General features: G+C 35.7%; 2 protein-coding genes across 5 annotated transcripts in view; one reads left to right on the forward strand and one right to left on the reverse strand.

The window, feature by feature from the left end:
* Positions 1–59,738: 59,738 nt before the first annotated feature.
* Positions 59,739–117,036, forward strand: Sac1 (phosphatidylinositol-3-phosphatase SAC1). The gene is made up of 13 exons (XM_081745147.1): positions 59,739–59,911; positions 73,084–73,178; positions 77,751–77,956; positions 82,967–83,098; positions 86,402–86,513; positions 87,412–87,599; positions 88,917–89,072; positions 91,583–91,662; positions 93,714–93,951; positions 103,322–103,558; positions 108,761–108,862; positions 113,758–113,818; positions 115,634–117,036. Exons 1-13 carry the CDS (start codon positions 59,871–59,873, stop codon positions 115,771–115,773), a joined length of 1,788 nt encoding a protein of 595 aa, XP_081601273.1. The 5' UTR covers positions 59,739–59,870; the 3' UTR covers positions 115,774–117,036.
* A 12,636-nt stretch (positions 117,037–129,672) lies between these two features.
* The window catches only part of LOC145674898 (triple QxxK/R motif-containing protein-like), a 21,128-nt gene continuing 16,109 nt past the window's right edge, over positions 129,673–134,691 (reverse strand). For all 4 annotated transcript variants that reach the window (XR_014129063.1, XR_014129069.1, XM_081745158.1 and 1 more), the window contains exon 4: positions 129,673–132,440. Coding sequence is in view for 2 of the 4 variants with exons in the window: in XM_081745158.1 (XP_081601284.1) it covers positions 132,351–132,440 (90 nt within the window). In the remaining 2 variants the exon portion in view is untranslated. The remainder of the gene's footprint in view (positions 132,441–134,691) is intronic.

Below are 134,691 nucleotides of genomic sequence, written 5' to 3' on the forward strand. Positions count from 1 at the left end.
CGCTGGGTTAAAATGAAAATTTAAGTGCACAACTCCGAATTTCATGTGTTTAGTACCCGTGAAATATGGTGTTTTCGTTTTTAATGGCATCGATTAAAACATCTCCGGAAGATCATTGATCATCTCGGCGATCCCGAAAACCATGGATTCGACACTAATATTGGTCATTTTTGATCATTTATATATATATATATATATATTCCCCCTCCCCCATGTTGCGGGCCATGGCATCGGAAGTGTCATCGCTCATCTCAGCGACCCCCCCCCCCAAAAAAAATGTGGATTCAGCACTAAAATCAGTCATTTTCGATCATTTTTAAATATCTCTTCCTCCCCGTCCTCCAAGTTGCGGGGTTGAATTTGAATTTAAACGGGATCACAAATATCACTGTTCATCTAAGCGACCCAGAAAACTATAAATTCGACACTGATAGTGGCCATTTTCGATCATTTTCATATATCCCTTTCTCCCCTTTTCCCAAGTGGCAGGGTTGATTTTGAATTTCAGCCGAATCAGAAATGTCACTGTTCATCTGAATGATACCGAAAACTATGGATTCAACACTAACATCGGTCATTTTTGATCATTTTTAAATTTCTCTCCCCCTCCCTCTCCCCTATAGTATATATAGCTCCTCCTCCTCCACTCCGTGCTGCGGCATTCGACATCATAATTGTCACTGTTAATCTCAGTTACTCCTAACACTATAGATTCGACACTAATATTAGTCATTTTCGATCATTTTTAAATGTTTATCACACTCCCTTACGTTGTACCCTCCTCCTCTCCAACTATCAGGACTGGATTTGGATTGAAACAGCATCAGAAGTGTCGCTGTTTCTCTCATCGAATTCGAAATCTATGAATTCAACACTAATGTCGATCATTTTTGATCATTTTTAAATTTCCTGCTCCTAAGCTCATGTATGTTGAAAATTTGATTGAGATCGGTCGGGTGGTTCAAGAGTGATGAAGTCGCAAAGGCAGTCATTTTAATTTAATTTTTTTACATATACAGATGGTGATCAGAAAAGTGGAAACACCTGAACGAAATTGCAAATTATCAGATTAATATGGTGTCGGGCCACCTTTCGCCTTCAGAACAGCCTTGATGCGACGTGGGATGGAGGCATAGAGGTCGTGAATGGTAGCAAGTGGAATTTTACACCATTCCTCGTGCAGGGCATCGGACAGTTCTGTGGGAGAGGATGGAGGTGGAAATCGTCGCCGGAGTCGTGTTTCCAAGACGGAGCATAGATGTTCAATTATGTTGAGATCTGGGGATTGGGCGGGCCAGGGGAGGTGTTGAACTTCATCCCGATGTTCCTCAAACCACGCTGCAACAACGCCAGCTGTGTGAATGGGTGCACTATCATCCTGGAAGATGGCGTCATTGTCCGGGAACAACATCCGGACCATAGGATGCAAGTGGTCTCCTAAAATTGCGACATAATCGTTGGCAGTGATTCGTCCGCTAAGTGTGACCACAGGACCTAATGAAAACCATGATATTGTGGCCCACACCATCACCGAGCAGCCGCCATGTTTCATAGTTGGGCGGAGACACTGCAGATCATAAGCTTCTTTGGGCGTTCTCCACACATAAACACGGCCCGTGGTTGGGAATAGGGTGAAGGATCACTCATCCGACCATATCACACGTTTCCAGTCCTCAACGGTCCAAGTTGCATGGTCGCGGCACCATTTGCGGCGTGCGAAAGCGTTATGGTCCCTGATGAGCGGTTTGGCCCGTGCAACACGACCCCGTAAGTTCATGTCATGTAATTCGCGGCGAACTATGATTGTCGAAACAGAGTGGGGAAGGTGCTGATTGAGTTCCTCCGTCACTTGCTCCACAGTGACACGACGGTTCTGCGTGACAATGCGCTTTAATACCCGGCGTGACCTGTCACTCATGATTTTCTTCCGCCCACAGTTCCGCTTCCCCGATGTGGTTTTCCCGTGTGTTGTGTAGGCCGTCATCACCTTCGACACTGTCCCACGCGACACACCTAACACAAGCCACTGCCGTCACACTCACTCCACATAACCGCGCACCAACAATTTGCCCTCTTTGAAAATCTGAGATGTCTCCCATTTTACACTACCTCCGTCTGCTACAGCCACTGGACACTGCTGTTCCACTGCGCCTGACGTAGTATGGAGACCGACCTAACACACCACCACCAGCGGTCCGGCTCTGTGGGCGCCACGACACCACTGCCAACCCATACATCTGACGTGTTACCAACTATAGGTGTTTCCATTTTTCTGATCACCATCTGTACGTCTGCCCTCCCCTCCCCTAGGTTGGCTCGTCAAAGTGAAACTATAAAAAACACCCAAGTCCCGACCCTCATATATGTTGAAAATTTGATCGAGATTGGTTGGGTGGTTCAAAAGTTATTAGGTTTTGTTAGTTTTTATTTATACGTCACCCTTCCTTAGGATCTACCGTTAAAATGAAATTACAAAAATGTTTCCAGATCCGAACCTGATGTATCTTGAAAATTTGATTGAGATCGGTCGGATAGTTCAAGAGGTATTAAGTTACAAAAATAGTAACTTTCAGTCTTATATAAATTGATTTATATGTATATATATCCCCCTCCTTCTCCTCCCCTACGTTGCTCCGTCAAGTACGAATGTATAAATGTGTAACAAAGCACAGTGTACCTCAAATCAAAATTTTGTATATAAGCCATCTCATACACTGGCAACCTTACGAAATGTTCATGTTTTCTGGCAGTTACCAACCTAATTTGTTTACAACGTTTGAATTACGTTAATAGTAGGGTCCGGTTTAGAAAATCCACTTACATATAAATTTAAACTGTTTCAGCGGTGTAAAGATATGTGGACTTTCTATATCAAGTACATATTTACTTAATATTTTTCCTAGTACATATTTACTTAATAAAACATATAGTAAGTAAATATACGTTTATGCGTAGTGCCTAAATAGAATAAAATGATAATTTTAAAAAAACGTAATACCGTTCAGAATATACATTTTAAAGAGTCCTCTGGAAACAACAGTAATAAGTATACTGTAGTAAAAATTAATTTTATTTTGAAATCATAATATAGTAATAGAATGAAATTTTCTTTGTGTTTGTACATAAATTTCCGGAATATTCCCGAAAAATATCTTCCCGGGAATTTACCCATCACTGTGTATAATACAGAAGGACAGCGCAGAAATTGACCGTCGTGCAATAGATTTGGACGTGCAGTTTTGACATCTTTTGTTGACTAATTTGCAGTAATGTAACGCCTTAAAGAAAATCGAAGAATACACTTTTGCAATTGAAAATAGAAGAATATAGAAGTGCATGTCATTCTTCTCTGTCTGCTATCTACATTACTTTGTATCTCAGTTTCATATAATGAAAATAAAATAATGAAACAAACAAAATAATGGCTTTCCGAGGTCTTACCGAGGGGGATGGAGGTCTAGAGCAACTGTTCAAAGATGCGTAAGTTATCGCAGAATAAAATTGCGTTTCAATTTATTTTCAAGTTTTTCCTTTTAAAAAAAGATACGTTTAGTATCCAATTTCCCTCTCAGAAAATTCATGAAAATCATAGTAAATACGAGGCACGTCCAGAAAGTAAGTTCCGTTTGGTAATAAAATTAAATTGTGTACAGATACAGAAAAATTATTTATTGCACAAAATTCTACAACTCTTAAACTACTTTTCCACATAACTGCCGAAATTTTGCAGGCATTTGTCATAGCGTGGCACAAGGTTTTGTATGCCTTCTTCATAGAAGTTTGCCGCCTGTGTCTTCAACCAGTTGGAAACAGTTTCTTTCAGCTCGTCGTCATTGTTGAAGTGTTGACCGCCAAGGAAAGACTTGAGAGAAATTCCATACCGAGAGCACTAATTGTAAACCTGCGGTTTTCCTGGATCTTGTCATGAATCGCGTGAACCAGTTCTTCTGTCACTAAAGATGGACGCCCACTTCGTTCTTCATCGTGCACGTCACTATGTCCTTCATTGAATTGTCGGACCCATCTTCTAACCATTGAATCACTCATAGCATTTTGTCCGTAAACATCGCAAATTTGCCGATAAATTTCACTTGGTTTCACTTTCCTCTCATTCAGAAAACGAATCACCGCTCTGATCTCACAAGCGGCGGGATTTTCAATCAACACCGACATTGTAAACAAGTACAACAAAGCGTACGTGACTGACAGCGATCTCCAAATGGCGCATGTTTCTTCTCCTTGATACAGAGCGTCTACCGCGCATGTGCGGAACTGCGATTGCAGTGCTGCAGCGGAGATAAATTGAAACGGAACTTACTTTCTGGACGTGCTATGTATTCTGATGTTCATTTCAGAAACTGAAGGTTCCTTTACCATATTAAAGAATATAAAAGTACTTAAATGTCATAACTCAGAATCGTCTTAGTGTATTATAGTCTCGGTAAAAAAAAAAAAAAAAATAGTAAATAACAGACTTCGAAAGAGTTATTTACAAGTTGGTTGCACAGAAGAACAGCAGAAGTAATTCATATACAAATGAAATGGTGAACTTGTTATGAATGAGTATTCTTTATTGTGTGTGAGTATATATGCTATTAGGCCCTATAAGTATTATTTTCATTGATTTTATCGTTTTGCTTATTTAGAATACTGAAAGTACTAACCAACCATAGAAATTATATTTTCTAATGGCGGAAAACTATCGAAAAACTGTCACTAAAATAGGAACCTGTGCAGAGTCGCTTTTTGCGGCGTATTAAAAGTTTGACGTAATTGATTATGCTAACTTTCGTGTTTAGAAATACGTTAAAGAAATTTAAAAGGATTTTTATATATATTTATTTTCATTTCATTTCTCTTAATGTGTTATGTGAAAATATTCTTTAACTTTCAGTTTGGAAAATGCTTACCAAACGCTTAAAATTGTAATACAAATCACGAACATGGAAGCAAATTTTATACCAACCTTGAAGTAAATTTATATCTTAAGATTCTTTCTTCTTGTACATATGGCACGTGTCAACTGTATCAATAATACTTCCTCATTGATTCTGCACAGTCAGTACGTAAATTCACTATCGTTGAAACGCTTTTATGTTGCTCCTTACGTACCTTTGTTATTACTTATGAAGTACGATACATTCTATTATTAACGTATAACTTGACAATACGTCCAGGTAATATATTATTGGTTTCTTTTCAAGAACTAGTAAGATCCATTAAAATGTTTTGCATGATAGTAAAACGATGCCTTCATATACATTTACTCCATTTGTTATTGATTCTTTCTTTCATTTTTTTATCTTTTATATTTCTATTTAATAGTGCTATTACAAAAGATATATGAGCAAAATTACAATAACCGTATTCATATGACTGTGACATATTTCGCCAATCATATCATGAAAAATTTCTTCCTTTATACGACCTCCTAATCATTTTTCAAATAATAAACACGTCGGCATTTATAATTTGTAATTATTCTCCTAGTTATATTTTTATCGTAAGAACACTGTTCTTTTTAATTTAAAAATTTCTTCGAGATTCTCACATAAATCAAATTAACGCCATCATATAGATTTTTATATTAGCCCATCTTTATAGACGCCATGTTGTATTTGAAGTATTTCTTGTTCGAATTTGATATTAGTAACAGAAGCATTGTACTTTTCGTACTTTGATTGAATTAAAGTACAGGAAGGATGAGCCGAACCAGGCCGGTAGCCAGCCAAAAATTGTAGGGGGCCCGGCTGAAGTTAGGGGGGGCCCGATCCAACCATATTATAGTTCATTTGCAAGCCTACCGTGAAAATTTTAGAGGGGGCCCGCAAAAATTTAGGGGGGCGGCCCCCCTAGACCCCCCTGGATACGGGCCGAACAAGAGTTCATCAATAACAAGTGCACGTACTTGTTGTTCTAAAAATATTACCATTTTTACTTTTGAACGACGATTGGAGAGAAAGTATGCAAATCGTGAAAAAATCGCATACAACATTTCAACGAAGTTTAAAATATCTTGGCCACTTACAAGGCGAAAAAAATTACTTATTTATTTATATGTGTGTTTGTCCATCTGTCCAGTTATCCCGATGTTTGTACACTCACTCACTCGCTTAAAGGCCAGAACGTTCATCGTTCCTAGACCAAATTTTAAACTTTGATTCTTATAAGATTCCCCAAAACCGAGATCAAATTTTCTTCCTATACACCAAAATAAGGATATTTTTTTTTAATCTAATTTTTCGAAAATGGTTTTATTTATATTTTATATCATTCAAAAATTATTTCATTAACAAACTTATTTTGTAGTTTAAGTAATATTTCTGAGGAAAGATCACAAAGAGGAATTTACTTCTAACGATTTTCTCAGACAACTCGGACGATTTTCTTCACATTTTGTAATTGTTTCTATAATAACCCAACAATATGAAATAACTTAATTCCCTGGGAAAGTTGACAAGGATTTATTTACTACAGAAAACGACTAAAGTTATTTCATTATAAAACGTACAAAATGACTCATTTATTTTTCATGAAAAATTCACCAGGGGCAGGGGCGTAATAGTTTTACTGCACCCTAGATCGATCGATCACCGATTTACTCATACACGAAGCCCTGCCCCTACATTTCAGCTGTTGTGTTTTATACACACACACACACACATATATATATATATATATATATATATATATATATATATATATATATATATATATACTAACAGTATACAAGGTTCTTTTTATTAAGAAATGTAAATTTTTTACTTATCTTTTTCCTAAGTTATCACTATATACTTAAAAGGAATTATATTCATAGAAAATTAAATTAAAAATGGTTTACTGTACTAAATATAATTTAATAAAAAATAACAATGACTCGTTATACAAAACTTTCACTAGGCAACTTCCAAGACAAACATTGCAATAACGATTGTGCGGGTATTGCCCAGTGGGAATTCAGAAAGCGGCCACGGGGCTCGTGGGCCCCTCCATGAGGAGTAAAATATATAAATTAGTTCGTAATGAAACGCTTGTTCAAAGGCTGTGGGAAAAAAAAAAAGGGTTTCAAATTTATCTCAAAAGGAAGATTCTGAGTGCGTTCTCCACTCATTGCAGATAATGTATGCGTTTCCAGTTCATGGTAATCCTGGATTGTTTCGTGTTGAACAACATGGCTTTCCTCACTGATGCCTGCACAAGGGCGGAGACAAATACGTAGCTATTATGAAGCACTGCAGTCCATATTTTTAGTTTGTGAACTAAATATCGGAAAATGTCTTAAGTTTATTTTTCAGGCCTGCGCTCCCTCTCAAATACTCCTGGATCCACCCCCGGTATCGACTGTTCCCGATTAACTGCTAATAGTCATAGCATAGCTTTTGAAATGTTTTGAAACGTTCTTTGCATAAGAAACAGTCTTCCGTTTTTCTTTTCTTTTGTTTTTTGTTTTTTTCGCAATTGTGCTCTTTTAATGTGTGCCCTGGAGCAATAGACATTTCCTTTTTGACCAAAGGTTGTAATTTAAACACATCATCCTGTAGAACTAGTCTTCAATATACCACATACCAAAAATCTTAGAAAAATATTTCTTCTTACGGAGATACAACGCTTTAAACAATGCAAAAATCAGCTGCTTAGGTCACGGCAACAGAAACAGGGGTTTTGGCGTGACGTCATAGATCATTATTCCTCTGTGAGTCGCAATGAAAGCTTTAGGGAATCTTTTCTTACTGTAAACTACAAATAAATTTAGTGGATTAGTGAAAGGAAAAGTGGCAAAATAAGTAATATACTTACTGTATATAAATGTAACGTGTTAATAAGACCTATTTCCCTAATTTAAAATACATTAAAGATCATTTGTAGTGTTCTATCTTTAGAAATATTTTAGATAATTGACGCACTCAAAATCAAAAGTTGTTAAGTCAAGTTTCTTAAGAAATCTTGTTAAGTGCACGACAAATATCCTACAAGACAGGTATACACCATTATTAAATATTAAACGAATCAGATGACATTAAGTCGTTCAAATGATATACCTGTCCTTGGGAAGGGAGTTTGAGTTTCGGAAGAGAAGATGTTAAGTCCATATTTGGAAGCAGATGTTGTTAAGTCAAAATCGTTCCGCGTCTGCTGTACGAGTGGCATAGCTGCTTTGGCGCCAAAGGGCTTGCTGCATATTGAAAAAATGACTGACACCGAGAAAGATTCGAGTAACAATGTCACAAGTCAATGTTTGTCTGAAGAGAGTGACCCTAAATATGCCCCTTCTGGTGACTCTAAATATATAAGGGAGTTAAGTTCAACAAGTAGCGTTGACAGTGATTCTGAAGATACACCTTCCGCATCAGCTGCAATTGTAGATCCAGCGAAACAAACTTATATCATGTCTATTCTGACACCAGGGCCTTCTGAACTGTCAAAAGCAATATCCGGTGAAATGAACACTCCCGCCCGTGGTAGGATGACACGAAGAGCTCCGAAAAATGGAAACGTAATGTGTGCAAGAAGTTGAGAGCAATTGGCAAAGCGTACATAAGGTACAAAGGAACGTTGTGAGCCCGCGTGTGCAAATTCAAGGTTTCCAATGTATGTATGTGTGGATGTGCAAAGAAGTTCTCTGAGGATCAGAAAGACAGGATATTTACCTATTTCAATGAACTGGGCAGTCACGAGTAGTGATGGGCAGTGGGAATATTTCCGGTGGGAAGGAAAATAAAAATATTACCGGGAAGGAATTTATTTCCATTTGTTTTTTTACTTTATCTTCCAAATTATAAGAACCATATGACTAATTACTTTATTTTCTTTTATTATGATTTACTTCTAGGTTTTAAATAATTTCGAGGTTATAAAATATAAAATTCATTGACTATACTTTATATAAATAATAATATGATTTTTTAAGTTCTTTTTCTATTTGCACTAAAAAGTAGCAAAGTACTAATTTACAAATGATAAAAAGGAACCAGTTTGTAAACTAATGTAGAAATTATGTAGAAATAGAGATGAATTACTATTAATACACCCCAAACCACCGTTAGTAATAGACGTCGTTCTGTCTCCTATCTCTGACTCGAATTTCTAAAGAGGTACTCAGATTTCTTTTACATGTGAATTAACGCATGAAATTTGGAGAAATAGGTAGGAAGAAAGGTCGTGTGTGGCTATGTTACGTGTAAAATTATAAAGAAAAGTCAGTATCTTGCAAAATATTGTGAACATAAATATGTATGCGCAAATGTTGATAAAATGATGAGACATGTGTCTTCTAGCAGTTACCTAACCTAATTTGTTTTTAACATTTACAAATTTAATATGTTTATAATATCAGTAGTAGAGTCAACTTTACAAAATCCACTTACATATAAATTTAAACTGTTTAGCGGTGTAAAAGTATGTGGACTTACTATACCATTTTTTCACATATTTACTTGCATAAAACTATTGTAAGTAAATATACATTTATGTGTACTCTCTAAACAGAATAAAATATTAATAAAATAACATAATACCGTTCAGAATATACATTTTAAAGAATCCTCTGGTGACAACGGTAATAATTTACTTTGATAAGGAAAAAAAACGAATTTAACTTTGAAACCATAATATAGTAATAGAATGCAACTTTCTTTGATTCTACATAAATTCTCGGAAAATTCCCATTTTTGGGAATCTTCCCGGGTATATTCCCGAAAATATCTTCCCGGGAATTTGCCCAACACTAGTCACGAGCAGCAAAACGTTTATCTTCAGGGGTGCCTTCTTCAAAAGCCTATCAAGACTCATCGCGCTCGCAAGCTGGATGCCAAGAAGCGAGAAAGTACGTATGAATACTACATCACATGTGATGCTGTGCAAGTTCAAGTGTGTATGAAGGCATTTCATGCGTTGCATGGATTGAGGCGAGGAAGGCTATATCGGAAAGTTCGAAGTTTATTTCATTCACCAACTGACAAGAGAGAGAATCATCCGCCGGGACATAAAAAGCCTGAGTATATGCGCCAAAATGTACGCGATTTGATTGCAAACATTCTCACAAAGGGAAGTCATTAAATCTAAATCGCAGGCTGCCCGATATCAACCTGCCGAACTCACCGTCGGTCAGTTGTATAAAGATTTTATAGAGCAAAATCCAGATTTGCGTCACGATGTCAAATATTCGTTATTTAATGACGTATTTCAACGTGATTTTTATTTAAAATTTGGTCAACCAAGAAAAGATATTTGTGATGACTGCATGAAAATGGATGCACAATGCAAGGCTGTTCGTCGAGAGAAACCAAGAAAGGCTTTTTAAAAGAAGACAGTGCATTGTCATAAAGCCAAACACTTTATACTTACATAAGGGAGATGAAGGAAGCATCTCAGAAGGACCTCTCTATATAGGGTATTTGTTTTGATTATCAGATAAAGCTTCCTCTCCTAGTAACTAATATTGGGAAAGCATATTATAAAAGGCAACTATGGCTGCACAGTTTTGGTGTATGGGATGTCGCTTCAAATGATGCGACAATATTCATGTACTCGGAAACATTTAGTGACAAAACACTAAATGAAGTTATGGTCTGTATGAAATGGCATATTGATAATAAGGTGTCTGAGTCAGTCAGGGAACTACATGTTTTTAAAATAATTGTGCAACACATGGGAATAACATGTGTATGTTTGCGTTTTGGCTGCATCTTGCGCAGGTCGGTTTTCGGTGTGTTTATTTATACTTTCTCATTCCAGGACATTCTTTCATGCTCATTAACAGAATTTTTGGGCATATTGGAAAGAAGAAGCGATCGAAAGATCAAGTCCTCGTCCATTTTACATGAGTTCAACTGATCAGACAAAATCTACGCAAAAATCCTATTGAGGTTGCGTATATGAAAAAATCACTCACTGATAATGAGGAACTGATGACACTCCAGTTGCTGACGGCTTTGATTTCAAAGTGGTCTTTAATGACATTCTTATCCGATGTGTTCCTGACTTTACTGGAATTCGTGGTGTATGTTTGAAAAGAGGGTGTGTACCTGAAGTTTGTAACAAAATGTCTTCAATTATTTTCCGCTTGTAATCGTTTTTTGAAACGTGAGGTGCGATTGTAAACCTTGTAAAATGTAGATGACGATGCTCCACAGACTTCAGATCAGTTGCGCCTGGTTAAGAAAGAGAAATGTGATGATGTACATTTGCTGTTGGAACATGTATCTCTGTCAGAAGAAAATACATTTTACAACACAATTCTGTCTGCTACTGATGTTGATGATGATGAAGAGTGAATGTACAAGTGGTTGTTAGAAATAATGTTCGTACCTGTCTCGTATTGCTTATCTATTCTTTATTGTGGCATCTGTGTTAACACTGAGGGTCAGAAGTTGTTAAGTACACTGACTTAACAACTTTTCACTCGTTTTATAAGGAAAGTTTTTTAGTCAAGGTTTCATATTTTGTTCCAAAGCGTTCTGTGTACCTTATACGCACCTGGTATTGTAAAATAACGTCACACCTCTTGAAACGAACCAGCATACGAAATTTCAGTTCATTATATTCATATCTTGGTATTTCAACACATACCATAAACTTCAAAGCTCGCTCCTGTAAAATATAGAAATAATGACAGCAACTTTTCATTCTGAGTGCGTCAATTGTAAACTTAAGCAGGATAACTTTATTATTGTATTACATCAGAAACATTAGGAGTCTAAGTACTATATTAGTTCAAATTAAGTCACGCACAGATTGAGAATATCTAGGACACCATATTGTAACTTCTTTATTTTGAATATTTGTCGTGAATCTCTATGCTATTATACTACAGCTACAAATAAGCACTTTCTACACCGAAAAACTCTTAATCACTTAAAAAAAAATCTTATCCTATTACATCCTTACATTTTTCTACTATCTACTTACATATTAGCAATTCGTCACCCCACACCATTGCTACAACTATTCTTATCTTAATGCTATAAGGGTCATATTATAAAGCGCTTTACTTTTCTACTATATTTCTACAAGGGAAATGTTTTTGTGGTTACCGCGGTGGTTTGAAGCGGAAGAAAGCAGTAGCGAATAGAGGCAAATAGATGGTTAGGCTGCCGAAAGAGCGTCATAAACAAGATAAGTGCTCGAAAATGTTTCTTGTGACCTAAACGCCGGTTCTCAAACCTAGGCACAATAATAATACAATTACATACATGGAGCTACATAATCATATTTTGGATTTATCTTATTTAGGAGCCAGACTCATATTTGCAATCACCTTGACTACCTGGTGCCCAGGATTTTTCGAGCCCGAACAAGAGGAATATTAACAGAAATTAGTTGTGTATTACATGTATTTTTACTTTGAAACTTCAACTGTTTCTTTTTGATAATCTTACACGAAATGGTGTTCTAAGTATACGAACATAAGCTAGTTTATATTCTTTCCTTCGTCAGCTGCGAGGTGATTAATGTATGGTATATGGCGGTACATTTGCAAAAGATGATATAGTGAAAGTATTGCGTTTTGTGTTCTGAGGTCCACAAGAAAAAAAAACGTTTGAAGAGTTAAGTTTCGTTCGTATAGATTGATTTCTCTTACTTTGCTTCATTCACTGGAACCGAATATTATGTTTATTACTCATCTGACATATCAGAAACATTCATTATAAAAGGAGACACCGCTCACCTCTAGTGTGACGGGTGCCTGGTTCGAACGCAGGCCATATGAGTTTGGGGTCAACAACATCGCGTCTGTGGGTTTTCTCGTGATTCTGACGTTTCCTCCCACATGACCAGTCCGCCGATTCTTTTATAATCATTCACTCTTATTAACCATCCGTCTTCCTTTACCTACAGGGCATATTCGTGGAACATAAAAGTTGACATTTCATTTTATTTTATTCAGTAACTAGTTATCATTACTGGGTTTTGTACCTGTTTATTTGTTTAAGTGTTAAGTCATGTGTTCAAAACACTTCAGTCAATCTGTAAATGTTCACATGAACTAATATAAACAATTATATTTGGGTTCTTTGTTAGTGCTATATTTTGTGTGAAGGTGATATAATTCATTATTCAATATGGTGCTCCACTGAAAATATTTAAGCGCAGGTATTATTAAGAGTGTTGTTTTGATAATTGGAACTTTGCGTCGGCATTAGAGGGATTAATCAACCATATGCCGTACGTGATCCAACAGGGAACGTAAGTATTGCACCATTTCGTTTCCTATAATTAACTAGTTACTTTCAGTAGTCATATTTTTTGCTTGTTTAATTGATATCTTTTTATTATTATTATTATTAAACTTGCTATACATTACGTACTTTCTTCGATCTGTTGTATCACGAGGCATTTCTTGTTTGTAGTCCGTTCTGGTGACCCATCGAAGTATGGGAGAATTAGATCAGTATAGAATTCTGTAAAGCAGATATAATACTATTCTGACATAGTTAGAGATGCAAAAAAGCCGGCTTTTTTGAATCGATGGTTTTTTTCACATAAAAAGCCGGCTTTTTTGGAAAAAAACCGAGAATTTTGGAAATTTTGGCTTTTTTCATTTTCATGATTTTTCTATCCAAATAGCTTTCTTATAGTATATTCTATAGTTAGATAAGATTTCCACGACCTGAATGCCATATTTAGCTCTGTAATTCACCATCAAGATGGATGGAGCACATATTTTACGAATTAAAGCTAACATGAAGAATGTAGTATTTGAGGGCAATTTTACAGGTTATTTAACTTTATTTTAACTTTTGAGTTATCGACATTTTTTCCTTCTCTAGATCATTTTAGTTTGTCATCCGTGTTTCATTTCTAAGAGCTTAGTACTCCAGCTTCTAGCACGAAAGTTAAACTTACGTTTTTCTATATATCCGTCAAAGCATACGTTTTTCAATATGTCCGTCAAACCGTATTTGCACATTTCTGTTATACTGTAGTTGTGCAATGATTTAGCAATAATTTTCCAGATACAACCTTGAATACCAATTTATACAAATAATCAATAGCGGATTTAGAAAAGTACTTTGGGAGGGGTTTCTCTGATTGTTTCGTTTTCTAAAAAGTCCTAATTTTATTTGGGAGGTGCTTGAAGTTTATGAGTACAGGCATAACTAATGTTTCGTTTCGTTTATATGTTTAGCAATAATCTTCCGGATACAACCTTGAAGATCATTTTATACTGAGAATCAGTGGCGAATTTAAAAAAGTGTTTTGGGAGGGGTTTTCTTACTACTAATGTTTAGTTTTTCTAAACATTCGTAATTTTTATTTGACGGGAGCTTAAAGTTTATGAGTAAAGGCATAACTAATAGATATTTCGTTCGTTTTAGACATTCCACAACTTTGGAGAACAGGCTTCAGTCCGAAAGACCGATCCTCTAACCTTCGCAAAACCGTCACTGCTGGTAATTAGTAATAATAACGATTTAAAAACAATAAGAAAGGAAGTCGGCCAACTCCTACACTCCTAGTCGGCCAGTACACGCACTATTTCTACATTCTCAGATGGAATGAAGGAAGGCTTTGACAGAATGGTCGAATGCTGGGTTGAATCCCGGACTTCCCGATAGAAGCGCAAAAGCCAACCACTCAGTCACGTTTGTTGTGCAGTTGTATTTAGCTTAACTTAAATATATTCCGTAGTCTTTTTTTTTTTTTTTTTTTTTTTTTTTTTGTTCCGTAATGATATGTTGAATCCCTCTTGTTAAAAATTCAGAAAACTTGAGGACTGGGTAAACCGTGATGGTGGTCAAGGGCGCCAATGTTGTGGTTTCCAAGGAGGGGAAGTACAAGCGACGTTTCAAAAATAGTTTCAAATTTTTCTGTAACTAATGTAAAAATCCTATTGGATTTTCAATATTCTGAAGTACATTTTCCTCTAGGGGGGGGCAAGCGCCCCCTTAACCTCCCTGATGGGCGCCCTTGATGGTGGTTATAAAAAACTTGACTGTAGAATTTCAAGAATATACAGAACCATGTGCAGCCTTTAATTGTATCATACAAATCTAAGTATTTCTCTTATGTTTTATTTTAATTTTATTTTGTTTCAAAAAGAGGGTATGGAATATTTTGAATTAAAAATACTACATACAATTTTGCTAGTTATTTGTGTATTTTTTGAAAGAAGTTTTTACTCTTAGGGTTGGCTCGTTTACACCAGCTATTTTTTTTTAATAACTGGTTTAAACTAAAAAAAATTAAAAGAACAAAAATGCGAATCGTGTGAACTTCATAGTGACGTTTCACATGTCAAACCATCTGCATTAGTCTTATTTCCTTTTCACCTTTTAATCAAGGTGTCCCATGTTCAATTGTCGGTCGAACCACAACCCTTCTTTCATGTGTAAACCAAGTACTCTTTCGGATGTCACTTTAAGCGAAAGTCTTCTCCTTGATAACCTCGGTATTACGTAAGGATGTTAAGCCTAAACATACAAAACGAAACCAAATTATATATTTCTGCATGCCTGTTGTTTTATAAAGAAGCGAAGGTTGCTTAAATATATTGATTAAAATTGGTAAAATTTATCGATTGCCTACTTAGCTTCCAACATTAGCTTGGATTGGACTTTCAATGATACCTACATACTAAATTTGTAATTTAATACCTCAGTTTTAGAAAAATAAACACACTGCTGAACAAGAACGTCTGATGAGGATCTTGGATAGAAGATCGAAACGTCACGTGTAAATGTGTTTTTATATTAAATAAGTGCAGTCTTGTTCAGCAGTGTGTTTATTTTTCTGATTTTATTCGCAAGACGTTGACTATGATTGTGTGTCACTCAGTTTTAGCGTACTGATTATAATACGTTGACCTTTAAATGTTACATGCGAATTAAATTTTACAGGATTTTCCCGTCATTGTTTTACATTTAAAAGAATGACGGGATTTTCCCGATGGCTAGGGCGGGAGTTTCTCAATTTAAGAAATTTACTGACCGGACTTCTTTAAGCTTATGGGACCTCTTCCAGCATAACCCCGTTGTTGAATAATAACACCAAGGCGAAACAAACTTATTTCTGTGAATATGTAATACAAATATATAAAGCAAAATATCTAAATCAAAAAACCTGGTTTAAACCCCAAAAAAGCCTGGTTTAAACTGCCCCCCCAAAACGGGTTTTTGGCATTTTCAGAAACAACCATGGTTCTTGCCAACTCTGCTTACTTTTGTATATAGGAGGTTAAAATGTGTTTATTGTATACATTGGTTAATCCTTTGGAATTCATAATGTAAAAATGTTGAAGTAAAATTGTTTAAAATATCTTTTCGAAATTCATGGTTTACTTTCGAGGTTTTATATTATTATCGGCATCAACCACTAACTAAATGACTTTCTGTGTTATAGAGAAGCGAAACAAAGTCTGCTTTATCGATTTAAAGCAGAATTTTGAAAAAAGCCCAAAATTTCCCAAGCAAAAAAGCAAAGCAGAAAAAACCGAGTTTTTTTCCAAAAAAGCCGGTTTTTTTCCGAGCCCTTGCATCTCTAGACATAGTATCTTCGATTTAGAGCATTTTGCTGTAATTAAAATAATAGTTGGATTGTTATTTTTTTGTATCGCTAATTTTGTTGCAAAATTTATTGTTAAAAATATACTTCACATATATTTACAGCAATTTCGAAATTATCATTTAGATTCAAACTATATTCGAAACCTCATATTAGTTAAAGTAACAACCGGTTCATAGTTGGATTAATAATAATAATAAAAATAATAATAATAATAATAATAATAATAATAATTATTATTATTATTATTATTATTATTATTATTATTATTATTATTATTATTATTATTATTATTATTATTATTATTATTATTATTATTAGACTTGTTTTATAATTGGTCTGGGGGAGACCTTTTATTAATATTGCGTATCCCTCTCCCGGATGTAGGCTTATCTGTGTTATTTCTATAACACACAGTCTTACATTACACATATTTCATGGTTTCTAACCTGGTCATAGATGACGAGGGCCAGAAATTGCGTAGACTATTTAAAGGTTATAAAGTGTCAAGTTGCCCTGCTCTCCTCTTTGCGGGTACCAGTACTGCCAGATACCTAGATGATACGTAACAACTCGGTCTGATCTAGTATTATGACTGTTGTACGGCTTATTCTCTCGTTGTATTGTTTGACTGTGGTAATGTTACAGTATTAGCCTAGAGACAACGTAAGCGGTTCCTGCGTGTTCTTAGGAAGGAAAGTATATGATAATTAAGGCAATAATATTCTGTGCTATTGTTTATAGTGTTATTTATTAATGTAACTTTATTTTAGTAATCATAGATGTTTATATAGAAATTGAAATATTTTTGTTAATAAAATTAATATCAAAATTATGTGTAAATTACATTTAACACATCTGAAAGACATCTTCACATTCCGTCTGGTTGATGAAATTATAAGTTTATTTTGGTTAAAAGTTAACAGTCGCTCTTTTGACTAGATCAGTGTATCGTAAGAAACGTTGTAAGATCTGCGTTGTAAGAAACGAAAACGATATGTAAATTTAACGTTTAAAATTTGGCTAGAGCGACAGGATATTTAGATTTTATATCGAAGGTAAGGCTCAATAGCCTATTACTTATATTCTAATTTAAAATATTATATGCAGTGCACATGTGCTGCAAAGAGAGCAGAGCAGCCAGCGCAAGAAGTTTAGGAAACAAATGGTTGAAATTCGAAACCCTAATGACAGAAGCTCTTTACAGAGAGCTATTTGGGCTTACAACACCAACTTCGAATTACCCATTGTCCCCAAATATGGACTACTTAACGGCATGGGAAATAGTCCAAAAACTAGTAACAAATTTAAAGTCACTCAGAGAGAAATATCCTCACCTATATGGAAACGTTAAAATGTTTTCGGAAAATCTTAACGGGAAATGGAATGAAAACGAACTTTGTCTCAGGTTGGATGCTGATTTTTTAACGAAAAGGGTTCGGTGCAAAAAGTTCTTGTTTTGATTAAAATTTCTCTTGCAAGGAGAAGCCAAGTAGAAGAAGTTCCTAGTAGAAACCTTCTGCATAATTTGTGACACCTATTTTACAATTGTTGGGGAGAGGTTTATTCCAAGTGAATATTTAGTGAAAGATTGTGCCTGTTTGCGCCCAAAGAGATTTGAAGAAATAAAGAGAATGGGTTATCAGATGTAGCCCTGAAAACATTAACAGAAAATACAGGCGTGTGTAAAGAAACTCGGTCATGTGAACTCAAACCAATTTTGTGATTCATTACAAATATTACCTCAAGAATCTAAAGGATACTTCTACTAGTGACTTCGATGTGGTTCAGTGCCCAGCTGAATTCAAGTTGCATACACTGTGAGTTTGCATACACTGTGAGTATATTGTGTGTACAAATATGATATTACCAAACTAACTCGGTAACTTGTGAACATTTATTTATTAGTATCAAGTTGGCCCCACCACTTTTGGACGGAGAAAAATAAATAATGCTATTCGTTTGTGCTACGTTAGTGCTGGTTAGTGCCCAAATTTCAGCGTTTGTGCAATCAAAATAACAAAGTTATGAACAATTTAAATTTCGGGGCCAACTTGACGTCAAGTTGGCCCCGCTTTTTTCCCTAACTGAGATAGAATTGATTTTCTAACGTCAAATGTTTGTGCTACGTTAGTGCTGGTTAGTGTCCAAATTTCATCGTTAGTGATGTTCAAATAACGCCGTTATAACGAATTAATTAGCGTCAAGTTGGCCCCGCCTTTTTTCCTTAATTGAGATAGAATGGATTTTCTAATGCTAAACGTTAGTGCTACGTTAGTGCTGATTAGTGCCCAAATTTCACCGTTAGTGCTGTTCAAATAACGCCGTTATAACGAATTAATTAGCGTCAAGTTGGACCCTCCTTTTTTCCCTAATTGAGATAGAATGGATTTTCTAACGTCAAACCTTAGTGCTACGTTAGTGCTGCATAGTGCCCAAATGTCACCGTTAGTGCTGTTCAAATAACGCCGTTATAACGGATTAATTAGCGTCAAGTTGGCCCCGCCTTTTTTCTCTAATTGAGATAGAATGGATTTTCTAACATCAAACGTTAGTGCTTCGTTAGTGCTGGTTATTGCCCAAATTTCACCGTTAGTGCTGTTCAAATAACGCCGTTATAACGAATTAATTAGCGTCAAGTTGGCCCCGCCTTTTTTCCCTAATTGAGATAGAATGGATTTTCTAATGCTAAACGTTAGTGCTATGTTAGTGGTGATGAGTGCTCAAATTTCACCGTTAGTGCTGTTCAAATAACGCCGTTATAACGAATTAATTAGCGTCAAGTTGGCCCCGCCTTTTTTCCCTAATTGAGATAGAATTGATTTTCTAATGCCAAACGTTAGTGCTACGTTAGTGCTGATTAGTGCTCAAATTTCACCGTTACTGCTATTCAAATAACGCCGTTATAACGGATTAATTAGCGTCAAGTTGGCCCCTCCTTTTTTCCCTAATTGAGATAGAATGGATTTTCTAACGTCAAACCTTAGTGCTACGTTAGTGCTGCATAGTGCCCAAATGTCACCGTTAGTGCTGTTCAAATAACGCCGTTATAACGGATTAATTAGCGTCAAGTTGGCCCCGCCTTTTTTCTCTAATTGAGATAGAATGGATTTTCTAACGTCAAATGTTTGTGCTACGTTAGTGCTGGTTAGTGCCCAAATTTCATCGTTAGTGCTGTTCAAATAACGCCGTTATAACGAATTAATTAGCGTCAAGTTGGCCCCGCCTTTTTTCCCTAATTGAGATAGAATGGATTTTCTAATGCTAAACGTTAGTGCTACGTTAGTGCTGATTAGTGCCCAAATGTCACCGTTAGTGCTCTTCAAATAACGCCGTTATAACGAATTAATTAGCGTCAAGTTGGCCCCGCCTTTTTTCCCTAATCGAGATAGAATGGATTTTCTAATGCTAAACGTTCGTGCTACGTTAGTGCTGATTAGTGCCCAAATTTCACCGTTAGTGCTGTTCAAATAACGCCGTTATAACGAATTAATTAGCGTCAAGTTGGCCTCGCCTTTTTTCCCTAATTGAGATAGAATAAATTTTCTAACATCAAACGTTAGTGCTTCGTTAGTGCTGGTTATTGCCCAAATTTCACCGTTAGTGCTGTTCAAATAACGCCGTTATAACGAATTAATTAGCGTCAAGTTGGCCCCGCCTTTTTTCCCTAATTGAGATAGAATGGATTTTCTAATGCTAAACGTTAGTGCTATGTTAGTGGTGATGAGTGCTCAAATTTCACCGTTAGTGCTGTTCAAATAACGCCGTTATAACGAATTAATTAGCGTCAAGTTGGCCCCGCCTTTTTTCCCTAATTGAGATAGAATTGATTTTCTAATGCCAAACGTTAGTGCTACGTTAGTGCTGATTAGTGCTCAAATTTCACCGTTACTGCTATTCAAATAACGCCGTTATAACGAATTAATTTGCGTCCAGCTGGTCCCGCTTCTTTTCCCTAATTGAGATAGAATGGATTTTCTAACGTCAAACGTTAGTGCTACGCTAGTGCAGGTTAGTGCCCAAATTTGAGCGTTAGTGCTATTCAAATAACGCCGGTACAACGAGTTAACTAGCGTCAAGTTGGCTCCGTCTTTTTCCGCTAATTAAGATAGAATAGATTTTCTAATGCCAAACGTTAGTGCTACGTTAGTGCCCTGATTTCACGGTTAGTGCTCTTCAAATAACGCCGTTATAACAAACGTAATTAGCGACAAGTTGGTCTCGCTTTTCTTCCCTAATTGAGATAGAATGGATTTTTTAATGCCAAACGTTTGTGCTACGTTAGTGCTAATTAGTGCCCATATTTCACCGTTAGTGCTCTTCAAATATCGCCGTTATAACGAATTTAATTAGCGTCAAGTTGGCCCCGCTATTTTTCACTAATTGAGGTAGAATTTTTTATTTAATGCAGTTTGTGCTTGATCGTTGGTGCTTGGTCGTGCTTCAATTTGTCCGTTAGTGGTGTTGAAATTACACATCCATGAACTTTGCGTCTACACTTAACGCATTAACGATAAAATTAGTGTCAATCATTATTGCATCGTTAATGATACTTAGTGCAGCAACCTCTAACGTCAGTGCTTCGTTAGTGTACATGCTACAAGTAAAACAACTTTAGGGTTTCAAATTGGCGCTGGGCCTCACTTTAAGGACTAACGAAATAATTAGTGCATTCATTTGTGCATCCTCAGTGCTTCTTACTGCACTAACCACTAACGTTAGTGTTTCATTAGTGTAGGTTTTTCGAGCCAAAGCAATGGTCCTCGCTGATCTCTCCACACTATGCATTAGTGAAAAAATCGTGTCATTCGTTTGTGCATCGTTAGTGTTTTTAGGAAACACTAATAGTTTCGTAAATGCTTTACTATTCGTGTAGATATAGCCAATTATGTGTCACGAAACTCTCTTAAGAAATATATGGGGAATTTTTCATTGCGTGAAATTCATTGCAAATTTAAAAGCACTAATGACTTCTTCTAGTGCAATCGTTAGTGCTTCTTAGTGCACCATCCCCTACGTTTGTTCTTCATCAGTGTCGCTGCAACAAGTGGAAAACCTTTGTGATCAGCGTGATCTTGATCCCTACTTTAAGCACTGACGAAGAAATCAGTCCTTTTCGTCCGTGCATCGTTAGGCTTCTGGAAAACACTGATTGTTTCGTGAATGTTTCACTATTAGTGTAGACGTAGCAAATTATAAGTTCCAAAACTCCCACATAAATTGCATGGACAATTTTCTAATTGCGTGAAATTCCCGCCAAATTCAAAAACACTAATGACATCTTTTATTGTACTCGTTAGTGAATCGTTAGTGCTTCTTAGTGAACCAACCAATAACGTTAGTGCTTTTTCAGTGTAGATGCTAAAAGTAAAAAACCTTTGGGGAGCTAAGTTCACGCTGCTTCCACTTCAAGCAGTAACGAAAAATCAGTGCCTTCATTAGTGCATCGTTATTGCTTCTTAGTGCGCCAACCAATGACGTTAGTGCTTCATTAGTGTATTCTCTAGAACCAAATCAATGATAGGGAGTAATTACCCTATAAGCCCCACTTTAAGCACTAACGGAAAAAATAGTGGAATTTCTTAGTGCATCGTTAGTGCTTCTAAAAACGCTAATAGTTTCATTAGTACTTCGTTATTGTTGTAGATATAGCCATTTATATGTCACGAAACTCCCAAAAGAAAAACGTTAATTTTTTTACTACTCAAATTCTCGCCAAGTTCAAAAGCAGTAATGATCTCTTCTAGTGCAATCGTTAGTGGTTGCTAGTGCACCAAGTCCGAACATAGAGCCTCTCATTGTGAATGTTTTTGTAGGGAAGAGCTAGCGTGTAGTTAGCATTCTCTAAGTTTTATTTTATAGCGTCCATACTGTTGAAGCACTAATGTTGGGAGTTCTGCAATAAGACCTATTAACGAAGTAGTAACCATTACAATACACGTCGTCATTAGTGCTTTTAAATTTGGTCTTAATTTTACAAAATGAAAAATGTTACGTCCGTAAAGTTAGCCCCGCACGGTTCTCAAATGCTACTAATTTTTTTTACATATTTACAGCTTTTTTAGTGTACATTAGTGCACTAAACACTTACCTTAGTACCATAGTACTTTAAAAGTTATTAATGAATAACTAGGGCAGTTCTAAGTTTAGATTTTTCAACTTACGCACAATTTTATAGTAATTGTGCCACAAAAGTGAGCTCCTCCGTGGCTAAGCGGTTAGCGCACGCGCCTTTGGCGTGGGAGTCCCGGGTTCGATTCCCGACGGGAGCTCATGTGGTTCGGATTCCACGTTAATCAGTAGGTCCACGTCTCATATAGCCTCGCTGCTGAACGGGACGTTAAACTCAAAATAAACTCAACTGTGCCACAAAAGTGGAACTAACACCAGCGGATAGTGCATTGTTAGAGCTCTATGACACAGTAAGCCCTAAAGTTAGTGCTAGCATAATTTAGGAGTTATAAGTGCATAACTCACTCAGGACTAAATTTAAATTTATCGAATTTTACAATGATTGTCTCGCAAAGGTAGAATAAACGTCGAATTTTTGTACATCGTTAGTACTCCAAAAAGTTCTAACGGTAGTGATATTTAATCTGTAAAGTTAGTGCTATCATAGTTTGGGAGTTACTGATGAATAACTCGTGCGGGGCTAACTTTAGATCTTTCAGTTTTTTGTAGAATTTTATATTTATTGTCAGATAGAAACAACATCAACAACATTAGTCAGTGTATTGTTGGATCTCCATTAAACAGTAAGCACTAATGTTAGTGTTGTCATAATTTAGGAGTTATTATTGAATTACACGGATGGTACAGTATTGAAACTTACTGAAGTTTACACTAATTTCCCCATAAAGATAGGACAAACTCTAAAGATGAGTACATTGTTAGTGCTACATACAACTCAAAACACTAACGTTAGTGCTATCATAGCTTGGGAGATACCAATGAATAAAAGAATTTAAAATTATCGAATTTTACTCTAATTGTTTTACAAAGGTAGGACAAAAACTGAAGGTTAGCGCATCCTTAGCAGTCAAAAAAGAAAAACAAAAAACTAGGTACTAACGTTGTACTATCTCATTTTAGTGGTTGTTAATGAAGAACTCAAGCGAGGCTATTCATTTTACACTAATTTAGATTCACATTAGATTTCTCATTTACACAATTTTACACTAATTGTCACACAAAAGTGGGACTAATACCAGGGCTTAGTGCATTTCTAGAGCTCTATAAAACACTAAGCACTATCGTTGTAATTTCATGAATACTTCAGGCAGGACTGAATTTAAATTTATCGAATTTTACTCTAATTGTTCCACAAAGGTGGATAACCACCAAAGCTTAGTGCACTGTTGGTGCTCCATAATACACTAATCACTAACGTCAATGCCATCACAGTTTAGGAGTTATTAATAAATAGCTCGGCAGGGATAAAATCAGGTTTTACAACTTTTACACAATTAATGTAAAATTCAATAAATTTTAATTTAATTTCGTTCGAGTTATTCACTAATAGCTCTTAAACTATGATATCGTTATCGCCAGTGCTTACTATGTTTAGAGCACTAATAAAACACTAATATTTAGCGATTACACTACCTTTTGATTGACAATTATTGTAAAATTCGATAAATTTAAATTTAGTCTCGCGCGAGTTATTCATTAATAACTTCTAAATTGAGATAGCACTAACGTTAGTGCTTAGTTTATGGAGCACTAACCTCTGGTTTGTCTCATTTCTGTCTGACAATTAGTGTAAAATTGTATAAAAATTGAAAGATTTAAAGTTAGCCCCGCCCGAGTTGTTGATTAATAACTTGTAAACTACGATAGCAGTAAAGGTAATGTTTAGTATCTTTTGGAGCACTAACGATGCACTAACCTTTGACGTTTACTGCACCTGTATGGGACGATTATTGTAAAATTCGATAAAACTGAATTAGTCCCGAGCGAGTTATTCACTTATAATTCCTAAACTATGAGAGGACTAACGTTAGTGCTTGATGTTTCGGCAAGCAATAACGATGCACTAATTTTGATGTTTATCCCACCTTTCAAGAACAATTATTGTAGAGTTCAATAAATTTCAATTTAGTCCCACGAGAGGTATTCACTAATAACTCCTAAACTCACATAGCACTAATGTTAGTGTTTAGTGAACGAAGCACTAACCATGTGAACTGTTTTGGTAGTAATTCAGATGCGTGCGAATCTAAATTTAGACAAGTGGCATTTTCCAGTTTGTAAAATCCCCGCCAAATTTAAAAGCACTAATGAACATATATAGTGTAATGGTAACTATTACATTAGGAGGTTTTATTGCAGAACTCCTAATATTAGTACTCCAATTGTATGGATGCTAAAAGGTGAAACTTGGGGGAAGCTAACTACACGCTAGGACTAGCCCCTCCGCACAAAAGCATTCACGACAAGAACCACTAGTGTTCGGAATTGGTGCACTAGCAAACACAAACGATTACACTAGAAGAGATCATTACTACTTTTGAATTTGGTGATAATTTGACTCAATGAAAAATTCCCCATGTATTTTTTATGGGAGTTTCATGATATAATTTGCCATTCTACACTAGCTACTAGTGAAGCACTAACGAAACTATTAATGTTTTCTAGAAGCACGACCGATGCACTGGGTTTCATCGTTAGTGCTTTCTCGGAAAACTAACATGTATTTAGACCTCCCAAAGTTTTTTCCTTCTGGCATTGAAACTATTGAACCATTAATGTTGGGAGTTAATGCTCCAAGAAGCACTAACGAGACATTAACGATTTTACTAGAAGAGATCATTAGTGCATTTGAATTTGGTGGAAGTTTGAGACAATAAAAAATTGCCCATGTATTTGTTATGGGAGCTTCGAGACATAAAATTGGCCATATCTACAGTAATAGCGCAGCACTAATGAAACTATTAGAGTTTTCTAGAAATACTAACGATGCACTATCGATTTCACTAGGTTTCATCGTTAGTGCTTTCTTAAGGGCTAACGTTTTTCGCTTCTAGCGTCCAACCTATTGAAGCATTAATGTTGAGAGTTGGTGCTCTAAGAAGCACTAACGAAGCAATAACAATTGCACTAAAAGAGATCATCAGTGCTTTTAAATTTGACCAAAATTTGAGCCAATGAAAAATTCCCAATGTATTTCTTATGGGAGTTTCGTGACATGCAATTGGCCATATCTACTCTAATAGTGAAGTACTAGCGAAACTATTAGTGTTTCCTAGAAGCACCAACGATGCAATAACAAATGGCGCCAATTTTTTCGTTAGTGTTTGAAGTGGCGACCAGAGTGTAATTACATACTATCATGTTTTGGCTTTAGAGCCTCCACTAATGAAGCACTAACGTTAGGAGTTTGTGCACTAAAAAACAGGAACAATCCACTAACAAATGGCACTACCTTTTTCTTAGTGCTAGAAGTGGGGCAGAAGATTTTAGCCCCACTAATCCCTACTATTGTTTTGGTTCTAGAGCTTACATTCACAAGCACTTACGTTAGTGTTTGGTGCATTAATAAGCACTAACGATGCACTACAAATGGCAGTATTTTTTCGTTTGTGCTTGAACTGGGGGCAGTGTCAATTTGATCCCAAAGGGTTTTTACTTGTACCACCTACATACACCAATGAGCACTAACGTTAAGGGTTGCTGTACAAAAAAGCACTAACGATGCACTGACGATTACACAAAAGGAGATCATTAGCGCTCTTGAATTTGGCGGGAATTTGTTGCAATCAGAAATTATCCATAACTACACTAATAATGCAGTACTAACGAAACTATCAGAGATTTCAAGAAACACTAACGATGCACTAATGAATGACAATAATTTATTCGTTAGTGCTTAAATGAGAGGCTGTTATTTATTTATTTTTTTATTTTTATTTATTTATTTATTTAAGTTCACACTGGCCCTCCAAATATGTTTTACTTGTAGCACCTACACCTACATAATGAACAACTAACGTTATGTGTTGATGCACCAAAACGCACCAATGATGTACTAATAATAGCACTAGAACAGAGCATTAGTGCTCTCGAATTTGGAGGGAGTTTGACGTAATCAGAAATTACCCATTAACGTTAGGGGTTGTACACTAAGATGAACCAACGATTGACACTAATTTTATTGTTAATGCCTCAGGTGGGGGCCAAGTTCACTGACGTGAAATTTCATCACAACTATAGAACATATGGAAGCACGACCAAGTTCTAACATAGCACAAACGCTTGTCATAAAAATTCTACCTCAAATAAGGAACAAAACCGGACCAACTTAACGTTAATTAATTTCGTTATAATGGCGTTGTTTCAACAGCACTAACCATTACATTTGGACATTAACCAGCTCTAAAGTAGCACTGACATTTGGCATTAGAAAATCCATTCTATCTCAATTAGAGAAAAAGATGGGGCCAAATTGACGCTAATTAATTCGTTATACGACGTTATTTTCGGGCACTAACCAGCACTAACGTTTCACATTAGAAAATTTATTTGATCTCAATTAGGGAAAAAAGACGGGGCCAACTTGACGTTAATTAATTCGTTAGAACAATCTTATTTTAACAGCACTAAAGGCAAAATTTGGGCACTAACCAGCACTAACATAGCACTAACGTTTGATATTAGAAAATCAATTCTATCTCAATTAAAGAGAAACATCGGGGCCAACTTGACGCTAATTAATTTCGTTATAACGGCGTTACTTGAAGAGCACTAACGGCGAAATTTGGGCACTAACCATCACTAACGCAGCACAAACGTTTGGCATTAGAAAATCCATTCTATCTCAATTAGGAAAAAAGGCAGGGCCAATTTGACGCTAATTAATTTCGTTATAACTGCGTTATTTGAACAGCACTAACGTTTAAATTTGGGCACTAACCAGCACTAACGTAGCACTAGCGTTTAACATTAGAAAAGCCATTCTATCTCAATCAGGGAAAAAAAGGCGGTGCCAATTTGACGCTAATTAATTTTGTTATAACCGCGTTATTTGAAGAGCACTAACGGCGAAATTTGGGCACAAACCAGTACTAACGTTTGGCATTAGAAAATCAATTCTATCTCAATTAGCGGAAAAAGGCGGGGCCAACTTGATGCTAATTAATTCGTTATAACGGCGTTATTTGAACAGCACTAACGTTTAAATTTGGGCACTAACCAGAACTAACGTAGCACTAGCGTTTGGCATTAGAATATCCATTCTATCTCAATTAGGGAAAAAGGTGGGGCCAATTTGACGCTAATTTCGTTATGACGGCGCTATTTGAACAGCACTAACCAGCACTAACGTAGCACTAAAGTTTGAAGTTAGAAAATCCTTTCTATCTCAATTAGGGAAAAAAGGTGGAGCCAATTTGACGCTAATAAATTTCATTATAACGGCGTTATTTGAACAGCACTAACAGTGAAATTTGGGCACTAACCAGCACTATTGTAGCACTAACGTTTGACGTTAGAAAATCCATTCTATCTCAATTAGGGAAAAAAGGCGGGGCCAACTTGACGCTAATTAATTCGTTATAACGGCGTTATTTGAAGAGCACTAACAGTGAAATTTGGGCAATAACCAGCACTAACGAAGCACTAACGTTTGATGTTAGAAAATGTATTCTATCTCAATTAGGGAAAAAAGGCGGGGCCAACTTGACGCTAATTAATTCATTATAACGGCGTTATTTGAACAGCACTAACGATGAAATTTGAGCACTAACGTAGCACTAACGTTTGGCATTAGAAAATTCATTCTACCTCAATTAGGGAAAAAAGGCGGGGCCAACTTGACGCTAATTAATTCGTTATAACGGCGTTATTTGAACAGCACTAACGGTGAAATTTGGGCAGTAACCAGCACTAACGTAGCACATAAATTTGACGTTAGAAAATCCATTCTATCTCAATTGGGGAAAAAAGGCAGGGCCAATATGACGCTAATTAATTCGTTATAACGGCGCTATTTGAACAGCGCTAACGGTGAAATTTGAGCACTGACCAGCACTAACGAAGCACTAACGTTTGACAGTAGAAAATCCATTCTATCTCAATTAGGGAAAAAAGGCGGGGCCAACTTGACGCTAATTAATTCGTTATAACGGCGTTATTTAAACAGCACTAACGGTGAAATTTGGGCACTAATCAGCACTAACGTTTGACGTTAGAAAATCCATTCTATCTCAATTAGGGAAAAAAGGCGGGGCCAATTTGACGCTAATTAATTCGTTATAACGGCGTTATTTGAACAGCACTAACGGTGAAATTTGGGCACTAAGCAGCACTAACCTAGCACAAACATTTGACGTTAGAAAATCAATTCTATCTCAGTTAGGGAAAAAAGCGGGGCCAACTTGACGTCAAGTTGGCCCCGAAATTTCAATTGTTCATAACTTTGTTATTTTGATTGCACAAACGCTGAAATCTGGGCACTAACCAGCACTAACGTAGCACAAACGAATAGCATTATTTATTTTTCTCCGTCCAAAAGTGGTGGGGCCAACTTGATACTAATCATTTATTTTCTAAGTTGAAGATCATTAAATCAAAATTGAGATCACTTCTAGAGCAAAGTCTACTGGAAAATTTAATGCTCCTTAACACTGAATAGTCCAGAATTTCCTGTAGATTACGATGTTATAAGCGAAACAGCAAAGAGCTCAAGAGATCTTAAACGATTACTCATGATATTAAATTTAATATAGTCATTCAATTGTACCTAATGATATTTTTTCATTCTGTTTGTATTGGAATAGGTAGACCACTGTTAATTTGTTAGCCGTAATTATAATATTCTGTGCTATGCAACATTTATGGTATTTCGTCCTAGTAGTTTTGTGTGTAACTGTGCGTGCTTAATGATGTGAAAAATTAAAAAGCCATTTTAAAAGCCAAAATGTTTACATAAATTTGTCCATGAAGCGTCCCTCTAAATTTCTATCTCCACTTAGCTCTAACAGCTCCAGTCCGACAGTGTCAATGAAAGAACTAAGTAAGCTATTTATTATACTAACTACCCAATTTTTGTCATCTGCTTCGGATGAAGAGTTACATAGAAAAGCAATTTGCTTTGTTTTCTACGTATGAAGAGGACCTGATAGAGGATATTGCATATCAAATTCAGTTTTAAATTAGCGAAATAGGGTTAGCGAAATAGCGGTCTAGACCACATTTTTAGAAATGGAGAAAAATCAAGTTAAACATGTGTTGTTTTTGTACACTCCGCATAAAAAAATTGCGACAGCTAACTCCATGCAGTTATGCCACCCAATATACACCTTCTTATCCCATAATCGTGTCAGGTAAAGAGACCCCTCTCTCTCCTCCTTTCTTCTCTACCATACTAAAATTAGCTAACAAAATTAGCGAAATTCTAATTTCAAACTACACATGTATTAGCTTCGATAAAATGAAATAACAAAACCGAGACGAAACAAGATTCATAAGTTGATTTAGGGAGAAACTGAAACACACACAATAAAAAATTGAAACCAATGGATGTCTATTACATAGAAGTTCAGAAATGAGGCAAAGAGAGAGAGAGAGAGAGAAGGCGAGAGAAGAAGAAAAAGAAAAGCGAGAACAGATAAAAGAGTGGAATTTTAAACTTAGTAAGAAAAGAACCTAACATTATAAAGTTCCGTTATCAAAAATCCAACAGTAATATAGAAATAACGTTTGTTATTATATTTTTTTCAGGACTATTCGAATATATAGAGGATGTCTGAAACATTCATTAAGTCTTAAAGAAAAAAAAACGAAAAGAAAAAGGAAGAAAGAAAGAAAGATAAAATTGAGTGAATGCTATTTTACTGGTAAATTTTTATCATAAATATCCTATATTAAAAGTCCAAACCGTATCATAATGAAAAGTTACAAATGTTCAAATGAAAAATTGGATGTTTCTTATAGATGAAGCAGACCTTGCATGTTTCAAGTTTCAACGTGAACACATCACATTGAATTATATGATGGAAACAAATTTGTGTAGAACTAGTATAAATAAAATTTTGTTTCCAAATAAACAAAGAGGTTGCCATTTTCTAGTCCTTTCCGAAGATTTATCAGTTCCGAACATCCAGCATCACTTTCATCTCTTGCGAATATAACGTTGTAATTTGCACAGATAGAATGAGCATGCTAAAGGTCAAACGGATCAGAGTGTCAGTCGGATGATGTTGGTTAGCTTACGGAACACCAACCACTGAATTGAGGATTCAAACCCATAGTGACCCAGTAATGCGACTGACACTCGGTAACCCAGATAATAAAAAAGAGATTTTACTTATTCCGTTGCGTTTAAACAGTATTTCTTTCAGAGATGACCAGGACTGCAGATGTTATGCCCAGAGCACGAAAAACTCGACGCTGAAGTTGCCAGTTAATTACATTTTCCCTACCTGGTCTATCGTTCTATTGCTCCGTTTTAACTTTGGAACATACACGCGCAAATGAAGTGCGTGTGTACGTGAGAGAGAGGGGGAAAAGTGAAAGATGCAACGACAGGATAGGGAAACGTCAAAAAGTAAAGAGAGAGAGAGAGAGAGACGAATATAAATATGAAACATACTTATCATTACAGTGTATGATGAAGAACGCACACGCTGTTTATTCGAATTCTCGCCAGTGAGGCTTTGTAAGTTCTCCAACAGAAGATAAATCTCTGTTTGCAGCCATTATTTTATGCAAAAAAGTTATGCTACCTGACGGGGAATTGAACCCAGATTTTCCGCTTGGGTGTCTGGTACTTTACCACTACACCACCGATTGCTTTACCCAAACTTTGTCCAACAAATTCTGTAATATTTATTTCTGAGAACGATAACACGAAAAGTGTTTACTGCAGATCAATGAAGTGTTTCGAATATCCTGGTAAATCCCTTGCCCTTTCCCAACCAACATTGTAAATCGTCTCTATCATGATAAAGTTGTGTGCTTCCACATTTTTAAGCTTTGCACGTCTAATATGAGATATCGATTCTTCACTATCACTTTGTAAAAAAATGCAGCTTTGGCGTGAACAGGATTCGAACGTATGCTGGACAGCTGTACTAGTGGTAACTCTATTACGTTACCGCTACACTATCAGTTTTATTATTTCCGTACATAAATTACAAGCTGAGAACACAAACACAGGAGGCAAACATAATTAAGTACCAAAGGAGTCTGTAGCCTGTTCACTATATTACATAATAACACATATACTATACATCACAAAAGAATATGAAAAAAAATTAAAAGAAAAAGTACTAAAGGAAGCAGAAGCCTGTTTATTATATTACATAATAACACATATACTAAACATCACAATAGAATATTATATGATATTTAAAAAAATATTCTGAAAGAGAGGGATGTGCGTTATTGCAAAACCACTTCCAAAAACCGGCTGAAAAGGTGCACGTCCCTGTCTGGGGTGTATAACTTTCGACGTGTGCGTTTCAAAAATTCAAAATACGTGCGTGCATCTAACAAGGTTGTGAAGCGCTGAAAATATACGAGAGTGCTGGCAACAAGAAACAGCACCGCTCGATGTTTAGTGAAGAGATAAAAATGAAAATCTGGGAATAACATAACTTGCACCGTGAAGTATGAAGGCGGGCGACAGGTAATGCGACCCAACACCTCCTGCATGGTGTGCCAAATTAATGGCGAACCGACACATTGTGTATATCGATGGGCTAATGTATCCTCTTGCTGGCAGTGCTCGCACAAGGCATCTGGGGCTCGTTGAATCTCATAAAGAAGCGCCCCTGTCGGGAGAAGTTGATGTACGACCTGAAACCACAAAACCTGCATGTACTCAGGTATGACAGGGTTTGAGATATTAGACCACACCTGCGGCCAATCTACGTGTGGATACTTCTGAGGTACGCGTAAAGTAGTGTGGGAGAAAGAGTGTGCAGTAACCATCCCGGAATAATTCCAATATCGGATAAACGTTTTGATGTAGGCCGGGCACTGATCAACGAATTGAATATAAGGAGGGTTTTGCGGTTGACTATAATCCTTCCAGAAACAACTTACCCAATGGTTAGTGATAGAACTGTGTGATGAGAGCGCTGCATAAGTGTCAGCCATAAACAACTTTTGACATTTGATACGAATATTGACTAAGCCCAGCCCACCAGCGGAACGAGGCAAATAAAGGGCTTGACGAGGAATGCGAAAATAAAAACCTCGCCAAATATGCCATAGGAATAAGGATTCAAACCGTTTGGCATAAATTTCTGAGAAAGGAAACACACGCGCTCTGTACCACAGTTTAGACACAACAAAAATATTGATAAACTGAATACAGTGAAGTAAATGGAGCCTACGGAAACGTTGGGAATAGAACAACTTACTAACTTGCGTACGTAGCTTTCCGCTTCCGAAACAGAAGATCAATTTGGTAGATGGAAGCAGTTTCTTCTGGGAAACAATGATAAAAATCCTCCGAAAAATATGCTTGTATTGATGCATGTGATTCTAGTTGACGCAACCTACTCTTAAGTTCCTGAATTTGGATCCTGTTGGCCAAGGTTGGGGGGGGGGATGTCCATAACTCGCTGAGAGCATGATGGAAAAATTCTGAAAAGGTACGGTCCTGCTGTTGTGCCAATTTACCGCGCCATTGGAAAAAACTGCGAATTTTAGGTTTACCGTATACTTGCCACCATGTATCAACATTGGGGAAATGTCGTTGCATCTTACACCAATACTCAAAGCGCGTCGTAAATTCATCTAGCACGTCCTCACGAGACAAAAGGGTATTGTTAATCTTCCAATACGATGGACCGCGTCCAGCGGGAAGAGAAAAAGGAAGCTTAAAAGCTACTTCAACTGCCGCATGATTTGACAAAAAGGGCAAGAGGGTTCAAACGTGAAGCACTGCCTTGCATAAAGGATCTATGACATAAACCCGATCGAGTCGACTTTGTGTTGCCAAACAGCGAAAGTTCATCACATGCGGTGAGTTAGAAACAAAAAGAGCATCATGTAGCTTCATGGCACGCACAAGCTCAACTAGTGCTGGGCAGGGAGGTGAGGGGGTGAGGGAGTCCCTAGGACTATCATGCCACCTGAAACTAAATGCCAAATATTACTTACTTTAGTCTTGATACTTGGAACGATGAAGCTTCTTCCTGTAAGGTTATTTGCACCTAATTGCACAACGAAATTCATTTATTCGACGACCTAGAGAGAAATTAGTGCCCACTAATAAAGGAAACAATATACAATCCAGGAAAAAATGCAGAAATAAAAACATATTATGGAGTAATTTCGCCGTGCAAATTCAAAGTACGCGAATAATAATAATAATAATAATAATAATAATAATAACAAGAATAACCTATATTATAAAATTGAAAGTTACTGTAACTTATAGTCTCTTGAACCATCCGAAAGATCTCGATCAAATATTCAACATTGATAATGTTCGGACCTGTGAGTATTTTTATCTATTCGTTTTGATGGTGTTATTTAGGGGAGGTTGGGGATGGAAAAATATAAAAAAATAAGAAAACTTAAGTCTTGAATCAAACGACCAATCTGGATGAAATTTACAATATAGATTACGTTTGTGCATGGAATGCTTTTAATCATCTCACTTTGTAGGTGGAATGTAGGGAAGGGGGAGGACGGAGAGATATACAAAAACCAATGTAAATAAAAATAAAAGTGACTATGTTAATGAGTTAATAAGGCTTGAACCTGTAGCCGCCTGGAGTTCTGTTCGCTGTCCTTGGCTCGTGGTATTACCAATAAGTATACTCCTGATACTTTAACTTACAGGACGACGAAGACCTCTCCAAGAAAGGTTACAAACTGTTTCCCAAAAATGCTCGTCGGTCTCAATAATGAGATGAGCATTAGGCGCCGAGAGGTTCGGGTGTCTCGTCTCGAAAACCTCACGGACGATCAGACGGTCATCCAGAACTTAACCACAAAACTTAACCAACGAAACGGGCGTGGTGGCTGCGTACAACACCGGAGTCGAACTCCCTGAGCATCCAAGCTCAAGCTACGGGTTGCAATGGTCAACAGAAAAAAGGTTGGCAGTTCATTTCAAAATTCACTCAGTTACTCACCTGTATGCACATACAAACAGAATATAGAAAACAATTTATGTTAATTTTAGTCAACTGCCTATAATGCACTAGACACGGCGATAACACTGGCGTGAGAAAGTACAGATAACGAACTACGAAAATTGTGAGGCTGGTGCCACTTTGGCTACTGGGACATCTGGTCAGCCCGTATTTCTCTAATCTATTGTAATGTTTCCATAAGCGATTAAAGAAAGCACTTAATTCAGTTCCCAATAACTATAGAATATATACTGTGTATATAATGAGTCAGGGAGAAACACTGAAATGGTTAGTCACTAACTGAAATGTTCTCACTAAAAGCAACGTTTTAAATATATATATGAAAAAACGATGAAAGACTTCTTTGTCCAATTGTGTGGGAAAGAAGCAATTCCCACCAAAGAAAGAACTTATGTGCGTTGCAGAATAAAGTATAAATCGAAAATAATGATCACAGTCTTTACGAAATATACAGAGTGTCCACAAAAAATCCTTCTATAACCTGGTAGCGGTTATATATGGCGTCTGAAACGTGGAACGACCTGTCAAGTGCACACGTAGACAGGTTGAGAACCTTGGCCGTATGACGAAATATTAATAAAATTAGGTTTTTCACCTGAAATTTAAAATTAGTTAGTTGGCAACACTGTCATATGGTGTGAGACTTACGTGCATAGACGATGAATGGTTTTTCACCTGAAAAAGGGCTATTTAAAATAGTTAAAGAACTTGTCCACTCACTACAAAGTGATGAGGTTCCTGCATGAGCAATGTCCAATCCAAGTGTTCCATAAGGTAATAAGATCCTCTTGAACAATTGGTGCAGTTGGGTTTCCTTATCTTCCGTTTCTTCACATGTTGAAACCATGCTGTCTTCCTGTGTGAGTATCCTCCATGGTTCTCCAACGATGAGTTGATGAGGGGAAAAAGGGGATTTTTTTAACACTGGTGTGAGAAGCGAGGTATGGTTGAAACACCTGTATGATAACTTTTTTTTAAAGTTCGCAGAAAGCGTTTGTAGGGCTATTAAAATTCTTACTTTTTTTTAACACACAAATACTTCTCGTAAAATGTTTAAGTGTTCCGTTTCGATCACTTTCTTTGATATAATATGAAGTAAATACGTTATAGGGCTATTTAAATGCCTTTTTTTTAACACATAAATACTTTTTGTAAAATGTTTAGGTGTTCCGTTTCGATCACTTTATTTTGTGTAATATGAAGTAAATATGCACACTCAATAACTATTCAAAAAAAACATCGACTTAAAGAATTATCAAATATTTCAATAAAAATTAGTAAATATACTGATATCTTTATTTAAAATATTAAAATTATTGTCAAAGTTTCAATATTACTATAATATATTTGAAAAATATGAAAATCATTGAAAAAGTAAAATGAATGAAAATGTAAACACATGACAAACTGACAATATACAAACAAAATAAGATTTTCACTTGTATGTCTTTTTTTAACTGTGCCTCGTGTTGTTTGGCAGAAAAGAACGGAAAATCGTTTTTCAAAAATAAAAAAAATAAACTTAAGTGTCAAAGATGACGTTCATAGTAATTCCAAGAAATAAGCATGATTCTGCATATCAAAGAAAAGATCGTGATTTCGTTAACATGTATGAAGAAAATTTGGCACACCATAAGATCAAATGCCATCTGCTCGTCGTGAAAATCGAGACTTTAATTCAATAATGCTCAATACAACAAATGGTTTCATTCTGAAACAAAGTTATTATTAGCTTAGGCCTAGAATAATGGTCGTTGTTCACTTCCATAAACGTAAACATTGTAGGGTTACCAGAATAGATGGGTATTATCTGCAAAAAATTTATTAATAAAGTGTTGAAAACTATTCAATATTGATCCAAGTTTTTCGAAGGTCTGAATCAAGGAAGTTGACTCGCTAGTCCAAACATTCCTGAAAAATGGTCATTATGCCATGAATTGACCAAAACCATAGGTGGGAAAATGTGTAATACTACACGTACTTACACACAAAATATGCCATCGACACCTGCGAGGCAAAACTAGAAACGAGCGTAGGCCTGCAACCATAGGCACTTACAAAATGTTTCTATACATAACTGAAATATCAACACTAATATTCAGTAAAATGCGCGTATGTTCCCTGGAACATAACGTACATCATCCACCTGGAAAAAATGTGTAAACACACAAAATACAAATGCTCTCGTAGCATCGTAAAGATATGTCTCTATAAGACAAAACACGTGAGACCTATTAAAAGAAAAACATGAGATACAAACAAGAATATAGTCAACGACATTACAAATTTCTGGTCGGTCTGAAAACATCCAAATTAAATTCCCTACAAAACAGCTGTAACAAGCTTCCTTAGGCATCTTCGCTACAAATATTCAAAATGGTCTTATTAACATATTAAAATTCAGTCATCGAGCATACGAAATAATTAACAAAATAATTTTCAAAAATCGTTATGGCTTCATGCTGTTGGAAAGAAAATAAGTTTATTATTCGGGATCTATATCGCATTCGAATAGTTTCTAGGACATACTAGAACTAAAATATACTTTTCTCAAAATTAACATGAAAAATAAACATTACAACTCATTAGCATACAAATCCACTTAATAGAATTACGGTTCATAAACATTAAAATATTCACTGAAATGTTACTAGACATCAAAATATACTCAAAAAATCTAACCTAAGAATACGCATGCTTAGTTATGGGTTAGTATAAAGGAAGAAGAGAAATGAAAAACTATATTTTGCGATTGATGGCGAAAATACAGTTAGCTATGGAATATCCAATGGATTAGCCACATCCATTTTTGCAACAGATCTGCAATTCCAGGAAAAATTGCCTCCCTGAAAAAAAATATTTATCCCCATAAAATATCCTACCCGAAGAAGTTCCCCTACGGTCGTTCAGTGGTCTAGAGAAGACGAAAAAAAATGTTAATTAGAAATTACAAGAAAATATAGAAGTTAAACATATTTCCGCATATATATTAATATGAGGGGAAAAACGACCGTTCACCATCAGAATATCTGTTCATATAGTTCCTTCTACAATAAAAAGATTACTGCTTTCGTTCGGAGAATTATACTATTCACACGACATTCCTGCACATTCTATTACCAACAAGGAAATGTCTGTTATCACTTGTTTAAGGCTTAGCCTACTTTCCGTTCTAAACTTTTCTCTTCGAACAAAATATGTCACATCCTGGAAATTCAAATAAAGTCAAAATCGGGTAAATGACGTAAATGAGGTTCAATAAAATTACAGTAAACACTTCAAAATGAAAACGAAAATCTAAGATTAACACTGAAAAAGAAATTTAACATTGGTAATTGTAAAGTTTCATGTTCTACGCATGAGATTACGTACTAAGTTTTAATCACAAATATACAAGTGTACATATAATGAATAACTAAAAAATTTCTCTTCCTGGGCATCTCGATGCATTATTTTTAAAAAATCTAAAAGAAAATCAAACATTAATTGTGAGTTATACGTATGATAACATGTTTAAAAATTTGGAAAGTGGGAAGGGATTCAAAAAAGTTTTTTTTTAATAAAACAATAGAAATATATTATAACGCCAAAATATCTTCCCACTAGCTGGGGGTACGGAAATCTCGCCAAGATTTCAAATTGCTTTTAAAATGCAATTCCCCTACGTATGTGATTACATACTAAATTTTAATTATAAACATACAGCTATATACATACATATTAGTAACAACTAAATTTTTTCTGATCCTGCGCATCTGGATACATTCTTCTTTTTTTTCTAAAAGAAAATCAAACATTAATTGTAAATAACATGTAATAGCATATTTAAGAATTTCGAAAGTGGGAAGGGATCCTAAAAGATTTTTTTAATTTTTTTAATTTTAGAACACAATAAAAATATATATTATAACGCCAAAACATCTTCCCACTGGCTGGGGATACGGAAATCGCGCCAAGATTTCAAATTGCTTTTAAAATGCAATTCCCCTACGTATGTGATACGTTAATTATTTACTAAAAAATCTAAATTCAAACATCGGAAATGAAAACAAGAAAAAATTAATAACATTAAACTAATAGTAAGTCAATGATAAGGTTTGCAAAACTCATACACAGCTGACTGAGGTGTGAACTGCTACACGGAGCAAAGACAGAAAAAGAAAAGAATGAATCAGCTGTATACCGTCCGTTATTCGTCGACATTAACAGGTGATCGAAAATGCAGCGATTATCTTATCAAAATAAAGAAAGAAAAACGTGTTATCTGCTCTTTGCTGAACAGTTAAAAGCCGGAAACAAAAATGAGTTTAAAAGAAATGCGTAGTTCTTCTTTTCGTGTCCAGGTGTTCTATCAAAAACTAAAAGCAAAAAGGAAGAAAAATGAATGAATGTCTATCGCTTAAAAGTTGAAAGAAAGATTAAAAGAAATGCGTTGCTTTCCTGGCAGAAAAATGTGTATCAACACACAAAGTCTTGGTTACTTTTTTTTCCTATGATTACTGTTTCTACTTTGATAATTACGGTTTGTTCGTCTATTCCTACAGCGGTTACCTCTATGTACAAATCTATGTTTAATGTTGTCACACAAATTGCGGTTCCTATCTCGTTTGTGATAACTCAGATTACATGGCCGTGATTTACGACTTCTTTTGTATCTGTTATTCTTTCGTGTGCGCTCTTGGTTCTGATTCCCTTTAAATTTTGTATTGTTTACGATCTGATCTTTGTATCTTTGCTTATTGCTATAACTATAATCTCGTTTACGCCTTTTCTCTCTGTGGTTTGTGGTAGTTATTCTTGTGCGCTTGCGACCTCTGTCGTTTACAATCATATGTTCGTGGATTTCACTACTTCTACTACAAGCGGCGTCACTAGATTCTGAATAGATAAAATCATTATCAGATATGTTACGAGGTTGGTTTAGACTACCTGTCTCTGGTTGGAGTTCAGATTTCTGCGTTTCCTTTTCATTAAGAGTGTTAGTGTCTGGCTCAGGTTCCAATTCCAATGTTTTGTTTACACTAGGAATATCAGTCACTAACTGAGGTTCAATTTCCGGTGTTTCGTATTCAGTAGGAACATCTAACTGTAACTGGGGTTCACATTCCGGTGTTTTGTTTTCAGCATTTTCAGTTTGTTGACTATTTTCACGAAACACGTCCCGTAAAGCGTCTACCTTCTGACCTAATCCACTCTTTGACTCAACGAGATTCTCTTTCAAGCGAGCACAATTCTCTTTAAACTCAACACAGCTGTCTTTAAAATCAACTTTCCTTTCCTTTATGTATCTCTCCATTTCTTCATTATTTTTATCTAGCTTTCGTTCTAACCTATCTAAATTCTCTTTAAATTGAGCAAAATTCTTTTTATTGTCTCTCATCGATTCTTCGAGAAGTGAACTCATTCTAGTTATAATATCTACTTCCTGATGTTCCATTATGGACAAAAGTAAAATTTAAAACGTATGATTAGAATAAAATATATTATCACCAAAACATATGATTAAAATCACCTGAAAGAGATTTTTTTTTCAGATTACTGGTACTAAGCTGAAAGAGAAATGATATATTAAAATATTAATCTTAAATGTATATTCGAGCACCAACGGTCTCGATTCGGGTCGGTAGTTCGGGCGTCATTTATTTGTAACCAACTAGAGGTCTGGGTCCATGTTCGGGCTGTCATTTATTTGTAACCGGCAGTAGTTCTGTTCGCTGTCCTTGGCTCGTGGTATTACCAATAAGTATACTCCTGATACTTTAACTTACCTGGACAGGACGACGAAGACCTCTCCAAGAAAGGTTACAAACTGTTTCCCAAAAATGCTCGTCGGTCTCAATAATGAGATGAGCATTAGGCGCCGAGAGGTTCGGGTGTCTCGTCTCGAAAACCTCACGGACGATCAGACGGTCATCCAGACCATAACGCACACAAACATCACCCATACAAACAACGAAAACACACTGGATTAAATGACACTATACTTATTTATTAGAACACAATTGTATAAAAAAAATAGCGAAGAGGAATGGACACAACACTGAACACTGAGGATGTATATCAATTTTAGTCGCTGAAATCACGCTTTGCCCTTTTCGGGTAACATAGCCCTTTATATATATATATATGATTACGATTCAGATATCACTACAAATTCTTCTCTCACACCCTTGACACACTTGGGGGGTAGCACTGGGGGAAAGTTGTCTGGATCGTCCCACGATGAATCCAGTTGTTACGCTGAACAGTCCTGCAGAGTAAAGGTGAATCTTCAGCAAAGTAACGAAAAGAAGATCTCCACAGTGGAATACTGATATTGGAGGGCGCGTATATAACTTTTTAAACGCACAAGGTCTGAGGACCTGGCATTTCACTGGTTGGGGCTAGCCGTAAGAAATCGTCCTTCACCGGCTAAATAGCTTGTGCCCCTTCACAAAACTTAACCAACGAAACGGGCGTGGTGGCTGCGTACAACACCGGAGTCGAACTCCCTGAGCATCCAAGCTCAAGCTACGGGTTGCAATGGTCAACAGAAAAAAGGTTGGCAGTTCATTTCAAAATTCACTCAGTTACTCACCTGTATGCACATACAAACAGAATATAGAAAACAATTTATGTTAATTTTAGTCAACTGCCTATAATGCACTAGACACGGCGATAACACTGGCGTGAGAAAGTACAGATAACGAACTACGAAAATTGTGAGGCTGGTGCCACTTTGGCTACTGGGACATCTGGTCAGCCCGTATTTCTCTAATCTATTGTAATGTTTCCATAAGCGATTAAAGAAAGCACTTAATTCAGTTCCCAATAACTATAGAATATATATTGTGTATATAATGAGTCAGGGAGAAACACTGAAATGGTTAGTCACTAACTGAAATGTTCTCACTAAAAGCAACGTTTTAAATATATATATGAAAAAACGATGAAAGACTTCTTTGTCCAATTGTGTGGGAAAGAAGCAATTCCCACCAAAGAAAGAACTTATGTGCGTTGCAGAATAAAGTATAAATCGAAAATAATGATCACAGTCTTTACGAAATATACAGAGTGTCCACAAAAAATCCTTCTATAACCTGGTAGCGGTTATAAACCACCGGACAGATCTGCATCAAATTTTCAAAATATATGAAGTTCGAGCCTGGAGTGGTTTTCATCATATCACTTTGACGGTAAAACTTAGCTGAGTTGAGGGGTGGGAGAAAGATATATAAAAATAAATAAAACTTAATAACGCTTGAACCACGCGACCTATCATGATCAATTTTTTAACATAAATGAGGTTCGGGCCTGATACGGTTTTTATTATTTCACTTTGACGCTAGAACTCAGAGAAGGGGAATGGGCAAGGGAGATATATAAATATAAATAAAGTTTAATAAGTCTTGAACCACAGTACCAATCTCGATAACATTTTAAACCTAGATGAAGTTCGAACCCGAGATGGTTCTCCTTATATCATTTTGATGGTGTAACTAAAGGAAGGGGGAATGATAGCAACATTTAAAAGAGAACGAAAAATGACCGATATTAGAATCGAATCTATAATTTTTGGAGTCGCTGAGATGAATAGTAACACATCTGATACCGTTAAAATCCAAATTCAGCCCGCAAGATGAAGGAGAAGGAGACATAAAAATGATCAAAATAGCCAATATCATTGTGGAATTCATAGTTTTCCGGGTGGCTGAGATGAACAATGACACATCTGATGCCGTGCTCCGCAAAATGGGAAGGGGAGAGGATATATAAAACTAATCGAAAATGACCAATATCAAAGAGCGCTTTAGTAATAGTAAAACGCGAATGAATAACGGAGCATATTATTATTTTTTTCAATTCAGCCCAGTAAAGCAGCCAATTGATGGTCGTAATAATTTATTATTATTATTATTATTATTATTATTATTATTATTATTATTATTATTATTATTATTATTATTATTATTATTATTATTATTATTATTCATCCAAATTCAGCCCGCAACATGAAGGAGAAGGAGACATAAAAATGATCAAAATAGCCAATATCATTGTGGAATTCATAGTTTTCCGGGTGGCTGAGATGAACAATGACACATCTGATGCCGTGCTCCGCAAAATGGGAAGGGGAGAGGATATATAAAACTAATCGAAAATGACCAATATCAAAGAGCGCTTTAGTAATAGTAAAATGCGAATGAATAACGGAGCATATTATTATTTTTTTCAATTCAGCCCAGTAAAGCAGCCAATTGATGGTCGTAATAATTTATTATTATTATTATTATTATTATTATTATTATTATTATTATTATTATTATTATTATTATTATTGTTATTGTTGTTGTTGTTGTTGTGGTTGTTAATCGCGTACTTTCGAACTTGTAGGGCTAAATTAATTCATATGTTTTTATTTCTGTAATTTTTCCTGGATTGTAGATTTTCCTGGATTGTAGATCCACATCTGACTCTGAACTGCAGTGAGTGTTAATAGTTTGCCTCCTTTTCACGATACGATAAAAACGGTGTTTCTGTGTTGAATCATATTCGCTTGTTATGTGGTTTTCTGGTTTCTTTATTTTTTCTTGTTAGTTGTTTACATGTGGGCCGGAGTGTTTGCTTTGATGTGGTCTTTTCTCCCAATATTTCTAAGGATTTTTCAAGTAAGTACTGTAATGTGTATTTTTTAAAGTGCTTCAGAGCATGCCCATGTTAAATGCATTCACCCTTCTAACTCTTAATATTAATAGGGTTAGCTCAGCACCAAATTTACCGTTATTAAAGCAGTTTATAGAGCGCCGCCGTCCTGATGTATGGTGTCTCACTGAATTGACTTTTCATTCTTTCGATTTTCTCCCTGATTATAACGCTATTATTAATTGTGAAGCAACCACAGGAGTCGCGATACTTGTAAGAAAAGGTTTAGTTTATGTTCGTGTCATGCTCTCACTTGATAGTAGAGCAATTAGATCTTATATCTCAGGCATTTGTATTATCTTATTTTATGCTTTTTCTGGATTTCTTAAAATTAGAGAGAGGGATGAGTTTTTTGCAACGACCATACCATCTATGGTTCCCCCTCTTGTCGATCAATTTATAATGCTGGGCGACTTTAATGCGGTGATAAATCCTAGAGACTCCCTCACCCCCTCACCCCTGCTCAGCACTAGTTGAGCTTATGCGTGCCATGAAGCTACATAATGCTCTTTTTGTTTCTAATTCTCCGCATGTGATGACATATCGCTGTTTGTCCACTCAGAGCCGCCTAGATAGGGTGTATGTCACAGATCCTTTATGCAAGGCAGTGCTTCACGTTTTAACCCTCTTGCCCCCTTTGTCAAATCGTGCTGCGGTTGAAGAAGCCGTTAAGCTTCCTTTTTCTCTTCCCGCTGGACGAGGTCCATCGTATTGGAAGATTAACAATACCCTTTTGTCTCGTGAGGACGTGATTGACGAATTTATTACACGCTTTGAGTACTGGTGCAAGATGCAACGACATTTCCCCAATGTTGATAAATGGTGGCATTTATACGGTAAACCTAAAATCTGTAGTTTTTTCCAATGGCGCGGTAAATTGGCAGAACAACAAGACCCTACGCTATCAGAATATTTCTATCGAGCTCTCAACGAGTTATGGGCTGCCCCTCCGACTTTGGCTAACAGGATCCGAATTCAGGAACTCAAGAGTCGGTTGCGTCAACTAGAGTCACATGCAACAATACAAACATATTTTTCGTAGGAAATTCATCATTGTTTCTAGGAAGAAGCTGCCTCCATATACCAAGTTGATCTTCTGTTTCGGAAGCGGAAAGCTACGTACATTGACTCACTACTAACGGCGGGAGGAATGGTCGTTTCTGACTCGTTACAAATACTCCAAGAATTCACAAGGCATTATACAGCTTTTACGAGTGTGCAGACTCCGGATCTCTCTAACGCTCCGGAATTCTTGTCTGCTCTGCCTCACAAGTTGATAGAGACTGACTCTCAAGCCTTAACACGTCCTATCACTGCGAATGAAATTTTTTCTGTTCTTCGAGAAACCAAAGGCCGTAGCTCCCCTGGGATTGACGGTCTGAGCTTTGCTTTTTCTAAACGTTATTGGTCTTTTCTTAGCCGTACCTAGTTTCCCTGTTTAACGCATGGTTATCTGGGGTCCCCTTTTCTCAAAACACAGCTATTGTGGTACTCCTTCCAAAGTCTTCCACTGCGCGAGTCGGGACCGATTATAGGCCGCTGTCCTTATTACCAGTGGACCTTAAATTATTTACGAAAGTTCTTGCTGCCAGACTCCGTCCTATTATTCAGAAACACATTAGCCCGTATCAAGCTGCGCTACATGACTCGCTTCGCTCCTTGCGAGATCTATTTGCATATTATTACCTTTGCAATGTTCCCGCTGGCGCACTCGCCGTGGATTTAGCCAAAGATTATGATTCTGTAGACCATCAGTTTCTTCATCTGACGCTTGATTCTTGGGGTTTTCCCATTGTTTTTTGACAGATAATTCATAATCTATATGATCAGCCTCAGTTCTGCTTGCAAATAAATGCACATCTATCCCCAAACATTTCTCTGCGACGCGGACTGCACCAGGGGTGCTGTCTTAGCACCGTTCTTTTTGCTTTGGTTTTAGACCCGCTTCTCCATCATTTGGCCATGTTGTCTTCGAATGGACCCACCCTGTTCCGCAGTCAAAACATTTTTGGCTATGCCGACGATTTGGCCATAGCCGGAGTTGATCCTGTCCCACTACAGGGCGTATTTCCTGTGCTGACCCGTTTTTCCCGCTGGTCGGGTTTGCAGTATAACGACAGGAAACACTAGTGTTGTCTTTTAATGGTTTCCAGCTCCCAGAGGACCCTTTGGTTTCTCCGGCCTTACCGCATGTCACTTCAATAACTATTTTAGGCATCCCCTTTACGTCTAACCCAACTCCCCACTATGATTAAGTATGGGCTCCCCTTTTAACGCAAATTCGTAAGCTGTTCTACTCACAGCGTTCCCGTAGGCTCCATTTACTTCACTGTATTCAGTTTATCAATATTTTTGTTGTGTCTAAACTGTGGTACAGAGCGCGTGTGTTTCCTTTCTCAGAAATTTATGCCAAACGGTTTGAATCCTTATTCCTATGGCATATTTGGCGAGGTTTTTATTTTCGCATTCCTCGTCAAGCCCTTTATTTGCCTCGTTCCGCTGGTGGGCTGGGCTTAGTCAATATTCGTATCAAATGTCAAAAGTTGTTTATGGCTGACACTTATGCAGCGCTCTCATCACTCAGTTCTATCACTAACCATTGGGTAAGTTGTTTCTGGAAGGATTATAGTCAACCGCAAAGCCCTCCTTATATTCAATTCGTTGATCAGTGCCCGGCCTATATCAAAACGTTTATCCGATATTGGAATTATTCCGGGATGGTTCTCTACCCTCAACAACACAATGCGCGCTCGTTATATAGGACACTCACTGCGCACTCTTTCTCTCACACTACTTTACGCGTACCTCAGAAGTATCCACACGTAGATTGGCCACAGATGTGGTCTAATATCTCAAACCCTGTCATACCTGAGTACATGCAGGTTTTGTGGTTTCAGGTCGTACATCAACTTCTCCCGACACGGGCGCGTCTTTATGAGATTCAACGAGCCCCAGATGCCTTGTGCGAGCACTGCCAGCAAGAGGATACATTAGCCCATCGATATACACAATGTGTCGGTTCGCCATTAATTTGGCACACCATGCAGGAGGTGTTGGGCCGCATTACCCGTCACCTGCCTTCACACTTCACGGTGCAATATATGTTATTCCCTGATTTTCATTTTTATCCCCCCACTAAACATCGAGCGGTGCTGTTCCTTGTTGCCAGCACTCTCGTATATTTTCGGCGCTTCACAACCTTGTTAAATGCACGCACGTATTTTGAATTTTTAAAACGCACACGTCGAAAGTTATATACCTCGGACACGGAAAGGCACATTTTTAGCCGGATTTTAGAAGTGGTTCTGCAATAACGCACATTCCTCTCTTTAAGACTAGCAAATGGTAATTTTTTAGGTCATACCATATTCATATGTGATATATAGTACATGTGTTATTATGTAACATAGTAAGCAGGTTTAAGCCTCCTTTTGTACTTAATTATCAGTTGTTTTTTGTTTGACTCACGTGGTTGTGTTTCCAGTTTGTAATTTCTGTAAGGAAATAATAAAACTGATAGTGTAGCGGAAACGTAATAGAGTTACGATTAATAAAGTTGCCTAGCATAGGTTCAAATCCTGTTTACGCCAAAGCTGCATTTTTTACAAAGTGATAGTGAAGAATCGGTTTCTCATATTCGACATCCAACGCTCAAGAATGTGGAAGCAAACACCTTTATCATGATGGAGACAATTTACAATGTTGGTTGGGAAACGGCAAGGAATTTACCAGGATATTCGAAACACTTCATTGATTTGCAGTAAACACTTTTCGTGTTATCGTTCTCAGAAATATGTATTACAGAATTTGTTGGACAAGTTTGGGTAAAGCAATCGGTGGTGTAGTAGTAAAGTACCATACTTCCAAGCGGAAAAACTGGGTTCCATTCCCCGTCAGGTAGTATAACTTTTTCGCACAAAAATGGCTGCAAACAGAGATTTATCTTCTGTTGGAGAACTTACAAAGCCTCACTGGCGAGAATTCGAATAAACAGTGTGTGTATTCTTCACCATACACTGTAATGATAAGTATATTTCATATTTATATTCGTCTCTCTCTCTCTCTCTTTCTTTCTTTCTTTTTTTCTTTCTTTCTTGACGTTTCCCTATCCTGTCTTTGTATCTTTCACTTCTCTCCTCTCTTTCACACACACACGCACTTCATGTTCGAAAGTTAAAACGGAGCAAGAGCTCGATATACCTGGTCTAGAGAATCTAATTAACTGGGCGTCGTGTCTTTCGTGCTCTGGGAATAAAATCCCCAGTCTTGGTCATCTCTGACAGAAATACTGTTTAAATGCAAGGGAATAAGTAAAATCTCTTTTTTATTCTCTGGGTTATCGAATCTTAGTCGAATTACGGGGTCACTACGGATTTGAATCCTCGACCCAGTAGTGGTCTACATCATCGAACTGACACGATGATCCGTTTAAGCTCTTAGCGTGTTCATTCTATCTGTGCAAATTACGTTATATCCGGAAGAGATAAAATCAATGTTGAATGTTTGGAACAGATACATCTTCGGAAAAGACTAGAAAATGGTAACCTCTTTCGGTATTAAAAAACAAAATTTTATTTATACTAGTTCGACACAAAATTTGTTCCCATCCTATAATTCAATGCATTTTATTCACGTTGAAATTTGAAACAAGCTACATCTATGAGGAACAAAAACTTTTCCTTTCGAACATTTCTAACTTTTCATTAGGATACAGTTTGGACTTTTAATATAGGGTATTTCTGATAGAAATTTAGCAGTAAAGTAGCACTCTTCCATTTTCTCTTTCTTTCTTTCTTTCTTTTTCTTTTGTTTTCGTTTTTTTCGTTTTTTCTTGTTCAGTTTGCATTAGTAGTCTGAAATGGAGGATATGACCAACGCTATCTAATGGGTATATGATACTGTATTTTGGATCAGTACGTCCAATGAACACCGAATTTGCAATCAAACCACGCGGAAACAAAACGTGTGTGTTAAACTTTGACATTATCCTAGATTTGTCTCGGAGATATACAGTTCTACCGGAAATTGAGTATGCTATCTATTATGAAAGTGACAAAATGAATGTTTAAAGCATCCTCTCTATATATTCGAATAGTTCTGAAAAAAATATGTAAAAGCAAACGTTATTTCTTTATTACTGTTGGATTTCTGGAAACTGAACTTTATAATGTTACGCTATTTTTTTACTACGTTTGAATTCCATAGTTTTATCTGTTCTTCCTTTTCTTTTTTCTTCTTCTCGTCTCTTCTTCTTCTCCCTCTCTCTCTCTTTCCCTGTCTCTGCCTCATTTCTGAATCTCTGTGTAATAGACATTCATTGGTTTCAATTTTTCATTATGTGTGTTTCAGTTTCTATCTACATCAACCTATAAATCTTGTTTCGTCTCGGTTTTGTTATTTCATTTTATCAAAGCTAATACATGTGTGGTTTGACATATAAAAAAGACACATGAAAAAAACATACAACATTTGAAAGATCTATGTAATTCACTAACGGACTATAGGGACCGACTGAGCTAATTACTGCTACTAGCGCTTTTAACTCTTTAGGAATTTACTACGACATGTTCGCAGGACACTTTTCTAAGTCCTAAATCTGTGCGTGAATTATTTCATCCGCCTTACTGTAATTATTTGAGAATGGAAACTGATTACGATGAACGTAAATATGTTTCGCTGTCGTAAACCAAGGGCCGTAATAAATGTAAATAAGGTTCTTATTATTATATAAAGCACAGAAGTGTTTATTTTGTGTATAGAACAATATAATACAGTAACTAAGCAACATCATAATCACTAACGTCGCAGGATTTTTTCCAACGGTGGGGGGAAGACAGATATAGAGTCTTTCATTTTATTCCTTATATATATTAAGTTAAAAATCATAACATTTGTCATTGATAGTGTATATCGTCTTTCGCCTCTGTAGCCTATTTGTCAGAACATTCATCTCCAGACATGATGTCGAGAAAATAGAAAGAAAGAGATATGAACAGTGGTGTAACTAATTTTACTGCACCCTGGATCCACCAATCATCGATTTACTCATACTCTCCAAGCTCCCTGCCCCAGGTATTTCAGCTGCTGCGTTATATATATGGTTCCATGTCAGAAAGGCCAGACAAAAGGGCAAAGACAGTAAGACCTGAGTCAAAACGACCCCGGACAAAAGGGCCCTGAGTGAAACGGGCCCGGGTCGTAAGGGGTCCACTACAAAAGGGCTCGAGTCAAAATGGCCCAACGTCAAAAGAGCCCGGGTCAAAAAGGGCCCCCCTACAAAAGGCCTGAGTCAAACGGCCCCGCGTCAAAAGGGCTCGGGTCGAAAGATCTCCGCAACAAAAGGACCCGGGTCAAAAGGCCCTAATCAAAACCCCTCATCAAAAGGGCCCGGGGTCAAAAGGTCTCCGCAACAAAAGGACCTGAGAATCGTTTGTTAACACAACGCAAAAAATGCGATTTAGGTAGCGATAATAAACAATTATAATGACTATATTTTTGCATTACGTTACTATAGTCAGAATTTTTGCGAAGATTGGTACGGAATGACAACCAACGTCAGTAACGGAGACAACTCTTAAGGGAAGTGACATTGGTAAAAATTAACATTTTACAAATGCAATCCACGAGAAGTTAACTGTGCAAATGTATGATGGAATTTCATTTACTGTAGAAAACATTAATGGTCTAAAAACAAAAGTTCAAACAAAACACATCAACCACTTTTTGTTCATTGTTATGCATATTTTGATTATTATTATTATTATATTACTTTTATTATTTTCATTAATAATAATAATAATAATAATAATAATAATCATAATAATAATATACAAGGCCAGTGGTAGCCCATACCTTGAAACCAGTATACGCAACTGCTCAAAAATATAAACTCTACATCAAGATCGGTCGTCTTTCGATCATTTTATGTTACTCCCTCCCAGTTTCTCAAGGTGTGCAAGGGTGTCTTACCCCTTACCGCAAAGCATGAAAAGCAAAGAGTATTTTCGGAAACACAGCCAAGGGCAGAGAGGGAGTGACACAACACACACAGTTCGCTGTATATCTGCAAGAGACCCATGGGTAATTATAGTTGCCCTCTTGTTACGAGGCGTTCAGTTAAGGCGTACATATCAAGGTCAATTCCGGCAGTTTAGTTGACTGTTTGAAAACAACAGCAGCATACAACTAGTCCCTTCTGTTTACTTTTCACGAATATTTTTCACCTTCATGCGTACAGGTCACGTATTGCGTAGATTTAAATGACACGCTGTGTTAAGTATATATTCCCAAAAAGACACGAGTACTCAAAAGGCAAAAAAATATGTAGCTATTTTTGTATTCCTTTTTCTATTAGCCAGTGAAAGTGTGTATGGTTGTTTCAACATCCTTGTACTTTGCTTAGGATTCACTTCCTCTTTTTAGCTGAGCTTTTGGCTATGAATATCACTGCGACAAGTCGTGGTTCTTATGATAGTGGCATATTTTCGCCCGGAGAAATTACGAAAATAATAAATAATGTAGCCTCCGATGCTTTTGAGACGGATGATGAATGTAGTTTATAGGAATATTCTAGCATCAATTTATGTGACTCACGTACCTCTTTTCATATAGGCATGCTGCTGAACGGGACGTTAAACTCAAAATCAAAACTCAACACATACCTCTTTCTATTTAAAAATATTGTGTGGTATATAATATGTGGAATTCAAAATGATTGCCATGATGTACACTAAATCATTTAACGCAGTTTCTACACCAATGCCAAATTTTAACATTTGCTTTTGCTTCGTCTATTCGTCTCCTTGTTACAGCCCTATCAGGATACATTTTTCTATTAGATACATATGTCAAACATAGCACACACTGTCTCAAACAGATGATGTGTCAAAAATGAGTTCACATTCTCATTTGTGGGAATATTCAAGCCTAAGTTGAAGTGTAAAATCATAATATTTTACATTTAAAACAATATTGTGTGATATGCAATATGGCGGTATGGCGGAATTCAAGATGCCTTCCATAGTGACCACACTCCTAATCAATGAAGTTTTTACAATAATACCATTTGTAACATTTATTTTTCCTCCGTCTGCGCATGTCGTTATTATTTTTCTGTCCCAATACTTTTCACTAACCCTGTATAAAGATCCACATATGTATTATCACGGTAAAATTAAAGTAATCTTTTCCAGAGAATATTTTTCATACTATACGTTGATCCAGGGGTAGAAATGGAATTTTATAAGTAAGGGGAAAGTCAATAATAGATAAAGTTTGAGTGGGCTATGTCACGAGAATACAAACTCAGAAAGACGGGAGTCAAGGATGGACTGGCCAGGGCCGTTAGGCCACAATCGCGGCCTAGGCCCACTCAAAAAGATAATGAAACAAAAAAGAAAGATAGAGAAATAGAGAAAAGCTAAAACAGAAGAAAGCTAAATAATTCGGTAGATCACTGTTATTATGTCGCCAAAATGCCTCTTCCATCCTTCTATCAATCAGTAACTTATCTTTTACAATAGGTCCTTTTGTTACTGGATTTGTGGCTAGGTCCATCTTTCATTATGGTCTTTTATTATCAGAAACTATGATTTAGTTTGTATCTGGGGTCTCGGGCCCTTCTTTCAATATATAGGAGAGTTGGGACCTTCTTTTATTACATTGAGCAGTTGGGGCCCTGGTCACTTTATTCGTTATATTGGGCAGTTGGGGCTCTTCTTTCATTTCATTGAGCAGTTGGGGTCTTAAGTACTTTTTTCATCATGTTGTGCTTTTGGGACCTGGAACCTTTTTTCATTATGTTGGGCAGTTGGGTCCCTTTCATCGTTGAAGACTGGAGCCCGGTTTGTAGCTGGATCCATATTTAACCACAGGCTGATTGGTCCTTTATGGATGTTAACACATCTTGTAAGTCTATAACTCAAAAATGGAAAAAAAGCGCATTTTTAAAAATTTATTTTCTATCAAAAACGTTTACAAAATTGCAGGTAAAAACAGTGGAAGACGCCTAATGCCATCTTCAGCATAATGGTTGATTCTATTCAAGAAGTTTCAGTGCTTAATCAGCTGGCTATAGTAATTTTCTACGCTATAAATGGTCAAGCATTTGAGAGGCTGTTAGCAGTTGTCGTAAATAGTGACACTACAAGACAAGTAACTTATAATGAAATCAAAGAGTACTATGTGCCCACAATGTTTTGATATCTGATATTGTAAACTTCTCTTTTGATGGAGCTGCTAACTTGAGTGGATGCTATAAAGGAGTTAAAGGATTACTGTAGAAGGATAATCCTGAAATAATTTACACCCAATGCATGGCTCATGCTCTTATTTTGGTTATGACAGATTGGACTGAGTAGATCCCTGAAACTGCAAACTTATTTGGTGTGGTTGAAACCAGTGTCGTGTTCTGTCTGAATACTGCAAAAGAAGGATGTTTGGAAGAAAATGATTGATGCAAGCCACGAGGAACATGACAGACTACGAAAAGTTCAACAGGTTGGTGCAACACGATGGTGGAGCAAAAACAAGGCACTGAATGCGGTAGTCGACACTAAAGTGTTTCTCTACGAAACATAAAACCAAGACGAGAACGACTGTCTATCGTCATGAAGATTTCTTTCATTTATATTGTTCCTCAATGATGATGTACAGGACAGGAGTTTTAATGCGAAATTAAAATTTCAAACTAAACTTTGCTGAATAAATTGGCAGAATTTAACACTGGAATGATGTGCTCTGTGTTTCAAGACTTGCTTACAGAGACGGAGCCTGTTTCAAAATACCTGCAGTCTCACGGTATTTTGTCTACAAGTCGAATTTGTCACACGGTATTTTCTACAAATTGTCTACAAGTCTCCAGGTTGTAAGATAGTCCATATCTTACGACCTGTAGACAATTTGCAGCAGCAGCTTCAGAAGAAAATAGAGACAAAAGGTATCTGTTTAATGTTTTACGAAAATACAAAAATATTTTAGTGAAAATAAATCAACAGGTTGCGCAATCTGGTGTAGAGATAGCAATGGAAAAAGACTTTCCGCCCAGAAGAATCTTGAACAAGAAAATGTCAGGCAAACTTGCGGCAGATGATCTGGGAAAGAACTTAAATATAAGTGAAAATGATTTATGCAGAATAAAAAACTTCAACGAAAATTTTGAATACAGCTGTTACATGTGTCAGTGATAGATTTCGGCATCCAAAAGAACTCCAAATGCTGGATCCCAAGCACTTTTCGGAAATCAAGAAGAATGGTATGTCTGCAGGAGCTTTCAGAGTTCTTGCGAAAAAACTGAATATAAAACAGGAGGAAAAAACAAAGAGCTCCAGCAGTTCTCTGTCGGATGTTACACTCTGTCACAAAACGTTCTGGTTTTTGATGATCCTGAAGAGAATGATGTCCCTGAATCTGTAGATATTGATTACGCATCTGAGCATGCTATGGGAGATAGAACATCTTTGGACGAGATTCACGGCTAGAATGATAAAGATGGCACCTGCGTGGCATAGATTCAATCAGATTATCGATGAGTTCTTGGGGAATGTTGTGCCACTCATCCAGAAGAGCGATTTCCAGCTCTGGAATGGTTGTTGGAGGTACTGGCCTTGCGGCAATTCGTCTGCCATGCATATCCCAGACATGCTCAATTGGAATGAGATCCGGAGAGCATGCTGGCCACTTCATCCTAGCGATACCCTCAGCATCAAACATCTCATCCACTAACCGAGCTCTGTGAAGACGAGTATTGTCATCCATGAAAAGGAACGAATCACCAATGGCACCAGCATAAGGAAGAACAAGAGTTTTCATGATCTCATCCCTATATCTGAGAGCTGTCAAAGAGCCATTTCGGATGATGTGGAGCTCACTACGCTCACCAATGCTGATTCTTGCCCACACCATCAGTCCACCACCATGATACTGGGATCTTTCTCGCACAAACATGGGATTGTGTTGTGTTCCACAATCTCTCCAGATGAAAACACGTCGATTATCAGGCTCCACACTGAAAGACTCGTCAGAGAACAAAACATTGCCCCATTCATTGCGTCCCAACCCACGATGTTCCTCCGCCTACGCTCTTCGATCAACGGTGTCGTGCAGTTAATGGGACACACACCATAGGCCTACGTGCGTAGAGACCACCTTCTCGAAGGCGATTGCGGACCATTTGAGTGGATATTGTGCGTCCTGTTGTTGTTCGGAAGGCTTGCGGGAGCAGAGTTGTATTCTGACGCCGGTTTCGACGGGCTGTTAACAAGAGATAACGATCGTCTCTGGCTTTGGTTGCTAGTGGACGGCTCTGTCCTTGTCTTCTTCGAACACTTCAAATTGTTTGAAATCGATTCCACAATCGGGAAATCACACTTTGTGCCACTCCTATGGCATGTGACACCTCCCGCTGTAACTGACCAGCTCGCCATGCCAGTAATATATATTAGCTAAATATACCCATTCTTCGCATGGAAGTCAAGGCCTGTGGAAGTATTACCCTCATTTCCGCGACCGCGAAAACTATGGATCTGAGACTAAATCGATCATTTTGGATTACTTTTACATGTCTCAGTATCCCCCCCCCCGCTGATTTTCGGTCCGCATACAATGGTAGCTGAATTTGCAAATCATCGCTAATGGAAGTGTCACCATTGTTCTCAGCGATCACGAAAACTATGGATTTGACACTAATATCGGTAATTTTGTATTACTTTTACATGCTTCCGTATGTACCCCCCGCTGACTCCCGGCCCGCATACAATTGTAGCTGAATTTGCACTAATGAAAATGTCACCATTCATCTCAGCGACCGCGAAAACTATGGATTTGACACTAATATCGGTCATTTTGTGTTACTTTTACATCTCTCGGTATATCCCCCCCCCCCCCCCGCTGACTCCCGGCCCGCATACAATGGTAGCTGAATTTGCAAATCATCGCTAATGGAAGTGTCACTATTGATCTCAGAGACTGCGAAAACTATGGATTTGACACTAATATCGGTCATTGTGGATTACTTTTATATGTCTCGATATCTCAACTCCCCCTCCCCGGTGACCCCCGGCCCGGTGCCGCATAGCATGAATTTGGAAGTTAATGCAATCAGAGTTTCACCATTGATTTCAGCGACCGCGAAAACTATGAATTCAACACTAATATCTGTTATTTTCTACTACTTTTACATGTCCCGGTAAACAACCCCTGAGACCCCCCTGATTCGAATTTTGACAAAATCGTTTAACTCTGGTCTGGAGCCTGAACCAAGGTATGCGTGACTAAAATTTGGTAACTCTCGGTCAATTTGTCTGGTTCCCAAGCCGGTTCCGGTAAACGCCTTCCCCTGAGACTCCCCTGGTTCGAAATTTGAAAACAACTTTTCGTCTTGATCTCGGGCCTAGGCCAAGGTACCCCTGACCAAAATTTGGTAACTCTCGGTCCACTCGTCTGGTCCCCAGGCCGCATACAGACAGACAAACACACAAACAAACTATTTATTTTATTTATATTAGACTAGATAGATTCTTGCAAATTATGCCAGATTTTCATATTATCTTTCCGAACTAATTTTAAAGATCCGCTCCTACTTATCTTTATATGTATACAGTATATCTATCTTTATATGTATACAATATATCTATATTTATATCTATGTATGTATATAACAAACGCAGGAATTACCCCTAAATAACTCTCCTGAAAGACCCCTTTCTCAAAAAATTTGCTGGTGAAACACTTGTACAAACTTCAGTTTTCGTACCGGACGATTATCGAGACCTGGTGAAAAAAAAACTCCTTTAGCGATCGAATTAAAAAAAGTAGTTCTCCTCAGGTTAGTATTCACTGATAATATTTTATAAAATTTAAATTTGATGGGTAAATCAGTGGACTTTGAATACATCCACATCGTACCCACTGAGTTGCGAAATTGTGTACCTCCAGACATGGACGGCCGAAGAAAATTTTCTAGGGGGGCATCTTCAATGTTTGCTATATTAGTCTGGCATTTAATGTGCATGGTTTGTTATATTATGTATACATTTTCGTGAGCCAGGGAGGTTCATTCTTATCAAACACGGAGATTATGAAGGAGCAGATCTACTGTACAAAATATAATAAAAACATCTCTTTCGGATTTCTATCATCCCGTAGTCCAACCCCGAGACGGAAACATAAGAGATAGGCTTTTTTGTTTTTAAACAAGATAACGTGTCTAGCGAATGCTATACGTTATGAAGATTATATTAGTGAAAATTAAACGAATATAATTTTACAACTTAATATACATATTACTAAATGTTTAGCTCCCCGTTGCTATGTTGTTAGCGATGCGCCTTTCTCGAACGAGGTTTGATTCATGGTAGGAGCTCATGTGTTTCAAAGCCGACGTTAAACAGTACGTTCACGTCTTGTAGAGCTTTGCTCCTAAAAACGACGCTTAACTATAATCTAATTTAATATTACTAAATATTAAAAAATAATGACTTACCAATGTGACGTCAATTTGGCAGTCATCAAATCCAGTTTATACTTTCACTTAATCCAGTGGATATTAATATAACAATTACAAGACACACGCGCATATAAATACTCAGAAACAAGCACATACACACGTACACATACACAAATATGAACCCTTCAAATCTATTTACATGTGGTGGACTGCACTGCATCAAGCACTGTTATCTTCGTCATCATCTTCTCATGTATCTGCATTTTTTGATTCATCCACAGATTTGTTATTTGTACGCATCAATCATTTTAGCATTTTCGGGAAGGTTCAGGGTTTGTTCTTCATTTAAAGAGTCGGTTCTTTGTATTGGAAACAGAATCAGGGGAGGAAGGGGAAATTTATACTTTATGAATGGATAACATTTTAAGAAATATATACAAAGCATGCCGCTTCCGACGCAGCACTAAAGCATTTCTTTTAGCGGTGTACTACTAGTGGTACCCTGATGATAATACCCCCTCCCCTCTCAAGTTGTAAAGTGAGAAGGGACAGAAACAACCCAGACACTCCGGGTTCAGTTGACAATAACAAAACTATGGGTAAGTAAACATCTTGTGCAGAGTCACATTTTGCTTATTTTTGAACATTTCTGTGAAATCAACAATACAACAGCGGAAATACTAACTGGTTTTATTACTCCAACCATCGCTTCAACTAAGGGATAATTCCCAACGGTCAGTGAGCCATCTGAATTTTCGTTCTTTTTCTGTTTTCGTTCTCTTTCTCTTTTTCTGTCCTCGTTCTTTTTCTCCACATCTTTAACTCTGGTCTGGAGCCTGGACCAAGGTATGCGTGACTAAAATTTGGACGTCTTTTCTCCTTGGTTTAACCACTTGTCGAAGACAATCACCACAGCACTCCTCGAACACTTGACAAGTCCTGCAGTTTCCGAAATTCTCGTGCCGAGTGTTTCTGAGCGAGTACTTTCTTCAAAATAATATTAAAAATTATAGAAAGATATTCGAGACATTCGAGTCGAGTCGAGATTTTTACCAGCTGTCTCGACTCGAGTCGAGAAATACGTTTGTCTCGACTCGTCTCGAATTTTACAAACAGTGTCTCGACTCGAATTCGAGTTGAGTCGAGTCGAGATTCCAGACATATCTCGACTCGTGCGCATCCCTAGTCACATACCTTTCACGGTGATCTAAAGGCACTTTTGGCGACGAGGATACAATGTATGATATATTCACCCACCTATGCTTGTTTTGCTATATTGTACAAAACAAACCTCATGTGTTTAACTTTAACTTGTTTTTTTTTTTCATTTTTGAAAAATGTGGGTTAGACCACTGTTGCACTAAACCCCTCAATTGGTTTTACACAGTGGCGTATTTACGATTTTGTTTCGGGAGGGGCTTTGCTAACTTTCGGGGGGGCTTTTCCTGGAAATGTGAAAATTCTGCAAAATATTTCATTTACTTTACTATACTAAGTAAGATTTCGGGGGGCTTAAGCCCGGAAGCCACCCCCTAAATACGCCACTGGTTTTACAGAATGAAATAAAGTTGAGAACAATTCGGGAACTAGCATATCTCCTATTAATAGATAACTATAGTATTCCAGCTTTTTTGTTATTTCTGACCTTATCAGTGACTGTTTCTACAGCAGGGCGATCTTTTTCAAAATTAACATTGATAAAGAACTATTTATGCAGTTCCATGTCTCAAGAACGATTGGCCGGTCTCAGTATTTTAAGTGTTGAATGTGTGTGTGAGAGAGAGAGAGAGAGCAATAGATGTAAATGAAACAATAGAAATATTTGCAACAAAAAATTTTAGAAGATTACACCGCTTCAAATGAACTTCGACATTCAGCAGTTTGTTTGTTTGTTTGTTTTTTTTTTCGATGAGTATTAATTTTAATTGTAAGTTTATTACATTACATAGTCAATGTGTTAATTATGATTTATTAACCATTGTCTTTTACAAGGACATAATATACTAGGAAGTTAATGTTCATAGGAAGGGAGCCCAAAAATAATCCTGCGAGGGGGGCCGACAATTTTGCATTGCGCTACTGCCATACGCCCTCTTCCTCTTTATTCACAAAGTATCGGCACCTCTGCAAATATTTTTGTAACAGAAACGATCTTTTGCCTTCCTGCAGACGGCTTCGGAATAAAGCTCTCTCTCTATCTCTCTCACTCACTCACTCTACTTACACCTTATTCCATCTACCTTGATGGTTACGAATGAGACCCAAGAATGTTTTCTTAAGAACCGACCAAACGGCTCATTCTATAGCAGTTTGTGTCACAACGAAAAATTTTCTTTTTATTTTGCAGTAATTGAAAATTAAGGCGGATTTTCATGTGTCCTTTACCTCCGTGAGTTGCGAGCGATTGTGCTAAACAGCCAATGAAATCACGCATCGGAGATGGCGCGCTACACTCGCGTCAGAGTAGAAATTTGTTCAATTCTGACGGAAGTAGCGCGCGTACACTATTGTATTCACTGACTAACATGGCGGAAGTCGCAAACTTTCTATTTTACGCATGCGCATTAGCTAGGGAGTAGTAATTTGGCGCAATACACGCACGGATGCATGAAAACGAAAATAATTTACGGTGAATGCGCTACATGTGATGCTTCCGTTCTAACGCGGGCATGAAAATCCGCCTTTATTTCTCGCATGCTTTGCTTTCCATTGCGCACCTAAAATTTTGCGAAGTTTGATACGGAATGAGCCCTTTTCTAATTCCTTAACTGAGAATTGGAACTTAAGACCCCCCCCCCCCAAAAAAAGGCATGTTTAATGTTATAATTCCTACTAAAGTATTTAGGACAGATATCTTATTTATATTTTACGGATAATTAAAGTTCTATGGCAATTTTGTGACCTCAATATCAAATTTTCGATTTTCAGTTTCAAGTAGGCTGATAATGATAACTATTATAAATTACCATGATACTTTCAATTGAAAAAATTTACAACCCCGTTTCCAAAGAAGCAGAGGATGACTGAGCCCGTTAGTAGGAGGAATTAAGTACCGGGTTGTAATTAAAAGAATTATTAACTGTAATTAAGTAATGTGTTTATAGTAGTCCATAGTAGACACCAATATGACCACTAATATTGCCGATGTTTACAGTGACTTCACATTGTAAGTGCTAAGCGTAATATATTGTTTGTTTTCAGTACAGTATAACAGTCTACTATATTATATTGTATTATACAGCTGTTTCAAGTTAGTATTTTATATTAAAACTGTTTTGTATTAGCTATGTCTGAACATTGTTCAAAGTCTTCATTTAAACACGAAAACTAGTTTGAATCATTGTAATCAGAACTCCCCTTTTAAAAACAAACGTACTACTTCATGAGCTGCCGTCCACTGAATTACTTTCTTTGCTTTAAATTATACCTAATACATTCTAGTATCATTTCCTTAGTATATGTCCAAGTGATTTCGTATAGATTTATAAGATGTGAAAATTATGCATGCGAAAATCACTCACCAACCTGTGCTAGGCGGTCACTGCAACCAAGAATTGTATATATTTTGGTGCAGTTTTACTATAAGGATCCACAGATTGTAAAATGTACAGTAAAATTCTCGCAAGTCTTTAATTTGGGCATTTTATGTAGAGAACAACCCAACCAACCCCTGCTGGGCTTCTAACCCGTTCCTACTCCTACTGCTACTACTTCTTATACTATGGATCCGTATAGTAAAACTGCACGTATATTTTTTATTCAGGGTGGAGTGAAGTTAGTAATCCTGCACTTTGTAGGGAGTAGGTACGAAGCAAATAGATTTTAATTAAGATATTTAGTAAAGCTTAATATACTTTATTAAAGCTACCGGTATTCATAGAATCATACTGTCTAGTCACATTAATGCTTAACCTAGCATGTATTCTTCTTTCACTTGTTCGCTTTGTTCAATATTTGATGACTTTTTCAGTAGATCACATTCAAATCAAAATCGTTTGACGTGCTATCCTACCGTATTTTTGATATGTATACTTGGGCTAAGTACTAAGATTGTGTTAATCTACCGAGCGTAGGGCGCTCGCAAGGGTGCGTCCATATATAACAGGCGCGTCAGCGACGGTGGGTATATGTAAGCAATGTTAGTGGAAACACACTGTTTCTCATATTACTAAGTACCTTACATGTCCTGGACCTACTCTCAAAATGCAAAAGGAAAGAAAATGAAGTCGACATCACATATTGAAAATAGACTAAATTCAAATTTTAGTTCCTCCTTGTCTAAAGGAAAGGCATATATTCCGAAGTTGGGTGTCCGCTTTCGTCAAGTTTTTTCGCTGTTATCTTCTTTCCACACTTTCTGCAATTTGTTATTAGGTTCATTAATCCGTGCTCTTCACAAACTTTTAAAAGATTTTGCTCGTTATCAACGTATTGCTTCACAAATGTTAAAACTGCTAGTTCATTGCCCTTGTACATTCGCCATGTTGATAACATAAATGCTCGCTTCTTTCCCACAATGCAAGTGTTCGGTTACCTTGCGCCAAGTAGTTCCGTCCGCTCGCCGTATAGTCCCATGTTTATAACCGCTTATATATAACAAATAAACAGGTTTTTCGAGACTCTTATATGTTATCATGCACACAAACGATCAAATTATCCATATCTTTCCTGTAAATTTTAAAAATTTCGCTGGAAACGGACGCCCAACTTTGGAATTTAACCCAAAGGAAATGTAAGTTCCAGATTTCCTACATAAATACCGTTTTAAATACCCAGTATTCCAAGGATGATAGGGTTTCGGAATTTCAGAAGTACGTCTTCCAGTCCTGAACAGTATAACCCGTTCCGTAATGAGGTAAAGACTTGTATAATCAGATGCTTGTGTGTAAGACGGTTTCTTTAAATCAGCTTATTAATACATAATTTATGCTGAACGTAACTTTCGTAACACTGTTTCGTTTGTCATATCTTCTGCCCATTGTGAATTCAATGTTTTTATATTTTCATGTTACTTTTGACTGTAACGTTAATTTATTATTATTATTATTCAACATAATGAGTCTGAGGTCTAGTTCTTCTTTCTTAGGATAGATGCTTTTGTGTTACACTTCCGATTTCATATAGATGATCAATTGCTTGCCATTCATCTATATTATTTTTCTGGTAACCCAGACAGAAAATGCAGGTGGTTTACAGGCACCTGTGAAACGGGCATATTTTTACAGGCACATGCATGCGCCTGAAAACGGAACACTTTTAAATGCATGAGACAGGTATCGATTTTTTTTCAAGATCATTGCATGTTCATTTCACGGAAACAGGTAGTTTTCATGTTGATAGGGTTGCAACCTTGCAACGTAAAATATGCGAGTAAACAACATGTAGAGAGAAAGGAATGACATGTACGTAACCGACATATTCCATGTAATTGACATATACGTTACCTCATGCGGATCTGACGACAGCTGCTTTTCATTTGATGAAAATGAAATTGACATGTTAAATACATGTGAAATACAGGTGTTAGCCTACTAGAATATAGGCTGCATACTTTAAGGACTAATACTACCATTTGATCCATCTAATTCAAAGGTCAGCGCACGCCTCTGTATATATGTGTATTTTGCATATGTGCGTGTCAAAGTGGAGACTTTATGTCTGGATATTGCATGTTCCCTACGCCTGTAACGCGAATCTTTCACTCCAATCAACCTTGTCCATCGTATTTACCTGTTTAAGCTATTTACTCACTACATGTATCTGTTTAATCCATTTATTGGCAGTCATGATCATTACATGTTCCCATTCATCTGTGCATTGCCTGTACACTGCATGTAGGTGAGTTCACACTTTGCAAGTTACAGGCAATGTGTCCAATTCTATTCCAATGTACTATACATGTGTCAGGACCTTGCAGATGTGCATGACGAACTGGAGACTTGGTGCCTGAATATTACATACATGTTTCCTACACCTGTTTAATCCATTTATTGGCAATCATGACCATTCCATTTTCCGTTTACGTGTACATTGCATATAGGTGGGTTCACACTTCGCATGTACACATGTGTTTGACTACGTGTACATTACATGTTCTTATTTTAATGTATAGGCCCTGCACAACGCGTGTTTCCGTGCAAAATTTCCAACAGAAGTTTAATACTTTTTCGACATGCATAACACCTGAAGACAATGTGCCTGTAATATTTTCTTTACATGTGTTTTCGGCGAAACAGGCGCCTGTATATTACCTGTCAAAATCTGACAGGCTTTTACAGGCAGTTCCATGTACAAAACATTGCGTGTTTCCTCAAAAATGTTCATAATAGAAATTAAAGTAGATCTCATACTAATTTCTTTATATAGAAAACTGATTTTTTTATTTGGAGTTTTTAAGTTTAGTTCTTTACCTAATCAATTTTTAAGACATACTCTCAAAATATTGTTTTGCTGTACAATTAATGGTTTTAAGTGTGTGGAATCAACAGCACCTCAACTTAATATACCGTAATATGCTTTGTACAAGAGCATGGTGCACCACCATACGCAGTATTCTCAAATTAACTATATTTGTCAATTGGACAAATGTGTGTGACAGTTGTCTTAAAACTTTAGTAAGGTATTGATATTATAGTTCCGTTTTAAGTGTAGTGTTTATTCCTAAATATTTTATATATTCTTCATTAGTAAGATCTTTACATTAACAGCTTGCTGTATTGTCACAATTACTAAATTTTAATGATTTATTCGTTGGTTATCTAACAGAAGTAGGCGAGAATACCAAATACCTATTGGTCTACCTTTATCAGCATTTAGCACAGGGTATTACTGAGCCATAACTTGAATTTTTTCAGTTCTGCTTCGGCTTTTATAAACATCGGCTATCTCATTTTGTCTTGCTAAGAACAGTAAGAGAAATATTATCAACAAAAGATTATATATGCCTATGTAGAACTAACCCTAGACTGTTTGTTGTGAAACGCCATGTGTTATACTTCTAATACACTTCGAAAATTTCCAGTTTATACAGTCTGTTTCTGTTATTTAAATAACTACCAAACGAAGATAATTCTGCTTGTCCTATTGCACATTTCTCAAGTCTGCATAGCAGAATTTTGTATGGTATTTTGTCAAGTGCTTTTGCGAGGTCTAAAAATACCGTAACTACCTTTCTGTTGTTATCCCTGCTTTTACTAATAAATTCTGTTTATATGTAGCATCGGATGTTTTTCTACTACTTCGGAAACCATTGAAGAAACATTATGTTGTTTCACAAAAGCAACTGTTCAATTTTCGATATATTTTTACAATAACTTGGCTCAATAAGTGAGTAATAAAATTGGTCTGCAATTATTTATGTCAGCTTTCTTTGACCCTTTTATACGTTTAGCTTTTATGGGTTAAATTATCCAGGGACGTTCCTATTCCTATACTTTTGTTAAATATGGATTGCAGTGGTTTAAGGATATGTTGTTTATTTTTCTTTCATACAATTACAGTTATTTCATCTGTTCCAAGTAATGTTTTTGATTTTAGTTAATTTTAAAATATATCAAATTATTCTTTAGTGATAATAGAAAAGATGGAATCCATTGTCTTTATTTTACTTTTAAAATCTGAATTTGTTTTCCTTGTGTTCTTTTTCGACAAATAATTAAGTTTCGTTCAAATTTTATCAACCCTTTTTCTGTATATAATTCACTTCTTTCTTTCTTATCAATCTTCTTTTAACCTCTTCCCACTTAGCTAAGGTCGGTTTTTCGAATCGCTGTCCTCCACCTGTTTCTATCTGGTGTCACATCAGCTGTGACACTACACTGCACCATATCGTTCTTAAAACTATATCCCCACTTCTTCTTTGGGCGGCCTCGTGCTCGTTTCAATTTAGTTCTACAGCATCCTCTCGGTGAGCTGCGTATTCCAAAGATGATCTTACATGCCCAAACCATCTCAATCTACTTTCTTGTAGTTTTTCTACTACTGGTCTCATCTTAACTGTTCCCCCAGATCACTTCATTGTTTTCCTTCCGCGTCAGTTGACACATCTCCGCAACATGCAAGTTCTGTTTCTCTCTCTTCTTCGTCATCCAACATTCCATTCCGTATAATATGGCAGGTCTCACTACAGTTTTTAACTTCTCATTTAAGGCATATTGGTACCCTGTGGTCACACCTAATACTCCTGCCACTTCGCTCCATTTTGTCCAACTGCTGCTAATTCTAGTTTACATCTTCTATTCCTGCATTTTCCTGCTACATTGATCCTAAATACTTGAATTTCGTTGTCATTACCACCTCTTCTTCCAGTCGTATTCTTGTATTCTCGATTACGTTTTTCCTGAAAGGGCAGTGTAAATATTCTCTCTTGGTTTTACTAATTCTAAGCCCTTTGGTCTCACTCACCAGCACGATGTCATCCGCAAAGAGTTATTATTTCTTATCAACGATATTAGTGATAACTTTGCCTCCTTTACTTGCATAATTTTTTTTATGCAAATATTCTCTTTTTACAGTACTCAGTTTTCACTTCTGTTATCAGTTTGTATTACAATATTTTGTTTTTTGTAAAAGTTCTTTAATTGTACATAATAATTCTTGTCGTTTATAATTAGTGGACTAAGTCTCTCTCTTTTTCGTATAATGCATAGGGTCCCTGGTTCGATCCCCGAGAACTAAGTTTGTGGTGGACGACTCGTGTCCGTGGGTTTTTACAGAGTATGCACATTTCCTCCCACTTTATCATTCCACAAATTATTCCATCTTCATTTACTTGCCTTAACCATCGTCTCCTTTAGCTTAAAGAACATAATCGGGGACGACAAACTGAAAGATTTCACTTCTTCATTTTCCTTCTCGTATAGAAGTTATTAATATGACAAAGAAAGTACTAAAGAAGCAAACACACACAACTTAAAAATTTATTTTGATCATCTGCTCGAATTGGTTTCCAATCCGCTCTGTTATTGTGATACAGTATTACAAACACCTTTTCATTCGCTAGAAATTAATCTGCTCTCATCTTTCGCTTTTACGGACTTCGATTCCAGGAAGTAACGGACAAGATCTGGAACAGCCGATTCAGTGTAGAAATCCTGATTTTAAACCAGAAATATTGAATTTGCTGTATTATGGTGTATATTTAGAGTGTATCAATTATTTTACACTGTCAGATTGGTTAGAGTGCTTGACTAAAAGTACAGGGCTTTTTTTTTTTCGTTCGTAATGTGATTATGGATATTATGTTCATAAAAAAAATCACAAATTATTTTCTTTTTTTTATAACTAATGCTAGCTGAACCTGCGCTCGCTACACAGCGCATCATTCACATATGAGCATGAATCTCCTTGTCATTCCTCACAACATTTGTACATATCCCTTTACAGGCACAAGTGAAAGATGTCTTGATGAAAAGGGGTATCATAAAGGGGAACTTTCGATTATTTTTTAAATATCTCGCACCGTTTGCAAGATTTGAGCCTACTTCCGGTTGGAGTTTCTAATTTTTGTATGATCAGTGTTTTCTTCCTTCTTGCATGCAATATGTAATACGCAAAAACATTACACTCATAATTAATTATATCAGTGATGTATGGTGTTCATTGGGCAAAACACTCCAAATATATATTCTATCATTTCTTTTAATCTTCTAAATTAAGTCACTGTCAATTGTAGAGATGCAAAAAAGAAAGTCGGCTTTTTTGAATCGGTGGTTTTTTGCACATAAAAAGCCGGCTTTTTTGGGAAAAAACGAGAATTTTGGAAATCTTGGCTTTTCTTCATTTTCATGATTTTTCTATTTAAATAGCTTTCTTACAGTATACTCTAAAGTTTAGTAAGATTTCATGACCTAAATACCATATTTCGCTCTGGAATTCAACATCATGATGGATGGAGCACATGTTTTATGAATTAAAGTAAACATAAAGTACGTAGTATTTGAGGGCAACTATAGAAGATATCTAACTTTATTTTAACTTCTGAGTTATCGACATTTTTTTCTTTTCTACATAATTTCTTTTTAGTCATCCGTGTTTCATTTCCTAGAGATTAGTAGGCCTACTCTAGCACATAAGTTAAACTTTTGTTTTTCAATATATCCGTCAGAGCATACGTTTGTTAGTATATCTGTCAAAGCGTATTTCCACATTCTTGTTATACTGTAGCTGTGCAGTGATTTAGCAATAATCTTCCGGATACAAACTTGAATACCATTTTATACAAATAATCAGTAGCGGATTCAGAAAAGTATGTTGGGATGTGTTTCTCTGCTTAATGTTTGTTTTTTCTAAAATTTCCTAAATTTTATTTGGGAGTTTATGAGTACAAGCATAACTAATATTTCGTTTTGTTTGTATATTCAGCAATAACCTTCCGGATATAACCTTGAAGACCATTTTATACTGATAATCAGTGGAGGACTTAGAAAAGTATTTTGGAAGGGGCTTTTCTTATTAATGCTTAATTTTTCTAAAAATGCCTAATTTTTATTTGAGAAGAGCTTGAAATTTATGAGTAAAGGCATAACAAATATTTCGTTTGTTTTAAAATTCTGTAATTTCGGGGTACAAGCTTCATCCGTAAAACATCCCCACCCTAACCCCCTTCGCAAATCCGTCACTGCTGGTAATTAGTAATAACAACAATTTAAAATCGATAAGAAAGGAAGTCGACCAGTACACGCATTATCTCTACATTCACAGATACAATTAAGAAAAACTTTTGTCAAAATGGTCGAATGCGAGGTTGAATCCCGGACTTCCCGATAGAAACGCAAAAGCTAATCACTCACTCATGGTGGTTGTGCAGTTGTACTTAACTTAAATACATTCTCTCTTTCTCTATGGCCTATGGAATCCGAAGGTTCAATGCCGCGTTCACAAAAGCTCCACTGACTTCAATCCTTAGCCAACTGGATCCAGTTTTTACTTTGTATTCCTATTTCTGCGAGAACCATTTTAATGTCCTCCCATCTGCTCCTAAATCTTCCTAATGGACGTTTTCCGATTGGATTTCCAGTTAAAACTTTGAAAGCGTTCCTACCTTCTTCCATTCTGACTGCATGACCTGCCCACCTGAGCCTCCTAGACTTGATGACCGTAACGATGTTTGGTAAACCGCATAAATTCTGCAGTTCTTCGTTATGAAGTTTCCCTCATTCCCGTTCCTCTTGGGTCCGAATATTCGTCTCAGGGTTTTATTTTCAAATACTTTCAGTCTGCGTTCTTCCCTCAAGCGACCATGTTTCATAACCATAAAACACAACAGGTATGAGTCGAGTAAGTTGGCGAAGAAGTAAAATATTATTAATCCAATGTTCTCGGGATTGCTGCCAGAGTGAGTGTTGCTGTGCTGAGCTTTCGTTACCATACAGCGGCAACATCTTCAGAGCTATGTGTTGGAGTGTGCTGGTCGTACAATTTATATTGTGATCTTTAGGAATCGCTGTGTTTCTATTGGTTGTTTTCAGAGCACGCCATTGGCCAACAAAAACAACCAATAGAAACACAGAGATTCCTAAAGATCACAATATAAATTGTACGACCAGCACACTCCAACACATAGCTCTGAAGATGTTGCCGCTGTATGGTAACGAAAGCTCAACACTCACTCTGGCAGCAATCCCGAGAACATTGGATTAATAGTAGACGCCAGCAAAGCTTCAAGATCATAAGTAAAATATTAGTTTTATTCAGTCAGGGATCAAATAAATCCTTTTCCAGAATGTATATCGACCGCCCGCGTAAATAAACTGACGGTCTCCCAAAAGTAGATTAAGTAGTGAATTTTAATACATTCAGGCCCAACAATTCTAAAATAGGTGTATCAGGGTTGGCTGGTTTAAACCAGTTTTTTTTTTTTTTTTTTTTTTTTTTTTTTTTTTTTTTTTTTTTTTTAACTGGTTTAAACCAAAAAACGAAAAATATTCGTAAAAGTGTAAGTGTTCGTAAAATTTTGATGAACATACATTTGTGGGTTATCACGTTTCACTCCCGTATATTATTCGTATTATATTCAGACCTAAATTCCCCATTCGTTATACAAAGACATTATACTAGATGTCCATTGGTCACGAAAGTCACGAAATTTAGCTTTGGGGTCTCGATTTTTTTTAACTGTACAAATGTAAGTACAGATTGGAAAACTTCGTTCTATAAAACGTCAAAATTCACGACCAAAAATGTCTATGGTCGGATTTAGAGGCTACCAAATCGCAAGCAAAGTACGTTTCTATCGCATGGATGAAAATTCGGCCTAATTCGCATCCAAATTTGCTCTTGAAAATGTTAGGAAATTTTATGATTTGGTAAAGAAAAGGTCACGAAATTTAATTTTGGAATTGGGGGGCGCGGTGGCTCAGTGGTAGAGCGTTCACCTCTGGTGCTTGGGGTCCCGGGTTCGATCCTAGCCCCCGCCAAGTGAACTTTGTGGTGGACAAACACCGTGCTCGTGGGTTTTCTCGGGGTTCTCCCGTTTCCTCCCACTTTCTTCATTCCACCATTTCACTCATCTCTCATCATCACCGTCTCCTTTAGCCTTACCGGCATAACCGTGGGACGTAAAACTTAAAGATTTCATTTCATTTTTAATTTTGGAATTTTAGTAGACATCCTATTATACTACAAAAGCAACTTTTATTTTTATATTTTCATACTTTATGAATGTTTCTTTTGTGATTTTTATTTTGGTTTGTTATTATTGTTATGCAAATGCAATCAAAGAAAAATTCTAAGTATTGTTTAATTTTAATAATGTTTACTACTGATAAAATGCGTCGAAATGCCGTACTTTAGGGGGGAGGTTATACAAACCCCACGAGAGGCATTTATTGAAATCAGAAGCACCTTTGGTATCTATTTATGTATAAATGGGTGAGAGCCAAAGTGGACTCAAATAATTCGTATCTTTATTCACTTTTCTTACTGATATACAAATTAAGAAGTATGTAAAGATCAGTCAACGTATTTTTATCAGGAGTCCTTCGTGAGTGAGTCGGCAGACGTACCGGCCAATTAGTCTCGGTTTCGAGTCCAAATAGAGGAAAGATTTCTTTCGGATGTAAGTCGAGAAACTTCTTGAATTCCGCTTTAAGCTTATGTAACCCCTTCCAGCATAACCCGGTTCTTGCATAGAGACACCAAGGTGAAACAAACTTATTTCTGTCCATATGTGATATAAATACATAGAACAAATTATTTAATCTTAAAAAAAAAAAAGAAAGGGTTTAAACAAAAAAAAAAAACGGGTTTCTTGTTTGTTTGTTTTTTTTTTTTTTTTTCAATAAAAACCATGTGTTTTGCCAATCCTGAAGTATATATTACTTAAGAGGACTCATTAAAAATAATAATACGAAGAGCAGTTTCGTTTACGTTTAATTTGATAAATATACAAAATACTTCCCGAAAAATTATGTAGTATCTCTGTATTTTTTATATACATTGTATAACTGTGTTCCTTAAAGCCGTTAGGTTTTAATTCTATCCCCGGATGAGACCGGGAAGGAGTGAAGCAAGATTGAAAATTTTCACTTGAAGAAATATATGTCATATTATTGACTATATGTATTTTACAGAGCAGTTTCTGAAATAATATAGATTTTTTCTTTTTTTTTTTTAAAAAAAAAAAAAAGAACTACATATTAACCACTGCAAACTTAGGTCGTAACTTACAGACATCAGCAACGTCAGACCGCTGTTTCGTTCTTTTAGTCTGTTGAAACGAGGAATGAATATACACTTTTTTTTCTCCAAATGCTGCACTTGTGATAGAAGTCCATTATCCTCCGGTATAATCTTTATTCTCTTTTCTGTGACTTTTAAAATAAAATGGTGTTTTGAGCCTTTTCTCTCTCTCTGTATTGTTGTTACTTGATCGATTTTTATTACTATTTGTTATTTATTAGGTAGCGTAAAGTGGCTGTTATTTAATTGACGATTAGAAAATTAGTAAATTACTTAAGATTAGTAATTGTATTCCTGAAAGCAGCTAAAATATGTCCTAATTTCGGATACGTACACTAGTGGCATTTTTCGAGGGACAAATAGGCTACTTAAGAGGTTCTTCGCATGCTTGTACTAGCAATATCTGTAGAACATCTTAAAATTTCTATAACGTACTTTTTGAAGGAACATCTGTTTTAATGCCCCAGCAGAAAAAAACATGTACCCTACATGCGCATGTACAACATGCGCCTGGAAAACCCTTGAAATTGGAACACTGTTTTACGCCTGATCATGTGCTCATGTTTTTTTAAAAACATTGCGTGTTCAGTTCCTGGAAACGGAAAAACACAGGTAAACAAGGAAGAAGTGAACACCTGGTTTGTACTTGGAAAACACATGTTTTGTATCTATAACCGAACGCAGCATCTGTGGACTGCATGTTTTGCAACTGATCTTAACGTGTTTTCTCTTCAACAGCAGTTGATCATCCGCTGAACATTGCATGTAAAAGGAAGAAGACCAGTGCTATTCTAGTATGTTCGAGAGCACTGAGCATGCAATGTACAGGGATCACAAACGTGCAGTGAAAGGGGAACTGGAAATAGGTGGTTCAGACGATACGAACACTACATTTCTCGATTAGTTTACACTGAATGCACAGGTCTCTATAGCGGGCATCTACACTATAGGGCACAATTTTCGGTTTTTTAACCTGTCCCTAGTCTTTAGACCTACTAGCTATTTTCCATTTTGTGGTAATTATAAAATGTACACTGTTGAATGAAACTTGAGTTCGAAATTTTGCTGAAGGAATAAGAATCAAGACTGAATTTCCAGCAACACAGTGTTTCTAAACATACCAGTATCTGCTGCTGGTCCAGGAAAATATAAATTCGCACCTGCAAATTTCTACCCACACAGTGAGCCTTCCAATATTGTCGATATTAATCTGTTTTGCTGGAAATTCAAGAATTCATTCGAAAGCAACAAGTAGCTGGACACTGCATGTACATGATGTTGATACAAGCAACATACACTTAATAACAAAACAGCTTCCTTTTTTTTTTATGAGAAACCCATCTGAAAATGGCCTTTTCTCGGATTTAAAACATTCTGTCTACCGGGCATGTTTCTTTTATATTTCAGACAGTGTACTGTTTCTCTGTAACCTGCAAATACATGCTGTCACTACATACCATGTACAGTTCATGTTTATACAACCCTTTTCTGCTAAAACAAACCACCTGGAAATCCTATTTTCCGTAATAAAAACATACCATGTACCAGACATGTAAACGACAAACTCCTGCTAGATGAACAATTCTCTGGAACCTGCATGAACATTCGGCAATACAGGGAAAAAACAGCTCATGTTCACCGCAGATTTCTTTTGAAATTCAGCATAGCTGAAAATCACGTTAAAAAACGGAACACATTATATGTAATGTGCAGAAAATTTTCGTTCAACATTTAAAATACCGGCTGGCCTGGAACGCAAATGTACATGTTTACAATATCGGTGGAGTACAGTGTATGTGTTGGTACCGTTACATACGCAGACACGTTTTCACTAAATACCACGTGCTACACATGCACTTACACTCGCTGATCTGCACATGTCTGCAGCCCGCAACATTTTCTTTTGAACATTGCATGTACATGCGCGTCGCACAGGTACTGATCAGTCAATGTACAGTGTACACATGTGATTTCATGTCAGGAAAGAATTATTACATTCAAAAACAGGTGTTATTTCCCGGATAAGTGCCTGTTTCTGTTCCAAACCATTTACTTTACACGTAACACCTGTAGCACATGAGCAAAACATGCGAAAACAGGCACTGTACATTGCCTGTTTTCTCAAAAGTTTTCATGAGGGACATTAAATTTTTATGGAGAGCTGAACAAAACTGTATTCTTTTCCTGTTAAAATCAATTATTTATTTTTCCCTTTATTTTCTAGATGTCTGCGAATATTCTTCTGGGCAATACTCTTGTATTGCCAAGGAGAATGTTCACATACATCTAGAAAATAACAATTAATTATTCAGTGTAGGTATTAGTTTTGTAAGTGCACTTACAGATAATTGATTTTGACGGGGAAAGAATATAGTTTTGTTCAGAGCCCACGTAAAAAAATTAGTGTATTAAAATAGATGTTACTTTAAGAAATTTTAAAATGTTCCACTGATATTGCTAGTACAAGTTATGAAGAACTTTTTGCATAACATGTGTTAAGTCTCTGTTCCTTGAGAAAAGATCCTCATGTACGTATCCGAAATTCCTTGAGTTTTTTGCTTCTAGGGATACAGATAGGCGAGTACTTTCCTAATTTTGAATGATTTATTCCATACGCTCTATCAGTCAATATATATATATATACTTCGTGTGTTTTAGGTACATTACACCAGAAAAATTCTATGTAGAACCTGTAACTAGCAATAACGAGCTGCTTGTAATAGATAGAGTAAGCCAAGAAGTTAGCCTACAAGGTAAGTCTAACTTTACACATATATATCTTGATTGGAATACATTCATTGTATATTAATATACTTCACTGTACATTCAATAGTTATACTATAGAATTTTAGTAGTACTTACATTTACGTATGATCCGAATAATAGCATATTACAAGTGTCCCAATAAGAAAGCTGGATTCATTCATTTAATTAAAACCCGTAATTTATTCGAAAAATGGTTTTGATATAAATAAAGCAGGACACACATTGCGATTAAATATGCAACACTATATTTTTGCAAGTGTCTGCCTCCACAACTATGCTAGCGCTCACTTTTTTTTACGAACTTTTCGATTACATTTTCACTGAGGACGGCTCAGTTTCTTGCAGTCACGCGTCTTTCTTTAATGAGGAATTGCTAATTTATTGGTATAGACAACATGTATCAAAACCGTGTCCTATTACACAACCATGGTAGCAACCAGGCTGGTAGTCTCCACGCAATTTAGAAAATGTTTCCTTACAACTTTCCTTGCATTTGTAATAAGTTTTAATAGTAATAATGCGCTCTTTGTTCGTACAGCGATCGTCAACTGCTTATCGCAGTGTTTACGTGACAGTTGTAAAGCAACAGAATCAAAATCGACCGCAGTTAAAATCTTGCGCCATTGTTGAGACGCCAGTTACTTCCAACAAGAATCTTCAAATTATTTTATTGTTACTTATTTACTTTTAATAACGCTGGATTTTCATATCCGTGTACGTAGAGATTTACTGTTTATTATCTGTATGATTATTCCTTGTAAATACAGTAGCCTCACCCGACGTTCCCACTTTTAAAGGAATGTCACCTTGTTCACTTGTTTCTGTAATATTTCAGCTGTCTCGTTGTATTGCCCCCAAAATTGTCTTGCATGTTTCTTCTTTACACCTGTCAGGCAATAAATTTTATCTTTAGATGTGGGCGCTACAGGTATTAGTGGCTATAGTTCTCACCACATTTTTTCTTTAAAGTTTTATCAAAGTTAGCCTATTAAAATCGCTATGCGTGCGTCTACAATAATAAAAATGCTCTAGAAGTAATAACAAATCATTTTACCACTCATATACAGGGTGGATTATAAACGCCTTTGTAAATTTTAAACTAATAGAATGAAAACGCAGTGGGACATTGTTTGACATACTCCGCAATACAACAAGGTTAACACTGTTGCGAACCCAACGCGAAGTTGTATATTTTCAAGTTGCACTACGTTAGGTTATTACACATTTAAAATTTTCATATTAAGCAAAACTTGCAATACTACACTTATTATTCAGTGATAAAAACTAAGGACATAGTATCACAAACATCCAAATTTTGAAGGCCTCTACAACAGTAATAGGGCAAGTGAGGCGGACGCAGCAGTACTATGACCATCATGTGCCAACATTCTAGTAAAGGAAACAAAGTTACAAGGAATTCACAAAGTGACTATTTTCAAAACATTTTATTTCGTAAAACTGCTTTCTTACAAGGAAAGTACTTGACCTCGAACGGGTGAATACGCATGAAAAGGAAAGCATGTGCAATGTTAGCACCACGGAAGCAAACAGTTATGTCCGTTTTTCTGCAAGATGATGTAAACGTCCACAAGAGCAGGACAAAGTTGAGTACGACATAACTACAGGGCGTCTATAAAGTCTGACCCCGGTCCATTTTTGCGGAAAACAGTTGAGTGGATGGAAAAATCGGCGAACACGTATCCCATTATTTTTAGGGGCACACATTTTGAATGAAAAAGTTCTATTCCAGGGTCTGAGACAGGGTCCAATCAAAATTTTCAAATGGTAAGGAGGTCAAGTGGTATATCGTTGAAAAGATATTGTAAAAAGAAACAAGGTGAAGGAAGTCCCGAGTCTCTACGCTCACTCTGTACAAAATGGTAAGCAGCCATAATGTCAACACAGTTGTCATGAAAGAGTCTGTGACCATCATTTTTCATAGGGTGCGCATACAGACTCGAGATTTGTTTTATCTTCTTTCTTTCCACAATACCAACGATGTACTACTTGACCTCCGTTACCATTTGGCAATTTTTGTTGGATCCTGGAACACAACTCTTTTATTAATGTTGAGATCTAGAGATTGAAGGGTCCATGGCAGATGTTCAGTCTCACTGTCAGGTTCATCGAACCAATCTGTGTTAAGTTTAGCAGTGTAAGTGGGGCAGTTGTCATCCTAGAACATTGCACCACCGCCCGGGAAGAGTGTTCGAACCATAGGGTGTAAATGGTCCTATAGTCCTTGACAATGAGATGACCCTCTAAAACAAATTGGGAGCCCAAAGTCTGCCCCAATATTGCACCCCAAACCATCATGGATCCACCTCCATGTTTGACTGTGAGTGCCAAGCAGTCTGAGTTGTATGCATCAGAGATGATTCTCCAGATGATCACTCTCCTTGTTTGGAAAACAGTGTAACTGGACTTTTCGAGAATATGACATCTTTTAGGCCATCCAGCTTCCAGGTTTTTATGCTCCTGAACCCGCTTTGCGCCATTTGTGCTATTGATGAAAGTCTTCGGTATCGCGATCCTGTCATGGATATTGGCCTTATGCAGGTATGGACGGACTGTTTTCGTGCACGCAGGTTCTGTGGGATGTGTATTCACTTCTGCGGTGATTGCCGATGAGGTGGTTTTCCGTTTTCGTGCAGCAATCTTAGTCAAATGTCCTGACGTCCCTTTCAGACAACTTCCGTTTCCCCTACAATTGCTCCTCCTGGATGTGATTCTCCCTTCCTGTTCATATGCACACATCACCCTGGATACTGAAGCTCGTGAGACGTCACAATATGTTGCAGTTTTGGACGCAGATGCGCCCGCTAGACGCTCCCCTACGATTTGCCCTCTTTTGAAGTTGGGTATGTCCCCCATTATACCGCTCTACACACACGAGTTGACGTTCACTGACGAACCTTTTCTATTGAAATGACTACCAAGAACCCGCATACGTGACTCATTGCCCAAAACTACCAGATGGCTCTGGTGAGCTCTGCAAACATCCTATGCTATTTGCGCACATGTTCGATGTTTCAATTTCAGTGTCCACTATCTGTATATCTCCGGAACAATTTTAGATATCAAGTTGATATACCTTTATTGGAAACCATCTGTATGGTTGCATAAAGCTCTTTAAAAAAAACTCAAATTTTCCACCTCCCCTAACTTTCTTCTTATTTACTCGAAATTTGTTATTACTTTTCGAGAAGCATCCAAAGTTTGGATGTTTGTGATACTGTAGCGCTCTTTGTGTAACACTGAATAACTAATTTAGTATTGTAAGATTACATTTAACTCAGATTTGAAATATGTAATAATCTGACGTAATCCCATTTTAAAAATATAACTTTATGTTGGGTGTGCAACATTGTTAAATGTGGTGGTATGTTGAGTATGGCAAATTATTTCCCCCTGCCGATATTTGCATCCTAAAAAAATTTAAACATATTCTATTACTAGTCTAAATGGTACGAGGGCATTTCAAGGTAAATGTCCATTGTGTATAATAAGCAGTCATCCTTGTAGATAATGTGCAATACTTTGTTAGAAAATTTTCACACGTTCCTTTTTTGTAAGAAATGACGCAACATTTTTCAATTCTTCTCAGTTTTTGGCACACTAACTATATAATCTATGGCACATGTGTAAAAATTATTTATATATAGCTAATGTCAAATAATTTTGTATTTTCTAATAAAGAAATATTAACTACAACTATCTGATTATCAAACAACGAAAAATAGCTATTATTATTATTATAGCTGTTTTCAAAAATATAAATGAACCTTTCTATAAAATGTACATTTTAGTTTCAGTGTCCTTTTTCTCGACACACCGGAGGTTTCGGCGCAATACTTGTATGTCGAGGTACAACGTTTAAAATGGCTAAAGTAACGTATGATTGTTACGCTGAAGCTCACCTTCGTTAAAATTCTTGTTTTCGTAAATACCTTCCTACTTCGCTTGCGCTTCAAATTAGATTTTCTGCATATTATCTCTTACAAATTGACTCGTTTTTATTAGCAGTATCTTCACAGTAGATTTTAGTACATAAGCCCGGGTATTAGAATTTCGCTATTTTTCAACTTATGTAAAATTCGTTGTGCAGATATGATCGATTCGCAAATATGGATAGAGGTAGTACTAGTTCCTTGATAATTTCACAAACAACTTGAGCTAGATCCCATAGCTTTCAAGCTTAAAGTGCTTGCTTCAGGAAGTACTTTCGACAGCTTCTAGCTCTGAAAGAAGTTTTTTTACTATCCGTGTTTGTTAATGTATTATTATTATTATTTTCACGTTCTTACTAATCTCCCATGCATAAATATTTTCCGTCATATTTCGCTGTACTTATGAATACAGAAATAGAAGCAAAACATCAAGAGATACAGGAGATTGATACTAGATACAAAAATTAGCAAATTTCAAACGAAATTGGTGAAGTAGAAACATCTTTTGTTGGTAATTGTAAAATGTAGTATTTTTGTTTCTTTATACTTTATGTAACCTTTAGTTTCATATAGTAAACTAATTCTTTCTTGTCTTTGCATCATATTCAGCAAATGCAGGCCAAGTTCCACGAATATCAAGTAGTAAACAAATATGTGGTATACTAGGTACCATAAAACTCTTAGCAGGTCCTTATTTAATTGTCATTACGAAGAAGAAAAAAGTCGGAGAAATAAATAACCAAGCTATTTGGCAAATTGAAGAAACTGAAGTAATCTCTTATACGAGAACACTGCTTCATCTAACTGAAAAGCAGGTAAGTTTTGGTATTTTCTTGAATTTTGTTCGTTATTATTATTATTATTATTATTATTATTATTATTATTATTTGACAGATGGTATCACTTTTATCTTCTTGTTATCAACTACTCTCAAAAATACTTATGATTAAAATGAATAACAGATTGAAGTCTTGATAGTATTTTTCTTTTTCTTTCTTTAATTCCTGTTCGTGTAACAAGTTTACTTCCTGTTTCCATTTTCTAAGTGTGTACCATGCTATGAACAAAGGCATTAACATGATACAGATACTGTGTTTCCTTAAGAAATTGCTTTTAGTAATATAATAAAAAAGCAGATAAACCTCTTGAATTGCATTCTATTGGATTGATTTGACCTTAATATAGTTTATTCTATATAAGACGGAATCTTTGTATCCCAGGAAACTACCACCCCACGATTCGAAGCCGAGACCACGTGCCTCAGAAATCATGCTCATCAGCCATCCACGAGGAGGCACAAAAACTTCGCATAGCATTTTATAGCAAAGTAGTTTTGGCTGACATAGAGAAATTAGTTTATCTATTTTTTTATCTGCCCAAAAACGTAATCTTAATTCCCCCATAACAAAAATCGTATTTTGAATTTTCATATTCCCTAAATGACCACAATATTGTCTTGTCTTGACTTGTGTTGTGAACAGTTTATTGTTCCATATATAGTACATTATCTTATTGTTCTTACAAGGAAAGTATTTGGGCTCGAACGGGAGAATATGCACAAAAAGGAAAGCATGCGTAATGTTAGTACCCCGGAAGCAAACAGTGATGTCCGTTTTTCTGCAAGATGCTGTAAACGTCCGCAAGAGCATTGCAAAGTAGAGCGCGTGCCATAACTACGGAGCGTCTATAAACTCTGACAGCGGACCATTTTTGCGGAAACGGTTGGGTGGATAGAAAAATCGGCAAACACGTATTCCATTATTTTTCGGGGCGCACATTTTGAATGACAAAGTTTTGCCCCAGGGTCCCAGACCCAACTCAATTTTCGAAAGGTAAAGGGGGTCAAGTAGTATATCATCTGAAAAATATTGTGAAAAGAAACAAGCTGCAATAAGTCCCGAGTCTGTATGCGCACCCTATGCAAAATGGTGGTCACAGACTTCCATGACAACTGTGTTGACATTTTGACTGCCATTTTGTGAGGCTAGAGGCTCGAGATTTGCTTCATCTTGTTTCTTTTCACAATACCTTTCCAAATCTTACCATTGGACCCTGTCTGGGACCCTCCGGGAGGCCTTGGGACATAACTTTTTCATTCAAAATGTGTGCCCTTAAAAATAATGGAATACATATTCACGGATTTTCCATCCACCCAACTTTGTAGACGCTCTACAGTTATGGCATGTGCTCTACTTTTCCCTGCTCTTGCGGACGTTTACAGCATCTTGCAGAAAAACGGATATTACTCTTTGCTTACGGAGTGCTAACATTACGCATGCTTTCCTTTTTGTGCGTATTCACCCGTTCGAGCGCAAATACTTACCTTGTTAGAATTTGTATTAAATTAGAGATATTTCCTTCTCATAAAAAAAAAAAAAAATATTCTTTGGGAAAAAAAAATAGTCGTTCGTGATTTCTTCATCTCGTTCATCAGAAGTACCAACTTCTCTTACTTGGGGTTAACTCTGTAATTAACTAAGAGAGTCTTATAATGTGCAGTGCTTAAAAGTCCTAGTTTCATCTCGGGCTAGTTGTCTTGGTTAGCTTTCAAAGTGGCACTGCCTTGTTTTTCTGCAAGGATAGGTTTTGCAACCCAACTTCGCAGTTTTATTGTTTGGGTCGCTTAACCAACCTCATCAGTGACTGAGAGTTTGACATCTTTCTATTATGTTTGTTAGGTTGCCTAAATTAAAACTTTCAGGCAAGAAAACAAAGAAACGTACGTGGTAACTACCTTGTTCATCTACTTCTTTGTTTTCCTTGCCAGGAAATTTGAATTTAGGCATCATAAAAAACAATAAGTAGAGTTGGAATGAAAGAATTCTGAAGCGGGAATATAAAATTAATTGCTTATCAAAAGACAATCAAGACGTAATTACGATGTGTGTATTGTTAAAAGGTTTCATCAGATAGGGCGGAAGATGGTAGAGAGAAAAGAAATCAAAAATCAAAAAAAGAAGATAAATCTATGGAACGTCCAGTGAGTGCCACGTTGAAATGTAGAATACGTGGTCACCTGATAGCGTTATCAGGCTGAAACTAGGTGGAGTTAGTGGAGTAGATAGAACTAATAGGATGGGTAAGTTGGTAAGAGTATAGAAGAGCGAACGAATAATTAATGAACAGATAAAATCTATAGTAAGAGGACAGTGGATTGAAAACTACAAATTAACAAAAAATTATAAATAATATTTCTAACACCACGAAGCACAACACAGTTAATATAATTTTGATTGTTAATATAAATAATAATATTTTAAAATATATCAATGAAATATTAAATGAAAATATAATAATAAAATAAAAGAGAGAAAGCAGAAGCAAACTTGTATGGTAGAAATAATTATAAATAATACTAAAATAAAAACTTCACTCAGTACAAAGAATTTAAGAACTGGACAACAATTTGTTACCAACACTGGTCCATCTGTTTATTTAATTTGAATATCTCAGTCAATTCTGTAAAATTCATTCGGTTATGTACCATTAACATAATACTTGTTAACAGTGTAATAAGATAATATTTTCATGCTATTTGCACCGATTATATGTCATAAGAAAATTAAGTTTTTATGTCCTTGCGTCTTTTATTTGTTCTTGATTCTTTGTTTCGTTCGCTTATTTTTCTGCGAGCATCCTCATAAAAGATAGCCTTTTTGAAGATTAATCTAGTACGAATTTACATGTTCGTGTTTTTGTTTCTTTCCTGCAAAATTATTAGACTACTAAAGAATTTCTTTTCAGACACCCTAATGTGAATAAAAGTGGTTATTATCTTCAATGCTTGAAAATACATTTTTGTAATGTTTAAGAGTTTGCAATGATGTTATCTCCATATGAGAGGAAGGAACATACAAACCAATATGTAAATTTATGCTCGATTAATCTTCAAAAATGCTATTATTTTCTCCAATGATGCTCGCAGAAATAAGCGAAAGAAATATAAGAAGTTAAGGATAAATTAAAGACACAAAGTATTTAAAAACATCTGTGTTTTTGTTAACAGTGTAGTTTGAAGCGGATACAAAAATCTAAGTAATGCTGAAAAGTTAATTAGCATCATTTCTCCTATATTTAAAATATTTTAACTTGTAAAATAAGGACATGATAATATATAGACGTACTGTTTAACGTAGAATCTGAATCACGTATTCCTACCGGGAATCGACCCCTAGTATATAGCTAACTAAAAATTAATTAACTCCGTGGTCTATGGAACCTGAAGGTTCAATACCGCGTTCACAAAAGCTCTTCACTGACTTCTATCCTTAGCTAACTGAATCCAATTTCTACTTTGTATTCCTATTTCTGCGAGATCCATCTTAATATTATCCTCCCATCTGCGCCTAGATCTTCCTAATTTTCGTTTTTCGATTGGTCTTCCAGTTGACTTGGAAAACGTTCCTACTCTCTTCCATACTGGCTATATGAAGTGCCCACCTGAGCCTCCTAAATTTGATGACCCTACCAGTGTTTGGTAAACCGTATAAATTATGTAGTTCCTCGTTCGATGTTTCCGCCATTCTCCATTTCCGTTCCTCTTGGGTTCAGATATTCGTCTCAGGATCTTGTTCTCAAATACTTTCAGTCTCTGTTCTTCCCTTAGAGTAAGCAACGACGTTTCGCAACCATAGAGAACAACAGGCATGATTATCGTTTTATATATTTTCAATTTTCCTTGATAGAATTCGCGACAACAAGAGATTTTAAACTGAATAATAACACGAAATCCCTGCTTTTAATCGGCATGTAATTTATTCGTGAATATGGTTTTCGTCTATTAATATTGATCCCAAGATATTTGAAAGTATCCACTTACCGAAATTATTGTTTGATATTTTAACACATCCATAATTTGAAGTATTACGATCTCGACGGACTTCCATGTATTTAGTTTTCTCTGCATTTATTTCTAAACCCTTGTCCCTGCAAGCGTTTAATAAGACCTCTGCATTTCTTTCTATTGTTCTCCTATCATCCCTTATTAAATTTACATCATCAGCATACGCCATGACCCGGTGAATAATATAATTTAGCTCTAGGCCCTGGTTGCAATTTTTTATTTTCCTTATAGCGTACTCCAGGACAAAGTTGAATAATAATGGCGAAAACGCATCTCCTTGTTTCAAGAAATTCTCGACCTGAAAGCTCGTGGGTTAGAAGTCCTACCCGGACTTTATTTTGAAATTCATCTAAACACATCTTAATTAATTTAACTACCTTTTTTGGTATTTGGTATTTGTAAGAATGTTATAAAATATTTCTCTCCTAACCGAGTCGTAAGCCTTTCTAAAGCCAATAAATAATTGATGTACCGGGGTATTGTATTCTCACTTCTTTTCGAATATTTGTCGAATGGTAAATATTTAGTCGATAGTTGATCGATTTCGTGTAGATCCACACTGATAATCTCCAATAATTTCATCATCTGCGTATGAGGTCAATCTTGCTAATAGAATGTTTGAGAGGATATTATAAGATGTCGACAGAAGAGAAATGCCTCGATATTACAGTAAGTTTCGTCGCCTTTCTTGTGAATTGGAACAATGTATATAGAAGTGTAAAAATCGTGTATAAGATTTATGTTGGTTAATTTTTAGTTAAATTTCACCTTTATCTTAAGAACTATAATAAGTGTACTCGAACAATTGGTTAATAACTAGTTACAGAGTTATTTTTGAATATAATGGTACTGGTATGTAAATTAAGATAAATCCTTTAAAAAATGCAATACATACAGGTATAATTAAAAATGAGGAAAATGATTTGTGGGATAAGCATTTTCTTCAAGTTTTGAACTTGTATCGTCTCTTTCTCTCTTTCAGATTTACGAGAACAAAGTGTATTTGTCCATGATTGAATTTGTTCTGAATGTTCCTTACCTGTATTTCTCATACACATATGATCTAACTCATACGCTACAAAGGCTACATAACACTACGCCTGAGTTCTTGCAGGTAAGTTATGAAAAGTAGAAAAGAAATCAAGTATTATCTATGTAAGTAGTTCATAAGTTCAGTAAGTAGTGTCCATCGAGTAGATTGCTGTTTGACACTTTGTTTGTTCCCTTCTTTTCTGTTTTCTAGCAATTTAACGCTCTGAAGGCAATTTAAAGCTTAAAAGTAAAGTTTTATATATATGTATGTATGTATGTATGTGTGTGTGTATCTTCAGAAAACCGTTGTTTAAAACCTTTATATATCTAATTTAGGGTCAAGGTATTGATTTTAGGGGAATACATTGAAGTGCAGTGGTTTTATTATCGTAATGGGTGTGTCAAGTACTTTAGTTACTTTCGCTGTCAATTTAAGTTTTGCGCCTATTATGTCTGTTAGGTAAATAGACTAAAGTGGTGTGTATTTCACTTTATTTTCATGTACATATAAAATGTCTTGGGAACGTACTGGAAACAAATTATGCCGGAAGTAGTTGGGAAAATATGTCATGCTAATCCATCTGTTGTAAGTGGCGATGAGGATATTATCATCTATATATTAGGAAATATAATAATTTCGATTTGAAGCAAGTCACTCTCACAAACAACCATATCATACAGTAAAACCTGTTAAATTGACTTCGTATCTGTGAAATCATTGTGATATATATTACTTCGTAAGTTTGCCCCTTGTATAAGATAATAATAAAAATATATAGTACTATGTAGTAATGCACAATTATGTGTGCTACAGCCAAAAAAAAAAAAAAAAAGTGTAAAATTTAATAACAAACATTTCGATCATTTATTTTAATTGCTAAAAGCAAATTACATCAAATTAATAATTTTCTTCAATTCAGCCAATACTAAACATTTATTTCAAATGTACATTCTCCAACAACTTGTGGGGGTACAGTACGAATTGTTCTCGAAGTGCAGCTGGAAAAGAATGTGAGATGTGACAATTTAATTCCTGGAATGCGTTTGCTGTATCCCTGTGGTGCTGAGTCTCTCAACTATTCATACTCAAACATGTTTTGACACGTTGTGTGATGTTTACCCTTTAGCATGGAGATCCAAATAGAGTAAGCATTACATTAGGTAGTCATTGATCGAATATTTCGCCCGAGCGTTAACGACAAAACAAGTTATCACTAAAGTAATAGCTTCTTTTACCGCTAGCCACACGCAGGCAAAAGTTCGAACAACAACCTTAAACTTATGAACAGAATAAAACTTCAGCGTCGTTTGAACTGAAATAGAACATAAAACAATTATTCGTTTGTATTAATATATTCTGCACCATGCGCAAACTATGAAATAACACGAGGTAGCAATACCCAATCAATCTGACACTCAGATCGCGAGTAGAATAAATGCTCTATTTCCAGTACTATTACACTTACATAACTTTACAATAAGGAGATTGAAATTACTGAAATGTGTAGATACACAAGATAATTGAAATATACGCTGGATTCACATATTTGCTAACTTTTCTATGAATTGTTTTGAGCAGCGAATGTAAAGTGCTTGTCTCGAATCAAAGTCTCGGCACCCAATGTTGATTACGTCATGCAGCTTCTTTGTCCCTGCTACTCACGTGAGGCCCACCTACCAGAGTGACGTAAATACAGGTAGGATTGTGATTGGCTGCTGGCGATGGCCAAGGCCGTCAGCTACTATCGTCTGCTTCGCTGCTGATATATCTATTGTGAGAACATACAACGATTAATTACGCTATGCGTGGAAAAGAAGCAGCCTTCAAAATAAAGTGATTAAATTGTATAAGCTGGGCACACCAAAAATAATGCACAAATAAGTTTATTACAGTTAGAACTTGTGCTCGACTGAACAATGTAATGAAATGAATTCCACATCCCTTGGTTTTGGCTTTTAGATAAGAGGAAACGGATAATTAATGGAAGTGAATGATTATGAAAACATGTGGAATGAGAATGTGAGAGGGGACGAAAGAAACATCGAACTCACATGACCTAGAATCTCTCGCACCAGAGGTGAGCTTTCTGTCATGATCCACCGTGTCCTCCATATGCTTGACTGGGTCGAGACGAGTTAACTCAGTCTTCATGGAGTAGCAGAGCCTTGAGCTGTTGGCTGAAAATGAGTGGCAGAAATCTGGGGCAGCGGATTATATTCGTGAGCTCATACCACAGAAAGTGTTCCTAAACATGAGCAACCACCTTATTTACTTGACTCAGTACTATCTAATCATTGAATGTTCCTTAAATTAAAAACTGCCTCAAGAGGAAAGAGATTTTATGACGTTTAGGGAAGCCAACGCGCCACAACAAATGTGCTGAACAGCACTCCATAGAACAAGTTTTACGAATGTTTCTGACAGAATCACAATTGTCTGACAAATTATGGCGCTTGACAAGACTACTTTGAAAGTGGCAGCAGCCGCTAGTGGCAACCAGACATTTCTTTTTACAATTGATTCCAGGAATTAAATTATTGCATTTCGTATATGTCGGAAAACGACTACAGAGGAAAGATGTGAAATTTCATGTTTTACGTCCTACGTTAGTGGCCTGTAAGCTCAAGAAGACGGATTATTAATGAAAAGTCAACAAAAGCCTCAGTTCGTTAATTAAGCACAAATTTGCTAAAATTATTTTTTTCCGGTTTACAGTTTATACTATTACTGCTTTCAACGTAAATATTTAGTTATACCAGGGATAATGTAAATTGAAAGGTAATTTGAGTGCGCAAGTGTTTACCTGTAATTAGTTAAAGCATAAAAGGAAGAATGAAGAAATATGATTATTTCTGATTAGAAATATATGACCTTTTCTATTCATAGGATATTATAATACGTAAGTTTCCGTCCTTAGGCCGTCCTTACTTTGATATATGAGGAAGATTGCAACCACAGCAAAGGCAATTAGTACTAAGATTTTCAAAAATTAGAATAGAAAATGTTAGTTATCTATATTGGATTAATTATAGATGTTTTCTTTCTTCATTTCGTAATTTTAGCTTTGATATGATTATTTGGAATTTAACGTATCTTGGCAGCGCCAAGATAGTGTACTACGGTCTGTACGACTGCTCGGGTTTTTATCTGAGGCAAGTACCCTACCAGGGAATTGAACCCAAGATCACGTGCATTAGCCTCGTGACAACGGAGGAGCACTTTTTTCTGTTTTTCAAACCGTAGAACAATAACTTGTTCAGTGATTTGCTCTCTTTTACGACTGATACAAGAAATAAGCTGAATAAATAGAATTAAATTACTGAAGATATATTTTTCAAGTATTAATCGTGTTTTAATTCCTTTTCTGTAATATATACTTTTTAGATGCCACTACATGAAAGAGCAGATCCCAGGTTTGTATGGAATGGCCATTTACTTCGTGAATTTGCAAACCAGCCAGAGCTCTATAGATACTGCTTGCCAGTCCTTCATGGTTGTATCCTTTAAGTGCTATTATTTTAATGTAATAGTGTGACCAAATTTTCCTAGCCCTTTCAAACTAATGGACTAAGTGATTTGTTTTTATTTATTTATTTATTTTTGTGCAGTCTTCTGAATATTAATCTGATTTTTAAATCTTGCAACTCACTTCTTCCGGGCATATTAAAGTGATATCAGATTCGACTGGAATATTTAGGTAAGAAATTATTTAGATCAGGAGTTTTTTAATGAAGAAATTCTAAGATAAACTTGGAATTTAATGTTGTAAATGTGTAAGTGGGAATGTAATGTAAGAAAACAAGCTAATTAATTCCTTCCTAACACTCTATTATTTCAAAATAGATAATATTTTCGCTTGTCGAGCTACAGAGGTCCTCAGTAGCATATTTTCTTAAGCTATATTGATCGTTAAGGTTTTTTAAGATTAGTTTAGTCCCACGACTATGGCCGAGGCAGAAAGAGAAGAAGAAGAAGAAAATAATAATAATAATATGGATTGATAATAGTGGAATCATAAAAGTGTAAGAAAACTATTTCCTCTTATATTAGTTAATGCGTTAAAATGCATACATTAATGAATAACATATTTGTAATTGTTCTCTAAATTATATCATTCAACAGTTTAAACAGTGTTCAAACTTTTATAATCATATTACAGTGCATTTTTCTGTTTTTTTACGTCTCTAAACAACACTAGCAACAAACATGATCATTGGGGTGGAAGCAAGTAAGTAAATAAGGACGAAGCTCGAGTTAAAAGGAATGTGTTACTGATTGATTGATTGAAACAAGAGCTATGAGAGTAATGAAATTTGAATCTTGATCAGAACGTAGATTGTGTGCGCTGACTTGTATAAAAGTTGTGATTTTGATATTTTCCTTAATATCGTTAGTTATCACGATAAATAATTGTACTATCAACAGTAAAAGCTTTGTGTGGACTTTGATTTCAAGGAGGTGTTGTTTTCGAGCTGGTTGTCGCCTGTTTATGCGTGGAATTGACGTGGAAGGCAATGTTGCTAACTATGTAGAGACAGAGCAGATTGTTGAATACATGGGAGACAAAGCCTCATTTGTGCAGGTAACTGTATTTCTTGCAAGTTTTAATAAATTTCATGTACAAGCAATGCAAAGAACTTTACTTCATATTTTGTAGCCTTTTCTTTAGTATTCTCCCAACAAGTTGTTTTCACAATTTCTTGAAAAATAGTGAAGAGCCCTCGTTTAAATCATACTGAAGCGTACAAGAATCAAAAATAATTTAAGAACCTGTGCAATGTACATGCAACATGATGATATTACACTATCGTATCAGTTTATTCAGCTCATCGTAAGTTTATTTTCTGCTTGGTTTAAATCGAGGTAATGTAAGAACCGTCAAAAAATGCGTGTTGGTGATTTCAATGTTGTAAAATACATAAACAAGGTGATTTTTACCAATGCACTCTTTAGAGGCAAAAGGGGAAACTGTTAATTAAGCGAATAGGAACGATATAAAGTAAACGCGTAAACAAAACTAGTAAATTTTTTCATCAAATGAAATAAGAAAGTTTTTCAAACATTGATCGAAAACATCACATGCATAAGCTAAAACGTGAGAAAATATTGGCATTGTCTATGTAACTGTAATTTCAAAATGGACGATTATATAAACTACATTGAATCAACAAAAGTCCATGTATATAGTATCTATTCACCGAATATTTTGCTACAAATGCAGTGTGTAGATGTTCTTTTCTTCACTTTATGATTTTCTTCTCACATGTGAGTATTTGAACCGACCAGGGATCGAACTTGGGTTTCCCGCGCAGAAAGTGCTTATGCTAACTATATAGCCACGAGGAGCTCATATATGTATAATTACTGAGTATGCGTAGCCTAAAAAAGAGAAAAACTTTAAGTAACTAAAGCACTTAGAAAGAAATTGACTGATATTTACAAAATAAAACTTACCTCTGAATGCATCCTAGCTTTAAAATTTCCGAATAGTTTCAATAATTCCTTTTGCCTTTCTCGGTGGCTTTGAAATTCCTACTTTAAATCTACGTCATATTTTTGACAGAACTACACCATCGTGTATTATTTATTAGTATTACCGATATTGCTCAGAAAAAAGAATAGAATAACAACACTTAATTTGAAGTTGCCAATTGCCCTTCTTAAATTCTTACGTATGCTTTGGCTACTTGTTTTCCAAAGTCTTTATATGTAGATAATAGCGAAATTTGTCTACATTTGATATATGTCGTAAACCATTTAAACCATTTAACAAGGAGAAAATTCCTGTTTAAAGTTGATCATCGGGAAACAAGCTCTATTAATGGTAATATTTAATGTTTATTTACTTATTTCAAACAAATTTGTTATGTTTAAATAAATTATTTGCTCTTGTTAACAGACTCGAGGATCGGTTCCATTGTTCTGGTCACAACTGCCAAATCTGAAACTCAAACCAAAGCCAGTGCTCAACCCAAATGAAAACCATGTAGATGCATTTCAAAGACATTTTGACAACCAAATCTTTAATTATGGAAGACAAGTTGCTGTTAATTTAGTAGGTATTCTTACAGTCTTAGACGATTAAAGTTAATCATAGTAAATAATATTTTACATAACATCTGTTAAAAAGAAAAAAATAGTGTAAATTAATGTCTTAGTGTTACTTAATACACTTAAAAGAAAAGTAAAAAAGAAAAAGAGAGTAAAAATCTTTTTGTATTGTGTTAAGCATGGGTCTTTAAGCTGTTAAGTGTTTTAACTACTGTTACATAAGTTTGACTCGCTATAAGTTCCAACTATTTTCATTTACCTATTTTTAATTAGTTTATATAAGATCATATGCTATTCTCCTCATTATATTTTTTCCTTAGTACTGAATGTTCATGCTATAAAAAATATTAGTTTATACATTGGCTACAAGGCGTCTAACCAAGCAGAGGCCTGTGTTCGATCCCCGATGTAGGTGGGATTTATTTCTAATTCTAAAGCTTCTCAAGTATTTACCGAGCCTTTTTCAAATTGGTATCCAAGGAACGCTGGGGAGCACGATGCTGCCAACATTGCCTCCTGTACGTACTAGAGTCAAAATGTGGAGCTTTAGCTATCGTGCGACATCACGCCAGCTAGTTTTGGTTGCAGCACCAATAAGTTTCATTTATTTCATACATAAACATTTCTTTTAAGGTTGTTCTTTTTTTATTCTTTTTCTTATAATTATTGCGCTGATATACGTCCAGTTTGGTAACTGGACGATGATAGTCGTTTCTTACTAATTCGAAAATGAAATGAAGTGAGCTTAACATCCCACGATTATGCCCTTTACGCTAAAGGAAACAGATGATTAAGGCAGGTGAATGATAATGGAAAAATTAGTTGAATAAGAATATGGGAGGAAACGGGCGTATTCCGAGAATCAAGCGACTCGATGTTGTCCACTACAAACTTACTTGGCCGAGGATTGTACTAGTGATCCTGTGCACCAGAGGTAAGCGGTCTGCTACTGAACGACACCTAAAACTGAAATGTTATTCTCGATTACGTCAGGTTTCTTAGCAAAACGGAAATTTATCTAATACGAGCCTGTTACCAGGAACAATATTTTTCATTTCTTCCTCTGCCATTTTGCAAAACCCATCTTATCTATAGCCTAGGGTGCAAGGAAAATATATACATGAAACTTCAAGTTTGTATGCGTAATAGTTAAAATAGATCTGTTGATGAGCGAATCAGCGATAGATTCAGTGGATTTATCCTCTTATGATATATATATATATAACGAAAGTAGTCTCTTATTAAAAATTCAGGAAGGAAGGAATAGCTGAAATGCTCCTTCTTCAAATTTGGAGAATATATGTATGGAACGTATTTGAGCTCCTCTCCCTTCCATCAGGATACGCATTAAAATAAAGACGTAATAGTAAAAATTTGTTCTACCTTTTCCTCCACCACCTGTGTACCCGTTTCCACCCCACCCCCATGCCGATGGAAAACGAATTTGGACTTAAAACAGCATCGAGAGTGTCACTATTCATCTCAGCGACCCCGATAATGAATTAGGCAATATCTGTCGTTTTCGAAAATGTTTACATGTTACGCTTCACCCCCAGCCGCGGTGGGATGAATTTGAACTTAAATAGTATCCAGAGTATTCCATTCATCTCAGCAACCCCGAAAACTATGGATTGGACATTAGCATTTGTCGTTTTTAAATATTTTTACGTGTCACCCCTCACCACCATGCTGTTGTGAGATGAATTTCGACTTATACCGTATCCAGAGTATTCCTATTCACCTCAGCAACCCCGAGAACTATGGATTGGACATTAGCATTTGTCATTTTTAAATATTTTTACGTGTCACCCCTCACCACTATGCTGTTGTGAGATGAATTTTGACTTATACCGTATCCAGAGTATCACTATTCATCTCAGCAACCCCGAAAACTATGGATTGGACATTAATATCTGTCACTTTCGAAAATTTTTACGTGTCACTCCTCACCCATATGCCGTTGTGGATAAATTTGGACTTAAACCGTATTTGGAGTATCACTGTTTACGTATCTCAGCAACCCTGAAAACTGTGGATAGGGATTAGTTATTTTCCAATATTTTTACATGTGACTACGTGGAACACACGTATAACTTACCTCAGTAATTATGATTAAATTGCGAGAAAGTCTGATGTGATGCGCGAACACTAACTATATAACTGGAATCAGCTATCTCCATTTATGAAAAATCAGTTCAAATAGCTAAAATAAATTTCCATATGTAAACCAATGTTTTTAGTACATGTAATAGTATTAAGCAGCTCAATGTCATGCAAAGTTGTTTTTCCTATATAATATTTTTGCTGCCGTGCAGTGAGCTATTTCTGTTCTCGATATCTTTGTATTTCTTACTCTTTCTTTTTTAATTATTATTAATTAGTGTAATAATTATTATATTTAATGATTATACGTAATTACTAAGTGTAATAGGTATCCAAAATACATTATTGTTCAGACTACATATATTATGTATATTATATATACTAATAATAAGATTCGTTCTTTTTATCTAGGTTAACCATACAGGTGCGGAAGAAGTCTTGGAGCAAGGCTACCGAGAACTGGTCTTAAAAGCAGCAAATCAAAACATCAGGTGATCAATATGTTATAAGTGTTTGTTGCCGAGTAGTAATTCTCTGTTCGGTAGGGGAAAAAAAAAATCCCTTGGTTTAACATCATATGTTAGTATTTTAGAGAAATGTTATCCAAAGTCAGTTTTTCATAGTATTTCTAATAGTTTTATCTTACATTATGTGTACTTTATGTTGTAGATTACTAGTTGAACGCTCACCGATGGTGCGCAATCTCGAGTTCGATTCCAAGTTGCTGTATGTGTGTTTTTACTGATGAAAAATCTTGTTTCCTTCCACTCTATCCTTCACCAATTATTCAATCAATATATAACTTTCTACTTGAATATATAGCAATGAATATCTCACCCATCATTTAAATTTGTTTGAATTTTGTTTCGTTCTTGAAAATTAGTTCCAACAAATGCATATATCTTTGAAGGTTGGTAAATTCCACTTAGTACTTTACCAAAAATTGAGAGCGTAATCAGATAGAGAAATAATACACATGACATTGTTGGATAACCAAAAGTCGTACACGATGAATATAGCAAATATCAAAGCGGTCCCAGGTTCGATTCCAGGTGGGCATTCGGTCGAAAAAGTGTAAAAACGCTTTTTCATGCCAGCCACCCTGAATTAGGTTATCCTGAGTTTTCCTCATTCACACCAGGGTGTAGATCCCAGGCCGATTCCTTCCTTCCGTATCCCTGGATAGTATGCTCGCCGAGGAACATCATCCCTCTAACGTGACGGGCTAAATGGGCTTAGATGCCGAAAGCCCAGAAATCTAAATTCTAAATAACAAAGTCAAAAACGAAATATTTCAAGTACCACACATTAAATTGTTGAAGTCTTTTACATACATTACTGTATACTAGTATACATATTATTTAATCATAGGAAATGCTGAACTTATTTGATAGATTTATATTTACATCATTTGTTAGCAGCACCAGAAAGGTTATATAGAACAAAACCTGCAATTTAAAGCGGAATCTGAATTACTATAGTGCGTTCGGTGTTCTCTTATCGAGAACCGAACTGGGGACATCATGCACTAAACGCGCGCGCGCACTTGCCATTAGCCTAGGAAGGAAGGCGAAATATTACACTCGTAATCATAGGAAAGTAATATATATATATATATATATATATATATAGAGAGAGAGAGAGAGAGAGAGAGAGAGAGACGATAGAGCGCGAGTGTTTGTTGTACGTGGTTCTATTCACGTTGGGAACGCAGATTTTCGATTTTGACCCAGTATCCTGTGGCAGTTTGGAAACAAGTTGAATTACTGTGTAACGAATTCTGGTCTAGAAAGGAAAAAGGTGCTGGGAGTCGGTGTCCCAACCACACATCAGCCAGTTGAACCTGCTGACTGGCCATGTCCTTTCCCAAGCCAGGGAGTTAAGCTTTAGTTCAGTATATGGTACGCTTCCATTGAGAATAAGCAAGTACTGTATTAAGGCGGATACCTTTGCTACTTATGCTACGGCGTTTTACTTTCAAATCATTACGAAGGTTTCGCAGCAGGCCTCGTTAATATGTTGCAGTAACGTTATGACCACAGATTAGGTAATCAGTGAGAATTACGCCTTTGCAATTCCAGAAAAATTGAAAACATGACTTCGTTTACAGAATATTGCACACAGATCTTGATTGGTGGGGGGAGTTGGATTGCTTCCACTGTTTACTCATAACTTCAGTCTCTGGGTCAGGGGGAACACTTCGGATACATAATTATCCGAGACATTATAATCAACTGCCGTTTCTAAAAACGAATAAGCAAATTCGACACTGTCACTCATTCCGGACGTCTTTCCTTCAAAACTTTTATACGTAGGAACATATAAATTACACATTAGTATCTTAGGAGTTTGACGTATTTATTACTTAAGTTTCATACATATAGCTCAATCTTCCCAAGCAAGGGCAAGAACTTATTCATAACTTAGTGTAGTAGTGAGTAGATAGTAAACATTCATTGAAAGTCACTACTTTTGTATTTAATGTTACGTATTTCCTTTCTCGTTGTACTTGAATTTACAACAATGGTTTTTGGTTTTATAGATACGAAGCGTTTGACTTTCATCATGAATGCAGACGAATGAGATGGGATAGGTTAAGCATCTTAATAGACAGATTGGCCCATGAGCAAGATGAATTCGGATTCTTTCTGATGACCAGGGATGGAACACTTGTAAGCCAACAAGATGGAGTTTTTAGGACAAATTGTGTAGATTGTCTTGATCGCACAAATGTTGTTCAGAGCATGTTAGCCAAAAGAAATCTACAGATTGTTCTTAAGGTACAAAAACTTTATATAAGCATGTTCTGTTATTATATTGATCTTTGTTGGTAGACGATTAGAGACTGTTCTTAGTTTTTATATCAAATCAGAAGTAATATAAAATTATAAAATAGGCGTTCTGTGATAATGCGCATGCTTTTTAAAGCACGGGTATGGTGCTTCGAATTCCGATCGTACCGGATAGTTTTTAAGAGTGCAAATGCAGTGTACGTAAGTGTTATTGTGACATTCTCACCCAATTTTATTCTGGCATTGGTCTTATTACAATTAATTTTCATGATCTTTATATGTAAAAGAAGAAATCCTGAGTGAGTGAGTGACTGATCAGCGCCCAAGCCAAGCCGTTTAAGTGACAAACCTAAAATTTAATAGGGTGTAGAATTGTAACGTAAGGTACCACAAAAAAAGAATTTTTGAAAATTCGACGGGAAGAGAGGAAGGATGGCAGTTATTATTGTAAAATGTCCATATCTCGGAATTCTAAAAATTAGATACATGAATCAGTGTTTATCTATATTGATCCCGCAAAGGAAAAAGAGAGTGTAGAGAGAAAAGGGGGTGGGAATTGCACTTAAATCTATATCTTATGTCTAGGTGGCATTGTGGCATGACATACCTGCTTATATCTAGAGATTTCATATATATATATATATAACATACAATTTAAGGTTAGAGACATGAAATTTGGTATTTGGACTTCTCATTTAAAATAATTAGGTACATGTTTATATATATATATATATATATATATATATATATATATAGATATAGATAGATAGATAGATAGATAGATAGATAAGAAAAGAAGAAAAGAGTGGATAGAAAAAGATGTGGCGATTACAAATTATTAAAATAAGACTCCATAACTCGGAAGGTTAAGTACCGAAAATTTAATACCTGAATTTATCATTTAATGTAATTTAACACGTGTTTCAACGTTTTTTGATGTTTGACCTAGATGGGGAAAAAACGGGGTAGGCAGGAAAGAATGGTGTGGGATTGCAATTATTAAAATTAGGTGTGCATATCTCGTAATCCCTTAAGGTTAGAGACATGAAATTCCGTGTTTAGACCCGTTATTTTTCTTTTAAAAAAAGTGCTGTTTCACTTTTTTTTATATTTGTCCTAGAAGGGAAAAAAAAAGGTCGGGGTTCCAATTGTATAACAAGATGATCATATCTCGAAAACCTTTAAAGTTGCAGACATGAAATTTGGAATTTGGACTTTTCACTTAAAATAATTAAAGACGTGTTTCAGCCCTTTTTTATATTTCTTCTAGAAGGAAAGAAAAAAGGTGGAAAGTAAAAAAGGGGAGGTTGCTATTGTTATACAGGATGATCATGTCTCGAAATCGTTTAAAGGTAGAGAAATGAAATTGGAATTTACTTTTCACTTAAAATAATTAAAGCTGTATTTCAGCACTTTTTAATATTTCCCCTACAAGGGAAGAAAAATGGGATTTACAACTGTTGTAATAAGATGGCCGTATTTCGAAATCTTTTAAAGTTAGAGGCATGAAAATTGGTATTTGGGTTTTTGATTTAAAATATGTTTTGGACGTTTTTCAATGTTTCCCTTTAAGAAGAAGAAAAAAGTGGAGTTGCAATTGTTATAAGATTGCCATTTCTTCAAATCCTTAAGATTCGAGACATATTAGAGATACTTGGTATATAAACTCTTTATTCAAAACAAGTGGGCATATGCCACAACGTTTCCAGAAATTCCACGTATAGCAAGAAAACGGGGCACAATTTCTAATTATTTTCTCAGTATTTAAAAATTACGCTGAGGCTGTAACCTCATCATCAGGGGAAACAGGTGAATCATTTTAAGTGAATTTTGAACACAGTTAGCACTTTGTACAACATGAGTTTCTGTCATTTCACTTAGATTTAAATACATATTCTAAGGGAGAAAGGGATTTAATTTTTTAAGTAAGAGTAATTCCATAAACATAAATGTTTCCAATCATGTACTAAGGCATGCAAGCCAAATTTGCAGATATTTTCTTGAGGTGAGTTGTACAGGGCCAAGAAGAATTTTTCTCCGTCTCCTTACTTTTCGAATTGTTTTATACATATTAATAGGTTATGCGGTTGTTGTAAACACAGTGAAAGAGTGAAATGTCTCCTTATTCACATCACTCACTATCGTCGATGGTCTACTGCATCGTGGATTGTCCAGTAGAGAGAAATCACCTTCTTTAAACATCTACAACCACCGCTGGATACTGCTGCGATCGAATGTGTCCTGCCATAAACAGGGAGCAACTTCCTGTGAATCGATGTGGCAAAGTCATCACCGGTCTTGAAGAGAAACTACATCACCGACCGTTGTCGCAACCTGACATCTACTTCACGGTCCATTATGGCTCACCTGTAAATAAAAGAAAATACTTTTATATACCAACTTATAGCTAAATGTTCCAAGTATGTTCACCAAAAAAAAAAAAAAATTCTCCTCCTGCAACAAATAAAAAAATTAGAGACCACTGTGCAAAACTTTTTAAATACCCTTTGTATTTTGACTTTATCTGCTATCTTATAAACATGTTCGAGAAAGATTTATTTGCATAATATATCCTAGTATAAAGCTGTATATTAACACCATTAATAGTTTTTAATCATAAGATCTGCATTCATTCTTAACACAATGTGTTTGTGACATGCAGGAAAAAGGATAGATTTTAATCTCTCTATATAAAAGAAACAGTCTTGACTGATCGACGCCCAGGTCAAACTGTGCTGGAAACTTGAAATTTTGACAGTGTATACGATTTGTGAGTAAAGTACCACTAAGAAAGGATTAGGAGGAAGTAAGGAAATTAAAGTGGTAATTATTCAGGGTGTCTATCGGTCACGAAAAAGTCACGAAATCAGAAAACGGTCATGAAAGTCACGAAAAAGCCACGAAATTCAGCTTTTGGGTCACGATTTTTTTTAACTGTACAAATGTAAGTACAGATTGGAAAATTTTGTTCCATGAAACGTCAAAATTCACCACCAAATATGTCACTGGTCGGCTTTAGACGCTATCAGATCGCAAGCATAGTACGTTTCTATCGCATGGATGAAAATTCGACCTAATTCGCACCCAAATTCGCTCTTAAAAATATTATGAAATTTTATGATTTGGTAAAGAAAAGGTCACGAAAAAGTCACGAAATTACATTTTGGAATTTTAGTAGACATCCTGTTATTATAGTAAAATGTCGATACCTTTGAATTGAAGAGACATGAAATTTGGTGTATGGACTTCACATTTAAAACAAATAGATACATATTTCGCCGTTTTTTAATATTTTCCATAGAAGGAAAATATGTTGGGGCTACAACCATTATAACAGGATGACCATGTAAGAAATAATAAATTTAAAAAGAGACTTAGTGTGTCTAAACTTGAACTGTGCCCAACTATCCTTCGATGCTCCAAATTAGATAGTTCCGAGCTTCTTATCTATCTTGTTAGGCCTAAATGCTCTTACTACAAACGAACATAAATGCATTGCTTATCAATCATATATTTATTCGACTAACTTCCATATCCACATAAGAGTATCCAATGCATATCCTGATCCAACTAAATCTTCAAATATCTATTTATCTAATCAGAGATTACACCAAAGAGAGATAACATAAAAAGATGCCTAAATTCCAATATCCATCTTACTCTGATTGAAATCCATCTTGATCCGAATATTTGTTTTCATGGTGTATTCCCTAACATCTAACATTCCATATAGAGACATGTACAAACTTCTGTAACATTTGGTGTGCGTAATTCATAACCTCATTCCCAACACTCTCCCCTCTTTATACAAATTGAGACAAAATTGATTAGAACAAAAATATTGATTACAAAAATTCTCGAGTAATAATAAAGAAAAAAAAAACATGCAAGACTCATAAAAACTCCCAGAATAATCCAATAATCCTCTAAAATATTTAATCTTCATCTCTTCTTCTTCCATAATACTCCATATTCATCCAATTTTCTATTTAAAATATTCCATATTAATCCAATATTCCAAGTAATCAAACAAATACACTAATTCAAGACTGAAAGTATCTAATACTCCAATTAATCTTCCAGAAAGCACCACACTCGCACTGCGAGTGATCATCTCCCGTTAACGAGAGAAATCGATAGTTTCATCCCATCCTACTTTTTCCAGTGAATCGGCAAGGGAGCCCACACTCGCCACGCGAATAATTATCTCCCATAAGAGAGAGAATCCGTATCTTCTTTCCATCTTTTTCCATTTAATCTGCAAGGAACCACCATACTCGCCCCGCGAATGATCATGTTACGTCATAGAGATTATTCCATAGCTTCCATAAGAGAGATCCACAATTCCTTCTAGAAATATTCAAATTTTCATTTCTTCTCTTACTTCTTTCCATACAGGATCAGCTTTTAATTTGGAACGTAGGTAGTTTAAGCAACCGCGCAAATATAAGAAAATAATAAATTTGGAAAGAGAAACTTAGTGTCTAAATTTGAAGTGTGACCAACTATCCTTCAATGCTCCAAATCAGATAAAGCTTCTTATCTATATTGTTAAGCCTAAATTCTGTTACTGCAAACGAACATAAATGCATTGATTACCAATCATATATTTATTCGACTAACTTTCATATCCACATAAGAATACCCAATACATATCCTGATCCAACTAAATCTCCAGATATCTGTTTACGTAATCAGAGATTACAGCAAAGAGAAATAACATACAAAAGATGCCTAAATTCCAATGTCCATCTTGATCCGAATATTTGTTTTCATAGTGTGTCTGTTATTAAAATAGAGAAGTTATATTTTTTTTTTAATAATAATGATAGATTTATGATTAAATGATAAGGATTCTAGCTAGAAGTACTTTAATTAACAAACATAAATTGAATGTATATATCAATGAATTAGTAAGAATGTTTTTTATGTAGGCATATTAACAGAGAATAGATTCATTTTATCTTTAATGCATTTTCTATCTGAACATTCATTCAAAACATAACAAACTGAGTAAGAAATCTAATTAATGTCAAGAAACAAGTTGTGCTTGCAATTTAAATAGATGATATTATTTACATGAACATGAGGCAATTAGTAGTATAGTGGAGTATCTTTTAAGAAGATTAAATGCATGATAAATTACAAATAAGTGCCTATCGGGAGACCAACCAAATCACATCAGCCTAGTCAAAAACCAATATATCTAATAAGGAATAATAAAAGGTAAACTTAGGTTACTCCAAAAAAAAGTAAGCCATTTTAAGGTGACATCGGTTGAAATTAAAAATCAAAGTTCAAACTAAAGAATAAGCCAAAATCTAGCATAACTCGTGGTTCTCAAGCTTAGTATATATACATAACAAATTGACACAACTTTCATTTTCACTTTTAATGCGTCATTTGTTTTTACCTTTCTGTATTCCTTTCTAATTTAATTTTAAATATCCAAGTTTTCTGGTTATGAATTCATATTATAAAATTATAATTTTTTAATATTACAAATAAATGTTCTGAAAATTTTGTTAAACATGACAATAGTGTATTCCCTAACATCTAACATTCCATATAGAGGCAGTTCGATTCCCGACTGGAGCTCATGTGGTTCGGATTCCACGTTAATCAGTAGGTCCACGTCTCATATAGCCTCGCTGCTGAACGGGACGTTAAACTCAAAATCAACTCAACTCCATATAGAGACATGTACAAACTTCTGTAACATTTGGTGTCCGTAATCCATAACCTCATTCCCAACAAACCATATCTCGAAATCCTTCAAGGTTACAAATGTGACATTTGATATGTAGAGTTTTCATTTAAAATAATTATTCAAGAGTGTTTCAGCTTTTTTTTTTTTTTTTCCTAGAAGGGAAGAAAAAATAGCGGGGTTTCCAATTGTTAAAATAAGTTGGTCATATCTCGAAGTTCCTTAAGGTTGGAAACGTAACATTCGGTATTAGACATTTCAGAGGGTGAAATAAGAGATGCGAGGCCATAGGCGGAGTAAATGCGGGGGCCTGCAGATGAAATTCCCATCTAGCCCAAGGCTAGTTACAATATAAGATGAAACTCAATAATAATAATAATCTCGTATTTTTGTTACAAAAAGCTAGCTTATGCTGCTGCACCTAAAAGCTTGGGGAAAAAGGACTTGCATACGCCAGAATTCGAAGAAATTTTGAGATTATTGAGCTATAACTCCTTTATATATATATATATATATATATATATATATATATATATATATATATATATATATATATAAACCTTGGACTTTTAGCACCATTGACATATCGTTATTAGGAAACAGACACATCGTTATTAGGCAGCAAAGGATTAAAGAGCGCTCGTTCAACATTAAACTGGCGTACAGAGACGTCTGAAAATTCTTTTATTTATTTATTTATTTTGATTTACCTTTTATTTGTAAGTTAAGGACTTAAAGATGTCATTTGAATGAAATGAGGAGTTGTAACAATAACAGACTACGATTAATATGTTTATATTTTGATTGGTTGATTGCAGGGTGGAAAAAAATCATGATTTTTTTAAAAAAAAATCATTTTTGATGATTTTTTTGATTTAAATCGATTTTTTTGATTTAAATCAAATCTTTCTCCTCGTATAATACAAGTCGCGAACTGAAGAAAAAACATTAGGAATTAGTTTTAAATGTTAATTATGCCATTTAAGTGAAAGTATTGGGGTTGAATTTTGAATTAATCCCCAATCGATAACCTATATCAATCCCAAACAATGTTTTTTAACAATTTTAAATTATGGCTTTTTTTTGGTAAATTATAGACTTTCATTCAAGCATCATCCCTATTTATCCTAGGATCATGGATCATACCTCCTTCTCTTTAGAATAGAACAGCCTTTAAAACGATAACATTCACATTTTCCCTATCATGTCCCTGAAGCGGAAAATTTTGAGAGAAGTCGGGATCTTTTCTGATTTTTTTTTTTTTTTTTTTTCAAATTTTGATCCCCTGTGGAGCACAGATCTCAAAATCAACTGGGAAATACTAAGGGTGTACTAAATGTGTGTACAAAATTTCAAGCTTCTATGTTGAATAGCAAGGGCGAGAAAAATATTTAACAATAAGCTAAGAACATCCCCACAATACCCCAGATGACCCGGATATAATATAAAAATTTCGTCAGACATCCTTATTTATCCTAGAATCATAATTTGTACATTATTCTCTTCAGAATAAAACAAAGTTTCAAACGGTACCATTCAAATGTCTCCATCGTGTAGGCTATCTGGGACTGGAAAATCACTAGAAAAGGAATTTTCTGTTGAGAAATATCCCATTTTTTACTTTTTACCCCTCTGTACCGCCTCTGTTTAAAGGCAAAGATCTGAAACAAATCTGAAAAATACTAAGGGGTGCAGTGAATGAGTGTCCAAAATTTCAAACTTCTAGATGCAAAAGTAAGTCCGCGAAAAATAATATCCCCAGATTCCCGTATAAAACAGGATCTCAGGTAACAGTTTCCTGAGACATCCCTATTTATCCTAAGATCATGGTTCGTACATCATTCTCTTCAGAATAGAACAGCTTTTCAGATGGTACCATTCGTATGTCTCCATCTTAGGCGGGAAAATCGCGAAGAAAGCTATTTTTTGTTAAAATTATCCTTTTTTTATTACATTTTTGGCCCTTTAGACCCCTCTGTTTTTACGCAGAGATTTGAAATCATCTTTAAAAAAATACTAAGGATGAAGTGAACGAGTGTGCAGAATTTGTCTTCTGAATGCAAAATGTAGGCTCGCCAAAAAATAATAAAAATAGGCACAACAGAAAATATCTTTTTTAAATTTATGACGTCATCACATCCTATGTCTTGACGCAGAGAGGCGTGAAAGCATATGTAACATGCTCTACAATGCCTTCGAGAAAACGAAGTAAAAAGCTTTATTAGTACTTTTTCAATCGAATAATGGAGATTTTAGCCTATCACCTAAAAATAGGTTATATAATTTAAAAGGTTAAGCGTTAAGGAAAAAGTACAGCAACGCTTATCAAAGTGACACTGTTTTTTCTCACAAAAGTTACTGATATTTGGCAGGAGCATATTTTTAAGGAAATTGTAACCAACTTGCGGTACGAAATATATAAATTTTGCCCAAAGTTATAAAATCAAAAACATTTTCGAGAGGGGATAGGACACTTCTAAATACGCCCTATTATCTGGGAACAAATATATAGACGCGCACACAAAAGAATCTTCGTCTTAAATGTCGATGATGATTTCCCCGTTGGAATAGTTAACGATTTACAATATAAACCCTATGTTACGAAGAGAAGAAAACAGGATTGCCCTGTTACCCGTTCAAAACGGGATTTTCCCTAATCATCCTCTGCATGACACTTGTTTCCATACAATGCTGTACATACTGTACATTTGAGTCTCATTGTATTATGATTATCATCTTCCATAATCGAAATAACAGAAACGGGACTTGACTTATTTTCACTTTAAATTATTTCGAAATTTGATTTAAATCAACGATTTTTATTTAAAAAATCAAGTGATTTAAATCTTGATTTAAATCGTGATTTAAATCAGACTGATTTAAATCAATCCACCCTGGTTGATTGCAACATCTTTGCTTCAGTATTGAGACCGTATGGAATGGAATATATTACTGAAACTAGATCTTGATCATTACTCTAGTTTAATTCCATTATTTTAGTTACATTATTCGAGACAAGTACACACAGAGAGAGAATCAAACCAGAACCAGACACGCAGGACCTTACTTGTTTTAAGATATATATGTACAGAATTTTATGAATAGTACACTCATGCGAAAACATTCAAAATGATATGGGTAGATGGAATTGAGAAATGAGTTATTTGAAATCAAAATGAAACAAATAATAATAATAATAATAATAATAATAATAATAATAATAATAATAATAATAATAATAATAAGATATGAAATAATTATTCTTAGGAGGTACAGTAATGCACAACAATAAACACTTCATCATAAGTGTGTAACATGCCGTCAGTCATTTAAGCTTTTTTTTTTTTTTAACACTATTGGTCAACAGCTCGCCCACGCCTATTGGATATATAGTTCAAAGTATGAGATACATTATGTAAATGTCTTTTTAGGGTTTTTTATCTGTATGGGTAAATGTGGTTGCAACAATTCCCGTTTTCATTTTCTGTACAGTTGTCAGTTCAAGAATATAACTGTTGTATTTTAAGAACAATGTATTTATATTTAAATATCTCTGTTCTAAATATCCTTTTCTTTTCATTTTATTTCTTTAATTATAATGATGATGAGAATCATGTTATCTGGCTTAACAGATGTTATTCTTTTTTGCAGAGGTTGGGTATAATGAAGCAGCAACAACAACTTGAAGACCACATTGCTCTGGAATGTTTGTTTAAGAACGTGTGGGCAGATAATGCTGATATCTGTAGTGTACAGTATACAGGAGCTAGTGCATTGAAGACAGACTTTACCCGTACAGGAAAAAGAACTAAGTGGGGTCTTCTGAGAGATGGAGTAAATACACTCATTCGATATTACAAAAATAACTTCGCAGATGGCTTTCGCCAGGTAAATATATAATCATGGTAGATACATACTGTAAGAAAGTGTACGAGGGCAGCTGGGAAGGCTTCTGCAAACTACTACTACTAACAATGGCACTAGTGTTCCGCTATTATAAAATTTGGAAGAATAAATCTTTGTATATTTAAATTATCTTCGATAGTTTGTTTAAGCCTATTCGGTTATTTTTCACAGTAGTACTTGCTGAAAGCATGCTCCAGAACACGATAATATTGCAGAATGCATTATTTGTAGTTGGGGAAGTTCCCGGAAAGAGATCATTTGTAAGTCCAAAAAGTAGCAAATTAGAATAGAATAGTGTGTTTTATTGTCATTAAGCTTTACAAGCAATTTATCGTTCAATTAATATTATATATATATATATATATATATATATATATATATACACAGAGGTTGTTCAGCCTACGTTTGGCCGATTTCATTCCTTCCCCCTCCCGGGCAGAATGGACTTACCCGACCTGGCTCGTGGCGTCCTGCAATGTTGTGCAGTGGCTTCCTGGGAACGGAGTTTTTTTTTCCCGGACGACAATAACGCACAAAACAGGACCATTATTGTGAGTGTTGTGTTAAATTTGTTTCCAAGTGTGTGGGTTTCCGCTCTGTAACCAAAATGCCGCCCAAACTAAGCCGGTTTTGGGAAAGATATGTTGCGGCTCTTTATGACGTCCACTTTTGTGTTTCTGTCATTAGAAAACAGTGCAAGAAGAATGGTTGCAACATCAGTTTAAGTGGAATAAAAAAATGTTATTAAAAAGTACAAGGGCAACGAAGCTCCACCATTTGGATCACCAACGAAGTTGCCTAGGAAGCGGGAATGCACCAAGGCCACCTCCACCATGCAGAGGAAACTTCGCAAAATGGCAATGCAAGAAAATCCGCCAACACAAAGGTGTATGGCTAATCGTCTTGACGTGTCTTTGGGGACTGTGAGCCGGCCGTTACACCATCAACTCAAGCTGGAAAAAGTCATGAAAGCTCGCGGCCATCTTCTCACGGATGCCCACCAAAAGGAACGAAAATGTAACGCCCGGAAGCTGTACGAACGGCATCTATCAAAACAAAGGTGTATGTACGTCGTAACGCTCGATGAAGCATGGATTTACCTTTCCGACTGCGGCAAACCAAGAGCCATCATGTACCAAGAGAAAGGCGCCAAGAACGTCAGAAGATGCGTCCGTGTCTGTAAAGAATCCTTCCCAAAAAGGTTCATGATCGTTACTGGCTACTGTTACCGAGGTAAACTGAAGATTCGTAGGGTGGCGAAGAATTGCAAAATAAATTCGCAGTATTTTCAGGACCAGATCATGCGGCCGATCTACGAGTATGAGATTCCAACAATGTACGGAAATGACGCCAATCTGGTGCGCATTCGCATGGACAAGGCCTCATCACATACCTCACGATCGTCCCTCGCATTCTACAGGGAGATGGAGGAGGCAAGTGGTATACAGGTGATACCTTTCAATGAGGTACCTGTTAAATCTCCAGATGCAAGTCCTATGGACTATTGTGCATTTGAATTGCTGAAGCGGGCTTTGGGAAAACGGCGTGTGACAACTGTGGAAGGACTTTGGAAAGCTGTGCAAAGGGAATGGGACAAGATTTCCCTCCCAGTTCCTCAGAGAAGCCTATTACAGTGGAAATTACGCTGTCGGGCTATTGTTAGGAACAAGGGAAACACATCGAGCACTTAACTGACCTGGCGCCATGGATTCTTCTAAATTTTTAGGTAAGTCGAAATTGGCCAAATGTAGACTGAACAACTTCTATATATACATCATATATATATATATATATATATATATATATATATTAGGGATGACCAGACGGTTTCGGATGACCCGGTTCCGGATCTAGTGAGAATTGGGTACCCGGATTCAGAACCGAGTATCGGGTACTCGGTTCCAGAACCGGGAATTGAGTATCCAGCTTTAGAACAGAATCACCATCATCATAGGTATTATTGGTAGGTCACTTGCCGCAGCTGAGAGGTTTCCATGCTTCACGATCTTCAGCTGACCTCTTCATCTTCATGTATGATTTTTCTGTTTTGATATCGTACTTCAACTGTGGTCTTCTTCACCTCCTCCTCCCTGCCACCATGTCGTCTAGCTCGTCCCTCATGATACAGTTTCTTCTCAGCCAATGTCCCAACGAGGTTCTCTTTCTCTTTCCAATTACATCTAAAATTGCTCTTTTCTCCCCCACCATTTATAACACCCTCTGATTCGTTTTTAGCTCGGCTCAGCTAAATCCCTCCATTCTTCTCCACCTATGTGTCGAAAGTTTTCAGTCTTCCTTTGTCGCTTTTGCGTAATGTTCTCGTTTCTTAAAAGGCTTTTTTCGCCTTCCTATTCATACTTTTACTTCACGTTCGCACTTCGTATCATCGCTAACAATACTACCCAGGTATCGAGAACTAGCCACGTGTTCTATTTTCTCCCCTCTTATATCTATGTTTGACACTGGCCGCTTCACTTCAATCACCATGGCTTTTATCTGTCTAACATTTATTTTCATCCCATATTCTTTACAGCCCTTTCTTAAGGTTCTAACATCTTATTGATTTTCTTTTCAGATTTCACAATCATCTCCATATCATCTGCAAATTGTATACACTTAATCATTCTATCTCCTAACTGAAATGTTGTCTACATTATGCAGGGTCTATTTCACTATCTCTTCTAGATAGATATTAAATAACGTTAGCAAGAGACAACATCTATGTCGAACTCCCCTTCCAATTGCACTCGCCAATATTCTAACACTTACTTTGTTGGTTCATTTACAAGTTTCTTATGAATCTTCTAGCTTTCTATTCCAACCCAACCTTCTTTAGAATTCGTAACACCAATTTCCCCAGTGGACTCACATAGTGTAGTCTCTAATTCTCTCACCTCCGGTGCGAGCGGTTCCAGATTCGATTCCTGATAGGGACATTGGGTTGAGGAAATGTAACAACGTTTGCAGGTCAGCTTTCCTAGTGAGGTTTTCCTAGTTTTTCTCATTCCCACCAGGAAATGCCGGGATGGTATCTAATATAATTGTCCCAGGGCTCTTCCTCCCTCCCTCATCCTCTCTTCCCTATTCACTGAGCAGTGTGATTGCCAAGGGATGTCATCCCATCGATTATGTGACAGGCTAAATGGTCATAGCTGCCGAAATCCCTGAAATCGTATTCCTAGTCCCTAACAATTCCCAGCTCACATGGTCAAAAGGATTTTCTAGATCAATAAACACAACATTTATTCTGTTCCCTTTTTCTATAAACCTTTCAATGACTACCCTTAATAAGCGAATTGCATCTCTTGTGCCCTTACCTCTCCTAAACAGGAATTGTTCCTCTTCAACTGTTTTATTTGTTATTCTTTGTAACGTTCTGTTCAGTATTTAAAGCATAATTTGTGCTGCATGTGATATGAAACTATTCATTCTCTAGTCCTCACATTTCCCTGAGTTCGATTTCTTAGCCAGCAATATCATAATCGTCTTCAGAAAATCTTTTGCCACTCTTCTGTTCACACATTTCATTGCAGAATCGTAACAATTCTTTCTTGCTCTTATCTTCCATATTCTTAATGAATTCGATTGGTATATTATCTATCCCGATTGCCTTTCCTTTTCTAATCTCAGATAAAGTTTTTCAGACTCATCCCGAAGAATACTAAACCCTTTATCATCCTGTCGTATTTCATTTTCTGCTTCAACATCTAGGACACGCGATCCATCCCTTTTCTCATACAAATCCTCAGCATATTCTTTCCATCTTACAAAGACTTCACTCCTCTTGCTGATTACCTACCCATATTTATTTTCTACTCCCAGCACTTCGGCCAGCACAGGGTTATGATCAGAGAAAATATCGACCCCGGGATGGTTCTTCGCATTCTTTAGACTATACTGATACTATTCTGAATTATAGCATAGTCGTTATGATACTTTCGGCCATCAGTTGAGGATTTCCAGGTATATCTATTTCTCTTGTGCTGATTGAACCAAGTATTCTCAATTACTAGTGAATTCTGTTTACAGAAATAGACCCAATCATCTCGACTGTCATTTCTTTCACCTAAACCATATTTGCCTACAATTCTACCGTCCTGTCCTCCCACTATACTTACGCATACACCTCTCTTCTCCCTGGATGTTATTCTTCTATTTTCTCATAATTTTCCTCCCCTTCTTTAGTTGTATCCAAGGATTCGGATACATACTACATCGGAATATCAAGTATGATTATGTAATTAAAATGAAATAGAAGTCTTCCATTCTAAAAAGAAAGTCGAGACAGAGAGCACACAGAATAACTAATTCAGATTCAGGTGCATGTATGTTTAGCTCATTATCGGAACTTCTTTTTCTATTCAGTAGGTTTATAAGGTAATAATCAATCAATCATAATATGTAAAATCAACTGATGGGTAGTACAATGCTCAAATATAGTAAACATAATAATAATAATAATAATTTAAATAAAGTATGGTGCACATTACGACAGAGTTTCTTTACATTGAATGAACTTTTATATTGAATAGAATTGATTCACTATTAACTAATCATACAGCTTCTTTTTATAAGCCTTTAGTGGAAGCTGCTCTATGGAGGCTGTTAGATTATTAAATAACTTCTATTATACACTTAAATAACTGTCTTTGATTTTGGATAATCTACTACATTGTACAGTCCTGAGTATCATATTTGTAACGTTTTGCTTGGTATAAAGCAGCACTTGATAAATATATAAATTCACTGCCGGTATTATCTTAAGCCTAATTAATAGTTGCGGTTTACAGCGTTCTCTATTAAGTGTTTCATCAATAACCCTGACAGCTTCTCAAAACACGTCATGTTGTTGACTACTATCACCCTAAAGCAAAATCGCATCCATTATACTGTGAAAAATTACAAAGTATGGATTTTTCACATATTTATGAGAAACTGTATTATTTAGGTTTCTTGGTAAGCACAGTACTCGGGATAGTTTTGTACTTTGCACATTTGACATATTATTTCCAGGGTGCAAAGCAGGTTGTTAAGGAGGTAGAGAAAAAAAAATGCTGATTAAATTTGATTTACTGATTTGAGGGCATTAGTTTCTGTGGTGAAGAACCTACTTGTTTCTTAAGTTACAGTGCGAGTGAATGAATTGTGGCCCTGTTATTTTAAGTTTGTTCATTTTCTTTTCAGGATTCTATAGATTTGTTTCTGGGTCATTATGTAGTGCAGGAAGGTGAGGGTGTAACCAGACCATGCCCTTTGGAGATCGAGAAAGGCTGGAAATACCTCACAGTAAGTTCTTTGTTGAGTTGCAAATAATACCTGCATTTCGAAGTATATTTTCAAGAGTTGATTTATGGATAATAAGTCAGGTCATTTCACTGCTTCCAATGTCAACCAAGTTACATAGTTCTAAACTATTATACTTATTGTTTCAAGTTTTCTAATAAGGGAAGGGACCCACAAGCTGATTTCAATGGCACTTATAAGTGGACACTAGATATAAAGAGACCCGTATTTTGTTATATCGGCAACTTCCCCCTCCCCATCCAACTTCAATATTGCATTCTTTTTGTGGCAGTGAAAACCACACAAATACATCTCCACTTTAAATGATACTTATACAGTGGACACTAGAAAGAAAATGAAAAGAGACCCGTATTTTCTTATATAGGCAACCGTGGGGTTTAAGTTTTTTTTTTTTTTTTTTAAGCATTGAAAACCACACAAACATATCTCCAATTTAAAAAAAAAAAAATATTCTGTGAACCTTAGAGACGAAATAGAGAGACTCGTGTTTTGTTGTATCAGCAACCGAGGTGTTCAAGTAGACAACTCCATTTCCTTCCGCCCCTGAACATCAAGATAGCAACACTTAGTAAATATCCATGATTCACTGGATGTAGTTGTCACAATAATAGTACTCGTGGAAAATATATAAACACAACGAGCGCTTGCACCAACCACATCTTATGACTGCAACTTTACCGCATATGTCACATGCACTTTTTTTTTAACAAAAATTAACAGGCGTGACAGGGGTACAGTAGTGGCAGGTGTACAACGTGTTCTAATTTGTACCACGCATATTGAAATATACTTTGAAATCATTGAAAAGGAAACTGATTATGCACAAATGACTGAATTCGATAATGTTATTATGCACATGCAATTTAATATCGGATCACTCCAACATCAAATATCTGGAAGTCTACGTACAAACAGTTCCCAAAATCGTAAACCGTACACATTCAGATATTGTAACTGACCCATAAGTTCTTTTGATATCGTCAACAGTGTCATGGTTATTCCTTCTGGGATGAGTTCTCGCACATCCTTCTCACAATGACCCGTCCAGTAGTCTAGCAGGAGCACACTATTGTTCGTGTTAGAGAAATACACATTCTGTAGTCACTTGTGGAAGTGGTCCTTAGTAAGCTTCCCTGAACATGATGCAACCAAATATACGCCAGTCCCCATTAGATTCCTGAAGAATCATGGGGAAAATAATTTACTGCTTGCAGAAAAATTTGGTTGAATTGTATAAATGTGATTTGTAAAACTTACTATTGTCTCCACATGTTTTGATCCACGGAGGGATAAAGTTCGACCTCTGTGCATCTCCAGTTGAAATCCACTCTGACCCGAATTATAAACATGTTCCGCTCCAACATTAGCAATATTTTTGTGCACTAGTTCAATGAAGCTTGCAATTGTTATATTGTATCCTGTACTTTGTTCAAGAAGCGCCATCATAATTAATTTTGTCACCTTTTGTGGTACAATGTTATGGGTACATTTAAATGTGAATAACCACTTTCTGGATACAGTGAACGTTAAAAGACTATGTTCCGACTTGATTGTAAAGCTCAGTGTTGGAGGTCAACATCAACATCATCAACTTCGTTATGTGCAGCAAGGTAAGTATTAAAAGATTGAAGCATAACACACGACATCTTACGCAGCTTGTCTCTGTTCATCACCAGAAGCAATTTGTTTCTTCCAGCGGTACAACTGACTTCTCGACTTTACCCCCTTGTACTTTGTCATGGCGTTGCTCAACGGCATTAACTTAAGTTATCCACTCTGCCAGTAGTAGTTAACAGCTTCTTGTTCCCTTCACCACAGATCCCGGTATCTTCCATTCCATTGCCATGTTCATACTCCTGTTCTCCAGAGTCTTGAATAGCGTGTGGCTTTTGAATGTCATCAATTCTATCAAAATGAGCTGTAATAACTTCTACGTTGGCAGAGACCCTTTCATACCTGCAGCTGTCATGTCCTGAATATGATTGGCGAGTTGAGTTTCATCGCTTGTGATACGAGTTCCCCGCAGGTTCATCATACTGGTAAAATACGTCGACACTAGTCGTATAAGATTACCTGGATTGATGCGCATGTTACCAAGGTGTGTAGTTGGCCCAGTGCAACTAACTGTGTGTGTGTGGTAGGCTGGGTCCAGATTTATATTGAATGTAAGGACATGCAAGTATATGTGTGCCCTTGGTTTGGAATCACTGATCAAATGTACTACTTGAAACATTGACGCAATTCATATGAGTGTGAAGACAACAAACGTCATTGTAACACCACTTATCATTTATTGTTTGAAGTAATCGCTATTGTTTAATTTACAAGTGTTTATTTCTCATCAAAAGGAATGGATTTTCATGTCATAAAACTACTATTGTCAGACCTATTTATGTAATTGTGTAAAGTAATTCGTACGATATAACAATTATTGACACTTCATCAATTGCTAACTAAACACGTATGTCTGCATTCGTTCTTGATAACATGTAGATAGATATACGTTAATTTCTTCAGCCATGTCAAAAGTATACGTCTTCCAATATTCATATTAGATGTAGTTAATGTAAGTACTATTTTCCTTTCCCTCCACATTTTTGCCCCATTAAACCTCACAATGGCCGATATAACAAAATACTGGTCTCTATTTTATCTCTAATGTTGACTGTATAAGTGCAATTACAATCAGAGATGCATTTGTGTGGTTTTCGCTGCCTCAAAAAAAGGTGCAGTATTGAAGCTGGAGAGAGATTGTGTCCCCTTAAACCGTGCGGTTGCCGATTTTGTTATAACAAAACATGAATTTCTATTTTGTCTCTAGTGTCCACTTTATAAGTTCTATTAAAATTGACGTGTATAATCTTGGTACTCTCCCTTGTAAGTGAAGAAAACAGCATAAACTCTCACCAGTTTTTATTAGGTGGTGTTTTGTTATGAAAATAACTTGAATAATTTTTTCTTTTGGTGATTACTATAAAAAAATATATATTTTGGCGATTACTATAAAAAAAGAAAAATGATTGGAAGTCAATGTAAAATTATTGATCGTACTTACGTGTGATGTAAATGTGTATGGAACCCACCGGGAATAGCGGTGGAAGTACGTCATTCATGCTTTTCCATTTACATGTAAAATAACTTAGCAATACAAGATAAACTTATATTCGAAGGTGCATATGAAAGTAATATTGCATTTGTAATAACATGTAATTATTACTTGAGTACATTATATATATATGAGTGACGTAACGAAGATCGAATAAGGCAATTGGGAAAGATCTGTGACTGTAGTAAAGCTTCACAAAGTTGGGAGATCACGCTCGGAGATTTTCTAAACCTTGAGAAACCTGTAGGATAACAGCGTTCGTGTGCCAGATGATTCACAGATTCATAGTGTCTGGGACAACTGATACAAGCCTTAGGACAGGCCATTTACAAATTATGAGACACTACAGTTTATGAGGGCATTAGTAGCGATATTTCGAAATGTCGTCAGGCACTAATCGATGATGGCTGGCAAATGAAAGTTGCAGAGATTGTAATGTCCGTGCGCTGTGTAGACTTTTGAGATTGTCGAAGTATAGGAGTTGAATTCCCTTATTATTTGAATGATCGAAGTACTTATATTGAATTCCTTGTGTAGGGCTAATGTACACTCATGTCCAAAATTATTGTCGCATGTGTATAAATATGTTGTTGTAGGAAAATAATTTGATAACGAATTCGCCCGGTATTTCTTATGATGTTAGCATGTGTATAATCGGCAAGGACATGTATGTGGCAAATTTCGGGACAAAAGAACAGTAAATAAGAATAATAAAACGAAAATAAAACTTTCTTGTGCATTTAGCTACATTTTGTTTTACTCTTTCTAATTTTCGTATTTATAATTCTTTTCCTGTGAAATTTACTACAAATATACATTTTCCGATTATACACATAGTATCAGTATTAAAAGTGCCCTGCAAAATCATTATCAAATTACATCCTTACAAAAAGACAGTTATAAATATGCGACAATCATTTTGAACATGAGTGTACATAGAACAAACATTATATAATACGAACCAGTTTGTGATACACGGTGGCTCAGTGGTAGAGCGCTGGTACGTGGTCGTGGTTCGATCTCCGGTGGCCAAGTAAGTTTGTGGTGGACAACATTGTGTGTGTGTTTTCTCTTTTGTATTTCCGTTTCCTTCCACATTCTTATTTCACCAATTCTTCCATCATCAGTCACTTGCCCTATTCATCGTTTCCCTTAGCCTGAAGGGCATAATCGTAGGACGTTAAACAAAGATTTTACAAATCAGCTTGTAAGGAACATCAAAATGTATATACCTCAACATACAGAAAAATTGGGACAATACTCATTATCCTCAGGGTCATAAGATGCTTGTGAATGGTATATGAGAAGTAAAGAAAACTACGACGTCGGACAATGAACTGTTACATGGAGCAAGTGAGATACATTAAAACGTGTACAGTCAACTTACTTAAACAGTTTTTTTTTTATCTTTCATAGAAAATAGTTTCCGTAGATAGCGTTGTGCTTTTATTTATTTATTTTGTTATAGACTTACTTTATTACTGTTTTACGGAAGTATGAAATATAAACAATCTGTTGTTTCTCCGGAATAGCTTTGTATTACTTTTGGACGTTTTTCCTTGTTCCACTGTTACCAATGTCATATTATTAAACTGGTGTAAATTGTGAAAATTACAAGTTATTGGCTCAATTATTACGAGATTAGCTTGTTACATTATTGTAATCACATTCAAATTAAGACTTCCATAAATACATGTATCATGCTATATCAGAATAATGCCAAACGATAGAACTATTTGTAATTAATTTATTTTCCTTATTTTCTTTACAGTTCCCATTGGTTATGTTGGTGGCGATTGCCATGTGTTTTGCTACTATATCAACATCATCAGGTAAGATCGTGGTTTATTTCGTTATTAATTTTTGTAGCCACTGGATCATAACCATCGAAAACTATGACAAAATCCAAAACTGATATTCAGTGTACATATGAATTGATTCTGAAGTTGCTTTTTCAAAACAGAACGAGTTCCTTTCCTAGTTTTTAATGAACACGGAGATCGAAGGATTATGAGGGGGTTAGACTTATGGCCAAAGATTAAGCTGCGTAGTTTCAATGCAAAAGACTTCTACTGGTGTTAAAATATTCATTTCTATTTACGCAAAGCAAAAATAAATGCTGATATTTTTAAGGTAAAAGATTGCATCCAGAATTAATTTTAGATAATAGAATCCTAATTGATTAAGAAAATTTTCTAATTTTCGAAGATAAATTGAAAAAAAAAATCTAAAGCTTTAGCTTAATTTTTGCATATAGTTCATATTTGTTAGTTATTTCAATGATGCGAAATAGTAATATATATATGAGAAATAATTAAACTATTTGCAAGGATTGGTAAAATGAACAGGTGACGAGAGAGCCCTGGCGATCACATACACAAACTAGTTGAAAATACTTGCCGCGAAACTACGACCAGCGATTTTTTTTTTAAAAGAAAGCTTGGAGCTTTTACAAACACTAATCCATTACGCATCCACAGCCTGGCGTCCGATTCAAAATATTAACCCTTCAAATGTTTCTTGAGAGAGCAGATGTACAGGAACTTAGGTGACATGCCAGGATTTAAGGCAGATATTCCAGCTCATCACTGCGAAATAGGGATATAAAAGAGTTTTCTTTAGACGTTTTTGGGTGAGCATTATTGTGCAATATTTAACGTATTTCAATATTCTGCTCTTTTGCGTTTGTACACAGTTGTTTCGTTGCATTGTCTATAGTCAACCTATGCTTGAAGTAGATCAGAAATGGTCTTTACTTACTGAAGACAAGTAGCAAATTTCATGGCGCAGATTCCAATTTGTTTCGTGGGAGAGATGCCGGATGCTTTTATTGCGCTCTGTTCTGTGTCTGTATTTGTGATTCACCTTTTATCGTTTTTTACTGTTTTATTCAAAAACACCAGAGAACTCTTCCGCAGTGAGGAACAGTATTACAGTATATTTTTTTTCACTGTCAGAAGAAGTTTCTAGCCGAAACTGAGTTCACAAGTTCTAGGTGGCCGAACAGCGCTTATTAATCTGCCTGGATATCTACAGGGTGGCCCAAAAGTAGGTATACACCCCTGCATTGATCAAGTATAACATTCTAGTTTATGGATTTATTTGCTTGGGCTCTTCCGAGCTTAAGATAATAAGTAAAAACACATTAAGAACAAATAATAAAGTAAGTAAGTCTACCCGATGAATAACAATAAGAAATGACATAAAATGCAATAAGCTGATCAGTACTGTACTGTATACTTACTTTTGGGCCACCCTGTATGTCTTGAAAATGTTTGACAAAGACTTTTACCTTTTCATTTGACCAGTCCTCATTTAGGGCTAATTGTAAATTTCAGAACTTTATTGCAGCAATTTGTCGAAATATTTTACCAAAGATATATCAGCCACCAACTTCAGCTGCTGTAATATCCACATTTTTTATTACATTCAAGACGATGATCATGATTATTGCAATATCGATAGTCCATACTCAAATGCCCTGTTGAATTAATTTACTGAATTAGTTATTTCTAGTTGTTGTTATAATTTTCTGGTAGCATGCTCCCTTATTTCTAACACACATAGTCCATATATTCTGCAATATATAAGATAAATATATACAACTTAATGCTATTTTGTATCTAATTCGTGAGCATTCATTCCAGATTACACCACGGAAAGACTTCTGTACTTGCTATTTTGGGGCTCAATGGTTGCAATCACCTTTTCCACTATTATGTACTATGGAGCAGAGTACGTTGATTATCCTCGCTTGTGTGAGCGACGAACTTCTGGAGGAGAATAGTATCAGTGGATGTAGTGTGCTGATGTACAAATAAGCTTCTAACACTTGAAAGTAATAGAAACAAAACAGATATGGAGCTGAGTAATGGTAGTGCCTCTTTATTGAGTCCATTAGCAATAAGGATCAAAGCTGCAAATACTGAAGTAAGATACATTGCCAGTAATATTCCACGGTAATATTACACTTAACGTTATAAGAAGAATAGTACCGAATAATTGTGAGAATTGACTTGAGAGTTTGAGATAACACTATATTAGCCAGCAGTGGATTGTATAAAAATTTGAGATATCGCTATATAGGCCAGCAACGGATTGTATAACGAAGATTTGCAATGTGTACTGAAGATGTCTTTATCTTAGTACGCTCTCTATTTGCTAATACTCAGCCTAAGTATCGTAATGCCTGATTTGATTCTAAAGCACAATCGTCGCTATTATACAAACCGCCCTACTAGTACTTTTAAGGTCTTGAAATACTGCATTTTAAGTTATTACGTGAAGATATGTTTACCCTTCTGCCGTTATGTGGATAGTTTCAAAATGTGTTTAGATTGAGTGGGTAGCTATGTATAGTACAATGAAGAATAACCTTGATTTCATATTTGTGTTATAAACAATAGTTTTTTTTTCTTGTCTTATCGATTTTTTTTTTACCGCGAATATTTTATGTGCATTCCGACTTTTAAAAAAGTACAGTTGTTGAAATGGGTATGTATAAAACATTGTTCAAATTCTGGTAGATTTGTTCTTAGTGTATATAAAGGTATTTGATATACATTTAGCTTATTTCAGAGCATGGTGGAGTAGGTACCAACATTTTGTGAAAAGAATAACTTTCTTTACAGAATTGGCATTATTTATTTGACTTGGTTGACAATTGATTATCCAGGTCTAGTATTTTCATTCCTATTGATTTTGCGTGGTCTTATATTATGTGCAATCAGTGCACAGATAGATTTTTTAATTTTTTAAGAAGACTGATTTTTTGGTGCACTGTTGTAATCTGTACAGTGCTGTACAGAAAAGCGTTTCATAGTTTAAAAATATTGTTTTGTAAAAAGTTCATTCATAGACACCCTATAAAACAAAAGTCTTCTTGTATGTTTACAGCAATCCGGAGTGGATACAGGTAATGCTAATTGTGTATTATATATAGGAGTGATGCAAGATTTGTAGGAATTTATCGGGTATCCTGTGACAAAAGGAAATAAAATACAAGTTGTACATATGTAGAAAATCCAGAAATAAACTTTTGTATAAAATATCACTGATGTCAATCAGTTATATATTACAAGAAATCAAAAACAGAAAGTTTTTATTTCCGTAGCTACATTGCTTAAAACCTATACTCCACAAGATAATGCCACACACTGTTATTTCAGCTAATTGTTTTAATGTTTGATCGCATATTAATCTAGTAATGACTACTATACTGTTTGAGTGATAAAAGAAGCCCGTTTTCTATTTCGTTTTTGTGAACAAAATGCAAAGCTTGAGCTGAGTATCTGTTCTTTAAACTTTCTTTCGTAGAGCCAAGGAAATAGGTTTGAGTACTTCCATATTATCGAATTAAAAACATACGAAGTCGTGGACAACTGTGGAGCTGCTTGAACTACAAGTACTCTCCGGTCTCGAAAGTCAATGGCTCCATGTGTTGGGCAATAGCCCTTCGCAGGCACCTTCGGCAAGAAAATAGTTTACAAGGGAAGTTCGGAAAAGCACTCGCCTACAGAGAAACTAAGCATGCTATTTGAAAGACTATTCATACGGATTACAACACGCTAATAAAATTCCTCTACGGCTGAGAAATTTTCGAGGGATTCAACGTTAAATGAGGGAAAAAGGAGTATATAACCGAAGTGCCATAAGTATATAACCGAAATATTCTCTCCCATGGTGAAGCCTGATGATTTGCTACTGCTTGATTCACTGGGGTACATTCACAGACAAATTGTCCATTGCAAATTGGATGACGGATGACAAAGACGTAATGGTTGAAAATACACCAAAGAACTGCACACGATTTGTACATAGTATGAAACTTCTTCATCCGGACGTTATGATATACCAAAGAAACAATCAAATAAAGTTCATGTCCATGCTAATGACCAGTTCCGATTACCGCGATACATTGGATTGTTTCAGTTTGCGTTCCACAAGGCAGGTTACTGAACAATTAACCTTTTGAGTCACGTGTCGATTTTGCTTTTCGCTTTGGTTATGCGAAGTGTTCCGTTGATGGATGTAACGCAGTTACACAGGTAAAATGTTCATGGTGCAAAGAAGTCTTTTGCCTGTGTCATTTCTTCATAGAACAGAACAACAGTGATCAATTTTCACCTCTAACCTATCATTATTGTGAACAGAATAATGGCTGACTTTAACTCACAAAACCCGTCAGTTATTGCAAAAGTTTTTTTTTTTTCTTTTTTTTTTTCTGTTACCTCCGATAGATTTCGATTCGTATGTCAATATTCGTTGCTAATAATGCTGTACTTAACGCGTTTAAATGCACATATAGTTAGTTTTTCATATAAACTTCCAAGTTGAATCTCTTGAACAGTTCTCAATCGTACAGGAATTATATTAGCTTGTTGTAATCAGTATGAATTGGTCCTTCAAATTGCATGCTTAGTTTCTCTGCAGGTGAGTGCTTTCTCCTGAACTTCCCTTGTTAGATGTTATGCTTCAATCTGAAAGAAACCCTAATATGAGGATCTAAGTAGGAAAACCATTTGAATAGCATGATTTCATTCCTGTGTTTACTTAATAGAAGTTAGTCAAACATTAAGGGAGCCATAGTGGAACCATTTCTATATATGTACATTGGTTATACGAGGGCTGCTGGAAAGGTGACTGCAATCAGTGTGAAAAAAGATATGTGAAATTCTGAAATGGTTTTATTGTGTTTCAGAAATATTCGATACAATTTTGCACACGCTCTAACCAATTTTGAAAGGATTTTTTTCACCCTAAGGCTCGCTGTTCGGAATGCGTCTATAGCTGATTCAAGCGACACAAATCGTTCACCACGCATCTTATTTTTCATGTGAGGGAAAAGAAAGAAGTTATTAGATGATAAATAAATGAGTCATTAACTCCCTACTTTCACTGGACCAAAAAAAAAAAATCAACAGTTTGGTGTACTAAGTAGGAATTGGTATTGTCGAGATGAAAAATGATGCGACGATTTGGCAATTCATTGACAGTCTCTAGTAAAACAATTGTATATCACTCAGTATTTACATCTTTTAGTATTTTAAAGCTTTGGTTGCCACATAACCGTAGAAACAAGCAATCACTTGTTTGGCAGCGCTCCCTGAACGAACAAATTTTGTTGGTTTCGGCTCACTTTGAAACACCCAAATAGTGGATTCCTATTTAGTTTCAATTTCATATGATTAGATCCAAGTTTCATCTCCTGTTACGATGTAGTGTACCAAACTTTAATTGGTTGAAAATTTTGAGCATTTTTGTACACCGATTGACACGAGCCTGTTTTTGAGCTTCGGTGAAGTTGTATGGGAACCAACGGCTTAGAAGTTTCCGTACGTTCAGGTGACTATGAAAAATTGTATGTATTGCTTTCATGTCAACGTTCAAGGATGCTTGAATTTCACGGTATGGCAAATGCCGCTCTCTCAATCATTTTATGGATATAACACGTGGATGGACAGTTTCACGAAATTCATCACTGAGAAATGTGCGACCACGGAAATGTGGAATTCGGAAAGCAAATTTGACAAAGTATTACTATATCGTACTTCATCCTCGAAAGCCAAACGAAGTCGCTCGATGCATTGTTTCGGTACTAAATTACATTTGAAATCATAACAAGATATTGCTTGAAAGCGATAGGGAGAAATTTCCATTTCTCACACAAAATTGCTACTATATTTTTCATTTGTTACACCATGAGGTGTAACGATATGGCTGTAGACATAAGTCCAAGCACCATGTATTAAAGTTTAATTGTTTCAAATTATTTCCGAGATTGCCTGTATTTGAGTGATATGTTTAGATACTTAAAATTGTTATAAGAAGGTCCTGGTACTGGCGTTTGTTATATTTTACTTAAACTATATATAAAAAATCGTAACAAAACATATAAGGCCTTATACAGAGTCCTTTTGACGCATGATTAACGTCATACTCAAGGCCTGACTACTGCAGGAAACATATATTAGTCAAACTCTTTAGTATGGCACTAAGCATGCGTCAAAACGACTCTGCATAAGGCTCATAAAGTCTAAGGTAAATTTATTTCAAAGTATAAAATATGTATTAAACGTGAGTCTAATCTGCTACTTAACAGTCCGCCATCTTACCAGGATCCTCAATTACTACTACAAACTACTGTGAACAATAATCCAACAGACTTAAACAATCAAAGTTAATTTAAACATGGAAACGTCTGTTCTTCCGAATTGTATAATAGTGAAACACTACCGTCACTGTTAATAGTAATTTGCAGGAACTTTTCCAACAGCTTTTTTTAAAATATGAAATTAAATGAAATCTTTAAGTTTTACGTCCCAGAATTATGCCGGTTAGGCTAAAGGAGACGGTGATGATGAGAGATGAATGAAATGGTGGAATGAAGAAAGTAAAAGAAAACGGGAAAACCCACGAGCACGGTGTTTATCCATCAGAAAGTCCACACGGCGCGAGCTGGTATCGAACCAGGGACCCCAAGTACCGGAGTACGGGAGTACCACTGAGCCACCGCGCACCTTTTTTTTTTTTAAATATATATATAGTGCGTTCCATGAATAACACTAAAGCCCGTCTCCTGAAGAAACCGAGGCAAATAGGAAACATGAAACCTTTTGTAACCTTCAAGGGACATAAAAGACATTATGCTCATAAGGAGAATCCCTATGAGAGGGTTACGGGGGGTAACTCCAAAATTTTAAATATCAACTCTATCCTATGGTACTTCCTTTGAAAGGTAATCACGTGTAGAGACCAGTTCTGGAAACTGCATGTCGCTCGCGTGTCCCTAGCCAACATGGCGGCCATCCGTAAAGTACGGTAGAAGAAACGTTGCAAAACTAAGCAGAGAGAAATATGGTACCATTTGGGACATACTACATTAATGCAGCAAATCCTCGAAGTGTGCACCGCCCACCTCCTGGCAGTAATGTATACGCTGGACGAACTCCTCTGGAACACGGGTAGAAATCATTACTGGTATGGAATGACAGGCATCAACTATGGGTTGGCGCAACTGCGCAATGCTGTTGGGCTGTGTGCGGAACACCAGTCTTCAAATAGCCCCAGAAGAAAAAGTCGCCTGGAGCAAGATCTGATAAACATGCTGGCCATTCATTGGTGCCGCGACGATCAATCAAACTATCGCTGCGGAAACCCCCATCTAAATAGTCACGTACAAGGTGGTGAAAATGGGCAAGACAGCCATCATGCTGAAAAACAGGCAGAATCTCTCCAAATTCTTGCGGATTCTCTTCTATTGCCTCTACAATCAAGTCTTGCAGCATGGGCAGGTACTTCTCACCTGTTAATATTCCATCGATGAAGAGGGGCCCGATTATGTGATTACCGAAGATACCCGCGCAGATATTCAGCGACTGTGAATGTTGCGTGTTACCTTCACGAAATACCTGAGGATTTGTGTCACATTAGTATCGGCAGTTATGCCTGTTGACCTTGCCATTCAAGTAAAACGTACTCTCATCGCTGAACACACGTTTGTCAGTATTATTGTCCCACGTGCCAATGTCTCACACATCTGCTATTAGTACGAATGAAACTATTAGTAAGAATTTCTTTGGAATTCCATACTAACTCATTTTAATAAGTTTACTTTCGAAAACTATCTGATGTAACTTATATCCGTTATTAAGATTTTTTAACCCTGATATAGTATTTAAACAGTTTTGTACTTTTCATTTCCTTTAATGTTTATTCTGTACACCATCGCAGTCGTACACGAGAATCGCCGTAACTCTCACACTGCTGGGGTTATTTTGGTGTATATGCTCTGTTGCCCATTCCGCGAATTCCAAACGCCGATGGAGGTCATCCTCTAACAGGTGCTGATGCACTTGTAGCTTGTAAGGGTGCCACGTATGCAGGAACAAAACACGTATGATGGATGTGCGACTAACACCACTTTCCTGGAACAAACTGAGTGCTTCGATTCGGACCTGCTAAATGCTGCCAATATTTCCGTTGACGTTCGTCAGACACCTTGCATGGCCTGCCTGATTTTGGTGTCTGTTTTCCTGAATGTCTTGATGAACCTGCTTACTGTTGTATGGCCAATGGGTGCCCTACCTGGGTGACAGTTGTTAAAATCATCAGCAACGACTCTTGTGTTTCGCTCTCCGGACCATAATCAAATGATCTCAATATGTTCTGCCTGCATCACAGCCATGTTATCTTAATCACCTGAAATGATACCATGAAACCAAAAAAAGCTGTTAACTTCATTATGGTAAATGATAAAGCAAAAATAAACACAGTATTGAATTTCTGAGAACACGGCAGATGAGAACAAGATATCACAATATATGGTCTCCATTTAAGAAAATGAAAGTGCACTCAATATGGCGGCCATTGATATCACATGTCCTGAAAGTTATTTCACTACCTGTACTATTAACCTACAGTGTTACTTTTGTTAATTCCTGCCTTTTATTTCTTTTATTTGGGTGTTCCCATACTTGGACCACCCTGTGTTGAAGACTTCAATAAGAACAAATTGGTAAACATGCTGCAGCATAAGTACATATTATTTGTTCCTATTGCTGTTTAATTCAATTGTGTTCTATTCTAATATGAAAAAATAAGTTTAACTTGTATTTTAACAACAATAATTTTCCATTTATCTTTGTAAAACAAAACCATTTCATTCATAAAATAAAAAACAACAAAAAACTGAATAAAGAAATTGACGGTTTCTGATTAAACGGCAATATTATTTATTTAAAAACAGCATCATATTTTGTACAAAATATTTTACAACATGAATCATGTAGGGTTTTAACGTGAGTACATTAACATGCCGTACACAGACAATTACACTTTTATCAATATTTAGAAAACAGTCAGTTTGTCATGGATAGAATCTGCCAATAATTAAATCTGAAACAAAGCACTGTACAACAAACATAAGTACAATCAGGAAAAGTATATGAACTAAATTAAGGAAGTCAAATTTTAGAATATTTTTTTTTAAATTAAGGAAAGTCTGTTTGTTCACTGAAGAACATTCTCTTTCTTAATAATTAGATGTTTACTATCTTTGATACCCCTATTAATGTCAATTGTTATGGCTGGAAAGGCGGCGATACTAGCGTGAATCACGATTTTACATAGGATAGTCGCACAGTAATCCAATTATGTTTTGTACAAAGCACCTACAGTTTTCTTATCCCTGCTTTTATATTTATTTTCCACTTATTTAGCTCTGTAACTATTTGTTTTAATATTGCATGGTTTCTTCTACGAGACAGTCCGATAACTTACATTGAGTGTAATCTGTTTTGCCTTTATATTTTCTTTGTTCACTATTCGGAATTGTTCAGTTACACTCAAGAAACTATTTACCTTGATAATTTTAGAATACAATCAATTAACACGCTATTATAACCAATGTTTACTGGTATTCCCACCAATTTTACAAAGTTTACAACGTTTTGCTAGGGAAGGTTTAGCATTATTAGGTACAAAACGGAGAATAAAGATTAAAAGGTTGAATAGTGTGAAATACATTGTAAGTTACACCATAATTTCATGAAATTTTGTATTTAAAAAACCAAGAAAGCAAAATAATTACTGACCCACATCTTAGCACTACAAATGCCAAAATAATAATGTAGCCATATCACTGCATCTTGTTATTTCTTCAATATTTTGACTGAAATTTATCAGTCTTGCTCATGAAATGAAGATCAGATATTTTGGTTAAGATTTTCGAAAGAAAAGTGGACAATGAAAAATTAAAATTTGCACTATTAACATACTGAAGATGAAACATGCTGTTCAATGAAGTTATCGGTTAAATATCAGAGGCAGATGGTGTCAAAAAACAAAGTTAGGCCCAAGTGCATTTAAAGTTACTATCTAGAGGATTTTTCCAAACAAACAAAAAAAAAAATATATCCAATGTGCTATATACAGTACATAGGACATTTTTACCTTATTTCGGAAAACTCACTGTATATTAACTATATATATATTAGGAAATAGTATTATTTTTCATATTTCAACGAGGTGACGATGACCACATTTACATTACAAGTTTTGTAGTACTATATATCTTATTTTCAAAATTTAGTGGAAAGATGGAAGATGGAGTACAGAAGAGCGAGTAGCAATAGTAGAATTTTATTTCGCTAGCAATTACTCAGTTATCACTGCTCAAAGAAGGTTACATGCTAGGTTTGGCGTGCGTGCAGCTCCTTCTCGGAAATCAATTCTGCGATATGTTGAATCCCATACAAACAGAGGCAGTGTAAGGGATGCTAAACGTACGGATAGGCATAGATCTGTGCGCAATGCAGAAACCATTGGAAGGGTACGAGCTGCAATCACAAACAGCCCAAAGAAATCTGCAAGAGGGTTGTCATAAGAACTTGTTGTGAATAGAGAAACAGTGCGCAACATCCTGAGAAAGGATCTCAACTTTTTTGCGTGCATAAACTTCAGGTATCCCACAAGTTGAAACCAGCTGATTTCAACGTCGTTAGGCGTTACGCAACTCTATGATTCGATTGAACTTAGCCAATCAGAATTTTGGAGAGTCTCATAATGACCGATGAAGTACATTTCCATTTATCCGGTTTACGTGAATACACAGAATGTGAATATAGGGACTAGACAAAACCGGTGAGATTCATGAACGCCCTTCACATAGTGACAAAAGTTACTATATAGTGTACAATATCACAATCATGAATAATAGGTTCATATTTTTTTGAAAACGAAAACTGTGTTACTGTAACTGTTAATGGCGATCGTTACAGACAAATGCTTAGTTTATTATTATTATTATTATTATTTATTTATTTTAAATTCCTGAGTTACAGCGTCGGAACCCCGATGTAAGGGACATGTTCTTTTCAGCAAGACGGTGCAACAAGCAACGCACGTCTTGAAACAAGGGAAGTATTGCAACAGTCATTTCCCAATCATGTGATTTCTCGCTTTGGTGACACTAAATGGCCTTCCCTTTACCCAAACTTAACTGCTCCACATTTTTTATGGGGCTATTTAAAATCTAAAGTCTAAGTCAATAAACTAAACAACATAGAGGATCTGAAAGCTGCCATAAAAAATGAAAATCACTTGATATCAAATGATACACTTGCAAAAGTTACGGACGACGTGTTAGTTCGTTGTAAGAAATGCACACGATTCGGGAGAGGAAACCTGAAGTTTGTAACTTTCAAAGCATGGCAAAACATTGTATGAACATTTTCATGTGTCACACAACCTACTACTTCAATTTTATAGGTGAAAGTTTCACACGAATTAAATTATACTAAATATAAATGTGATCATTGCCACCATGTATTTTGAGAATAAAAAAAGATCGCTCCCGAAGTGAATTTACGTGCTCGAAGTCAGCACATTCTTGTTTTAAATACGTGCTTCTTCAATACTTAATTTTGGATTTCAGACCAAATAAACACGCCTCTTTCTGGATAAAATGGAAACCCGATTCGGATTACAATAATTATACAATTTTAAAATCTTCTCAATTCTCTCCTAAAAGATCGCCACGATTTTATGATCAAGGCTGCCGACTTCCAGCCGAGATACTAAAAATCATATACACAGGATATAGAGAGGAAATAAAACTTAGCCTTTGGTTCAAAATGTCATAGGAAAGTAGTATCAAATAACAGTTTACAATGTGGTGTGCAACAAAACTGCAATATTCTCTTGACATTTATCAGTAGTCTATACATTAAGAATTTCCATTTGCTCCATCTCTCTTTTCAGAAGAATAACTTCTGGTTCTCAAATTCAAAATTCACTGTTTTAACAGTAAACGTAATTTCATACTCTTAATCACACACAAACTATTACTACTATATCTGGAAAACAAATTTGTTTGTGTTATTATATTGACGATAACCCTGAAACAAAATAATTCAATTACACTGCAAAGAATTTATTTTTAAATTTAAATATTAGCGTCAATATTACAAACAACTTATTCTGTTTACGAGACATTTCGATAACTTGTATTCAATTGTACTCAGTCTGTGTTCTGTTGTTGTTATCACTATGAACCTAATGAGTTTATATACATAACACTTTCCTCAATACTTTTAACTATATTTATTTCTTTTTCCCAAATCATTAATAAAAATGCATTTAGACTAATTACCACACATTTCTTGGTTTCAAATAATTGAACGTAGATGTTAATCTCGAGGGAAAAAAATGCTTCACCAGTACTGCAATAATGTTACATATTTTTATGAGTAGAAAAGTGAATTTTGTAACGCAACGTAATGAATCAAACACATCAGAAATGTACAGACATATATTATTATTATTATTTGCATTAATAAGCTTTACTGGCCTGAAAAATCTCCTTAAAGCAACTTTTGTGTATAATTACATTCCAGAAAATTAGAATGGCCAACCTCAAAAACTTAACATCATGTTCATGCATAAGCAGTGAAATTGGTAACTATATCACGCAGGATTAGTATCAAACATGTAAGCTTATGAATAGGGAAAGTACCCTTAAAACTCAGAATATAGAAAAGACGTTCATATAAAGTTTTTCTAAACAGACGATCTGTCTTTGGTAACTAATGGTGTAATAAAAAACATACACGGAGTAATATTCCTCTTACAAAAATTAAACTGATATCTTGCCTTTGAAACTTATGGAGAGAGAAAAGGCACATGTATTTATTTATTTATTATTTTAATCTAAGATTTAGGACTTATCTTATTTGTGCTCTTTCTTCTCATATTACCCTTATTATATTTTTTACAATGAAATTTACATTTAATCGCTCATTTATGGGTGTTTTATATATCTTGAAATAAACACTTTCATAATGGATATTACTACTAAGCCCATCGCGTAAAGTAAACAAGTCTCTTAAAATACACTATTGGTACAACCATACTATTTGTGTGAAAATCTACTTTCAAAAACTATAAGCACCATTGACATTTGTACAAAATATGTCACTATTTCATCTAGAACTTTTTTGTTTTCCAGTTCTCGATTACTGGTACCAAATCTCATTTATTGCTTGTTTATTATCTGCTTTAACAGGTGAGTGCTGAGAGAGCATCATGCGCTACGCAGTAATTGATGAATGCCCATTCTACATTCAGCGTTTCAAATGAAGATGATCTCAGTCTTTGTAATTTATCACAGATTTTACACTGGCTTTAGTTCATGAAAAATAATTCCTAATAAGTAGAGATTCTAAAGTTTACGACATAATACACTTGTTGAACGAATGCATACTTACATATTAACAGTAACATTTGGAGTATTTCAGAAACTGGGGTTGCAAATTTCACTGTATGTACATTTCACTTTTATCAGGATAAGACCGAAATGTCTAAGATGACCGAAATCGTCAAATGGAAGAGAGGATACAATAATCAAGACTAAAGGACAAAGAAATCGTGAAGCGCTCAATAAGCACCATATTCCAATATGGTGTCCAATTTAACGCTTCAAAGCTGTTTCTGTGCTTTATTTCGCTTTTCTTTCTACCTTTTTTCTTTAATCTTGTATGAAGAAGAATTTAGCGAAATCATCATTTCTTTATTACTCTTCTTGTAATGCTTCTGCTATAATCTGATTAATTAGGAAGCTGGTAATGAAGATATCTTTAGACATGGCAAGAAAAAGATCGAATAATAACATAACGCACGATCTCGCGAGGTGGCTAACAACAGCAATCAGGATTAGATAGGCTTGGCATAAAATAGGATCCAATATTCTTCCGGACTTCTTCAGCCACACGAAGGTGAAAGTATTCTGGAAATGCTAGGGGAAAAAAGTCCAAACAGAAGAAGAAAAAAAATCACGAATAAACGAGACGGTTAGTTAGTTTAGTTTTAACGAATGTTTCGTTTATGTCAATCTTTACGACTCACCAGAGATAAGTACTCAGGGTAACTAGGAAAAGAGAAATACCTACAAGGCGAATATGGAAAAAGGTAAAAGAGGATGATACTGTGTTTCCTTAAAAATAAGAACCAACCAGAAAATAAGCCCCATCATATTTTTTTAGATTGCCCTACTCCCATAATAAACCCCACCCAAAGCTCTCAAAATAAAACTTATTTTCCGCGTTTCTCACAGCAATCAGAGCACGCTGGTAACAGTTATGCTTCGAGCTGATAGACACAGTGTTTCCTGAAAATGAACCTAATCCGCTTTTTGGGCAACAAATTAATATAAAACCCGGTCTGATTTTTGATGAAACACGGTAATAGAAACGACGACAAGAACCGGGACATACAGACTAAACTAAAAGTAATCAATTCTGGTTTTAAAATATGATATGCTTGAAAATTTAAAAGGCATTCTGCAAGGAATATTTTCTGATTGGGTCATTATGTTTCTTATAAATAGACTTATTTTCTCTTGGCTGTTTTTTGGGCACGGAAATATTCTTCCATTTAAGCAAGTACAGAACAAAAGGATGGCTATTATTATCATAGAATATTTATTGCATGGATGGACTGGCATTTTCCTTTAGAAAGAAACATTGCTATTTCATTGACAAAACGCTTTTTGATGCCAATGGTTCGGATTGTACTTATACTGGTTCACACTCAGACGCAGGAAAAGGAACAAGGGAGAAAAAAGCACAAATAAAAGGAAATGAGTAAATCCCAATAAATGATATAGGAGGGATCATACAGATCATCTTCAATCATGCCATTATACCAAACCGTATCCGACCCACCCACTAACCAAGCACGTTATAATAGGTCTGTTTTATGTAGATCACTTCGCTTTTTTCGTTTTTCGACTAATGTCCGGCCACATACATAGTATAAATAGCCAAGAACACAGAAAATCTTTCGAACTTTCAGTAAGGCACTACGCCGCATCAGTTAAATATGTCCCTTCTTTTATCATTTACCATGTTGCAATAACTGTAATTTCTTTTACAAATTTCCCTACACAACGTAGCAATGTCACGGCTCAATTAACGTTAAAATTTACTCTGAGCCGTGAGATACAAAATTATTTCCAGATTCAAAGACTACAAGAGATGCTACTTCGCGAACACACATCTTTTGCCTAGAAGATATAGAATTTTCAGCAGAAATCTTGGGTTAGCGATTCGCAGGATTGCTCGGGATACTGAAGGCGGTCGGCTATTTTACCCGACAATCCAGAGAATAGTTTCAATAATAAATGGATTAAGTACAATGCATAAATTCGCTTATCCATTAAAAATAACTTTCGAATTATTATACAAAACCACAAATCTCTGGTATTGACATTTCAAGCGAAAATAAAATTTGAGGCAACAGCATCTTCAGATATATATATTCATTGTGTTTTCTAATAGTTGGAAATACTCGTAATGTTATTGATCATACATTCTTTCTCTCTTATCCTCCGACTTTTTTTTTTAACTATTCTCTATTCAAGAGTGTTTGCACGGAGCGACTTGCAGATGTCAAAAATATTCTCCAAATTCACTTTTTTTTTCTTTTTTTCTTTCTTTCTTTTTTTTTTTTTCTTTTTTTTTTTTTTAAGCAGCTGCTTTAATTTTATACGATTTAGCAAGATTCTACAGCACATGAACATTGACTAATCCAAATAGTAGATAGAATTGCATTTCGTTCAACTTCTGTATTATGTTCAGCCTTTTTAAAATTAGCGATAGTTTTATATATATATATATATATATATATATAAAGAATTATATAAAATAAAACCGACTTTGTAATAGGAACATGAAAATAATGGTTACAAATCTAGACATGCATATACATTAATAAGACATAACATACAAACTTAATGCCCAATTATACAAACATTACTTAGAAAATAAAATACCAAAGATTATTCAATAAAATAATAATACACATAAAGCAAAAGATGATCCCAAACTAACGAATAAATTTGAACTATAGAAAAAAAGAACCATAAACTCTCTTAATAAATACAAAACAAAACAACTATTATCTACTACTAGTGACTAATTTCACTATTCGCAGGGTATGAAAAAACAATACATTTTTGATACTATACTTACTATTTTCTCTTAAATTCGAAACAGGGATACAGTATCCATGCGATATACGTATCTAGCGTCAAATGAGGTGTGCATTTTGAAACTCAGAAGAAAAGTTAATGGACTGTTGATAAAACAATGAAAAGTACCGATTTGTAAGTACCGAAAGTTATATGTGATGTTAGAAGCTCTTACGTGCTTATGACTTTGATGTCTGTCGCATGCCTTGAAAAGCAGCTACAAGAGCGTTCCGACGTTAAGATGTTACATGATAACAGATATAATCTTGATATTGTGTATGTTAAGGATATTTAAAGAAACAAAATCATACTGGAAAGCACCACTGCAGAAAGTGTGTCTAATACTTTCCTTACAAGTGGGACAAGCACCGACATAGTGTGTCACTTCTTGACCAAGTAGCGAATGCTCATGATTTCTATGCATTGATTCCAGATACGATCCCCGGTTGGGATATTTGCATGGGATGCAACTAGAATAGTGGTACCAACTCACTTTAAGCAGTAGGTCCCCTCTCATTGAGCACCAGCTGAAACGGGGCGTTAAACTCCAAATAATCAATCAACTACCGCAACTGAACGCAGGAGACCCAAATTTGATTCCATGCAAAGTTACGCATTGTTTCTTTGAAATGCAGTGTAGTAATGAGACTTTATTTATTTTCTGTAAAATCCATTCTGTTGGCATTCATTTGAGCTGTAAAAATTAATACAAACTATTTAAATGATATAACAGCTGACACTCACAAAAATATGTTTCAAGAAAATGTGTGACTGAGTCATCGATCAAATTTGTAGAAATATGTCACCCAAACATAAATAAAATTGTTGTAGGAGCTTTAGCTAACGCTTCATCAGACAGGAAGACGTAGAAATACGTGGAAAGGAATGTGAACACAGAAGTAAAATCAGCTCTGGCGCTATTATAGTTTCCAGGGTCACATATATAGAGTAAGTTGCACAAACTTTTCCAGCAAAGTGTGAAAGAACTGACAGAAAATAGAAAAATATTTTTCTGAACAAAACTGTAAAACGTTACGAGAAATTATATGATTTTCCTCAAATTATGAAATATTTCAAAAGCTTCACTTAATCCTATTTTAAATACTCATGACCTTTATAAAACTCTTTTCAATAACACTGGTAATAGAAAAAAGATAACTTACACAATAGAACAATATAAGAAATCTCATAAGATGGATATTTGAACGACGAAAAAGCAGCAGCATTGAAAATATGTAGCATTTGAGATACCGTACTTTTGTGAATTAAAATCCATACGCGTTCCTCGTAACTTTTCAGTTTTAATAACTTGTTAAAACATGATTTTTCTAGGTGTCAGTAACACATATTTAAATATTTCATATTAACTTTAACAACTCTAATGATAAAAATAATCAGTTTTCCCCAACGTCACCAGAATTGAACTGAAATAAAATGAAATAAAACCCTTTAAAACAACACCAATAAATTATAGGAAATGTACATGTAAACCAATACACACACTCACAAAGAAAAAATGGTAATGTGGCAGCATAACAGGATTAATAATTTTCTTGTTAAGTGAAATTAAAATTTTATTTCATACATGCTGCTGATAAGTTAACTCCGCTTTATTACGTTAATTAAATACAACACCGACTCTACAACACGTATGAAAGAGGCGCTGTGGAATGAAATCCTTGGAAGCCTGTATGTGTGGAATGTTTTAGAGAATGTTCTCGAACATTCTTTTTTCAATCTTAAATACGTCATGAATGTAATCAAATAATTAAGTAACAATAAATCATGAACTGAGGTATAAACAAATTTTCGAAGAAACCTATTGTAATGGTTAATAAGAATGTAGAAATCGTCATGTGAAATAAGTTAATTTTGTCCATAACAAAAGACTACTGAAAGAAAATTTATATAATTCCACATATTCATTCTCTTGTTCAAGATCAGTTTAATTGTGATGAAAGTGGAAATATTTCTTTCCTTAAGTGATAAAAATTTCATACACAAATGTGAAATTGTAACAATGGCACACGGAAACTTTGAACCTAAATATACTGTAAAAATTTATTTTAAGTACCAATTACGATATTTGCTCCAATTAGTTTCTAACGACCATCTTAACTAATACAAATAAAAACATATACAGTAATTTAAGGTTAACTGCATTAGTAAAGAAAACACACTGTACACACAATTTTTGTCATCTTCTGCCTTGATATGAAAACTGGCTACAACTTTCAATTCGCATCTTTTGTTGCTGGCTAGAACTTTCAATTCGCATTTTTGTTGCTTCGTACAAGTGTCAGTCTTAATTCTTCGTTTCAATGATGTAAGATTTATCAATGAGATGTTTCAGACAATATTGCATAAAATATTATGTAAACACATATGCACATTGCAAACATGGCCAATATCATCACAGCAATGTCCTGAAAGAAAAAATACTTTAATATCATTTCCGTTCAAAAGAATCACACACAATTATTTTCCATTATTTAAGAAGTTCATGCATCTTTTAAAATATATATATCAGGTGTTCTAAAAATGGCGCCCACATACAACAGAGCGCTATTACCCAGGCCAAACAAAGTGAAAATGCTATATAATGATATACCCTCCGAGACCTCCTTTAGCCGCAATGGAGAATTAAAAATTTTCAATATGTGACAACGTCGCGAATTAATTTGGAACCATACTCCTTGAATCCATCAAGACGTTACACCGGTTATTACGCTAATAAATGGTGCTAGCGTCAATGTCTATCGACTTTAACTGCCATCTACAAATAATCAATGTAACTGTTTGATGAACTGGTACATCTCTGAGGTCTTTTACCTGCGATATTGCCACATACTGCAATTCGCGTCTCCGAAGGAGGATCCGAAAGGTATACAATTATATATATATTTCGCTTAATTTTGACTTGTAGAATAATGGTCTGTAGTCCATGGGCGCCATTTTTAAAACACTATATATATATATATATATATATATATATATATATATATATATATATATATATATATATACCAATCGATAAATCTCATTGACCTGAACAAACCCTCATGCGTAAGTTTTCGAAAAAAAAATGATGAAACTGATACTGCAGTATACACTAGCCAAGCTCTTCATTATGACACTAGTAAGATGGCTGTATACAGCATGGTTAATGAGATATAGCCCAAAATTATGATTATTAACTTGTGAACTTTAATTTTTTGCTATGATATTGTCCAATGCTAAAACACATAACAATCGAGCTAAACAAAATTACATCTTAGAGGGTAAATTGCAATGCATAATTTTCATGAAAGTCGAGAAAAATGAATGTTTATGGCATCGAAAAATGTGTCGTTCGTTGCCAGTCTCATGCAGTTAATAAGTTTTTGTTCTGCCGAAATAGGTTATTTATTTATATATGTACTGTCTATGAAAAACATCGCTGTTAAGTAGCAGACAGATTGTACCTATTGTTGCTTGAGTTCTCGTGACAGCGAAACAGTGATATAGCCAATCTGGAGCTGCCACTCCCCTCAGCCAATCACAGATCTCCATTCATAGCTCCGCCCCTAAGTAGTCACTATATATATATATATCCACGTATCTACTGTTTCTTCATCACAATCCCTGAAGATGAATACAATGTCTGGATTCGAAACGTCAGATGTCAGTACCTTCACCCGGCTGATAGCTCGATAGCACTTACTAAAGTCACGTCCCCAGGAAAAATTAAATTCTTTCTTCAGTGATACATATACTCCTAACACTGACACGACGCACTAGTATTTGAAATGGTCGAGAACTGGTATTCTGGAACGTATCAGCTAGTTAAATTGTGCCATCTTAATAATAATAATAATAAAAAATAAAAAAACCCGCTCCGACGAAGTACCTGAACTGAAAATCGTATTAAATACGTACAGCAAAACATTGCATTCCTTTACAAATACATAAAAAGCAAATTATTACACGTTGATACAATTATTTTACGTATTATAAGTAAACTCTTGGAGATGCCGTACTATGATAGGATGAATAAACGAGTAGCCAAACAACTTCGGGAAAGGATCCAAGACAGAAAAGAAAATTCTAGGACGATGAAGTCATAGCACATCGTCTACAATAGCAGAAGGAGGGATACACCAAAAAAAAGTTTAAATTAAAAATTATTACATAATTATATAACACGAACAATTTTAAAACACAAGTAAACAAATAAATGAGAAAAATAGCTAGGTATTTGAACAAGCAGAAGGGAAGAATATGCCAAGAAGATCTAAACGGATAAAAGATTTGAGTGTTTTGATATGCATGTTAAATACCAATAGGCAATAGCAATGAAAATAATGGAAAGATAAAGAGAAATGTGTGAAAAATATTTAACATGAGTTTACGGCTGGGAACAAAAATAAATGTCAAATAAAGGGATGAGTAAAGAACTTCTATATATACTATAAGTTCTATAAGTTAAGTCAAAGGGGGAACGGGCAATATGCTGGGGCATGGGTAAATAGGAATTTCGTTTACACTCTGCAGGAGTTTTGCTGATTGATAATGCATACAGAAAAAGTTTAAGCTTTACCAATAGAGAATATATTTATTAACTTAACATTTTACTTCCAAGTGTGATAGATATTACCGGGCATTGAGGTTTTATAGGATTTACGAAAAATAAACTAC

The sequence above is a fragment of the Thermobia domestica genome, chromosome 2 (genome assembly GCF_964235325.1).
Source record: "Thermobia domestica chromosome 2, izTheDome1.hap1.1, whole genome shotgun sequence".
Taxonomy (NCBI): domain Eukaryota; kingdom Metazoa; phylum Arthropoda; class Insecta; order Zygentoma; family Lepismatidae; genus Thermobia; species Thermobia domestica.

Bases quoted from the DNA above. Each gene is read 5' to 3' on its own strand.
- Sac1 (XM_081745147.1), top strand. From the start codon at position 59,871: ATGACCACTAATATTGCCGATGTTTACAGTGACTTCACATT. The intron at 73,179-77,750 runs GTAAGTCTAACT...CATCATATTCAG, and splicing joins CCAAGAAGTTAGCCTACAAG to CAAATGCAGGCCAAGTTCCA. The intron at 108,863-113,757 runs GTAAGTTCTTTG...TTTTCTTTACAG, and splicing joins AAGGCTGGAAATACCTCACA to TTCCCATTGGTTATGTTGGT.